At 38.8% G+C, this 144,179-nt stretch overlaps 3 protein-coding genes across 6 annotated transcripts; all 3 read left to right on the plus strand.

Annotated features, from left to right (window-relative positions):
* Nucleotides 1-4,216: 4,216 nt before the first annotated feature.
* On the plus strand, nt 4,217-42,228 carry LOC125411075 (hyaluronidase 1-like). Of its 3 annotated transcripts, XM_085683933.1 has the most exons (6): nt 4,217-4,316; nt 21,162-21,251; nt 27,682-28,633; nt 35,087-35,176; nt 37,377-37,596; nt 42,143-42,228. In XM_085683933.1, exons 3-6 carry the CDS (start codon nt 27,713-27,715, stop codon nt 42,199-42,201), a joined length of 1,290 nt encoding a protein of 429 aa, XP_085540059.1. In that variant the 5' UTR covers nt 4,217-4,316; nt 21,162-21,251; nt 27,682-27,712; the 3' UTR covers nt 42,202-42,228. The 3 variants fall into 3 exon arrangements, with proteins under 3 accessions (XP_085540059.1, XP_085540057.1, XP_048306894.2); XM_085683931.1 differs by lacking the exon at nt 42,143-42,228 and having other exon boundaries at nt 37,377-39,824; XM_048450937.3 differs by lacking the exons at nt 4,217-4,316; nt 21,162-21,251; nt 42,143-42,228 and adding an exon at nt 26,469-27,001 and having other exon boundaries at nt 37,377-39,824.
* A 1,896-nt stretch (nt 42,229-44,124) lies between these two features.
* Nucleotides 44,125-62,860, plus strand: Hyal4 (hyaluronidase 4). Of its 2 annotated transcripts, none has more exons than XM_085683934.2 (5): nt 44,125-44,326; nt 50,274-50,395; nt 53,038-54,040; nt 59,430-59,519; nt 61,772-62,860. In XM_085683934.2, the coding sequence occupies exons 3-5, from the start codon at nt 53,087-53,089 to the stop codon at nt 62,171-62,173; spliced, it is 1,446 nt and encodes a 481-aa protein (XP_085540060.1). In that variant the 5' UTR covers nt 44,125-44,326; nt 50,274-50,395; nt 53,038-53,086; the 3' UTR covers nt 62,174-62,860. The 2 variants fall into 2 exon arrangements, with proteins under 2 accessions (XP_085540060.1, XP_048306956.1); XM_048450999.3 differs by lacking the exon at nt 44,125-44,326 and adding an exon at nt 46,629-46,771.
* A 33,770-nt stretch (nt 62,861-96,630) lies between these two features.
* On the plus strand, nt 96,631-107,737 carry LOC148117849 (hyaluronidase PH-20-like). Its single transcript, XM_087901650.1, has 4 exons — nt 96,631-96,784; nt 101,802-102,954; nt 103,404-103,493; nt 106,990-107,737. Exons 2-4 carry the CDS (start codon nt 101,998-102,000, stop codon nt 107,482-107,484), a joined length of 1,542 nt encoding a protein of 513 aa, XP_087757776.1. The 5' UTR covers nt 96,631-96,784; nt 101,802-101,997; the 3' UTR covers nt 107,485-107,737.
* Nucleotides 107,738-144,179: the final 36,442 nt, after the last annotated feature.

Genomic DNA, 144,179 nt, shown 5'->3' on the forward strand with positions numbered 1-144,179 from the left:
CAGCTGTTTCACACCATCGACTTGAGCAACACCCTGTGCAACCTCTTATCTCTTACTCTACTTTGCCTTTTCCTTCCTTAGGAATGGGTGGGAGCAGAGATATCCTTGGCATGCTGCGTCTAGGTGGGGACCAGATTGAAGAATAGTTTTGCCTTATTGCTCTTAAAGACAATAATTAGGGGGAGATGTTGGGAGCCACCTGGAGGCACAGGTGGTCCTGCAGTTTGGAGGTAGCCATGTGGGGCTGAGCAACCCTGCCTGCACCCTTGCCTGCACATGCTCAGACCAGCAGAATGGCATTAACCAATCAGGACAGCGTTCAAGCTGCTCCACCGTTTAAAAGCAGATGCCTCGGGACCCTACTTGCTCTCTCTAAGCTTTCTCTCGTCCCTGCTCTATCGTCCCTTCCCCCAATTTTCCTCAAGGGAATGCTCCAAATAAAGATGTGACCAGAGAAGGAATTCTCGTTTTTGGTGGGGTTCATTCCTGCTGGACAGGATGGCGCCCCGCACGTGACTACTAAACTCCTGAGAGAAATGACCTTAAAGGAAGTAAAGCTTGCCTTGCAGTTGCTATGGTATCAGGCTATAGTCACCTTGATCCATTAATTTGGGGAACAAGGTAAAAGAGATTATCGTAGTGGGGACACATGATAGAGCAAAACTGGCAGATAGCATAGAGACAGGGGTGGACTTGGGACAATTTATACCCCTCCAAGGAATACCTCAGTGACCTATTTCTTCACCTGGGCCCCACCTCCTCACTGTAGCCCAGTCAGCTGTGAATTCATCACTGAAATCATGGGCGAACTCATTGATGAAATTAGCACTCTCATGATCTGCATTTTGTTACTGATCTAGCTTTCAACACATGAGCCTTCGGCAATAATCCAAATCCAGACCATACCAGAGGTCTTTCTGGGTAAGAAGGAGGCCACCAAAACTCTGTCTAAGGAAGCAGCACCAGAGAAATAAAACTCTGCCTCTTGAGTCTGCACATTGTGGTCGTTGTGATTACACGAAATCAATCAGGAGACACGGAATAAAACAAAAAATAACGTTTCACCTTCTAAACACAAAACCAAGATGCAGAAACGAGATTGCTCAATTATCTCCAGGATCACTGTAACATATTTCTCTAAGGGGACGCTAGGTGAGTAACGCTTTGAAGAAAATAGAAATATCAACCAGCTTGGATGTGTGCATTTTCACGAAGAGAACTATATAGCGCAGTAATCCTAGCCAAGTGCGTGTGTAAGGCATGTTCCACACTGCTGGGAACAGGTTAAGGAGACAGGGGAACAAAACTTTGAAGACACAGTTGCCATTAAAATATAAAGGTTCTTTATTATTTAAGGAGACGAAAAATCTGACCTCTGGTTTTAACTACTCTGACTGTAAGAAACCAGTCAGTACATTGTGATGCAGCACAAAGGGACAATGAAACCTTTAAGAGTTTGAAGAGAAACTTCCTTAGGTGTGCTAACCCTGCACCTGAGAAATAAAGAAGCGCTGACTCACTGCTGCGAGCAACAGCTTGGGACACACCCTTTCAATAAAAGGAGTAGAAGTCACGTAAACTATTTTAGCAAGAACTTCCTCCAGGAAATCCTTGGTCACTCTGTGAAGTGTGTGTGTGTGTGTGTGTGTGTGTGTGTGTGTGTGTGTATGAGAGAGAGAGAGCGAGCGAGAGAGAGAGAGCGAGAGAGAGAGAGAGCGAGAGAGCACATAATAGTAACATGATATTTTTCTAGATAAAAGTTTAATTCTGAGCTTTGACTATCCTTTAGTTTTTCATCAGAATAACACGACATTTCTTTTCCTGGTATTTTGAGGTTTTTCTAGTTTATCTTGTAAAAATTCTTTAATTTCACTTTTATTCATGAAAATAAGTTGTCGTATGCCCTAGTCCAAACTGACCTAAACTACAAGGCAGTCAGGGCTCCAGTGCAGTTAACACACCTAGCAGCAGTATCACAGTTAGCTTTCAAACCCTTGCTGTGGGGGCTGAAGAGATGGCTCCGAGGTTAGGAGCACTGACTGCTCTTCCAGAGAGAGGCCCAGCAACCACACGGTGGCTCACAGCCATCTATAATGAGATCTGGTGCCCTCTTCTGGCATGCAAGCATACACGGAAGGAATGTTTGGATACATAATAAATAAATAAATCTTTTTTTTTTTTTGAAAAAAACCTCTTGCTGTAGGGCTCATTGAGACCCTCACAGTTTCCATCTGCGGGAAAGCTGCTCCGCTCAACTAGCAAAGGAGCCACAAGCCTCACTGTGACCTCACTGCAGGGCTGGTCAGGGGAGAACAGAAGTTTAGAGGTTTTACAACAGCTGCTGACAGAGTCCTTGGGAAAGATTATTTTGGAATATTTCTCTTTTACAAAAAAAAAATAAAAGGAAACCGACAAGAAAACAAGCCTGTCAGCATTCAAAACTGATTACTGGGGAATTACTTTGTGGCAAGAAAAAACAAAACCCACAGAGTTCCAGAAACTTCACTTAGTGATGATTATTCCAAAAGGCTTTTGTTGGGTATATTTTGCTAAAATAAATATGCTTACCTTAACTCTGTAATGAGCTTTGATTTGCTCTTGGTAATTTTCTTTACGGTTGCCAACTCTATGGAAAACACGGAACCGTCCAGGATGTGGGACACTCCTGCAATGACAAGGTTATGTGGCCGGGTTACGTGGCCATCACTCTTCCTACTGTAAACCTTTTAGAATAAAGTTAGATACTGAACTGTGACCTCCTCTATTGGCTGTTAATTATAGTAGACTTCATGAGTTCAGGAAAGAAAATGTTGTTCTCTCTAGTCCAAACCAGTTTCTGTTTTACTCCCCTTCTGCTATTTACTTAACAAGTTGAGGCATAACCATCTATTAAAAATTAACTGTCTTGTTTTCTTGGAATACACCAAAAATCTCTGACTGGGATTACATGGTCACAGTACCTATTGTATGGCATAGAGGGCAATGTGGAAGTTAGAAGTCAGGGGACTGACACTCACGTACCTACTTATTTAGCATGTGATCGCTAATGTGTCTTGAGCAGGATAAACTCCTCAGTCTCAGCTTCGCCATCTTTCAAGTGGAGACACTGATACTTAGGTCCTGACATCTGAAGATTACAAGAGAGTGTGCCAAAGTATCTCACTGAAGCGATAAGGTGCTCCACCACAGACTTCTCATTTCTTCCCTAAACGTACCTCTGCTTCCTCCTTGTTTTTTGTCGGTCACTAGCCTCTGAGCTGGATAATCTTGTGGCGCATGGAGTACTGGATGCTGCCCTACAGAGTGCTGCACCACAGATTATATTGAAAAAGGGTCACCAGTACATGCAACATCTGACCTGCTATTCTCCGGAAAGTGAAAACGTCCAGTCCTCTGTAATCAAAACAGTCAAGTTCTTGTGCAGAAATAGAAGACAAAATAAAATGGTCCTTGCAAGAATCAGCTATCTTTTCTGAGCTTTTTGTATACATAAAGTTATTAAATAGTCCAAATTCTAAGATCCAAAATGTTGGCCCATAATAGTCCTTAATAGGGACATGACTCATCTTTAAAACTTTTTTTGAATTAGTTTTTAATTTTTTGTTTGATTTCCACACATGGATATAAAGCATATTAATAATTTCCACCTGTACTCTATTCCCTCTTAACTTCCTCTGCCTTCCCCAACATTTCTCATTTCCAACTTTTAAAAAAAAAATCCACTGAGTCAAGTTTATGCTGTCCACAGGCACATGGGTGTGGAACCATAGACTGGGGCACGGAAAGTATACCAGAATTTAAAATTTAATTTTGGAATATGTTGCTATGTGATCCTACTTCACCCCTTGAACTGACTACGCTTTGACTGAGAAGAGGTAGGCAGTAAAGAAATCATTCTCTAAGCAAAATTTTTACTACCAACATTTTATTTTGTAGTAGATACTCTGTGCAGCCTACGCTGGTCTAGAAATCTCTTTGAACACCTGATCTTTTGCTTCTAATTCTTGAGTGCTGGGTTATAGGCATGCGCCAATAGGCCCAGCTTGCTGCGGGAGTATCTTCTGCTGCTTCAGCCAATAGTCGCTGAAGCACGAGCCCACGGTGCTGCGGGAGGGCCTTCTGCTCCTCAGCCAATAGCCGCTGAAATACCAGCCCACTGGGGCGTGGTATATTTCTCTTGGGAGCTGCATGTCTCGGCTTGGGCCTCTTGGTTCCGGCGCTTGGTTCCGGCTCCTGCTCCCGGCTCCTGCTTCCGGCTCCTGCTCCCGGCTCCTGCTCCAGAGCCTAGGCTCCCTTCCTGACGGTTTATGGTGTATGTAAGTTTTACCCCCCCAAAAGAAATACCCCCTTAAAACATAATTGGTGTGGGATTAATTCGTCATTACCAGCTGATGTGACATGGTCAGGTATTCTATCAGCTGAACTGGTTACATTCTCAACTCCTAAAGTTTTTGTTATGATTTCCATATCCTCTAAATGCTCAACAACTACTTTGGTTCAAAGAGTCAAGAGCTCGAGCTTGCCAACAATGTCCAGGGTCTCCTGTACTCATTGTGATTGTTTTCATGAATGTCTCCCTGCACACCTCCAGGCCTTACTGTGTTCATGATGCCTCTCACACAATGTAACATCCTTCAGTTCTTCTCTGATGCTGCCTTTTACTCCTAGTTCAATAAAATGAATTATAATACTATCTGATTCTAATATACTAGCCGAACAAAACAGAATACTAAACATATGCTTGAAAGACAGGTTCCAGTGAGGAAATCCAAACAGGACTAAATGCCCCTTACTATGGAAATGTGGTGGCCACTTTTCCTTGTGAGAAACTCTAGCACAGGATAGCTTCTCTACTTTGGTATTTATTACAAGTATATCTGTATTTACAGATCTATATCTAGTCTAAGTATAAAGGTTGCGAACTTGGTGCATTAGGTAGTAGTGAAAGAGAAATCATTATCCTTTCATTTTAAAAAATCAAAACATGTTGCACTGAATCACTTGGTCTACCTACCTAAAATTCATTAACAGAACATAGCTCATTCTATATCATCATGAAGGAATTGTTTGTAGGTTTTTTTGTTTTTTTTTTCTAGTTGCCTTGCCTAATCCCCGTGTCAACTGCTCAAACCCACGTGACCTGTGCAGAGCTTGGCTACTTTTCTTCCGGCACACCCACTTCAGTCCTGCAGGTCTTCTGAGATCAGAAAGCCAACACACTAGGAACGGAGTAACTAATGTATTTCTCTCCATCATTTTACCATGGGTTGGATCGCTTTTCATTTTGTTTTTAATTGGTTTACACAGTATCGCGTTTCCTTATGGTCTTTTCACCTGACCTTCCCCTGCTTTGCTGCCACCCGGTCTACAGCCTCGTAAACCTCAGAGCGGGAACAGGACTCACCACTAACAATCCAAGGAAACCCTCTTTAGGACGAGTCAGACTCTGTCTGACTCAATTACAAACAGTGACTTCTTTCCACTCCTAGACGAGGAAGTATATAATCTTCAGACAGGCTCAACAACAACTTCGTGTTTGCAGGAAAGGAACAATAATTGTCAGAAAGACAATGAGTTGTGTCTTTTCACGTAAGAGGCAGGAAAAGGGATGGAACAGCAGGGGAAACCAAAACAACAGCGAGGCAAAATGATAACTTCATTTATCACTGGCATATGTGTCTACGCCCAACAGACAGTCTTGAATAAGGAGGTGTTATTTCTTCATGAATAAGTCCTCCACACTTAATACAGTACACATCATTCAGCAGTACATAATGATTCAAAGAACTGTATGCACAGTGAGTTACTATAATTGCATTATTATATCTTGTCTTCTGCAATAAGCTTATCATAAGGATTTTTAGGTTGCTTAAAATGTGTAATTAGTTGTACTGGGTTCAAGAACACATTTATTGTCCACCTGTAACATTTTAATGTGCTTCCCCCACCCCAGATGTACAAGGCAAACACTAAACTGCAGTCTTAAAACTCTGTGGTCTAAAATAGATCTGGGTTCTGCTTTTTACCCCAAGAAGATGTTCTGTCTTTTTGTGCCACATACTGTGAAGTGTTCTGAATTTAGATGAAAAGTACACACTGTTCATTCAGGGCACAGAAATACCATTGAAAAAAATGTTTGGTGGGGACACAGATCTCCCGTATTCTGCTTTTGTTACATTTTTAGCAATCAGTTTCTATCCCTGATTAATATCAGGAACATTTTCTGTGAGAACCAGGAAGTCCCCTGATTAGTGTGAAGTCACCAGTGTACATTTCAAAATGTAGAAAAAAACCCCCCTAATCTCTATTAATAAAATTCCCTCATTTAAAATACCATCTATTCCAATAGCCAAGCTCATTTTTTTTTAAACGATAGACAAAGTCCTGTGCTACTGATTTCATCCTATCAGGATCCACTCAATATTCCCCAACAGATCATCATATATAAAAGATGACAGTCATGCTGATAGAAATTATGTATATGATGTGTTATAGCACCAACTCAAGGACATAGCTGAAACTCAGGAGACTTACATGACCCACCAGAGTTTACTTACTCAGCATGTATTTATCTCAACATCTTTAACAAAGAGCTGCGGTGGGCTATAATAAAAAGTACGACGTTTTAGTAAATACCACCCTCTAGGGCACTGCTATTTCAGTACAAACACACAATAATTATGACTGAAATCTGGGCAGGAAGTGATGAATAGGATTTCAGGAACAGAGACCAGAAGAGGAAGGGAGTATATTCAGAGAGAGGAATTGGACATTTAGTCCTGAAGGCCACTGAGCTGCACCTTAGAGTGTAGATCGCAGCATATTTGGACAGAAGTGTGACTAGAGTGAAGGTATTGTGATTTAAGGAACACCTTAAACAAACCAACAGACTATCACATGAGAACCAGCTACCTCCAACGACGGCAAACACCACCTACATAAGTGCATTAGGCATGTTTTTTCAGAAGGATAATGGAAGCTGTCATTACAAAACATACACTCTATTGTTTGCTTTTTTAAAAATATTCAAAACTTAGCAAACAAAAATAGAGAGAGAATAAATCCTTGCTAGCTTTCTACTTTTATTTTTTAATGGTTCTTTGAGACAGGGTTTCTCTGTGGAACAGTCCTGCCTGTCCTGGAACCAGCTTTTGTAGACCAGGCTGGCCTCAAACTCACAGAGATCCGTCTGCCTTTGCCTCCCGAGTTGCTGAAATTAAAGGCGTGTACTGCCATGGCCCTGCTACAGTTTTTTATATTTTCTTAAGATTCTAAATTCTTTAGAACCACTGCTGTATTAGGGTTCTCTAGATAATCAGAACCACATATATAAACATATAGATATGTATAATATTATATGTGTATGTGTACATGTAAATATATGTATAGGTGTCATGAATCATGAAGGCAGGTCACATGGGAAGAGGAAGAAAGTCATTTTTTATTTATTTAGGCAGTTCATTATGTTTCATAAGCGCTTCTGGATATATAATGTTAACGAAAGGAACATATGACTATTCATGGTGTTTAATTGAGCAATTTGAAGCACAGAGAAGTTAGAAATCTTGGATGTTATGGAGCTAGGAGGGTACAGATGGAAACAGTATCAGAACTGGTGTCTTTTCACAGGTCACCTAGTTATCTTTCTGCTCCTCCTTCCCTCTTAGATCCTAAACCCCTGCAGCATTTATAGGATTTAATCCTTCCTTGTAATTTCATTCATGATACGTTTATTTACACATGCTCTATATTCAACTAATTTGAAGGGATGTTTATTTATAAAAAAACTCTATTACACTGTACATACAACTGTATATTGGTATGCTTATTTTAAAGAATAAATTGTATTACACATTCTGTTTTGTTAGGTAACACCTTACTTTGCTTATGGAACAGACTTCGTGAATTAGGGTTTTTTTTTGTTTGTTTGTTTGTTTTTGTTTTTCAAGACAAGGTTTCTCTGTGTAACAGCCCTGGCTGTCCTGGAACTCACTCTGTAGACCAGGCTGGTCTTGAACTCACAAAGATCTGCCTGTCTCTGCCTTCTGAGTGCTGGGATTAAAGGTGTGCACCACCTTTGTCCGGCTTTTGAATTAGTTTTTTTTTGTTGTTGTTGTTGTTGTTTGCTTTTGAGACAGGGTTGATTGTCTGTGTAGTTGATTCTCTGTGTAGTAACTTGCTCTGTAGACCAGGCTGGCCTCAAACTCATAGAGATCTGTCTGCCTCTGCCTCCAGAGTGCTATGCTCAAAGGTGTGTGTCACCACTTCCTGGCTTTGAATTTAGTTTTTAAGGTGTGTGGATGAGCTGTGTTGGTTTTCATGATGTTGACAACTCGAAAAGTCCTAAATTGTCCATATTTAGAAAGGTTTGTGACTTGTGTGAATAGAAGTGAATAGCTCAACTTTAAGGGCTATTACTTTTTTCTGTAAAAAGTACATAATCAAGCTTTGGTAATGTGTGATATGACTAAGTTACTGTGTCTATAAAGATATGAAGAATTACTTGGCATTCAAGATGCAAAGATTTCATGTGTCTTCATTTTGTAAAGGAAGCCATCTCCAGTTACAATGTATCAATCTCAAGGGTAAGTCCAACATGAGTTACTAACTGCAGCTAACTTTTTTGACATTCACGAAATCTGTAGGATTTCTTAGGAAGAAATCTTTCCTAAGAAAGAAATTTCCTAAGAAATTTCTTAGGAATCTTAGGAAGATGGGAGAGAGAATAGACTTCGGTCCAAAGATGTTTTCTTTGGCTTCCTCTGGCACTTGGTATACATATTTTATAAATATATAAATATGAGTGGTGTCTTATTCTTTTAAATGCTCATAGCTGTTTGAACTCTGCTTCTACTTTAGATACTAGAGATGACTTCCATAGAAGGTTATTATGATGCCCACTCAAAATATCCTTTTCTGTTGACTACTTAGTTACAATTATTTTATATAAGATGCTCAGTACGTAGCCATTAATGGCATTTCTTCCTATACTAGAATTGAATGGCTGAATTTATTTATCTGAAGAAACCCTGTTGTGTGTCCGAGTTTCCTGGAGAGTTATGAAGAAAATCCCAGATAGGAACCAAAGAAACTACCAAAGCCACCTTGGCAAGCCAATGACTTTAGCGGGGTTACTTACGGAATGGATAAGGATATAGGGGTGTGGATGACTCAAAGGCAGAGGCACTGAAAAGCACACACCAGATAGATAATCATTCATGAATGTTGCGCTCCTAGGGTTCCCTATACGTCTTTCAAACAGTTTAACAGATTGGAGTCTCTTTCTCTTCAGCAGTCTGTACTGCTCATGGAACCTCAAGGAGAGATTTTGTAAACCAAGCAAATTTTAGGAACTTCCTGAGATTTATAAATTGTTTCCTTCCTTCCTGAGCCTTGGAGCTTTATTTACTTCCTGAGTCTTAAGGATTGAAAGTTTAACTTCCAGAGAAATTGATATACGACAGATTCACCTTCTCCTTATGCTCCCAGTCATGCAATTGGCTCCATAGTTTGGCCACTTACCCCAAACTTCTATTTTTATTCTCTTTTTGTGTATAACCCAGTTTAAATTTTTAGTTGGGCGATGGCTTTGAAATGAATCCTTCTAACCCTTCCTTTGGGGATATGGGCAGACCATGGTGCCTGGGCATTATTTTATAACTGATAATAGGAAAAAACCTGATTTTTTTGCATAAATCAATACTGCTCAATTAAACTACATAGCATACAGCAACTGTCTAGTTTATGTGCCTTTTATCACCATTATTAGGAACAGAATAAAAGTTTTAATTATCTTTTATTGTCATTATGCATTTGGCTAAAGTACCTATGTGTTTCTTCTGTAAACTACTTTGGGAATTTAATTATACACAATTCATTTTGCCTTAGGTTTTACTTGCCATGGCATAGTTCACAGATATAATAAAGTCTTAAATATCAAGACTTCAAGTTCACATTTGTATGACTAGTAAAAACTCAGCCTTAGAACTGGGTGTGATGAGGTTAAACTTTATTAACTCCAGCATATGGTAGTCTGAAGCAGATCACAAATTGAGGGCAGCCTGGGATACATGACAAGTCCCCATCTAAGTAGATTGTAATTAGTCTCAGAAAGGAATGAGCTTGCATTCATACAATAACGTGGATGAGCCTGAAAATATTGAGTTAAATTAAAACTACCACTCACAGATGACACCATTATGCATGATTCCATTCATACAAATAGATTTCTACTCATACAAAGTTTTCAGTGCATGAAAATCTATAAAGACAGAAAGCTGAGGAATGGTTGCTTAGAGAAGGAGAGAGGGCACCTGAGGAGTGGGTGACTGATAATTATGTCACTAGTATAGCTGCTCAAAGTTAATTTCTCAACAATAATCATCAAATAAAATTTCAAGATTAATTTCTCAAAGCAAGGTTAAAGTTTCAAGAAAAAAAATGTGTGCTGAAGGAATGGGGTTCCGAGACTGTTCTTAATTGCTTTGTCAAAGCCTGCAGCCACTCATGCTATTGCTGACAAATCAAATCAAAACAAACAAACAAACAAGAAACCGAAAACAAAACCCACAGCAAAATATCCCTCAGGTGTGAAGGCCCCCTGCTGGCCATTTCCTACCAGTTCTTCAGTCAGTCAGGGATTTACGAAGCCCAAAGGACTTTGGTCTAAACAAGAAGTTTCTTAAAAATCGGGGCACTTGGCGATTTAATAAGAATTACTTGCGGTTATTAATGAACCTTACACACCGCCAGAGCCTGCTTTAGTTTACCTGGGTTTCATCTGGGTAGTTATCCTTCAGAAGCAACATGTCAACAAAGTCCCGAACATTCCTTCTATTTATCTTATCTCTTGAAAAGAGGATTTTGTCTCTCAAGTCTCAAATCCAAAGCACTCTGAAAGTTTTCATTTGGGAAAATATTTCATCGATGATAATGCCAATCTTAACAAATGTCTAAAATGATACCACCAGATGGTGCTACCTCCTTACACTTCCCAAAGTCAGTGGCACATTTGAAAGGACATTTTGCAGTGAGTTTTAATTACCTTCTGTTAATACTATTTAAAGTTGCAGGAATCTGTCATCCAAGACTCTGTGGTGCAATAGGGATTTTATAATTGGACACCTGTCAATGGAAGTTGGCCAGCCAGTAGCAACACACAGAGAAGCTTAGCTTTCGTTGCTCCTGGGTTTTTATTATTGTAGTTATTTTGTACTTTATTCCTAAGAAGTGAAAGACTAGGTGTTTCCTCATGCTATAAAAATTCTGTATTAAAGATATAATTATCTCAAACCCATAAAAGTTTATAATGATATTGCAATATTCTTTTGCAACCACGAAGGTTAGAAGTGCTTTCCTCCAAGGATAATGATATTTATTTCGAACTTAAAAGCAACCTTGCAAAAGAAAGCTGAAATTAGGAGGCAGCAGGTGTCTGGGTGTATGAATCACGTTCCTGGTTCTGTGACAGATACAGATCAAACATTCCATTGGCTCTTTTACCTTGCTGGTTCCCTTATAATTACATGGGTATGAAAGGGCAAGTTCCGGTCAATGATATACTTGTGCAGATAAGGGTACCTTTTCCAGATGGAGGTTATGTGACACCCATGCACATTTCTCAAGTGATTTTGACCTCACAGGACTTACAGGAAGAAGGAGAAGGATGGGAAGCAGATGTGTTTCTGTGACGTTTTCCCTCTTAAGAGATTTTGGTCTCTCCTGGAAATGGACATTCTTTAACTAATCGAGAGCAAGGAGAGTGGAGAGAGATCCTCATCCTCTCTCAGTCGATATTTAAGATGAAGGGAGGAATCAAACCTGCTAGTTTGATATACCAATGGGGACAGAGTCACTTATCCCGGAGCAGGAGGAAAAAGGCCTGGCAATATAGCTTTCCTGGGCAGGTTCTGCTCCTAAGTGATTTAGATGGACCTATAGTTGTTGGGCACCAGGAGAGCTTGCTGGAGGAAGTTCCCACAGCAGAATAAGAATATTAGTGATATTTTAGAGGTGCTGTGTACCACATGGGAGACACAGCCAAACCCTGAGTATTAGATGAACTAGCAGGTGAGCACACTGGACCCAGACTGCAAAAAAAATCAAGACAGACAATGACTGAGGCTAGGAAATACAATCTAGGTTATGCTAGATTTAAATCTTAGTGTGAAGTAAAAATTAATAATGAGATGAGCAGAGAATATTATATGAGAACCATGAAGAGGTTCAGAACATTACTTTCAAGACCCTTGACTCTTTCCTGCTACTGGAGGGTTGGTTGTACAAGGTCCTTTCACTTCATGCTACAGGACTTCTTCCACTGGGCTGGGAGTGTAGCTTTTTGGTGGTGTGTGGAGCCATGAGTTCAATTTCCAGTATGACAAAAGTGCTTGACACATCTAATGGCATAAAGACAAAAGGTTGATGCAGCCAGCACTTAGAAGCTGGAGTCAAGATCAGGAGTTCAATGAGATCCTATCTCACATGCCAATAAAATCCAAAGTCAAACTCCAGAATCTCAGCAAGGACAATGAAGAAACCGATACATTTTATTTAAGAAGGGCCAAAAAAGAACAGAGGAGATCATGAGATACTGAACATTTTAATTATACAGAAAGGAACATTGTATTTGTGAAATGCTACATTAGGATGAATTTAAACAGAATTGGAATTTTGTTAACTTTTTCTTTATGACAGCCTCTCATATAGTCCAAGATGACCTGCAACTTGGGATCCTTCTGCCACTGCCTTCTGAGCCCTCCAGTTACTGGCTTGGGCAACCAGTTCTGGCTTTAATTTTCATTGTTTCCTACTCATATACAGGAGACTCAAGCTGAAAGCTAGAGTGGTTTTATATAAAACAAAGCCATTACATAGTCTGTATATATAAGCATAGGCATGAATTCTAACGTTTATGATCCTGTGACATGTCTGAAGGGCATAGTAAATGTTGAGTTAAAAATTAACTTACAATTTCCAGAAAACCTGGCGCTGTAGCTTAGGTATTTGGAAAGTATGAGAAGTTTAATATAGTGAATAAAGAATACCTGCTTACCCCAATTTTAACTTTTTCCTCACTCTCTTCCATTTTAATAAATGACCTCACAATTTAGCCATTTATCATTGTCTTTGAATCTCTCTTTTCTTTTAACTCTGTGTTGAACGCACCAGGAAATCCCACTGGCTCTCTTACCAAGTAGGTGTTTAGTGTTTATCTTTCTATCTTCACCATTCAAACTCATTAAAAACCATCGTGACTTCTTCATTTACTTTCCTATCTCTGACGCATTCTATTTTTTTTTTTAATAACCAAGAAACCAATGTGTGTAGTACAATGTTTCACTCTTTTGGCTTTTGGGGGTGCTCACCACCCAGCTCCCAGATAAGTCACGCACAGAGGCTTGTTCTTAGTTGTGAATGCCCAACCCTAGCTTGGCTTGTTTCTAGCCAGCATTTCTTAAATTATCTCGACTACCTTTTACCTCTGGGCTTTTATCTTTCTTACTTCTGTATATCTTACTTTCCTTTTTACTCTGTGGCTGACTGGATGTTAGCCCCCTGGTGGTCTCCTCTCCTTCTCTTGCAGCTCCTCTTCCTTGTTTCTCCTTCTATTTATAGTCTCTGCCTGCCAGCCCACCTGTCCTTGTTCCTGCCTCATGATTGGCTGTTTGGTTCTTTATTAGGACCATCAGGTGTTTTAGACAGACAAAGAATCACAGCTTCACAGAATTAAGAAAATGCAGCATAAACAAAACTTACACACCTTAAAATAATATCCCCTAATAAATGTGAACTTTTTAGTACATTAAAGAAATCTTATCTATCATTTGCTTTAAACTCATTGGTGACTTTTTTAATGCTCTTAGAATAAAATTCTAGGGTTGGGAATATAGGCTAGTGGTAGAGGATTTGCGCATAGGCACAGGCTCTGGATTCTGGCAGCAGTGCCTAAAACAGGAATAAAAAAAATTCTAAGTCCATTAGCTTTATTACCGAAGCACGGCTTCCCTAATTGCTGTTTCCTTTCCAAGCATCAGATCTCAGTTCAGATACCACCAAAGGAAAGCGTTCTTGACTATCCCGCTTAATCTCTGTTATAACATTTTTCACAGCAACTAATCTGGGGTTTTAAAAAAATATGCTTCTATTTTTTTTTACAGTTTTATATAAAGACATTATATTTTCCTGAAAGATGATTTTACCTTTAATTTTCTTGAAAATAATTGAAAAATATGAAAAAATTACCTTTATAGATATCTTGTAGACAATAGTTTCAACTCTATTCTTTTGTTAGCAGGACTTTCTTTATAGATCTTTTAAAAAATACAATACTTGGGGAGGGGGGACTAGAGAGATGACTCAGAAGTTAAGGGTATTGACTGCTCTTTCAGAGATCCTGAGTTCAATTCCTAGCAACTACGTGGGGACTCACAGCCATACATAATGAGATCTGGTGCCCTCTTCTGGTGTGCAGGCATACATGCTGACAGAATACTCTATACATAATAAATAAGTAAATCTTTAAAAAACATAATAGTTTGAAAACTAGTTAATATTTTTCATTTATTCATCTTAGCACCATAGCCTTTGCTCTCACACAGAATTTTCTGTAAAGAATGTCTTGCTTTTTAAATCAGCTTTCCCTTCGACTTCACCACTAATGCGAGTTCTCGTCTCGATACATTCTGTTGGTACATAAATTCATTACCAAGCAAAAATAGATGTTTCCTTTCTCCTAGTCGTCAACTATCCAAATAAGTAGGCCATTTACTATAATTTTAAAAAATAAAGTCTGTTCCTAATCTCTGCCTGTTCAATAAGACCTGCTCATAAAATAGTTCCTTGAAAACTCAAAGCTATTTTGTTATAAGATGTTTTACAAAGCAGTGCCTTTTGTGACTCTCATCGACTACTTGTGAATCCTTTGAAGACCAGGTATAATGAATTTTCCTTTACCTGCAAGTAATTCCTTGTTACTCTTGGGCCAATAACAGTGGAATTAATTTAGACATCACTTATATTTCCCATCCATCTTGTTTCTTATCAAAGGACCTGAAGAAACATAATTACATTTATTAAAACACTTTAAAATTACTATTCTCTAAAAGTTAAATGAAGTTAAGTGCTAGTGATGGTTGCATTAAAATTCATTAATACTGCTAGGCATGGTGGCTCATGCCTTTAATTCCAGCACTGGGAGGTAGAGGCAGGTGGATTTCTCTGAGTTCAAGGCCAGCGTGGTTTACACAGTGAGTTTCAGGACAGCATTGTCACAAATAGAGACCCTGTCTCAAAACAACAACAAGGAAAACCCAAAGAAAAACAAAGCAAAAGAGACAAAACAAAATCATTCATGCGTGTCTTGTCATTTATATATTTGTGATGTCTTTTTACAGCTAATTATAATCAATGAAAAAGAGGCCACAGTCTGAGGGGGAGTGAGAGCAGGAATGGAGGGCGCTGAAGGGGGAAGGGGACAACACACAATAATGCTTCAGTAAAAATATTTTTAAAAGATCATTAATATTGAAAATGAATTTTGACTATTTTCTATCTAGGTCCTTTAAGAAAAGGTAAAATATTTCAATGTATTTATTAGATTTAACCAGAGATTTCCTGAAATTCCTTTTTTATGAAGCGAAAGGATGATAAAGTATATATTGGCTTAATGAAGATTACTAAAATTCTCCATTGAAGCTTGAAATTATAAGAACTTAAAATTCATTTCCCAGTGTTCTAGAAGAACTTACACACACGAAGAGGAAAGTTGACAAATCAATGCGTCCTACATATTTGATAATTCAACACTTTTATTTCACTTTTGATTTTGTGAACTTGTGATGGCTTTTCCTTCATCTTAATCAGCTATTTTGTAGGCTAAATAGAAAGAAACAGAGTATTAAGTTCAAGAAACATATGACAACCTTTCCACTTCCAAGGCTGTACAATTCTTGGTTCTACATAGGACAATTAAAATGTAGGGGTGTGCCCATACAATGCTTTTTTTCTTGTCTAAACTAAGATAGTTTTGGATACTAAGAGTTATATACTAATTATCACAGTAAGTTGTTGGGTGGAATCCATCCCTACCAAATATGACCGTCTACTCATCCTATACACAACTATAAGGGCAACATCCTTACTTCACGTTTTTTGTATTTTAGAGAAGAAGGAATATCTAGAATATTATTACAGAATAACTTTTGTCTGTTCTTTGTTTGTTTGATTTTGGCTTTCCATGGGAGGTAAAAAGACCTGGCTGATCAATGAGTTTGGCAGAAGAAACTGAGCATGCAATCCTTTAATATAACCATTGCCCAAGTGACTGGTGTAATTCTTGACATTTCTGACAAGACTTTCTCAGGCACTTATAAAAGGTGATGCTGTATAACAAGATAGCTCTGCTTTCTAACACTAACTTTATGTGTCCATCCTGACTTTCAGAAAACTAAATTTTAAATATATTATTTCATCAATATTTCCTCCTCTACTACTATCAATTTTTTAACAGTATTTTCAAGAATGCTCTTTTCATAGGAACATTTTTTTCTTTACTCTTATATATCAAAGAATTCTGGAGACTCTTCTGCTCAAATAAAGCTCATTTAAATTGAATGCTTGACTTTTTTCATGCATTACTTATTTTGTTATTAGATAAAATAAACTATCTACCTTGTTTTTAAAAGAATTTGAGCTAAATTTATTAAGGTAAAATAAAAATACAAGTAAAATTATAAATACAGATTTGTAATTTTTTCTTCTTTTAAAGGCCTCCCTATAAAAACAGTGGAGCTGGAAGACGTTGCCATAGCTGCATTTCTCACATCTGGCAGAGACTACTCACAGGAGGAAAGATTTATCTCCATTTATAGTCTGAGAGGGCACAAACTCATCATGGTGACAAAGGCATTTTGGGTGGTGCTCTGACTGTCATGGCAGTAGCAGCACCAGGCAGATGCTTGTTACTTGACTCACACCAGGAAACAGAGTGCTCCAGCTGAGAGAAGAGTTGGAACTAAACCAAGGCTGCTTCTTCTCGCCAGGCTTCAACTCCTGAGGAGTCCAAAACCTCCCACGTAACAACACCATCAAGTGTTAAGCACATGTAGGAGACATCTCACCTTCAAACTACAATCATCACTGTGTTTATCTACTGTTAACAGAGATTTCCGTCTTGCCTGGTCCCACAGCCATTCAGTCCCAAAGAAATACACAGAGGTCTACATTAATCATAAACTGGTTGGCCTATCAGCTCGGGCTTCTTATTAACTCTTATGTCGTACATTAACCTATAATTCTTGTCTGTGTTAGCCACATGGCTTGGTACCTTTTATCAGCGAGACATTCTCATCTTGCTTCCTCTGCATCTGGGTGACAACTGCAGCCTGAGTCCTTCCTCTTCCCAGAATTCTTCTGTTCTTGTCGCACCACCTCTGCTTTCTGCCTGGCCACCCTGCCTATAGTTCCTGCCTGGCTACTGGTCAATCAGCATTCTATTAAAACAATACAAGTGACAGGGTACAAGACCACTGTCCCACAGCAACCACCTTTTTGAAACAAGAATTCTGAATCAAATCTCTTTTGTTTAGCTTTTTTCAATGACTATTATTCATAATAACTTATAACCAACATTCTAAACAAAGGCAAACATCCATAATTCATATTTTGGGAATGTGGGGATTGTTTTCTAGGGTACATCTTGCTGATTGGGGGCACTGATAATCTATGGGGACCGAAAGAAAATTTAGGATTATAGTCAAGTTCTGACTAGAATATTCTGTGAGGCTGGATCATCTCAGTCAGGAGTCTTGAGGCTGTTATGGATGTAGAACTCAGAGGAAACTCCAACAGAGGTCCTCTGAAACATTGAATCGTCTGAGGCATCTGCTCTTATTGGAGATTTTTCAGGGGGTCTTTCTTGAAAAAACCTGATTTTTCTTAACCCAAAATGAATCCACAACTTCTCATTATCTGTGGAAAAAAAAGCAAAACCTCTTCTCCAAACGTATCTTTTGACTTAAATTTTGAAGTCAAGTCTTTTTCAAATTACATATGTTAGATTATTCCAGCAGCATTTATAATCATATGTCTTTTAACAGCTATTGCACCTTCCTCAGCAGTCGCACAATTCAAAGTCAACACAATAAGACAATACAATCCAGACTCTCTGTGTATTTTCCATCTTTACGTGGCTTTATTTTAAATTCTATCTCTTTTCTTTTTCTTTTTAGTTTTTGGTTTTTTGAGACAGGATTTCTCTGTGTGTCTTTGGCTGTCCTGTCCTGGAACTCTGCAGGCCAGGCTGTCCTTGAATTCACAAAGATCCGTCTGCTTCTGTCTCCCAAGTGCTGGGATTAAAGGTGTGTGCTACCACACCCAACTACTTTCTCTTTCTCTTTTTAAAAGAACTTTATCCCTTTTCTTTTTTCTCCTAAGCCTACATATATATTTTTTTTAACACAATGTAAACCATTTAGACATTTTCTTCATCTTTGAATCCATCTTTACTGTATATCTCTTTTTCTGACTACATTAATCTTTAATGTGCTAAGTGATATGGCTAGGATTAAAGGTGTGGCATTGATGGCTGGATCCACCCCATTCCTTAGCTTTCTGAGAGTCTAGCTTCATGGCAGAGGTACTTCAAAAGCCATGCTTATTGCCAGAACTCTATGGAGCTTCAAGGTCTGTGCCACAACCAAGAAGCATGCTGTTTGCTCTTAATAAACACCATTTAAGTGTTTGCTGGTAGTGCCTCTTAAAGCAGCTGCAAGGTTTTTGCGGCTAAAGCTGAGTCTCTTAAATGACACATGCTTGCCTCTAGCAAACAGAGCCCACCTGAGAAAATGCTGCTACCGAGAAGCCATGCTTAACTCTGTTCTTTTGTGTCTAGAATTACTTCCCAAACTCCCTCAGGTTTAAGTGGATTTAGCTGTCCACATTGGCACCATTTGTTGACAGAGATTTCTGTCCTGCCCATCCTGTAGCTGATCAGTCCCAAAGAAACCCACAGAGGCCTACATTAATTATAAATGGATTGGCCTAGTAGCTCAGGATTTCTTATTAACTAATTATTACATCTTAAATTAGCCCATAATTCTTGTCTGTGTTAGCCAGGTAGCTTTGTATGTACCTTTATCAGGGAGGCGTTCTCATCTTGCTTCCTCTGTGTCTGGGTGATGACTGCAAATTTTTTCCTCTTCCCAGAATTCTCCTGTTCTTATTGTCCCACCTCTACTTCCTGCCTGGTCATCCCACCTATACTTTCTGTCTGGCTACTGGTCAATCAGCGTTTTATTAAAACAGTACCAGCGGCAGGGTACAAGACCACTGTCCCATAACAATCTATGATTTCACTCAACCTTCATTTTCAAGGATGAAGCCAAAGATATCCAAAAATTGCCAAATATTAAGAAATACTTATTCTCAATTGCTTAAAAATAAGGATCTTAATAAATAATTGTCTAAAGCACAGCAACATACCTAATAAGACAAATCTTTCTAGATAATGAAGCAAGCACCTGTTGTATCAGTCAGAGTTACTGTCTGTCTGGATGTGACTAATCTGCCTGGCATTTCTGGAATGAAAGACACCAAGCTCCATATAATTCATTAGTTACTACAGATTTAAATCTAGCACCAGAGTATTGTTCCTGCCCTTCGGGGGTGAATTTAATTGAATACCTGAAGTTGAAAAGTCTCCTCACACAAACATTCCTTTTTGAGAAAGGAATCCTCTCTTAAGCTAAAGAGAGGAGAAATGGAGAATTCATAAAGACTGAATGTAAGGGAAACTGAAGCCTGCACTGGACCGATTCACACAATTATCTTTTGATTCTCTTCTGTGTTAGATTTTATATCACTGTGAGCAAACTTGACAGAAGGAGGCTCGCAGAGTTTTCAGCCCGTGGTTTAAATGTATGTATGTAGTTGAGCAGAGCATCTGCTAGGTCTGCACAGCAGAGGAGTGGTGCTCACGTCATAACAGAGAGGAAGCAGAAATGGAGAAAAGAAGGAACCCCAAACCCAACAGCCCCAGTAACCCATATCCCTGTGATCTACTTTCTGCAGCTAGGTCTTACCTCCTGAAGTTTCTAGAACTTCACAAAGCATGCCATCATTAGAAGATCAGCAATCAGTCATATGAACCTGTGGAATTTTTAAAAAATATTTAGACTAAAACAGCTTCCTCAAATATATGTCCTTTGTCTTAGGCACACAGCACTTTCCTTACAATGATTTGCAAAACATTCAGTTTCTTTTCTTCTTCTTCACACTGAACCTTGCACTCTCAGCTTCTGACCTCATCACTTCTCTGTAGATGTTTCCTTCTTCTCTGTCAACTATCAGCTAAACTCAGAGGACTTTCAATTCTATTTCAGAACAATTCCTGGCTTCCTATTGTACAACTCTCTCTCTACATAAAGCCCCTCCAATCAATGTCTTTTTTCATCTGCACACTCTTGGTCTCTCTTCTTTTACAACCTCTATAACTTTCTTTATCAGTCCCTTCATCTTAGGTACCTCTGCAATCTTTAGCCTGTTGAAAATTCTGCTCTATTTCAGGCCCTAGGCACTACTTTCAGGCTGAAGCTAATTCAGATCCTTGAAACCATACTTGGTGGTGTAACATTTTGAATTTACATGACCTCTCATGGAACTGATTTTACTCCAGATGACACCAAGATTATTTTTATAGTTCTCCTCAGTTCAGATTCTTCTCTAACCTTGCAAAACATACGCTACTACCGACTCAGGGTGGATATAAACAGTAACAAATTGTACATCTAGGGTAACTTTGTCTTTGTAAAGCTGTATATGATGAATATGCCTATGCATGTATATTTCTTGGCTCATCCACCATTCAGGAAAAATGTTGGTGGAAGGATTTCAAACACCAGTGCTCAGAGACCTCAAATGTGGCAGTCCAACTTTTTTGCCCTAGTTACTTCTTCAAGTTTTACATTGAGGATCTTAAGAAAGAGAGAGAGGGAAGTTTTTCATCTGATTGTGGCATTTCAATCTTATTTTTAAATGATTCCTTCTGTTCTTGCTTTATGACCTACTGTCAAGAGTTTGATCAAGAGTTTTGTCCGGGCTTCTTTTAGTGTGACCTGTAACCTACTTTAGATACTAAATACTTACCCTCTAATGCTCTCCAGGTAGCTGTGAAATGTGGTGTTTCTCAGTTCCAGATGTTCATGCTGCCGGGGACTCCGTCTCATCTAACATATGCTGCCACCAGCACAGCTGTGAGTATCCCAGGCCCTGGTCGTGGTAGACTGAGACTCAAAACTCTGGGTTGACTTCGAGAATAAACAGTTTTTATCTTTCTCACAGTTGCTTATATATTGTTTAGCTAGCTACTGGAGATAGCACAGTTTTTATTTTTCTCACAGTTGCTTATATATTGTTTAGCTAGCTACTGGAGAGAGCACTGTAAGCAGAATTTGAAAAAATAGTACCCTTTGAACCCTTTTCTGAGTTCTTCCTTTCACACATCCTTGCAAACAGTCATCTTTTATCCGCTTATCTGAGTCCTTCCTTCCTGCCTATGTGGCCTTGTTTTTCCAAGGAGGGCACTCCTCTGAGTTTTTATCTTGTGCCTACAGTTTTCTACAGTCACCAGGACACATCTGGGTCAAGGCTTGTGCTTTAGAAAGGAATTCCAGACCATCTGGACCTCAACAGAGCCTCAACTGTGACCCACCCAGATGTCCATAGGTTAGAGAGAAGTATAGAGAAATGCCTATAGACATACATATAAAATATGTTTGAATCACAAGGAGATTGCCACTAATATTAACTTTGCTTTTATATTTCTTTATTTACTTAATTTTGTAATGTATCAGATAGTTTTTCTTTTTTAAAGAAAAGAATGTATTCAATCCTTATAGGTATCCTAGGTAGGGTACATAGTTCTCTGCTTCACTGCTGCTGTTCTAGACACAGACATAAACATCTAGTGTGTACATGCATACACCCCCACACAACAGACCGTGAAGCTCAATGAGATAATGCTGCCTGTATAGTTTTGGTGCTAACCACAGTGACGTGAACGAAACAAACTCTGCCAGCAAATGCTTCTTGAATTGTGTTGACTCCAGGACTCCCTGTCTATAAATCTGATCTACAAGTGAACTTTATATTCTCTTTCTCAGTGAATTCTTTTGAGGGACTTTGAATGTTTTCTTTCTAATGCACAATGATTTCACAGGTTATTCATGAGATTTACTTTCACTTCTATCAGTGGGGATGGAGTCAGTTTAGTAGGATCCCTTAAAATTCCCTCCTTAACCTTCAGTCTTCCTCCCCTGGCTCTTCTGAAAAATAGAAACATTGTAGCCGGGCAGGGTGGTGGGTGCCGGAAACTTTAATCCCAGGACTCAGGAGGGAGAGGCAGGTGGTTCTCTGTGTGTTCCAGGCCAGTCTGGTCTACAAGAACTAGTTCCAGGACAGGCTCCAAAGATACAGAGAAACCCTGTCTCGAAAAACAAAAAACAAACAAAAAAATTAAAAAAAATAAAGACAGGACAGTGTGGTAAAAGAATAGAAGACAGGGGAGAAACCAGAATTCCATTTTAATAAAGATTAGTGAATGTCATCTATAGGAATCTTGCACAAGTTTTTCATATTTTGCTTACTGTGTTTCCTTTCTAGGCATGTTGGTGGCTACCAAGACATCTGACTTTCCTTCATTAGTTTTACACACAGATCCCTGTTGAACTAGCCTATTATTTCATATAATTCTGATTACTTTGCGTTTTTGTATAAAAATAACATCTAAAAGTGATTGTTTTATTTTCCTTTTCCAATTTTATATCTTCAAAGGAAAAGGGATAAGTAGAACCATAAACTATAATGTTACTGTATCTGTGAAATGTGTATTGTGGTTACAAAGTAGGAAGGAAAACAGAAAAAACTAAGCCAGACAAAGGCAAAATCCCAGTATTCCTTTCTGAAAATCTGTCACTTCTTTTCTTTTAGTATGAAAACTTAATTAAATCTGAATTGATTTTTACTTTTTATTCTATCAAAAATTGGAGATATGGGTTAACATTAAGCACTATAGTTTATTGGATCCATTCTGTTTTTTATTAATTTCTCATTTCTTTTTCCTTTTCTATGAACTTTCCACCCCCATCTCTCTAAAAATCAAAACCATAAGAGAGCTTCAGATAAAAAATTCTGTTACTCCTTGATGTCTTCAGCTGAGATCCAAGTTCTGTGGAAACAAAATCCTCTTCAAGAGAAAACTTTGTCTTTGCCTGGAATACACTAAGTGTTCATTCAGATAGATACAAACATTTATTTGTTTAAAGTTGTGAATCTGAATGCCATCTCAAACTTAACCCTACCTCTGTAATTTATTATAGTTTCACAACATATAAAAGATATCTTCCTGGAAGACAGTCTCAAGACTTACTGCTAAGGAGGGAGAAATAACTACTCTGTGTGGGGAGCAGATGAAGTCCTTAGTGAGTCTGGATTATTGACATCAGCACGGCTATGTCAGTGGAGATGATGGCAAAGGCTTTCCTGGGTCAGGCTCCGAGGAATGGCAAAGCCTTTTCCTGGTCTGGGTACAGAAGCTTGTCAATAGTTCACCTCCGGTTGAAACCAGCGACTTCCTGCTAGGGATACCTGCAACCCGAGTTGCTCATCTGTGCTGTACAGAATAAACACTGACTTTCCGGATTGCTGATGGCTCATCTCCATCAGAGTGTGCTGTACCTGCGCACACACATCTGTGAATGAGTGGAGGCTGGGAACAGTCTCAAACATTGTTCCGCATGTGCACAGTTTTTGAATCAGGGTATCCTACTGGTGTAGAACAAGCAGGCAAGGCTGTTTGTCTAGAGAGGCTCAGGGATCTGTTTGTCTCTGTCTCTTTCAGGCTGGAATTACAAGAAAATCCCTCTTAACCAAGCGTTTTGGAGAGAGGGATTGAACTCCGGCTATCATGCTTGTAAGATAAACACATAACTTACTTGGGATGTGCGTGTGTGTGTGTGTGTGTGTGTGTAGAGAGAGAGAGAGACTGCTCAGTGGTTAAGAGTATTGGCTGCCTTCCTAGAGGTTCTGAGTTTGATTTCCACTCCAATGACCTGTAGACCTGTAACACTGGCCTCAGCGGATATGAAACCCTCTTCAGACCTCCAAGGGCATCAGGAATGCACATGGTGCACAAATATACAGGCAGTGAAAGCACTCATACATAACATAACGTGTGCTTTACCTGCTGAGCTGTCAGCTCACCACTGCCTTTTTGTACTCTTTAAGATCAGCTTCAAATTACTTGAATGATGCTATTTATCGATGATTTCTTTCATAAACTCTGTCTTTGATACTGTACATAGGGAGGTATTTTTATGCCCAAGGTGATAAGTATTTTTCTTCTTGTCTTATAATTTTGTATTTGTAAGAATCTGTATCATTTTTTTTAAAACCATTTAGGGGTTTATTAGAGGGAGCATGTACAGGTCTCGGGAAGTCAGTGTGCAGACAGACAGAGAGAGAGAGAGAGAGAGAGAGAGAGAGAGAGTCCAGCTTTTAAAAGCTGCTTAGCACATGTGTACAGGGGGTTGAGATGATATGTCATGTGCTGATGATGGGGCTCATACATGCGCACAAGGGCTAAGCTGAGTCATATGTGGATGATGCAACTACACATGTACATGAATCACTTGGGGGCCCTTTAATATCCCTGGGGGCATTAGTTATATAGGTATTAAGAATTATATCAATAGTCATCTATGTTTGTCTTACTTATAGTTAAACTAATCAGGTTCTTTAGATACATTGAGATTATATTCTGCATAGATAGATAATCTTCAACCACTTCAAATAGCTGTAGAAAATGGCATTTAAATAACTTAGGGTTCTGTTGAAGTGAGACACAATTGCTCCTGGCAGCACCTCTCGAGTCTTAGCAACAATGAAATTACCTGGTGTTAGTGAGAAGGAAACATGGAACATGCAACAAAACCACTTAGGAGTTTATTAGAGGGGCTGCTTACAGGCCTTGGGATCAGTGTGCAGAGAGAGAGAGGGAGGGAGGGAGATGGCACGTTCAGTTTTTAAAGATGCCTAGCACATGCGCACAGGGGGTTGGCATGATTATGTCACACACCGATGATGCAGATAACAGTCAACTCACACATGCACACAAGGATTTAGCTGAATCATACATGGATATAACCATGCACGCATGCATGTAAGCACATGGGGGGGGCATCTCACCTGAGGGCCCGTCTGCATGTACTCACCTTTAGAACCCAGAAGTGTAGACTTATCTGTGGCTGAATAATTTCAACAGGGTGTCTGTAGCTTTGGAATGTGTCCTGGAACTCTGTGGACAAGGTTGGCCTTGAACTTACAGAGATTATTGGCATGTGCCACCACTACCTGGCTCAATGATCATATTTATGGAAGGAAAAAATAACACTTTCTGACATATAACTTAACATATAACATTTCTTTATATAGAATATTTAGCAAAAAAAAAATCCCATGAGTTGTGCTACATATTACATGGAGAAGAAAGAGAAAACACTACTTTAATCAATATTATTTCTTCTACTTTTACCAATATTATTTAGGCAATGATCATTATTGCCTAAATTTTCTTTGGTTTAGATAATAAACAAGAGTTAAATGCTTCTGTCAAATACATCGACCACTGCAACTAATGACTTCAGAATTATTACCTTAACAGCAATAATGACATAATCTTGTACGTATATTCTTATTCATTTACCTTCCAGGAAAACTTAGCTACAGGCTAATTAATGGTTGCTTTGGAAAGAATTTAGGTTTGAATTTCTGAACCTCACTGGCAATGACCTTAATGTTATATTTCTTAGGCATCTATTTTTACCAAAGGTTTATTTATAAATATTTGTATGTATATAATATGGAGTTATAGATATGTTTATTTTTCAAGTTTGATGATATACCATCTACTTGTATTTGTAATGGTTGTTCTGTTTCTTTAAGAGACAAGCCACGCCCACTCCCTCCCCCATGCCCTGAGGCAGGCTGATCTTCGGCTTCTGGCCTGAGCCCACTCTGCTTTCTGCCTTCCTTTTCAGAGAGGCAGCTTCGCTTGTGCCTCGCTCCCCACTTCTCTGCTTCCACCCTTCTCTGTCTCTTTCTCCTCTTCTCTCTCTCTGAATCTGTATCATTTTTGCAATATATAGGGTTATATTGGTCTTGTTATAGCATATTCTGACAGAATACACTATTTAAAACATATCAGATGCTAATAAATTCAAGTGCATGCATGTGTTATAAATGGTAAAAAAACAAACTGGGTTTTATGCTTTGAATAACAAAAATGGCTTGAAAGAAAAGTCATTGGAAAGATTTCATTCCATTAAAAACCTCATGATATCTATAATATATACACACATATATATTATATATATATTTTACTATACTAAAAGTTTGTTATAAAAATGTGTGCTGGGGGTACAAAAAGAATGTTAAAATAGTGAATTGTCTCCAGGTCAGTGACAAAGACAGAGTCCCTACTACTTTATATACACAGAAAAGGAGGTTAAAATCTTCTACAAAAGAAACTTCATAGACACACCCACTGGTTAACTTTCATTTACTTAATCTGTAATTAGAGACTCTCTTACCAAAAGATTCTAGACTGTGTCAAGTTGACGGCCTAACCTGACCAGCACACCACCTTATTGTACACTACATAACAAACTAACTTTGCTCTTCAGCTTCAGCCATATTGCTTTCAAGGTCAGATCTGATTGGCTGGAATGCATCACCTGTTAGTTCCTGTGTTCTGGCAAGATTCTGTGGCAGTTTTTTGTCTTAACTGACAACATGTGACTAAAAGTCAAGTTTTACCTGCAGTTTAGCTACTGAGAATATGGCCTCATTCTTCCACAGGAGAATGATGGCTTAAGGAAATAATAGTTTTAAAGGTTGATTTATGTGCCTAAGAAAAAGTGTTAGTCAACTTTACAATCAACAACAGGTAACTATCACCTCTAGCTTCTGGGCCGTATTATGTTATTTCAGTGGAAACTCTTTTGTGATTTGGAAATAAACAAACCCTCGAGGTCAGTACACTTCAAATTCCATAGAGGTACTGTTTATTAATTATTTATTTTTTGTCCTATATAATATTTGCTGAAGTGCCAATGTTTGCTAATTTCCAATTGCACATGTCCTTAGAGTCCCTTTTCTAATAATTAATAGGAAAATGTAACAGTTCCTTAAGATGCTCTTTTCTAATTGACCTCACCCCAAAGGCTGCTGGTGTATGATGGTTCAGGTTATGTACTCAAGAGTTATGGGAAATTAAATCCAGGAAAAATAGTAGGCTTACATAGATGAGCACAGAGTTTATGAAGATGAAGATTTGAATTAAATTTCTAGCCCTTATTCATTAAATTTCTCTCAATATCTCAAGGAGGGAAAAAAAGTTTCATTTTTCTTCTTTTGTCGAGATAACATCACAAACAAGGATGTTAATAAACCTCTTAAGCCTTAATTAATAGAATATATGTAAAGTCTAGAAATAAATCTTTAGGGGTTATTTCTAGTTAAGATGTTATTCTAATATTAAAGAAGATAACACAATTTATTTAATCTACACTATGAAACTCATCAGGCATTTGAGTCCTTCATCTAAATATTTGTTCTTGCTTTTAGTACAGTTTCATTATGCTGAAGACAACAACCCATGTGTAGTCTGTGGGTGGCACAGCTTGGCGAACTTCTGCTCTGTGTTCTGGTCACCCAGGCAGTTCTCAAACCAGCAATGCCTCCGGTGATCAAGAACCAGCCTTTCAACATCTTTTGGGCTGCTCCTACTTTGTTTTGTAAGGATCATTTTGATGTAAATATGAATCTTCAAGAATTTGACATCATTTCCAATCCATTAGAAACCCAGAGTGGATCTACAATTGCCATATTTTATCCACACAAACTTGGCTATTACCCTTATTTCTCTGAAGACGGAAAATCCTTCCATGGTGGAATCCCTCAGAGGGTGAACCTCTCTGAGCACCTAAAGAAAAGCGCCGGTGACATTGCAGACTCTGTCACTTGGTGGAGATCAGAAGGACTCGCTGTGATTGACTGGGAAGGTTGGAAGCCCCAGTGGGATCGGAACTGGGGCAGCAGGATAGTGTACCAGAAGCACTCGTTAGCTTTCACCCGACACCACCATCCTGCCTGGCCAGAAGCGAAAGTGAGAGCAGTTGCCACACAGGAATTTGAAAATGCTGGGAGGAGTCTTATGAACGTTACTCTCACGTTGGCTTTAGAAATGAGACCAAAGTGTTTATGGGGCTTCTATCTCTACCCAGACTGCTACAATTATGACTACCGGATAAATCCAGACTTCTACACAGGTAGTTGCCCAGATGATGAAATTTTCCGCAATGACCAACTCTTGTGGCTGTGGGAGAAAAGCACAGCCCTTTATTCTTCGATATATTTGAATAAAGTGTTAAAATCGAGCTTAAATGCACTGAAATTTGTTCATTTCCGAGTGAGAGAAGCCCTGAGAGTTGCGGAAATGTCTAGAAAAGACTACGCTTTGCCAGTTTTTATTTTTTCCAGACCATTTTATTTGCACAGTATTGAAGCTCTGTCAGAGGTAAGAAAAAATAGTCCCATGAAAGCAATATAAGATTAATAGAATATATGTAAAGCCTAGAAAGAAATCTTGGTGGCTTATTTAATCTTAATTAAAATGCTATTCCAATATTAAAGGAGATAACACAACTTGGAAATTCCAACCAACTGCTAATTAGACGTGCATCTAGAATTTTAGAAGTTAAAAAAAACTCATTTAGAATTCAGAAGAGTTTCTCATAAGGGTTCTAGTGATTTTCCAGATTGGAAATAGATAAAACAGAGATTTGGGATTAGTTAGAGCTAATGGATTGAGTAGTTTATATAAATAGATATTTTGATAACTAGTTATAATCAACTTGACACAATTTGGAATCAACTAGGAAGAGATTCTTTAGTGATGAATTGTTTATGTTGGGTTGCCCTGTAGATATAACTGTGTGGGAAATGTCTTGAATCTGCTAGTTGACATGGGAAGACCCAGGCTAAAAGCATTTTCTGGATTCGACCCCCGGACTGTACAAAAGAGGAAGAAGTGAGCCGGGAAGTAGGAAGCAAGCAGGCACCCATTCTTTCTCTGCTTTTGTTTGGATTTGCATGGCTGCTTGACATTCTTGCTGCCTTGACTTCCTGCCAATGATGGGCTGTAACCTCAAATTGTGAACTAAAAATCAACACTTTTTTTCACAAGTTGGTTGTTGGGGTGTTTTATTATAGCAGTGGGAAATGAAGCCAGGGTAGAGTTAAGCGTCATCTTTAACACCAAGTATGAAGCATGGAAATATGTGGTGAAACTTGCTTGGGAAATAATGAATTTGCAGATTCTAGAGGTGCTTAAACATTAGCTAGCTTGTCACTTAGAACATTACTGCATGGACTCAACCATTAGGCAGATGGGTACAGGAGAAAATTACTACCCCTATCTGAGTGCCAACAACTCCATTATTTCAATGACTAACACAGACGTAAGACTTTTAGAGCTGGCTTCCTTAGACCACTTATGTTAGAGTAGGTGCATTTAAATGCAGTAACAACTCTTCCTAATTATTTCTGAGTAAAACCTGTTAATACAGTATTTATTATACATTATTCATTAGACTATATAGTTTTATCATCAAAAGATTATTAATATCATTCAAAATTCATTCAGTAAGTTCAGGGCAAAATGGCAAAAGTGTTGGTGGAGTCTCAGCAGTATATAATCGACTTCTCACTCAAACATGGATTCACTTTTGTCTGGCCTCTGCTTTAGCTTTTTTGATGAACTACTCTGTACTAGAAGGAAAACTACATTTTAGGACAATATTAATTCTTAGGAAGTTCTTGAGCATGCAGAGTTAGTTACTTTTCCTCTGGATAACTTTGTACTGTCAGTTCTGATGCTATTTCGAGTGCAGCATAGATTAAGTCTTTATTTCAAAAGCCAGTTCTGGGTCTGTGTTGGAATGATGAGGAGGTAAAATTTCTTGCATTGCAGACCTGACATTGTGAGTTTGATAACCCACAGTGGAAGGAAAGAACCAACTTAAGCAAATTGTCCTTTGATCTCCACATTTGCACTGTAGCACATGCGTATCTTTATACACATAAACACACACACACACACACACACTCCTAATAATGATGAGTTCCATTTTAAAAGCCACTTCTCTGAATACTTTAAGATCTTGTCATTTTTTTTTTTACCAAGGTCTTTTCACTGAACTGTTATTCCTCAACTGGTAGATCTCTTAAAAACCATTTTCCCCAAAATTCTTTTGGCAAAAGATTCCTTGAGCTACAGTGACTACCAGTGTGCCAAGCAAGTCCATTTGTGCACTAATAGCACCAATGTCATGGGTAGCCAACTGCTTTCTGATTGAACTTAAGGGCCATTTCACAAGATGAAACCTAAGTCTGGCACTAATATTGGCCTCAAAAACCTTTGGCTAGATGGGTAATAGGCCTTAGCAACGAACTATGGCTACTATTCTGCTTAATGGGCACAGCATTAAACTGACTCCTACTAGCTCATTGTTACACCCATAGGTTAGTGTATCTCTCAACCCTTATCAGGCAAGCTTCTTTTTTTGCAGTAGATAGTGATTAACACAGAGACCCCACAACTGTCCAAAGTACCGAGAATAATAAAAGACCATGGAATGCTCAGTCTATATTACACCCACTCATCCTCAGGTTCAGGGATCCTGGCAGAAGAGTGGACAGGAAGGCAGTAAGAGCCAGCGGTGTTGCATTAATCAGAGAGATTGTGGCAGTATGTCCATGACCTGCATAAGCTCAAGCCAAGCAAACTTCCAGCATGCAGAGAGGAGGTGGGCACAAAGTCTAACCCTGGAATGAGGAACTGTTGGTAACTGATAGCTGTTGGCAGAAAGGAAGTCAGTTTTCTCTAGGAGTACAACACCTACCAGGTTAACCATGATCCACTTGATCGCCACGCATCCAAGAGTATAAAGGCAGCACAAATTGGACTTTAAGAGCAAAAAACAGGAGGACACAAAGTTGAGTGGGAGGGAAGATGAATGGATCTGGTTGTAGTTGGGAGAGGGAAGTGAATTTAATCAAAACACATTGCATAAAATGGTATGGAAATTTCAAGAAACTAATTTATAAAAGACTAGGCTATAGTTACTTATTCTAAATTATTTATTTAAGCTTACCAAGAAACAGGAATACTATTATTAATACCAACAGTAAAACTAATAATCCAAGAAGCTAGAAGGTTCATCTTAACAGTAAATGATGAGTTGAGTACATGTGTATATTTATGAGATTCCAACTCGTACTTTTACCACTTTTATCTACTCTTCTGTTTTTAAAAAAGATTAATTTTTTACTTTTAATCTTGTGTGTGTGTGTGTGTGTGTGTGTGTGTGTGTGTGTGTGTGTGTGAAATGTCTATATGAGTACATGTTCTCAAGGATTCCAGAAGAAGGTTTTTGGCTGGAGATACAGGCAGTTGTGAACTGCCTGGCATAGAGGTGCCGGGAATCAAACTCAGGTCCTCAGTGAGGGCTGCATGTATTCTAAAGTGCTGAAGCATTTCTCCAGAACCTACTTGCAGCCTTTAAATGTAAATTAGTACCTATTCCCTCTGAACTCTATTTCACAAGCCAATAAATCATGTACTCTACTCATTAAAAGTATATGATATCTTAAAAACTATTATTTATAAGTTTAATGCTTTCCTATTGATTGTATGCACCACAAATCAACCAACAATATGGATTATTTTCACTTATTGTCTAAGAAACATAACTTTCCAAATCAAATTTGTTTCTAAGCAATTGATTTTTGATGGTTCTTTCAAATATGTCTCAGCAAAGGACTAGCCTTACGTTTAAGGGATGTGGTACTATTATTTATGTAGCAGAAGAATGAGTGCCTTACTTGTATTACTTAGAAAAGTTACAGATCACAAGAATTAGCAGAAACATCCCTAAGCAGAAATATCCAAACCTAAATGCTATAAAATACAAAACTGTTTGCACACTGACCTGCTACAACAAAAGGAACATTCTACACCTGACCTCAGGTAACTGGTCATGGTGAAAACATGGAGAGATACACTAAAAACATTTGTTGTATAAAATTATCTTTTTGCATTTTGTATGAGATCTCTATAAAACATGAAAATGAACTTATATTTGGATTTCACATTGCAATATTTTATTCTGTATATCTAGATTGTCTAAAATCTGAAAAAGTCAGAAATTTGAAGTGATTCTGGTCCCAAGCATTTCCAATAAGAGAAACTCAATTTGTGTGATTGGAGTTTCACTACAATGCAGGAAAACTTGGTTGTGGTGTGGAATTTGCCTATCTGGTCTTCGAGTGCTCCAGTCTTTCAAAGGATCTCCAATACATCCTGGGGGAGCAAAACTTTAGAGCATTTCCTCTGTTGTTCATTCTCCCTCACCTATCACTCTGCTTCTCATTTCTTTGTTTTTGGTCTAGAATCCTGAACATAACCCCCTCCTCAATATCCAATCCACTCAGTCACCCAACCTGAGAGTCACTTGAGCAACTCATTTCTTTTCTTTCCATTATACAACACAGGCAATGAAGAATTAAATATCTGAATTAGAAACGACTCTCTAATAGGTTCCCTCTTCTTTAATTTCTGTACAGACACTGCATTTGTTGGGCCTTTATAATTTTCCCCAAATAATTTTCATCTTCCTTAGCTATCTTTGATCCCTAATATCTTGATGTTTCTATCCTATGCTTTCTTTACATGGCTGGAAAATTGTGTCTTACTAAAGTTGCACATTTTTTATCTTTCCAAGAATAAGTACTTGTGGGCTAGACTTTTATTGATAACATTTGTTCTTTGACAACTTTATGCACTAAATAATGCATTTTGACACCTTTCATTCCCTCCCCTCTCCTATTTCCTCCCACTTCAGTGACCTTCCCCTTCTACAACTCTCCCATATTTATGTCTTTATATTTTGCTTTGTGATCTTATTTTTCACAAGGGTTGTCCATGTGATTGTGTGTTTGGAAGTATCCATTGGTACCTGGTGGTCTCACACTGGATATACAACTGGAGACAAGGACAGACTCTGCTAGAGTCTCCCAATAGCCAATAGAATGGCAAGGAGGGTAGGGTCCCATAAGCTCCTCCAATCCACGATCCACTGTTGACAGGTCCATTCTTGTGTTGATCCAGTGAAAGCAACGGCAGCTGCTTTGGCATCATGTTTGAAACGACTGTGTCATGCTTTAAAGAGACTTTTTCAGCTTTTGTCCACATTTCTATCTATCTAAAACTTTCGAGAGGGTGGGCTAACTGTTACTTTGAGATCTGAGTACTTAACTATCACTTCTCAGCACCTTGTGCAGCCATGAATCTGCATACATGAAGCCTTTAACTGAGAAGAAAAGATTCTCTTTTAAGGCCAAGAGTAGCATTTGTCTGTGAACATAAGCATAAATACCCAAAAGGCAGATTGACATGAGACACTTTTGTCTAATAGTATTCAATTCCATCATATAGTCTGACTTCCCTCACCAAGGGTTTTTAAAGATGCAATCTTACAGTAAACTCCTTGACCCTATGGTTCTTAAAATCTTTTGACTCTTTCTGCCACAGTGTTCTCTGAGCCTTAGGTGCAGGAATGTTTTGTGGATGTATTTATTGGAACTAGCTCCATATCTGCATTTTGGTTGGGTGTGGTTGCTGTAAAGTTCTCTGTTGAGAAAAGAAGTTCCCTTGATAAAGGGTGAAGATTGCACTTGTACATGAATATAAAGACAAGTGTTTATTGAATGTTGCTAGAGATTATGCTGGTTTAGTAAATGTTGGTTGTAGACCCTCCTCCACTAACTATGTCTTCACTAGCATGAATAGTTAGCTTGTTTCCAGGACCAGTCATGACCTCCCTCTTTTGCGCTTTTAAGCAGGTCTTAATTCTAGTTAGAGAGATGTTGGTTTATGACTAGGTTTATGGCAACATGCATGGATTCTCTCCTGTGGAGCAAGCCTCAAACCCAAACCAGACAAATCAGGAGGTTATCCCCGTAAAAACAGTGGGCACATCTTGTCTGGAATGTTGATCTCATAGTTTGTAGGATTCACAGCTGAGTGAGATCACTAACACCCTTTCTTCCCTAGCAGCCTGCCTATCACCTTCTGGTACTCAAAAATCTAACCATCATGAACTTCTAGTTCATCTTGGTTTTATTTCTCTATGTCTTACAAGCAAGGTATGTGGTGTGTTCACCTCTGAGGTGTCATCAGGTAGCAGGGCAACTAAGAGGAAAGGCAAGAGCCCATGTTTCAAGGCTCTGGGAACTTCCTGACAACACATAATGACGCACCCCATTTCTGTCTTCTTGGTTTTTGTTTAATACGCAATGGTCTTTGGGAACAGCACTATCTCAATACTCATAAATAGATGATTTTCTCTGGGCATGGTTCTGTTTATAGAAAAGGACTTGTATATTTTTACTTTTCTTCCAAATCCTGTGTGCTTTATCATATGGAGCAGCTCTTTAGGTTACTGCATTCTTAATTGAATGAGCCTCTGCTTTTTGTTTTCCCTTTGAGCAGGAAACCAACTCTACTCTCTGTACTACGCCTTATGAAAACATTCTCATTCTCAAAGACCTACCTAAAATATCCTCTGTTCAAAGAAACCTCAGAATGTGCCATGGTTCCTTTAATCAATATACACTGTGTGGGGGCTGCAAAGATGGACATCATTTCACTGTATTCTCATTACTTGTATATATGTCTACCTTAAACACATTCTACAGAACTCCAGAGCAGGGACTGGAACCTATTTGCTTTTATAGCTTCATTATTTAGAGTGTTTCTTGGAACACTGGACTATTATCAGATAAACTGCCCAAATCACCCTTTCCAGTTCTTCTATAACGGTTTTCTTTATAAACAAAAACATATTAATGAATAAGCAATGCCTAACATGACTTGACAGAACTCTCTTGTGGTCCTTCTCTTTTGTAGGAAGACCTAGTTCATACAATTGGCGAAAGCGCTGCATTGGGGGCAGCAGGAATAATATTGTGGGGAGGATATGAATATTCTGATTCAAAGGTCAGTGGTGACTTTTCTGTTAGTAGTAAATTCTATAGCGTGAGTTCTAATAAAAAATGCTTTCCCACACCGGTTGATTGCTGACTGTTTCCCTGGCCGTCACAAAGTTGAAAGGCTGTAGTGATCAATGCTGATGATTCAATTCTATACCAGACTGCTGCTAACAGCAGGGTGGACAAACACGGTCTTCCACTGGACAGCCTAAAGTAAGAAACTGATTATTATATTCCAAGGGGATAATTTGTGGCATGTTAAGTAACTGCTCTCTGTCTTACCTTCTTTATTTAAAAATTGTACTGTAATTAAATCCACAATGCAGGGATTTTAGTAAAAAGATGCTACTGTATATATTTGACACAAGTTATTATGAAAATTTGAAAATAATTTTTTGATGAAGAATGGATTCTCTACAATTATTTTTATGATGATGGTAGCTTATAATCCAAAATTTACACAAAAGAAAAATTGTACATATATAATAGTTGATAGATATTTTTAAATTTTGTAGTTAGACTATTTAACATGGCATTTATTTGATAACAAATTTGGAAATGCATAATCCACCATTGTAATTATAGATATGAGGCCATACAGCTGGTCTTTAGTGTTTGCTTGTCTAGCATGAGCGCACCTTTCAATGTACTGATTTGACTATTTAGAGAGTTAATGCATAAATGGACTCATACACTATTTTTTCTTGTTCATTTTTTTTAGTTTACTTAGCACAATGTCTTCCAGATTCTCCAGAATTGTCATAAATGGCAGAATTTCTTTCAGTTTTTACAATTAAATAATGTACCATTCTATGTATCCCAATTTGTCACCTGTTCATCTCTTGATAGACACTTGGATTTGTTACAATTCTTGACTACAAAGAATAGCCTGGCATTAAATTCAAAAGTGTGAATGTCACTTCCAGATCATGATTCAAACCCCTTTGTATCTATGTCCATAAGTGTGTGTGTGTGAGTACATACTTGTGTATGTGCACATATGCATGCATCATATGATAGTTCTATTTCTAATTTTTTCAAGAACTTCCACACTGTTTTCCATAGTTTGTATCTTTTTGTATTTGGAACAATAGGCTGTAAGGGTTCCAAACAATGTCATCAATACATGTAATCTCTAGAAAGGTTTTAATATTTGCCAACCTTATGAGTATGTGGCAATGGTTCATTGTAGGTTTGATTTGTACTTTTCTGGGAATGAAAAATGTTTATTCATGTCTTTTCTATTTATTTCTACAAATGACAAGGTGAGTTAGTAAACTGTTTCTTTCTTGAGACAAAAGTCTCACCATATAACTAGCCTAGGACTTTTCTATTAACTTGCCTCACATTGAACTCACAGAACTCCACCTGCCTCTGCCTTTCAGTTGAGTGTTGGGGTTAAAGATGTGTGCTCTATTGCCTGGGTCTTTTAATTTCTTCATATGTAGGGGTCGAACCTAAGGCCTCACATATGTTTGGTAAGGACTGAGTCGGTGAGCTGTATTCCTAGAACTCATTTTACTTCACATATTTTTTTTAGATAGGATCTTAAATAGTTGCCTAGAATGGCCTTGAACTCAATTTTGTAGGTCACTCAGACCACAGACTTGTGATTCTCTTGCCTCAGCCTCCCAAGTAACTGAGATTATGGGCCTCTACCACTAAACTTGGCTATTTTGTGTAGTTTTTTTATTCAGTTATTATGTGTGCTGCTTTGGGTCATTTAGACTTTGATTTTGTTGTGAGAAACTGTGGGAAACAGGAGTTTTGCAAATATTTTGCATTGCTGTGTAGAATGCCTTTTCACCCTGTTAGCTGGGAGTGTGCAGAAGTGTGTAGTCTAACAGTTCCACTTGTTTATTTCTGCTTCTGTCACCCATACTTTTGGTCTCATGCAAGAGAATTGTCATGACTGACAGGAAGCAGGGAAAAAAAACCCAGTTTTCTGAAAATGTTTCATTGGTTTTTGGCTTTTAATGCTCAAGTTTGAACCACTTTTTGCAAAGTTTCCTTTGTTGGATATCTAGTGGTTCAAGTTTGTTTGGACAAGTCATCCCAACCCAGTTTTTTTTTTTAAATAAGTCAATCTTTTCCGTGTTATAAGTTCTCGACATTTTTTTGTCCAAGTTCAGTTAATTGTACATGTGTGTGTTTATTTCTGGACTCCAATCTGTTCTTTAAGCATCTCCCATTTTTTTTCCCTACAGGAGTCCTGCTTATCTGTGCAGCAAACTATTGAAGAGCTGCTGGGCCCCTATGCTCTCAATGTAACATCCGCAGCCAAATTGTGCAGTCACAGTCTCTGTAGCAGCCATGGACGATGTGTTCGAAAGACAGCTGACTCCTCCTCCTATCTGCACATGCCCGAAGACAGCCAGAAGGACTATGCCACAGACCACGGTTTCAGATTTGTCGCTTCTGCAAGGAGTAAGCTGAAGACAATAATGGCTATGAAGAATGGATTTGTGTGCCACTGTTATTACGGTTGGCACGGAGAGTCCTGCAGATCTCGCGTTCCAAATCTTTTGAGGCAGAAGAGCAGGGCTCCTGTCACTGCACTGAATCTATTAGTTTTTCTTGGCATGACATTAGCAGGGATTCTGATGAATTTTTTTCTTATTCCCTACTACGAAGTCAATATTTTCTTAAAATACGAAAGAGAAGAAAATATTATTTTTCTTTGATTTCAACCCTTTTATAAACAATATTTAGTTTTAAATTCCAAACACACTGTTGGCTGTTCACGTCATGCTGGGTAACAGGAATACACCTGTCCTCTTGGAGCTTAGAAACTGATTAAGGATAAAGAAGCCGTAAATAGGCGAGCATATGTGTTGGTGACGGAACTTTACAGAATAAGGGGAAAACAGGCTTCAGCATTAGGAAGGCTCAGAGAGCACTTGGAATTTTATGTAAGATAGTCACATAAAGCCTCTATACTGAGATAGCCAGCCAGCGAAGAAACAGGTCAACACTATCAGGGAGCCAGACACAATAGTTACTCCTGTAACCTGAGCCCCTGGAAGGCAGAGGTAGATTGTAACTTGAAGGCCAGCTTGGCTTACATAGTGAGTTTAAAGCCAGTCAAGATAACATAGTGAGAGCTTGTCTCAAAAAAAGGAAAATCAAGTAAAAAAACAAAAATCCAAAAGGCTGTATCTGGAGAAAGAATTCTTAAAATAAGGAGAAGCAAATTCAGAGGAAACAACTCTATCTTTCAGGGATTGTGAACTTTTAAATAATGAGGGATATAATAGCAAAACACCACCACCACCACCACCATCACCACCACCACCCCAGGATACTAACCTGTGGAGATGAACAGGACTTTTTAAATGTAAGCAATGGGGATTAACTTTATCCAGAGAACCTTGGATATTCACTTGGCTCATCAATACCAAAAGATGAACCCTACTGGCTTCCTACATGGTAGAATTTATATTTCATTAAATATAAATCTTTCATTTGATAAAGCTTGGTTTATTGAAATACACTATACCAAAACAGCTTGTCAGTTTTCACTGGATGGTCATTCATTTGAAAATCTCATTGTGGGCCTTAATAATTGTCGTCCAAATCATTTCATTTTACAGACCCAACAATGAGTGTGGTGGCCTAAATTTTATTTACTTTCTAAATCTAGAAGAAGTCGTTTCCTGCTTGATATGTTCTAAATATAGTACCATTAGGTTCACTATATCCTAGCACACATGTGGAAATTTATAAAAGGTCACTTTCAGATTCTCGTGCTAACATTATTTGTTTCATTAATTAGTTAGTCCACGTATTCTGGGGGAAAACGAAAAGGTAAAGAAGCAATGAAATATAAAAAGCAAAATTGAAGGGTGTATGAGTTCTCCTGTCCCGTCACCTTCCTGTAGCACAAAACCTCTGTCTACAGGAATTAAAGCCTACGCATGGGCATGCAATGTTTTTCATAAGTATTCAACTGATCACTATATCAGGCAGAAAACAACGATTCTTTCTAGTCTTCCAGGGAAGGACAGCTATTTAACAGTTATTATATCAGGGTTCAGAAGCTGAACTTATCCCAATATACTAGGAAAGGCAAATATTAAGCGTTACTACCAACTTAAAGACGAAGGGAATAAAACACATAAAGAATAATGGAGGCATTCCCAACTTTGTCTAGCAACCAAGGAAAACATCAGAGGTAGAATCTAGTGTTTAAAATGTCTCTGAAATAATGAGTACATGTGAAAGGACTGACATATGGAGAAGAAAGGGGAAAACATGGCAAGTTAGTAGAAGGACTGCTAGCAACTACAGTCACTTACTATTTTCTAAATAAGGATGTTATTGAATTTTGTTTTATAATATAACATTATACAATGCCACATTTGTACTACTTGTATATATGTATATATGTATGTATGTATGCATGTATGTGTGCATGCACATATGTGCACCATGTGAATTCAGTTCCTGCAGAGGCCAGAAGAGGGCTTCAGCTTCCCTAAAACTGAAAATACAGACATTGTGAGGTGTCAAGTGGGTGCTAAGAACCCTATCCAGGTCTTTTTCAAGAACAGGAAGTACTCTTCAATGCTGAGCTATCTCACCAGCCGCTTGAAGAATGGCAGATTCTTCTTAGGGTAGTTTGAAAACATCTGAAGATAAATGCAGATTATGAGGACTTTTCTGGTCTTGTCGTCCCTTCCTTTTGCTTGCATACATTTGTACTCCCAGGGTAGATACTTAATCAGCCGCCTATGAAAAACGAGAAGTCATTGTGTTTAAGTCAAAGACAAATATACATATATGTTTTTCATATCTATTTATGATACAATTCCAAGAAAAATGAACAAAAGGGCCCTCCGTTAGCCTAGTGCTAATAAAGTACTGCATATGACTTTAGTAAAGGAAACATCTTGTAACAGGGATGTCATGTAAGAAACCTGTAGGAGGATTATCTTTAATGTGAGTCACCTTAGTAGCAGCAGTCTGTCATTGAGGATACCATTCTTTCCATTTGTTGTTTAGAAAACCAAGCCAAAGCAAAACAAAAACACAACCCAACCCTATTATTTGGACCCTTTTCACTTAGGCACAAGCCTTTCTATTAGCCACTTGCTTTCTCCGTCGCTCTTCCACACCACTCATTCTTTCCAATCAGAAAGAATGTGCTCTTCAGCTCACAAACACAATGCTATAATTATACCCTTTGATGCATAGCAAATTTGTGGTATATTTATTTTTACATGGAAAACATTCATTACCGTGTCTTTGGAAGTTCTCTTCAAATACAGACTCCTGCCTTTGGCCCAGGAGAATTTTCTTTATTATTTTGTCAGGTGATTTCTGCTTTCTCACTGTCTCTGTTCACTTATGACATTTCCATTGGTTTCATTTCCAGCTCTTCTATAACCCATCTGTGTGGCTTTTTTCTCTGGTGTTCTAAGATTTTATGCAACTTTTGCTTTGTATTGTTGATTTTTTTTTAGTGTTTTCTCTATAATACCATTTTACTTACTCAACAGTTTCCAAGAGCTCTTTGAGAGGATACATGTCATTTCTCCTTTCTCATGGTAGTTTTGGTATCAGACTTAACAGCACCTTAAATCTCTTCAAAATATGAGATCTTTGTTATTGCTTGATTGCTTTCTGACACAAGTTCTTCTTATGCTGTCCAGGCTGGCCTTGAACTCAGGATCCTTCTGCCTCCTGAGTATGGACTTGACACTTCGTTCTGTTTTGTTAATGTTGCCACTGTTAAATATTTCCTCTCCCCATTCCCATTCTCTAGTATGAGCTGTTCCCTTCCTTAAATTCTTCTCTTTTACACTGTTAGTATTGTGTGTCTGGTAGTCCTTTGCCATCCTACCTGTGAAGGTCTTGAATGGTTGAGGAAGCTATCACAGGGATTTCACTGCTGTGCGTGAGTTATTTACTCAATAGGAATCTTGGGCTCCACGGGAGAAGTTCTGATGGGAATTGGGGCCATCTAGAGGAGCAGCATTCCTTCTGGTGCTCGTAAGTGGAAAACATGCAGGTTGGTAGGAACTCCCATAATTGTCAAAGGAAGGAGGAAATTATCATGGGAGAAGAGAGTATTTCCCCAAGAGGTGAGCAATCTCTTCTGCTTTCTGTGCTTACAATGGAGACCACTCTTCTGCATTCAAACTATGCTTTTGTATTTGGTCCAATACACCAGTGCAGTACTATAGAGGAAGAGCTGTTTAAGTATTCCGAGGTCAAATATCTAACCTACTTGCCACTCCACAACCTTTGGGAATGGCAGGGAAGTCTGCTGGTTCTGATATCTGTAAACAATATTCCAAGCAATCACTTGGATAATTGCCCTCCATCCACTTCCATGGCTTCTGTTTTCAATCATGGGATCCTTTTGTAAGGAAAGGAACAACTGAGGCAAAATCGTACTGTTTTCCCATGGACCTTGTGTGTTGTCATTTCAGTTTTCGCATGTCTTTATTCGAGTTCATCTGTTTTCAGTGTGCGAGTCATACTAACTCTTGTTTTCAGCTTTGTAAGTACTTTGTCTAATGACACGTGCAGAGAATGACACATTAAATAAAGACGTGCTTATCTCATGTCTTTATCTGAGTGGCTCACCGTCCTGAGCCACTAGGTCTTGCTTGTTCACGAAGTTTCTCAGGATGATGCTTAATGTCCCACTAAGAGACATTCTGTTATCGAGGCCCGCACATTAGTGTCTCTTTGTTAAAATAACACACAGGACACAAAGCCTTCAACCCCCTTTTTATTCTTCAGTCTGGAAATCTTACCTATACAGCCTTCTTTACTGTTTTCCATTGAAATCCCCATCAGTTTTTCTTATTTCTCCTTAAGTCAGTAAATTCAAACTGGATATTTTAAGAAGGCAATGGTCGTTTATACGAGGATAGTTTTGAGGGAGACTGACTTTGATTATAAAGAGATTTAATGCAAGCCTCCTCTTAGCTCGGAGGACTGAGTCACCCTGTAATGACAGGCTTCCGGACCAGTGGGACACCCTTGACACTCAGCTTCTGCTCGGCACCAGGTGAATAAGGCACCAGCAGGCAAACCAAAGCGAAGGTAAGCTATACTTTCTGTTCTGTCTGAAAAAAATTAAAGATTGTTGTTTTGAAATGTCTTCTTCCAACAGCTGGGAGAAAACTAGTCCTCACTGACTTGAATATTCCAATTTCTTTTCTAGCCTAACTTTATGGTTCAAATGAAGTATCTTCTAAAATATGAGCTCTTTTAGAAAATCTGGTATTCTAAAATGTGTTTATCACTGATCATTGTCAATTGAATTTAGTAATTTTATTCATTATATTTATATTTGAGAATGTTCTTATTTACTGTTATATTTAGTCAAGGTTTGTTTATTCCTCTTTTATGATGGCAGTTTCTCTGAAAAGCAAGTTTTTGTAGTATATGTATCATGACCTAATACTTAACTTTCGGTTTCTTAAATGGTGTTCCACAAAACAGGCCTAATAAATAGTTACAATACAGCTTTATTACAGAGCTACACACTTTAATTTTTTGTAAATCAATAGTGGTAAAGAGTTCCTCATGCTAACAATTTCCATGATAGTAACAGTATATTTATTTAATAAAAATACTTTTATAATCTTAAACAATGTTTTCTAATTCATTCAGTAGTTATCATATCAGTCATGATGAGTAATACTGGAGGTTTGCTATTTAAACAAAAGTCACAGTTCTTAGGATATGTGCAGCATTGGAAAGGATTCAGAAAATAGATGCTTCTATCATAAAAATAAGTTTAAGTTTTAGTCAAATACTCAGAAAGTGATTGGATAGTTAGAAATGGTCATCAAGAAGCGTTCTGTGAAAGAGAAACCTCTTACTGGTTAGGGAGAGGGTCAGCATAAGCATGCTCACATGCACGGAGTTGTCTAGAAAAGAGAGAATAAGTACAAAATGGCACAAAAAGATAAATCTTAACTCAGTAAATCTGTGGGAGAAGTAAAAGTCTAACGTCAAGAAATTGTGTTAGAATGGAGCCAACTGTATCTGGATAATGACTATATATGCCAAACAGAAAGTGAAAATTTGAGGAATTATTAGCTGAACAGAATAGCTTAGGTAGCAAAATGTGTTCTTTCTTACTCCTTCATTCCCAGATGAAGAAATAATCTGTAGGTTTTCTTTATCCCCAACAAATTGCTTGCAAGCAGAACAGAATAGAAACCTTGTGAGACAAAGTGTCATCCAATATGTGCACATGTTCATCTGAATAATACATTTATTTTCTACTTTACATGTTTGCATAAAATGTTCCTTTCATATGTATTTTTCTCTGGAGCATGGGACTCTCTTGTGCCAATCATGTAGAATTAGAGCGAAACCGGGTTTTCCTGCTTGTTTCATGACTTATTCACTCCTCCAGTGGCTGGGCTGCTTGCGAAAGAGAGCAGCTGTCACTTAGGATACTTGCTGACAAACATGGTGCTCTTGCAGCACTAGCCAGGCCACCTTAAATACAGTATTTATTGCAACTGGAATTCACCTGATGGAAGCAGAGAAGGAGACTTTGGAGTCTCCTTCCTAAGTCACTGTTGAACAGTCATAGGTAAGAAATTAAACATCTGTTTCACAGATAAAGTTCAGAAAACAACAACAACAAACAAACAAACAAAAAGCAAGTCATACAACAATAATGTGCAGAGTCTCTAGACTCATCCTTCATGACTTCTTTTCTGGAGACTCACAATATGTAACGTTTCCTTAGCAATAATCTTGTGGATCGGATTCTTTCTTGGGGAGCACTTTAACATATTCAGTACTAAAAGATGTAAAGTTCTATTCATGCTTCTACCTTCATCTATAACTACTTGTTTGTTGAAGTCTTGTCTCCTCAGCTTAATATATTTCTTGAGAGTTTTTTTTAACATGCAATAGAATTTTAGATGCTATACATTTCTAATGAGAACCATCTCTGACTTGTCTTTTTCACAGAAAAAGAAAGCACCTTAAGTACTAAGTACTGTTCTAATGCCACAATGGAATCAAAAGAATGATCCTATGTTACCACTTATGCATGTTTGAAAACAGCAACAACAGCGACAGCAAAAGAAGCAATATTTCTTTGGTAGAACATGTTGGATGTGTCAAGAACTGGCTGCTGTTCCAGACTGGAAGTCCTTCTGCCTTTGCATAGGTATTTCAAAAACACTTATTGTATGCAATCTTAGTGCCACCCAGAATTTATGATTTCTACATTTCTTTATCTTTCTGCTGTGTTAGATAATCCTACAGCATTACCGGCAAAAATTATAATTTAAATTTACGTGTTTCCAAGTTGCAAGCTTTGTAACTATCCTGAATGCAATTAGCCATCGTGGGGAAATAAAATTGTTGTTAAAAATTAAAACCCATTTGTTTGAAAGGGTATTTCCTTTGCATTTATAATTAGCTTATGTTTCTGCAACTAATATAGAAACTCACTTTCTTTACTGATGTACAAATATCAAACAGTCTGTGTGTCAGTGTCAGAAATCAGGTTATCTAATGAGCTTTTAAAGTATACACAAATAAATGCTTAGTTAATGATTTGTTATTTTGTCAGAGTTTAATTCACCTGTTTATAAGACAGCACAAAATATTTGTTACTACAACTTGGCACATTCAGTCACAGCGTCAGGGTTTCCTATTAACCCAGCAAGGATGCCAAAAGTGTAAACCCAGGGCCTCAGACGGAAATGAAACACCCGTGTAACCCATCACTCAAGATACAAACCTTAAAAACGAAGAAAAACACATGCATTCTTTTACTTGCTCTTTGTTTACATGCCAACATCTTCTCAGATTGTGTTGTTTTTTAATAAACTTAATAACTTACAGTAAACTGGACTGAAGGCTGATGGAGATATTTCAGGTAAAGGTGGTTATAAAGTCAAAGGACACGGCAAGGTCAGGCATGCAACTATTACATATGGGAGGTCAGAGCACAGTTGTGAAATGCCCACAGTCTGTCTAACTCAGTGAGGTGACTGTATGGGATGAGAAAGCTGTCAACCAGAGAGCGAGGCACAGGATTTCAGAGGGGCACAGAATGGGCAAGGGCTGCTGCTCTTCATGCCAGAGAACCAGAGTTTAAATTCTAGTCCACAAATGCAATTTTTAAGATCTCAGATTTCAGGTCAGAGGCAGAAAATAGATTATCAGTACCATGTCTGGACATTTAGATGGCGTCAATAGTTTTAATTGTGAATGTTGCAAAGCAACAGAATTGTGATATCCCAACGAAGATTAAAACAGTAAAAAAGAAGCTAAATTGTAAGATAATATTTTTTTATCTTATTACCTCGATAATTTTTTTGTGATAGCAATGAACATCAGATTACAAACTTTAAATTTCTTTGGTAAATTCTGCATAATAGGCTTGAGATTGTTTTCATTTCGTGCTATCAACTCACCAGGGATAGCGGATCAAATTTAGAGAAAGCGCTTAGATCTAAGAGGGCATTTATGAAAGGAAAGTGTGGGAACAGAAAAGCAAGAATGGCACTAACTACATTCACTGGGGAATAACGAAGAAGGTCAAAAGACAAACGTCATTTAAAGGGGTAATTGAATGAAATACAGCAGAACTGGGGGGTAGTGGTGCACACCTTCAGTCTTGGCACTTGGGAAGCAGAGGCGAATGGATCTCTGTTGTGTTCGAGACCAGGTTGGTCTACATGGTGAGTTCCAAGCCAGTCCGGGAAACATAGTGAGACCCTGCCTCCAATATGTATAGGAATTGAAGTGAGGATAAAAATCAAGAAAAATGATCCAAAGTTGCCATGTTGATAACCTAACTTTCTGATTTATTTAAAATTAAAGGACAAACCATCAAAACTAATATATAGCCATGAAATGGGATAGAGCTTCAAAACATCTTTTCATATCAAAATCTTCCAAATTATTCTGTCTGCTAACAAGTATTTTGACATATTTATAATGAGAGAAGGCTATTTTACTAGCTGTAATAAATAATCCACTGATATGTGTTATATGACACGGTATATAGGAATCCTAATTAAAGGCTTCAACACTGTCATCAGTGTTCTTTGCTTAATACTTATTAAGCCTTAACCTACTTCTGGCTTTTCTTTACCATGTGTAGTCAATCTATCTATATTTAGCTATTAATACTTGAATGTCTAAATAGAGTCTTTAATCTCAAAGCATTCCCCTTTAATTAAAATAAAGTTTTTCTTATTTTCTGAAAAGGGTCTTTTTTTTTCTTTTACTTTTTTAGGGGTGGGGGTGAGGTTGGAGAAAAAGCTAATACTTTGTAAAAGATCCTTAATAATTAACTAGTAAAGTCCAACTTGAGGTCTGACCTTGTTCAGGGTCCTTATTTATTACAGCCTTGTGATCAGAATTATTTTGTAAACTGTATTTTCAAAACACAAAGCTATATGGACTGTTTTCATTAAATAAAGGGTTCTTAAAAGCAACCAAATCCATATAAGCAATGTCTCAACATACCCCCCAAGGAAACCTCACCTTGTCCACTAATCCTACTCAGCTACACTGTGCTCCTTGGAGACACGTGGTACATCCATTTTCAGAGAACTTATCCAGAGTTATTCTTCACTACACCAATTATACATATGTAAGTAAATGCATGAGTATGCGTGTGTTTGCAATATATATCTACTCTTAGACTATGGAAATAATCTCAATTTTTTGTTTTTTTTAAATTTGAAAATTATGTATCAATAAGTGTAAAATTATATTTTAAGGAATATTTTAGTATCTGTATAATGTTCATAGTAATCTGTAGAGGCGAATGTATTCTTTGTAACAGATCCTAAATACCCTTTGTGTAGAAGGGGAAGACCTGGCTTTCATAGCCTTCCTCTTGATGATGGATATTACTTTCAACCTTGGGATTTACAGGTGATGTCACTCGGGGTAAAGCTTTTGTAAGTACAAAAACTTTTGTAGTTTGTGCCTCTTTCCCATGGGCTGTGCTCTTCCTTCACGGAAATCAGACTGGAGCCCATCTACTTATATTTCCCTTGGTTCTTTTTCTTTTTCTTTTTTCCTTGCTAAAGTGTATTTTATCAGAGATGAACGTCACCAAACATGCAAATCCTAGTTCCCAAGCCATGTCTGTCAGGACTGAGGCAGAATTTGTAGTTGAACCATAGTTGCTACAGGACGATATGGCTTAGTCACCCAGTTCAACCTGGTATGTTGACTTCAGCCATAGAAACTGGACAATGCAGAGAAAAGTAGATGGTTTAGATATTTTTTACAGACTTGAAGCCTGAGATTAAATGTCTGTTCCAGACCTTAGTTTCTCTCTGGCTATCTTTTCAAATACTCCAGGTTTCTTAGTGATAACTTGGGCCATATTATGGGGAATGCAAGTATTTTAAAATATAATTATGGATGCTGAGAAGATTTGAATGATGTTGCATAGACCATTAGATTATTTTTGCGCTTGAAAACTTTAGCTGGACAGCTGAAGAGTTACATCAACCTAATGTTATTTTAAGGAGTTTAGTTAAGAACAGATTGACAGGGGGAACATTTTAATAAAAGTGTGGTCCTGCAACTTTATGTGCCTTCCCAAGAAAGCTGCTGATACTGGCTGCAAGAAAATTCAAGTCCTAACAGAAAAGTGGCACATTTTTGGACAAAACTAAGCATATACTTTCATACAAACTCAATTATATTCTCTCTTAGACTGCGTTTCTGAAAACAAAACGGTTCTGTTTCAGAAAGAAATGCGACTTCTCACACCGAAGAGTAGTGACGTTTCCGTTGACTAGTGCCCATGGACTTTTCCTGAGGGGATTCATAGCAATGCCTCATTGATTCCAAAGAGAGAACACCAATAGACCAAAGATAGGTTCCCACCCAAACTCAGCTTTGATTAACCTATGAGTTTGTTGGGGTTGCTTATGAGAACACAGGTAAGGGTCTACTTTCTGGAACGTGAGTGACTCCCGGTCAGCAAAGCTTCACGCTCCACCCTGCCTCGGATGACACAGGAAAGCGTCACTATTGTTAAGTCTCCATGTGATGGGTGATGGCTCACAAAGACGGTATAACCAGTTCCTCTGCAACTTGCAGGTGTCATTACCATGGAAAGGGCACCTCCCTAGCAGCTGCTTGCCAATCACAAAGGCTGGGGAGGGGCCTTGTGCATCTTATGAGGTTTTTTTTTTGTGTGTGAATTTTCTGAGCCTTGTGATTATCTACCCTCCTGTTAGGGGAGGTTTCCATCCAGAAGAAACAGCGTGTGACAGGAGACATTAAAATAGTCATTTTTATATATTTACAAAGTTAGGGTTTTTTTTGTGAGAAGAATAGAAAGGGAAGCAGTTTTATATAACCCAGCTAGCACTAGAGTTCTAAGATTTGTTCAGAAGAAGGCATACCTGTGTTCTGTGGTCACCACTTGAAAAAGAGTGATAGAAAGTTCAGGACATACTTATAAGCTATGGGCCTTCAAGAGACACAGTAATAAAGTGGATTGTATCACAACACAATTGTTGCTAAATTTTCTAATTAAAAAATTATGGGGAAAAGTCTATTGAGAAACCCATATGTACAATAGTATTTATATATCGATATCTCTGTATATATATATATATATATATATATATATATATATATATATTTCTTACTATTATTTTTTTCTGGAAGACAGAAACCCAGCTCCTTGAGCAACGACATTTAAAAGAAAAGGAATTCATTAGGAATGATGGCTCTAATTGGTTGTTGCTCCAATAAGTTGTTACCAGAGAGCAGGCTACTAGTTACTAGTGCAGAATTGTGGCTTTGAGATCACTCTGCCCTTTGTTTGATAAATATTTATGTATTTTATAATGACCAATAAAATATCAGAGTGAGCTGAACTTTCTTTGATGGTTTGGAAGTAAATCACATTTATTGGATTCTCAAGAGGCTAGGAACTCCAGGATATCTCTGTAAACCTTGATAGGTTTCGCTTGACATCTTAAAAAGATGTTTAAAAACAAAATCCCAATATTATGAAAAAGAAGGATTCTGAGTTAGGGTGTTAGATTTCTTCTGTAATGCGTTAACGTGGAATCTAGAATATATGCTTTCAAGTGTTTCCAGGTAGTAGCTCTAATATTATTGAGCTATAATATCATCCTTGGTGCATGAGTGGAAAAAAAGCATTCGGAGCTGCAGTCAAGATAAAGACATACTCTAACACCAGCCCTTGGGAGGTGCTGACAGGAGGATCACCAGGTCAAGGCCAGCCTGGGTATACAGAAAGATCTAGTTCCCAAACAAAAACTAAGACAAAACTTAAACCAACCAAGAAAAAAAAAAACAATAAGAGTTAGGGATGCGGCTCAGGTGACAACACTGTTTTCCATTCATATAAGAACCAAAGAACAAAACATTCAGTTCTTTTTTTTTTTTTTTTAAATGTGATTGTTAAAACTCCCCGAGGTTGTTACTCATTACTCTTTGAAACAACCCTCTGGCAGGCCACCACAGCAGCTTCTTTATAGTCGCCCTGGTTCTTACAGAACTCCCCTTCTGGAATGAATGCTAAATGCCTCTGCCCTCGCCTAAGTGCCAGAGCTTCAAAGATCACCAGGCCACACTTGTACTTAATCGAGGGGCCTTATCGCTCATGCAACAGATGGAGTGTTCAAACCCTCAGGAGTATTCGGCAAAAGGATGTCAGAGAGAACCACCTGTAGGATTTCTGCCTTGCTTGGGTAACTTGGGAGTGAGTCTAAGAATGGGGGGCAGGTAGAAGGCTGTAGGCTATCAGAAGGCAGAGAGAGTCGGTGCGTGGGTGAAGAAGGGTGATCATGTATGAGTCCACGGGTTTCATCCCTGGAACTGCAAACAAGCAAATAAACAGAAAACCACAGAGAAGGAACCATTCGTCCTCAGTGACAGACATGTTTAATATTTGTGCATTACACACCCTACTCCCATGCCCGAACAAGATGGTCTTCACTATCTCATTTCTATTGCGGCTTGCCAATGAACTTGTTTAACTTTGCTATCCTGTGAAATTGCCCACATCTATTGATAAGCTCCCTGGCCTCAGCTCTTCTCATTACTGGGTTATTCATTTTAGTTTTTTTAAATATAATTTATCATGACAGTTCCGGTGAGAGGAATAGAGGAAAGTGGCTTCTTCACAGATCCCAGTCTGAACGTAGCAGATCCATCTCCTACGAAGGTACAGATACTCACCTTCTTCATTATCTGGAAGAGTGAACCAGAGGTAAGATCCTGGGTTGCGGGGGGCGGGGGAGGCACGGGGTTCCTAGAAACACATCGTAGCTTTTTGTTGTCTTTGTTGTGTTCATCTTTCAGTGGGCAAGATCAGAGCTGTGAAGCCAAAGTCACTGTATAGTAGTTAAGAAACTTTCTTGGGTGCGTCTTTGCTCTTTGAGGTGCAGCTATCTGGGAAGAAATCTACCTCCTTTTTCTTTTGTTTAGAGACCTCCAAAATGTCTTCACAGATGGTTCTCCTATATGTTCCCAAATAAACCTGTCTCTTATTAAGCAGAGAGAAGCACATAACACACTTTAGGGAATGAGCCGAGGTTAAACTCCTCACGCATCCATACAGTTGATTAACTATGTTGTCAGCTCTTCCTTAACTCCACCAATCAGAGATGAGTTTAAAGGATTAGGACCTTCAGGAGAGGATGAGAGCAGGAGACCAGAAAGCAAAGGCAAGTTGCTATGGGATGCTTAGGATTAGGTGTGGAACCCAAGCAGTGATCTGTGCGTTGACTGGCCCAGATACAGTAGGGCTCAGAAATAGGGGCCATGGTTGGGTTGCATAGATGTGGTGAGGGGAAGGGGACCTGAGGAAATCTGAAGCAAAGGTCAGTTGTACCTACTAATGTAGGTAGAGTAATTTTATTCATCTTCGGGCTGTGGAGGAGTAGATATTTATCCAATAAATAAAAATATTTAATGTTAAAAAATGACTTTTGACTGTATCAGTTTACTTAGGACTTCCTAAATGTCTTTTAATGGTTTGATAAATTATTTAGAATTTCTGTTTGCTTTAGTATGCTGAGAAATACCATGAGGTTTGGTTGGTGCCCTGCCCTCTGGTGGCTAAAATGGTAATTGCCTAGAATGACGTGTATTTCAGGAAATTCTCGAAAGTCAGAGGTTCCACAGAAAGTTTTTGTCTATCACAGTCTCTGGTTTGAAATCAAACCTACCATAGGTGAACAGAAAAGCGCCTCAGCACAAAAACAATGTTGGCACCAAGCAGCAGAAACATGGACATTAGATGACCCTCAAACTCTGCCATTTCTGTTTCTGGACAATGAAAACTGTGTGTGCGTGTAAGCATGTGAATGTGCACATGCATGTGTATATGTATGTGTGTGTGTTGTGTGTGCATGTGTGTGCATGTGTGTGCATGCGTGGGTGGGCTGTGTGTGTATGTATTTGTGTGTATACATGTGTGTGTGTGTATGCAGGTGCAATTGTCTGCACACAAATGTGTGAATACCAGAGGTCAATGCCCAATGTCTTCCTTTCTCCCTCTCCATTTTAGTTTTCAAGACAAGTCTCTTTCTTAACCTTAAACTCATTAGTTCAGCTAGACTGCTGCTGGCTGGTGACTTTTAGGGATATACCTGCCTGCATTCCCCCGTGCTGGGGTTACAGGAGAGTTCCACTGACCAGCTTTTGTGGGGGTGCTAGGATCCACACTCAGGTTCTCACACTTTTACAACAAGCACTTTACCCACCAAACCATCTCCCTATCTTCTGGATGTTAGAATTTTCTCACCACTATCAGCATTACCTCTTGAACTCTTGGAATTGCAAGATCTCAATTTAAAGACTAGCGTAGGATGCATCTAAGTGGTTTTATCATGGTCCCAAACAGCATCAAAGGAGCATTGAAAGCCAGGGAAGCAACTACACTTTGGGACTTATTAAGGGAAGCAGTACTACACACTTCACCAAGACATGTGGTGCAGAATTCACCACAGAGGAAGTCGAAAGGGATCTGTTTCCTAGGCATGTACCCAGCAAGTGTCTACTACATGTCTTAGCATCATGGCATTAGGCATGTACCCAGCAAATGTCTGCTACATGTCTTAGTATCATGGCATTAGGCACATACTCAGCAAATGTCTGCTACATGTATTAATATTATGGCGTTATACTTAAGCAAAAGGCATTGTCATTTCACTGGTACAGAAGAACATTTTACGCCATTAAGGTCTTTGCAGTGGTTATCTAAAAGCAGTTCTTTTGCAGTTCTCCCCCAGAAAACTGAAAGGAAAATGAGACATTTTTATGTCTCTTGCCTTCTCAAGTCAGCCCGAGTGCACCTTCTCGGCGGCATTCCTTGCTACTGATCTTGGTTCTCTTCCTATATCCTTCACAGCCAGGTTAAGTGCTCCACTAACTTACTATGCATTTTGTCTATAATTTGTTTGCATTGTCTTATCTTCCATGTGGTGTGACATCATTCAGGGCCCTTCATTTCGGTCTCCATTTCTTCTTTTGTAAACTGGGAATGCAATTACAGACTGTGACATAATTGCTATAGTAAAACAATGAAAGCATCCGAGTGTATTGCAGATATTGGAAAACTTGCCAAGGTGGTTGTATTATTTCACATTGGCTTTTCATCATGAACCACACATCTCATTTTTTATCCTATTGTGGACATACAGGGTCTGAAGTTCTTCAACACTTCCCAAATCTTTTTGCTTATCCCTGAGTAGAAACCTGACCATGACACTTGATTTTACATCTCAGTTCATTTATAGAAATCATTATGACTTTAAAATAAATGTGTTTTGAAAATACAAAGAAAAAACATTAATAACATCCATCCTTTTCAAGTTATCTCAAACAGAAAATTAAATCTCTCCACAGGCCTTCTGGGGAACACTAAAGAAGAAGTGGTGTAAGTTCCTATCTTATCATGAAACTGTTATCTCAAGGAAAATTAAGGCTCCACGTTGTTCAGCCAGTACATCTTCCATCAGGGCTGCTCATATTTTTTATCCTGAAGTCTATCTCATCTCTAAAACCTGCCCGACTTCCAATTTACCAAAGGAAACCTTTTATAGCTGCTTGGAATGCACCAACAGATCTGTGTTTGATAAAATATAATTTAACACTGAATTTGAAAATGTTTCAGATGATTGGAAGCCCTCGACTCAAAGATGGGGAGCAAAATGTTACTATATTTTATGCCAACAAGTTGGGAAATTACCCATGGTATACATCAAGAGGGGTCCCCATCAATGGGGGTCTTCCACAAAACACAAGCTTACAATTACATCTGAAAAAGGCTGCCCAGGATATTAGCTTTTACATCCCTGGTGAAAACTTCAGTGGGCTTGCTGTTATAGACTGGGAATATTGGCGCCCACAGTGGGCCCGGAACTGGGATGCAAAGGATGTCTACAGACAAAAGTCAAGAACACTTATTTCTGATATGAAGAAGAACATGTCAGCTGCTGATATTGAAAATCTAGCGAAAGCAACCTTTGAGAAAAGTGCAAAAGCTTTCATGGAGGAAACTATCAAATTGGGAATCAGGAGTCGACCCAAAGGCCTTTGGGGTTATTATTTATATCCCGATTGCCACAATTACAATTTTTATGATGCAAACTATACTGGGTCATGCCCGGAAGAGGAACTTCTGCGGAATGATGAGCTCTCTTGGCTCTGGAACAGCAGTACTTCTCTGTATCCTGCTATTAGTATCAAGAAATCCTTGAGAGACAGCGAACGTACTTTGCACTTCTCTCAATTTCGGGTATATGAATCAATGAGGATCTCTACCATGACGTCACATGATTATGCTCTACCTGTTTTCATCTACACACGACTGGGCTACAGAGATGAACCTCTGCTCTTTCTTTCTAGGGTAAGACTTTCCTTGTCTCATGGTGGAGGATTTCGGCTGCATTTCTAAACGATAAATTTCCTTGTTAATTATACCTAGCGTCTTATTCTTTCTAGAGTACTGGTCTGCTTAGACTCTTCCTTTATGCAACTAAATTTTGTGATCTTGTTTGTTGACACTGTTTTTAAAGGACACAGCAAAGGGTGAAAGAGCTAACATATGAGGCTAGCAGCTACTGAATTCCCTGTGCCTGGCTGTTGTGGAATATTACTGAAACAGTTTGTGCTTAGCAGGCTAAGAAATTAGAGAGTGCATTTTGAACATAGAATGAAAGACATCCCGGCCTCTTGCTTCATCATTTCAAATGCAAGGAGAGGAGAATTTGTTTTCTTTTAAACATGTAATGCCAGGTTTTACTAAGTAAGCGATATTCATGCCTGTAAGGGTTTAAAATTATATAAAATTTAAAAGCAGTTTTAAAAGTATGAAACAATCATCAGTTGGCAGAGCCATCTTGTACCTAGTTGCCTCTCTGAAAACTGCTCATGGCAAACTGGTAGAGGTGGTGTAGGCTTGTAAATTCAGTGGTAACCATGAGTAGCTTCACAACCCAGGTTAAAGCTCTGAGAGAACTGTCTTTGTACCTGATAATTTTTGCCCAAGTTGTATTTGTTGCCAGAGATCTCATCTGTTCCAGGAGAGTAACCTTGAAACTTGGCCAACTTTCAGCCTGATTTTCTCTTCCTTTGTTGCCCCAGTCATTTAAACAAAAATTTCCAAGACAAAGAGTGGATTTGGGTACTTATGTATATATCTTTTCTGCACCAAGAAAACTTACAATCTGTTTCAGCCATTGTTTCATGATGCAATAGTATTTTAGCATTTGACTTGCCACCAAGGGTTTAAGATATTTCAACAGAGGTGTTTCTTCTCATTTCTCAATTATAAATATCAGTGGACCAGATGGCTAAAAGGTGCTTGGCATCCTCAGGCAGATGCGTAGGAAGCACTCAGGTCTGGGCTTTACCATGCGTGCCCATATGAAGGAGAAGAAGGAGCGCACCTGTGGGAGGTGTGGAAATTCTGTGGCTTTATCACTATCCAGAAGGTGAAAGCCTTCACAATGGGCTGAGACTCATACTACCCACAAAAGTCATCTGTGAATACTGAATCAAGAATGGCAAGAGATCTTTGCTGGGAGGATTGGAAAAGCTATCTAAAATTTTACAGGATAATACTGACTCTGGCAATGGAAAGTAAAATAGAGCATATATATGTATATATGGTATATATACACAGACACACATATATGGTATACACACATATATCAGAAAGTCTGTTTTAACTTTCTCTCTATATATATTTGCATATTTAGCTTCATAATGGTCCTTTCTTCAGTGATGATGAATTTATTTTTGAAAATAAAAACCTAAAATTTAGAGGAATCATGCTCATCTAGAAAAGCAAGTAGTGTGAACTACTGTAGAATGAATCACTGTAGTGTGTTGGGTCATTCTGTACACTGCACATGGCTTGGGTCACCTTTGTCTTATAGCAATAGTTCAGAAATGCTACGCTTTCCTCTCAGGAAAGCAACACCAGCACTCGGGGCTCTTCTCATTCTGAGAGGGCAGCTTTGTGACTGAAAACGTCAGCATACACACCACCGCACTCAATCTACCACAAAATCTCCTCACAGTTTAAAAAATGTGATGCTTGTCTACTTCAAACTCCGAACGACTATGAGGGACGACTTCCATTTCTTTCTCAAATATGTCGACAGTTTAGAATGCATGCATGTATACAGTTGAAGATGGTAGCAAATCTCTTACCCTTTCCAGAACCCAGTGTCTCAGTTCTTCACACAGAAACAGGGGATGAAGACACTATCGCTACTCCACTGATCTGACAGAAGTATGAAAAAATAAACCAAATGAGAAAAGTTGTGTGAAAATTTGAATCACTTCAGAAATACATGTGGAATAGCTGTCAATTTAAAACAAGTTTCAAAGCCTTGAAGCACTCAGCCATGGACTCTCTAAGAATCTCAGGCAGCAGCCATAGCTTGGGGGAAATAATACAAAGGCACTTCCATCTCATTCCACCAAGAAGATGGCTAGTACCACCAACATGTAAATTCAATCAAGACATAATGTGATGTTATGCTCTATAAAAATCATGAAAACTGTTTCTGTAGGTGAAGATTTAGACGTTTTTCTGTGAGTAATTAGTTTCTCTGGCAACATACAAAGTAAGTTCTTTAGTGACTGTTTTTCCATTCTGTCTCCCACTGGTAGATAATTTTCTAACATAAATTTTGGTAAGCACCAGGGACCACAAACTAAGTATGGAGGAAGACTCTTCTAGGTATCCTTTCCTCTACTTCCCCCTTACATACATACAATGTAATCTGATTATGTCCACCTTCCACGTTGTCCCTCAACTCTCCCTGATGGTCTCTTCCATATTTATCCCTTCCATTTCAAGTCCCCTCCACCTTTTTAAGTCAAGTTAGTGGTACCTGGTCTTTTTACATGGCTATCCGCTGGAGCATGAGCAACTTACTAGTGGCCACACTCTCCAAGAAAACGAGATGCCCTGTGTATCTAAAAACCATGAACTGTCAACAGCTCCTAAGCTAGGAGTGGAACCACATGAGCTCCCTGGCCCCAATCAGACTGGAATTTTAACTAGTTTGATCTTATGCAGGAAACCATAGCTGTTGTGAGCTCACAAATGCAACAGATCCACCATGTAGAGGAGGCAGCATTTCCACGCATTCCTTCTCACTTACCAGCTCTTGCATTCTTTCTGTCCCCAGTACCTTGATGCTACCTGAATGGTCGAATGATAGAGGGTGTGGAGAGCTGACATAATGTCCCAATTAGAACTGAGCCCTCGTAGAATCTTATTCTCAGCACTTTAAACAGTTATGAGTTTGTCTATTCCACTGTTCACGGCAAAAACAAGCTTCTGTGACTAAAGTTATGAGTAGCACATATTTGTGGATGTAATAAATACAATGATTAAAAACAGTTTCACAATATGATCACTTAGCAAGTTGCAATCATTGGTTTCTCTCTAGGACCTATGACCTTCTCAGTCACAGACCTTTGGCCAGGTTTACATTACTTTACCTGACTTCCCTCTTGTTGAGTAGGCTACAGATCCAAGCACAAACTAGTTGATTAACCTTCTAAAGTTATGACGTTATTGTACCATTGGGCACATCTTGCCAGGGTGGTCTGTATTGTAGCAGTGTTACCCAGTACTGTGATCGGTAAGACCATTGATATTTTTTTCTTCTCCAGTAGCCTGCATGCCATCTTGTCACGATGAAAGTGAGCTAGCATGGATGGAGGAAGTTTTCTGGTTATTTCCACATTGGTTCTTTTTCTTTGTCTAGCAACCAAAGTACTCATTTAACTTCTGAAACACTGATTTGAATTTGGGAATCATGGGCAAAAAGCCGAGGCTGCACAGGGACTCAGAGGCACATTTTTGCTACAGCCGCTTTGTTTCTTTGCTTCTATGTTCATGCAATGCTATCTGCGAGGCTCCAATTCTTAGGTGGTCCCTGTACACTCCCAGAGGTGTCCTCTCAATAGCTTCCTTAGTGCTTTTATTTTTCTGGTCCTCAGATCATACCTAGTCTGTGATTCAATTATCACATCACTGCCAGATGACAGTGAACTAATATGACGCTAACATTTTTCTTTATTGATATTGCCCCTTTGTTTTTGGTCAAGATGTTCTTGAAGACTAGTTATTCTTTGATCTGTCCCAATAAATGCTCTTTCCTAATGATACTAAAGGAATGGCATACTTAAACTAATATAACCTTAGAAGGTAGGGCTGTCACGACATAAATCTGTAGCTTCCATATTTAGTGAATGTAAATCAGTGACCTAAACACAAGATATAAATGCTATGTCCCATTTCTCCTTTGATAATATTCTTAATCCTAAATAGGATCTTGGAGACTTTCTTCTGACCACAGGCTGTGATTGTCCCCTTGTTGGTCTCAAGGTTCTTTTAAAGTCAGTGGTCTGAGTTGTCTTCCTTATGCATTTGTGTCAACAGTTGTACATCCTGCAGTCTGCAATCTGAGCACTGCATAGGTAATTATGCTTGCATTCACCAGCCTGTGGACAATTTTCAAAATCCTCTTATGTATGTCATCTCCTTTGAGGCCCTCCTTTTCTTGTTTTGTGGGCTGTCTGATATTATGGTCTTGGAGAACAGAAATGGATATGAACCAGAGAGGTAAGTCAATTCAAACTTAAGCCTCTCTTCACACTTCAAAAGTCTCCAGAAAAATGTCCGTAAAAGCTTGTTTTAAGATAAACGTTGTAAAATTGTTAGTTTGTACGATGGACTATAGAAGTGCCAGGAGAAGAAAAATTAGTCAGGTATTGATATTATGATAAAGTAGGCAAAATAAAGATAGTTTGATTTTTTTCTTTTGCTTGTATTTTCCTCCAACTCACCATTTTCTATCACTTAACTTATGGAAATTTATCTTTGGAGTAAAAGGTAAATGTTTAGCATCCTTCATAGAGGGAGAATGTATTATAATTTAATAAGCTAGGAAATCAGCAGCATGTGCCCAACTCTTATTTTCCCCTCTGTTCCTTTGGTCCACAGTCATCTCTGGCACTAAGCTTATCTTTGAATGATAAAACACTGATTTTTACTTGTGATACCTCCATTTCATTTACTTTTGCCATATTGGGAGAAATCCTTGTGGATTTGTCATTTCTTAGATGAAGCATACATAGATAGAACCCATTATATCCAGTATTTAGAAATTAAATATAGAGCGTTTCAGGGGCCAAATATAAAGAACGGACAAAGTCAGAGCCCTGCTCCCACTTTTCTCTTTTTGTTTTGTTTTTTGTTTTCCAAGAAGACCAAGCTACACTATCATAACGTATATGAAGAGGGTCTGGGTCAGACCCTTGCATGCTCCCTGGTTGTTGGTTCAATCCCTGTGAGCTCTCATGAGTATTACATAGTTGATTCTGTGGGTTTTCTTGGGTAGTACCTGCTCTTAACCCCAGAAGTTAGAGGCAAAGGCAGAAGGATCTCTATGAGTTTGAGTTCATCCTGATCTATACGGTGAGTTCCAGAGCAGCCAAGGCTACTCAGTGAGACTCTGCCTAAACACACACACACACACACACACACACACACACACACACACACACACACGCATGTACACACGCAAACACACTGTTGTATGTGATCAGAGAATGTGGTTCTGAGCATCAGTCCGTTTCACATTTGTGTCACTCTGAGAAATCAGGAGATGATATCTAGGGTGTATTTGGCCTCAGTCTGAAATCTTAATTCCTGGTGAGCTGATACATCTTCCAATGACTAATTAACTTTGTTCTCTTTCATCTAGCAAGACCTAATAAGTATCATTGGAGAAAGCGCTGCGCTGGGAGCTGCAGGCTTTGTCATTTGGGGAGACATGAATTTAACTGCATCTGTGGTAAGTCAGTACCTCCAGAGTATACTGTTCTGCTTTCCTGTAGAGATCACCCCAACCAAAACTCTCAGTATTCCCACAGCAAGCCAGATTTAGGGTAAAAGTCAAAAATCAGCACTTAGTACTTAGATAAGGCTAAAAATAATAAAAAGACAGTAATCATAACACTGATATTTGTTTGATATTTATCATGTATTAATACAGCTTTTCTGTGTGTTCTGGATCTGCTCAATTACTGGCCATGCCTGCTAATGACTATTCTCTTCCACTATAGACAAGGTGATAAGAGAGGGAATCAATTAGGTCATTAGGTGTTCAGGCTACTTCATAGCAGAACTGTTATTAACCACCACAGACCTCTGAGACTGGATCCCTTGCATTGACCTCCTACATGAAATAGTGCATCCTATCTGGAGAGCTAGAAAAAAATGTTAACTTTTAAACCTTCCTATTAAAAGCACTTTCCCCTATAGAGTAGCCAACCGGAAATTGATAGCCTTTAAAACAAGATTAAGATATATTTTTAAGTTTTATCCAGCTGAAAGAGTATTTACTTCAAGAAATCTTCTGACTTTCTTTAAACCACATTAATTGTAGTCTCTTATTTATCTTCAGTTGTTCTTAATTTTATTTGTCTGAAGCATTACTATAACACGTTTATTTTCTATTTATTTATTTATTTTTACTCAGAGTTGTCAAGATTGTATCCTTAAAATTTGGGTTAAATTGAAAAAATAAGTCTATATTAATTTTTAAAACTTTACTGGCTCAATTTGTTACTATTGAGACAATGTTCACAAATGTGTTTGTAAGCATGCTCACTGTATTAGTCAGGTTTTTCTAGACTCTCCGGGGTCTAGAGGAAGATAACTTATAGAATGAACATATATTTCCAAATCTATTTATATTCACATATATAAAGGGGATTTATTAGAATGGCTTATAGGCTGTGCTCCAGCTAGTCCACCAATGACTGTCTACCAACAGAAGGTTCAAGAATCCAGGATTTTCTCGCTCCACAAAGCTGGATGTCTCCTCTTGTCTTCAGTATATGCCAGAATCCCAAAGGAGTAGGCTCTGATTGGTGTTAAGGGTTGGACTGTCCAGTGAGTTAGAGCAAACAGGCAAAGAGAGAGCTTGCTTCCATTTTCTATGTCCTTTATATAGGCTGCCAGAAAGGTGTGGTCCTGATTAGAGGTGGATCTTTCCACCTCAGAGATCCAGATTGGAAGTGGTTCTTCCCATTTCAAATGATTTAATTAAGAAAAAACAAATCCCCCACAGGTGTGTGCCCAGTCACTTGAGTTTTAGTTAATTGCTGGCATACAAAAGAGTTCCACAATGGCCCGAAATGGAGTATCAGAGAGGCTTCTTTATTTGGGGATAAACTCACAGAAAGAGTAGCGATCCACAGTCCTCTGTGTGTCCTGGGAACTGGAACTGAATCCAGCAGCCAATAGATCTGTGGAAGCTTTTCATCTGCGTTTATAGTACACAAGGCCACGCCCAAAGTGAGCCGGTATCTTAAAGGCTATTGGCTGAAGGAGTTTCCATAGCAGTTAATTCCAGATGTTACAAGTTGATATTGAAGAATAGCTACCACACACATCTATGAGCATATTCAGAGAGCCATGGGTTCAGTTGCTGACTCAAGGCTCATGAGGAAGTATTTCATCAAGATATACACATCTGAGGTGACTTCTATGTAGAATACGTACTAGAAAACACACGAGAATGACCCAGTGTTCCCAGCTTTCCTATAGCTGGTTGTGTGTAGGAGTAGAACCCGCAACAGGTTATGCTTAAGTATAAGCAAAGGAGAAGTCCAGAATGCTCTAGGTGGAAGGGTCTACAGTACGTCTGAGCTTGACGACTCGTATTTTCTAACTCAGCCAGAAAGAGCAACCCAGCCCTGAGAGGCAGCCTGGAGCAGCAGCTCTGGTGTGGATTCTGTTTGTGTTTCTTTCTTTCTCACACTACTCATTGCCTTTGAGAGCTAGAAGGAAAAGATGCATGAACTGAAGAAAAGCAAGGACCTCCATGTTGACTCCGGCCAGTTTGCTGACTCAGTTACTCTGCCTTACTGTTACATCTCCTGCCTCTAGGGCCATTCTCACTTCTGATCGGAGACCTTTGGGCTACAGTAGAGTCCAAGAGCTTACCCACTAGGACAAAGCCATCCAGTTTTAGACCAGTCTAAAGAGCTGCCTTCTGGGTCTAAAATATCTGATCCAATTGCTTTCATGCCTTCTCAGGAGAACTGTTCGAAGGTCAACCACTTTGTGAATTCGGATTTTGGGAAATACATAATCAACGTGACCAGAGCAGTTGAGGTCTGCAGTCATCACCTTTGCAAGAATAATGGGAGGTGCATACGGAAGACATGGAAAGCACCTCATTACCTCCATTTGAACCCCGCAAGTTACCGCATAGACGTCTCTGAGGACGGAGAGTTCGTAGTGAAGGGAAGAACATCAGAGGCGGACCTAGCGGGGATGGCAGAGAACTTCCTATGCCACTGTTATCAGGGCTATGAAGGGGCTGATTGTAGAGAAACGAAAGAAGCGGATAGCTGCTCTGGGGTCTCCCCTTTCTCTAGCTTACTAATAACACTGTGTCTGCTAGTTCTAGCAGGTTCTCAAAGCATTCAGCTGTGACATAACTGAGTTTAAAGAGAATTGTCTCCTCAAGGAGAGTGTTAGGGAAGAGATGAATCCCACAGTTGTTCTCTTAAGGGTTCCTCTGAGAGGTATCGTAAGTCAACATATGTGGCACAGCATAAATAGCCACTATTACTTTATTTGCTACACTTTGGTTAGAAACCAGATCGAAGAGAACAAAGTCATGCACATTCTTTTCTTACTTGAAGATTTAAATTGTATTTCAATCAAATTTTATTCTTTTTCTAATTGTATACACAGAATGATACACATGAATATTGAACTTTTTGATTTCAAGGAAATTTTCTAGATAGCAGTGTATCTAAGGAACGACTACAAAGTAGTCACGCGATTCAACAGATGGGGTCACCTCCGTCATGACCTGGTCAAGTAGGTCATCAGAGAAGATGAAATTCAAGGCGTCTGTGCCAGCCAGCTTCTCCTGCACCTGCTTCCCTACTGCACTCATGGAAGACCTGTGGTGTGTCAGCTGTTCCCAGCTCACAACAAAGGCCTCTCTCAACTATCATCTTCCTTCACAGTTTGCACATCGCAGAAAGGTTGCCCAGGCCAAGAGTGTGCTTGACCTAAAAGATCAAGCCATGTTGATAAAATGCAGCTGGTGACTTTTGAAAGTGAAACTGTTTTAATGAAAGAGATTTAATAAATGATACTTAAAAGGTACTGTTGGAGAGAAAGTCTATAAGAAAAACTGACTACTTTTGTCTTCCCTTGCTCCCTATATGAATTTTGAGTGGTAGATTTGGATTTAGAATCCCTTTGAAGCTTATTTGAATTATGTTTTTACTATTTATGTCTTAGAAAGTTTTTTGTATTCCCCTTTATCGTCTGAAATTTGATAATATAATCTTCACCTTAGCAAATTATTCTTGGGATTAAATACAACAACCTACTTTGCACTCTTAGATTTTTAATATGTGTAGCTGCCCAGGACAATCTCGTGATCACCAAAACAATAGAAAATGTAAAGATAAAACAGTCAAGCTATTTTCTTTTGTAGCTAGTGACCACTTATAACCACTTATGCACTGTGGTGTGGTCTTCAGAGACACTCTCAGGGGACTGTATTTTCTTATCATAATGATAATTTAACAGGAAGAGAAATGCAAGAAAGATATGATGCTGATAAAGAAGGAATGAAAGGTTGGGTGATGGTGGCACACGCCTTTAATCCCAGCACTCAAGGAGGCAGAGGCAGGCAGGTATCTGAGAGTTCGAGGCTAGCCTGGTCTGTAGAGTGAATTCTAGAACAGCCAGAGATATACAGAAAGACCTTGTCTCAAAAAGACAAAAAAAAAAAAGAATGAAATTTGATGCCTCTCTCTTGGGTGGTACACATCTTTAATCCTGGGGAGGCAGAGGCAGGCAGATCTCTGTGAGTCTGAGGCCAGGGTGGTCTTATAGAGCTAGTTCCAGGACAGCCAGGGCTACACAGGGAAATCCAGTCTCAAAACCCAAAAATAAGTAAACAAACAAAAACAAAAAATTCAACTCAGGATCCTTGCTTGTCAGATATTAGGGCACTGAGAAAGTTTAATTCTGAAATACAAAGTTTTCATAATACTGTGAATGAGAAGTATGATTATATAAAAGATTATTTAAAAATTAATCTTTTATATCAAAGACAATGTGATTAGCAATATAGAACATTTTCAAAATTGAAAGGATAACCAAAGAAATCACCAATATACTATACACTGGTAACTTTTGTTGTAGTTTTTCCTAATATTTATTGTAAAATGACTTTTATATTGTTGTAATCATAATATATACATATTTTTATAAACTGTGTGTTCCAATTAACAATGTTTTTTATAATCATCTCATAATCTTCATGCATATTATTTAAAAAGTCTTTTCCAAGAGAAGGAGGGAAAGTAAACTAAGCAAGTTATTTAACACTTATTTTTATTTTGAGTTAGAGTCTAAGTTAGGTAGTCTGGCCTGAACTTTGTTAAGTAGCTGTGAACTGAAGTATTCAGAAGAAGCCACACCTATGTCAAAGATTCTTAGAAGGCTAGCTAACTAATTAGAACTTCTGAGACTGTAAGGAGCTGGAATGTGGCAGGCCAGGAACTAAAATATATCAGAGTATTTTTAGCACCCTTAGTAGTCATTCATTGACTTCTTAAATTTTGTGACAATAAGTTAAGTATTTTTGGAATGTATGTTGCAGAATGGTGATGCAACCTACCTAAGAGAGAGAAGTCCTGAGGCCTTGAACCTTTTTTCCTGAAGCTCAAATGAGCTATCTTTTCATCTGATTTCAACAGAAAATACTAAGACATATAGATAATTACTCAATTATTTATCATTTTGCCAACTTAATCAGAAATTTAACTTAAAATACTATTGTGTTACAAGGAGGGTCCCTTTGCTATTTCTGGCCACCCGACTAGCTTAGCCCCCGAAATAACCACACAGAAACTGTATTCATTAAAACACTGCTTGGCCATTAGCTCTAACTTTTTATTGGCTAACTCTTACATATTAGTTTAACCCATCTCCATTAATCTGTGTATTGCCACATGCCAGAGGCTTACCATAAACTCTAACTGGTGTCCATTTCAGGTGTGTGTGTGGGGGATGATCTATGGCTTCTTTCACTCTGCCCTTGTTCCCAGCATTCAGTTTTGTCTTCTCCACCTACCTAAGTTCTGTCCTATCAGGCCCAAAGCAGTTTCTTTATTCATTAACCAATGAAAGCAACGTATGAACAAAAGAACCTCCTACACCACTCTTCTGTCATCATGAACCATGAAATTATTATTTTTAACTTAAATACAAAAGAACTATTAAGTCAACTGATTGGTCAACTAGCAATGCTTATATTTAGGGAATGTTAGAGAAACATCAATTCCCAAGTCTAAAGGAGGACCTGTACAATGTGAATCTGGAGCATCTGATAACACAAAGAAAGAATACAATCCATGTTCACTAGGAGGGCATTAGAAGCAGTCAGGAACCAACTTGACGTTCCTCTCATTAAAATTTATTGCTAATCAAAATAAACAACAACAGACACAGAGACACAAGCAAAAAGCAGTCTTTTGCTGTCAAAGCCATCTTTGGCAGTTAGTCAGTAAAGAAACAGCAGTTATGTGTTGAAATAAATGGAATATATTTGTGTCAATGTAGTCAAAATAATGCCATTAAGTAGGTGGATGCTTCTGTCCCACCAGTCTGTTCCCCCAAGAAGGCATGGATACTTCTTATTAATTTTTTAAAGTTAATTTTGAAAGTTCAGTCAATAACTTAGGCTTATTTCTAACTAGCTCTTGTAACTTAAATAATCCATTTCTATTCATCTACGTGTTGCCATGTGACTTGTGGATTTTAGTTCTTTTCCTTGAATGTCTGTTCCTTCTTGTCCCCTGGTATCTCAGCACTTCTGCTTCTCAGAGTGCTCTCTGTCTGGCTCTCCTGCCTATATCTTCTGCCTAGCTAATGGCAGTTTAGCTTTTTGCTAAATAATTCAGAAGATGTCTTGGCAAAGACACATCTTTACAGTGCACAAAAAGATTATTCCAGAACACCATTAAAACAAAAAACTTTTTTTTGGCTACACTTGAAGGATGTTAAGGGATCAACTTATTACTCTGAAAACCAGTAATAATGAGCAAGAATCAGCCACTTATCCTGCATTTACTATCTGATTATACTTAGGGGTAACCAAACAGTGGAGGGAAATAAATGAAGAATGGCGATAAATTAGGATACAAATATTTTGACATCACCAATTTTATAGTCACTATTCTCTCTCTCTCTCTCTCTCTCTCTCTCTCTCTCTCTCTCTCTCTCTCTCTTGTCTTTGTTTTTCAATACATGGTTTCTCTGTGTAACAGTTTTGGTTTTCTTGGAACTCATTCTGTATACCAGGCTGATAGTCACTATTTTTATGTTTGTTATTTAGTGGGTGGAAGCACTGAGAGTCAGTGACTGCTAATGTCCAAAAAGGCAGTTTGCCAAAACATTTTACATCATTTAATTAAAATGGGGACCAACAACCAAGAGTAATCCTTCTCTTATAAAGTTTTATCAGGCTTCAAAATCTAGCTGGAAAACTAGTTCCTAAACACTTGTCTCATTGGAATGGCAATTCTACCAAGGAAAAGGAGCCAGAGAAGCCACTGTGAAACAATGTATACAGTATATAAAGTAATGTGTACTTTCATAGATTCCTGAATATTAAAAATTATCCTAAGCCTTGAAAAGAAGCTCTGTTATAACATCAAAACTATTAATGTGTAGAAAAACATATTTAAATATTGGTAGATATTAGTATTATTTGGTTTATGTACCAGAGAATTACATATATCATAATATATCTGCCTTTCTCTTTGCCGGTGTGAAGAACATGAACAAATTTGAATGCCATCAAAATCAATAGCTAAACTGGAAATTTAATTCTCTCTGAGACCAAGGGACATTTCTTGCTTGCTTCTAGTATGACTTTCTAAGAGTCCGAAATAAAGCATTTTGTTTTCTGAGGCAAAAATGTAAAAGCTTGTACGTCATCATCAGGAGATACTGCCCTCTGCCACACTAAACTGCCTAGTGTCATGATTACCTTGTTGTAACAGCCTAACCAGATAAGCGGTGACCAGATATTTGGCTATACACTATGACTGCATCTTTGAAAGTTCTTCTGTAAGAGAATGACATTCAATGAGTATATGAAAGGATTTTGCTTAGAGTAATGTAGATGGCCTCTCCTTCCATGCATTGAAGGTCTGAAAGGGACAGTATATGAAAGTCTAAAATATTAGAACACAAAGGTAGAGGAAGGGAGAGTCTAGCTCTGTCTTACATCTGGAACACTGATGCACCCCTGCCCTGAGACTGGAACTCAGACTGGCACTCTTGTCTGAGGTTTTCTGTCCTGCCTGGTTCCTACAATTTTTATGTCCCAAAGAAATCACACAGAGGCCTACATTAGTTATAAACTGATTGGCCCACTAGCTCAGTCTTCTTATTAACTCTTACAACTTATATTAGCCCATTATTCTTATCTGTATTAGCCACATGGCTCAGTACCTTATTCGGCGTGGCAGTTATATTTCACTTCTTCTGTGGATAGGTCACAAATGCTGACAGAGCTTCCTCTTCCCAGAATTCTCTGTTCTCATTGACCCACCTCCACTTCCTGTCTGGTTGTCCCACCTATACTTCCTGACTGGCTACTGGCCAATCAGCATTTATTTAAAATATAATTGACAGAATATAGACATTTTCCCACATCATGGAACAATATGTACCCTCAGCTCTCCTGGGTCTCTAGTTTGCTTTCTACCTCTTGGGGTATTTCAGTCTCTGTAATGAGACCATTCCATTGTAACAGTGAACCAAAGTTTCTGCCTCTACCACAACCCTACATATATGTGTGAATCTATGCATACATAGATGTATGAATTGTCTATTGGTTATGCTTCTCTGAAGAATAGAGACTATTGGGGAAAAAAATCTGCTCTTAAATTTGTGGTTCCCCAAGCAGATGAGCACTGGTGAAAATGTGGGGGAACCTGCAATCTCCATTCACAGGACGGCAATAAAAATGGTGCTGCTGCTGTGGAAACAAGAACAGGTAGTTTTGCAAAATGCTAAAGCTAGAACTCCTTTACAAGCCAGCAGCCATAGTTCTCAGTATTTATCCAAACTACTATTAAAATTAAGGATAGTGGGATCCTGAACTCAACTTTAACTAACACCAGGAAAAGCAAAATTGAAATCAGAATCCAAAAAAATATTAAGCCTCCATGCTTATTGAAGCACTGCTCACAAGAGACAACAATAACTTAGCAGGACACTCAGATGAATAGATGAAGCAGATGGAACATACTGTTTTTGTAAAACAGTACACAAATTATGAGGTATCATTTAATCTTCAAACCTACATGCATTATACTTTAGTCTTGCCCCCTTACCCACTGCTTTCCTTTGTCTCCTTCCCCAGTCTCATTGGTACCCTTACTCTCCCAAGCAGTGCCCTATTCTGTTTTAATATTATTTCACCATTCCTTCCTATCCCCCCTTTGTATCGCTTCCTCCTCTTTCCCAACTTCCTTTCTACTTTCACATTTTATAGGTAAATCTATATTTAAAATTCTGAATTTCTTTAAAAAAATAATTCCATTTTTTTTCATCTGCACTGTGAAATTCCACTCAGCCATAAAGAAAACTGAAAGCAGGAGAGTAGCAGTTAAATAGGTTGAATTGTGCTAAGTGAGATGACAGACTCACAAATAGAAAAATAAATCACATTCTCTCATTTTCCTGTCGGCAGATACTTGTTCCTTCCTGACTGCCCAGACTCGAAGTAAGCACATGGAAACTAATTACTTGAAATATTGTTTGGCCAAAAGCTTAAGCATATTTCTAGCTAGCTCTTATATCCTAAACTAACCCATCTCCATTAATTAATTAATCTGTGCATCACCATGAGGTTGTGGAATACCAGAAAGGTTACAACTGACAGCTAACATCTTTCTCATCTGGTGGCTCAATGATATCTCCTTCACTCTGCCTACTTTCTCTCTCTCTACATCTCTGTTCAGATATTCTACCTGGCTTTACTCTGCCCTATCACAGTCCAAAGCACCTTCTTTATTCATTAACCAATAAAAACAACACATATACAGAAAAAACTTCCCACATTATTTTCCTTTTTTTGGTTGAAATAAAAAGGAAGGTTTTAACTTTAACATAATAAAATTACATATAACAAACCAGTTATTAAGCAAGAATTATAGTTACAATATTTAGTCTATTTATATTTGGCAAATTAAAGAAAACACTCATCATTTATCCTGTCTTTGTGAGTCTAAAGTTTAATATCTAATCCTAATCTATATTCCTTTTTTGGTTTTTCAAGACTGGGTTTCTTTGTAGCTTTGATGGTTATCCTGGAACTAGCTGTTCTAGATCAGGCTGGCCTCAAACTCACAGAGTTATGCCTGGGATTAAAGGTGTATGCCACCACCGCCTGGCTCTAGTCTAGCTTTTATAATTATAAAACTGTCTTTCTTCAGTTCCATCAAAGACTCCAGAAGGATATAATATTACCTAAGTAAACAGGAAGTACATTGTAAGCAACTTCCAAACCTCTAGATTTGGCAGAGACATCGCTTCCTGGACAGTCACTCAAAGTTTTTATGCAACATTGGGGTGTCCATCTTAATCCTACAGGCACATAGTATCTGGCAGACTTTTCCAAAAAGCAGGAAATTTCAAAGACAATTCTGCGTATATTGGTAATTTGTCATTCACTTTCTTCCGTGTACTGCAAAATGCCTGGCAGACTCTTTCTTGAAGCAACAATGCTGAAGAACTGTCTCACCTTTAAGCAAGTTCATCAGTCAATTTTCTGTGGGTCCTGCATGTCCAGTTCACTTAGCACAACATCAAGAAGTCCAGAGAAGAGCAGTTTCTTGTCCAAATGGCTAACAAACTCCACAAGGAGTCTCTTCAATGCCCAGCTTCCTCTTGAAATGATTGGTGTTACCAGGAGCAGCTGTGTCTCATTGTCATGAAAAGTCCTAATTTCTTAAAACATTTTAGATGCCATATTCTGTATGTCTTTGAAAGATTTTAAGATTATCTACCTAACTAAAATATATCGATATATATCTAGAAAACCTAATTAACATGACTATAAGCTTGACAATTATATATGACTATCTAATAATCCATATTTCTTAATTATATATTACATTTTTAAATGGGCTACACAAACACAATACCTTAATGAGGAGCATAATTATACATGTAACAAAATTGACCTGAAATTTGTATCAATAAACCAAGATCCATACCAATGAAATGTATAATCTGTTGGTGGAGGCTGTTCCTTTGTTTCTGGCTACCCAGACTTGAAATAACTACACAAAACTATATTATTTGTCATATTGTTTGGCCAGTAGCTTAAACATCTTTCTAGCTATCTCTTATATCCTAAACTAACCCATCTCCATTAATCTGTGCATCACCATGAGGTTCCAATTAACTACTCACATCTTTCTCCTAGGCTACAAGGCATCACCCTGACTCCGCCTACTATCATCTACATCTCAGGTTGGATTTTCCACCTGGCTTTACTATACCCTATCACAGGCCAAAGCAACTTCTTTATTCATTAACCAATAAAAGCAACACAATTCAGAAGGATTTTCCACACCATTTTCAGATGCAGTGTGGATGTAGGTCAAAAAACTTGAAAGGAGATAAGGTGAGGAAAAGTGTGTCTGTGTGTGTGTGTGTGTGTGTGTGTGTGTGTGTGTGTGTGTGTGTGTGATAGAGATAGAGATAGAGAGAGAGAGAAAGCAACACACCAGTAACATGAAAACAAAATGGTGGTTATTGGGCTAGAAGAAACCAGGACAGCACTGGTGAAGAAGATGGGCAGGAGTAACACAAAATACAAGAAAACATCACAGTGAGACATACTAATTTTATTAATTTGTGTGCTATTTAAAATTTTTGTTTTGCTGTAACAACTCTTTTCATTTTCATGTTTTCCCTTAAAAATATTTTGTTGAGTTTTTACTGTAATTACATCATTTCACCATTCCCTTTCCTCCCTCTTAACCCTACCATGTACCTTTTCCCTTGCTGTCTTTCAAATCGAAGGCCTCTTTTTCTTTAATTGTTGTTATACACACACACACACACACACATACTTCTAAATATATAAATATAACCTTCTTAGTCTTTATAATGTTGCTTGTGTTTTTTAATAGCTGACCGTTTGGTTTTACATAACCAGTTGGTGTGCTCTTCCCTGGGGAAAAACGATTTTTCATGCTCTTAGCATTCTTCAGCTGTGTGTAGCTCTTTGTGTAGGGTTGAGGCCTCATGAGCTTTACCCACTTCCACGTTAGCATGTTGGTTGGTGATATCTTTGTTGAGATCATGGTTAAGAAGCCACATTGGTGGGATTATGGGTGTATCTTCATTGTTCTTTGTAGAAATTTTTTTGTCAGATTTGTTAATTTTATTTTTTAATGTGTGAGTGTTTTGGTTGTATGTATGTATGTGTCCACAGAGGTCAGAACAGGGCAACAGATCCTATTACTGTAGCGGGCGTGGTCGATTGATAAATAACCAGACCAATTTTATACAAAAGATTTAGCTTTTAATCAAAAGGGAAAAAAACTTACAAGACCCAAGATCCCATGAACACCAACGGAGCCGGGAACCGAAGAGAGGGAGTGGCAAGGCACTTTGATCTTTTATCTGTTTTGTATAGCCTGAAGGGGCCACACCTTAAGCAGAATGTAATTGGCTGAGATTCCCCATCACGTTACAAGCTACAGATGCTTGTGATACACCATATGGCTAATAGGACTCAAACTTAAGTCCTTTGTAAGCCCAACAAGTGCTCTTAGCAATGCTGGCTCTGAGTCATCTCTCTAGCTCCTGTAAAAAACTGAATTTCTAATGTACTGCTTATGACATGGCATTTATGTAACAAGCACAATTGACTGCGATGCCCTTTCCCATAGAAACAGTTTCCAGTTATAATTACACATGGATTATTCACTCAGCACACAAACCTATCATTAGTGATTTAGTACATGAGAAAGGAATGAGACAGTGGTTAGCAGTGATCAGTTACCCCTACGTCCCTCTGGGCATATGTTCATTTCTAAGTTTTCCTTACTCTACTCTTCCTGAACAGTGGAAGCTGTCTTCACCCTGGAGCTTCAAGGCTTGGATCACACTATACTCATGGTTGAAGTTTCTAAAAGTCTTTTTTTTAAAAAAAAAAAAACCAAAACAGAATACTATTCAATTATGCCTAATTGGAAATAGAGAGGAGTCACTTGGATAATCACCTCAGTGAAGACATATCTGGGCCTGCCACCAGTGATCCAAACAGAAATCTCAACAATGTGCTTGTTTACAAATGGTTCTCCAGTTGACTAAAATATAAATTCTTTAAAAATTTTATTAACATTTATGAATTGTACAAAACAATTGGTTTCATTATGACATCTCTTCATTTATAGAATATATGATGATCCTCATCAATTCCTATCCCCCTTTCCACCATTCCCCTTCCTCTACCTGAAAGTCCTCTTTCTATTTCTTCAAAATTTCTTTAATTATTGTTGTTACAAGTAGACATACACATGAATATATAAATGCAATCTGCTGAATTTATTGAGGCTGTTTTATTCAGAAATTAGGCCAGCCATTCCTGCTGGTTTCCTCATTTCATTTGATCGGAGAGTTTTTTTCCCATCTTTTCATTGTATGACGGTTTCTATCTTTAGATCTGAATTTCCAGTAAATAACAGAAAGATAGATTCTGTTTTTTAATCCATCCACTCTGTGTCTTTTGTTTGGGATACTGAGACTATTGATATTTGAAGTTATTATTGGAAAGTATGGGTTTATTTTAGTCATTTAAAAAATTTTGCTTTTTATTTTCTTTATTATATCTTGTCTTTCAGTAGTTACATTTAATTCATTTTCTTTCTACTATCTCTTGGTTTTGCTTATTGCTCTATTCGTTCCAAAGAGTTACTTCTAGTTTTTGCTACATGTAGGGCTGGCTTGGTAAAGATGAATCCTTTTATATGTTTGTATCATGGATTTTTTTTTCTTTTTAGTTGTGGCAGATACTTTTGTAGGGAATATAGTTTGGGTTAGCATCCAGTCTTTCAGAACTTAGAGTACATTGTTCAGGTTCTTCTGGCTTTTAAAATTTCCACGAAGAAGCCAACTGTTATTCTGATGGGCTTTCCTTTATATTTGACCTGTATTTTTTTCTTTCTTCTTTCAATACTAATTTGTCTTCTGCATATTTACTATTTTAACTATTAAACATGCCATGGGGAATGTTTTTTTCTGGTTTTGTCTTTTTGGTACTCTGTATTTCTTGAATATGTACTAGTTTGTCTTTTCTTAGTTCAGGTAATTTTTCTTCTAGACGCCCCTTAAAGACCTGCTCTATGCTCTTGTCCTTTGTGCCTGTGGTTGAAATATTTGTTCTTTTCATTGTGTCACAGTTTCTGCTTGATCCTTTTAAGCATTTCATATTCTTTGCTAGTGTGGTCTAATTCCCCTATTTATCTCCAAGTTTTTTCTTCCACTTGAAACATTCTACTTATGTGGCTTTCTCTTGAATTTTATAATTGGGGTATTGACGTTTTCACTTGCATCTTCATTTTAGCTTGAGTTCTCTTCAATGTTTTATCTCTTTACTGAATTCATCCTCTGACTCTGGACTGCTTTCATCCTTTTATTCTGGGATATGTTTGTGGTTATTTGGTCATTACTGAAGATTGGTTGCCATTCTAATAAATTTCACTGGACTGCTTTTCCACTCATCTTTAAACTTTTTGAATCCTTTCATGAAGTTATTGTTGATTCTTTTACAATCTGCGTCCTAGATTCATCTAGAAAATTCTCATTGGAGAACATTTCTATAGGACTGGTAGATTTGGGGGTAGATATACTGTCCTGACTTTTCATATTGTTTGTGTTTTCATGAAACCTGTGCATGTGAACTTATCTAGTTGGCTTTGGGTTTAATATAATCGTATAATATGCAAATGTATGTATTTCAGTGCATCACAGATATTTTGTTTTAGTGTATTGTACTCATAGTCCATGTTATCTCTAAGTTATCTAGTCTTTTATGTGACATGTCTAGTGAAGATAGTGTGAAATATTAGATATGTAGTAAATGTTGTTTAAATCAGATAATTTCTGAGAACTCCAATCGTATAAACTTACTGAATTTCTAGTTTTCTGGAAGCCTACATGGTTCTACTTCTAGAAACTTCTACACTCATTGGCATTAGTGTCTTTGGGCTTTAATATTAGAGTGGTTCTTTCAGCCATGTATCAACAGAAGTAATCCACAAACATAAAACACTAATCATTTAATATCAATTCCTTAGAAATATTCTTTTTCAATAGGTGGTAAATAAAATAAAAAGGAATTGAGATATTACTTTAGTCAAGTTTATAAAGGCAGTGACTAAGTGACCTAAGGCCACAAAATATTGTTCATGTGCCTTTCCTCAATATATGTAAGCTTATAAAACAAGCAAAAAGTATACAAATGAAAAAACAAACTAAATGACATTGGGAAGAATAGATTTACAGTAATAAACTAGGGGGAAATAATCATATGTTGTGTAAAAGTAAGATATAGAAAAGATGGTGTGGGGATGAAGTGATGGCTCATGGGTAAGTGATCGCCACCATCCATGACAGCCTGAATTCCATCCCAGAGATCCACATGGTGGAAGAAGAGAACTGACCTTCATGAGATGTCTTCTCATCTCCACGCATAAGCTATGTGTTATGGTAAGGCATACATACATACATACACGAAATTAAAAAGTAAATAAACGTAATAAAATATTGAAAAGAGAAAAATTTTATGTCTTCTTAAAATATCACAAATTAACAATTTATAATTGTCTATAATCATGGAATATGAAGTGATGTTATGATCCATGAAACAATATGAGATAATTAAATCAACATATCCATCACATAAAATGCTTTCACAATATAAGAACATTTGAAATTTATTCTTAATAATGTGAAATGTAAAACACACTTGTCTATTATATTCACTATGCTGTGACATAGGTTTCAAAATAAAAATTTATTTGTTCTAAGACTTTGTGTCTGTTAACTATTCTTTCTCTATTTCAATACTTCCTTACAGTCTTTAACAAAGTCTCTACTTTCTGTTTCTATGGACTAAATTGTTTTTGTGTCTCCAGTATAAATAACCACATGTGACATTTGGTTGTTTCTCATTCTGTTTAGCATACTTTTCTGCAATTCTTTCCATGTTAAGACGGATGGCAGCATTTCGTAAGGTCATATGCCTATACACCACAGTTTCCCTCGTTGCTTATCTGTTGGTGGGCATTGTGGTTGACTTTATATTTTGGCTATTTTAATGGGACTTTCAATGACTACAGCAGGAGTGCAGATACCTTTTAAAGAAACTTATTTCTAATCTGTAGGTAAACAAAAGTAGGATTGCTACATCATATGACAATCATGTTTTAAGTGTTTTAGGAACTAACACAGAGTTTTCCACAATGAATCAATAATTTACATTTTGTCAAAAGTGTGTTTTTCATTTTCTCCATATTCTTATCAAATGTTCGTCTTTTGCCTTCAATAATATCCTCTATGATAGGTAACAGATGATGCTACTCTGTAATTTTAATTCTCTTTTTTTTCTAGAAAGATGTGCAATTCTCTTTTCAGTTTGCTGTTATGTTCTTGTGACTGTGTTGTTTCAGCTCTTAATGTATTTCATATATTAGCCCTTCATTTTGTTACTATGTATTCAGAAAATGTATGTATGAATGTATCTATATATGTAACAACAGTTAATGAAAAAAGAGGCCAAGGATTTGAAGGATCAAGAACAGATATTTGGGAGGCTGTGGATGAAGGAAAGGGTAATGGGGAAAATTGTATAATTATATTATAATCTCAAAAAATAAAAATAATTAAAAACAAAAATACTTTCAATTTTTACAGTGTTTTTATGCTTCACATAAGCATTTTAATTTTATGTTAACTAGTTTGACTATTTTTGCTGTGAGAAGGTTAATAAAAAAAGAACCTAAAGAATGAAGAACATCTGCAAGAACAAAAGGAAACTATTGAGTTTATAAAATTATATTATGAGATTTTCAAAGGGATAAAGTTGAAAAAGGGGACAGAAAGCTTAATTAAGTGATTGGTGAACTTCCCAAGGAGGAGAGATAATCTGATCCTCTAGATCAGGAGTTACAGAGTTGTCACCCCTAATGTAGGTGCTAGAAACTGAACCCAAGTCCTCTGAAAGAGCAGGTGGTGCTCTTAACTGCTGAGCCATCTGTGCCTCCCCCAAAGGTAATTATTTTTAACTTTGAGCCTCTCTAAACAGTCATAACAAACCAAAGTTATATACCTCCAATAGACAATGATACAGAATAAATATTCCAATTCCAAAATGAAAGGGGCATATCAAGGAGGCATTTGGTTAAAGCCAGAAAATATGAAGCCTTATTGCTTCCTGTATACCATCTTGAGCTTGTAACATAATCCATTCTTCAACTTGTTTGGGGAGCCCTCTCCTTCATCTTCATTGCCAGCAGTATACATACACGCTTTCTCTTGGATTGGCTCTCTCAATGCCTTCAGTTTTCCTTGGCATGTATCTCACACTCCTAGCATCTCTTCTTCTTCTTCTTCTTCTTCTTCTTCTTCTTCTTCTTCTTCTTCTTCTTCTTCTTCTTCTTCTTCTTCTTCTTCTTCTTCTTCTTCTTCTTCTTCTTCTTCTTCTTCTTCTCTTCCTCCTCCTCCTCCTCCTCCTCCTCCTCCTCCTCCTCCTCCTCCTCCTCCTCTCTCTCTCTCTCTTTTTCTCTCCCCCTCCCCCTTCCTTCTCTCTCTCTCTGTCTCTCTCTCTCCATTACAATTCAAGCCTCCACTGTATGCACAACCCACTCAAGAGCCCAGTGAAAAGAATGTGACCTTATGACATATTCCCTGACCTCAGAAGCTTTCTGGATTCTTGGTAGAAGCATCTTAACTCCATATCCCTTGCATTCTACCCAACTACAACATTAGCACTATGTGGGGTTCCCCAGGTTCTACTGTTGTCTCCAGATTTGTCCCCAGATTCATTGTATCACAGCTGCAGTGGTCAGTGGGACTTATAGGAAAATATTTCTTTGTGTAGACATATTAAGCAGGGCATCTTGGGGTCTCTATCTTGCCAGGTAATCTTTTCATTCTATTTTCAAATTTTCATTGCTGTGTACTATAGCTTTTATTGAGCGTGCTTTTTTTCCTTCAGGGTGTAGGGTGTCTTTCCTATTATTCTAGGGTAAATTACAACACTCCTTCTGATTATGCAAATCTCTGACTACTACTTTTTTTTTACAGCCACTTTATGTGAAACTTTAAATTTGCTTTCCTTTCTTTTCCCAGTTAATGAACTTTTTCATGTCTTTATGTTCCACCCCTTTCTCAGAACTCTCACTGTTTCTTGCTAAGAAGAGTGAGCAATAGCCATTCCACAGCCTAAATGCTACACTATTTTGAACTTTTCTCTGCCAAATAATTTAGCTCATTGTTTTGATTTCAATCTCCCTCAGATTTTTAGGATGTGGGCAGAAGGTGATTGTAATCTTTGCCAATATATAACACCAATCGCCTCTAGCCCAGTCCTTGATACCTCCCTTATTTTCCTCTGAAACCTCTTCTACTAGGTCTTCATTATTCACATTTTTGTTTGTAATTCTGGAATTTGAGTTTCCACCAGAATGTCCAGTTGGTCACTACTACAGAACTCTAGGCTTTACTGTCCTACAGCTCCAAATTCTCCCAAATCCCTCCTGAGATTCAGAAAGTCTTCTAACCACGTGGTCAAGTGTACCATGACAATCCCAATTCTTGGCATCTATTTTCTGTGAGTTATTTTTCTTTTGGGGGGGCAGTTGAAACAGGGTTATTCTGTGTATCCCTGGCTGTCTGGGCATTTGTTCTCTAGAGCAGACTGGCCTCAAACTCAGAGATCTGCCTGTCCCTGCCCCTTGAGGACTGGGATTAAAGGTGTGCATCACCACTGCTGGGCACATGGAAGGCATTTCAAGTACTCATGAAAAGGATGTGTTTTCTGTTTCTGGTAGATGGATTGCTAAATAGAGTGTACTCCTACTGTATCTATTTGACCTAAGTACAATGTTTCCTCAATGTCTTTTTCTGTCTAATCTATCTTGAAAACTGGTAGACTGAAACCTAGTGCAATATTACTGTAGTACAATTGTTAGTAACTCTCAAATCCTTTAGTATTTGTTTAAGATACTTATTAGCCCAATGTTGGGTCTGTATAAATTTATAATTATTTCTTCATGATATATTGATCCCTTTATCATTCCTAATTATGTTCTTCATCTTTTTTGATAGTTTCTCCTTAGAGTTTGTTTTCTCTAACATAGTTTTTCATGTTTTCTAGGCTTCTGTTTGTGTATTTTCATATATATTCTACATTTCCCTTGTCCACCTCCATCTATTTCCCTCCTAACACAACCCTACCTTTAACTTGAGGTTAAAAAATAACACCAGGAGGTGGTAGTGCATGCCTTTAATCCCAGTTCTTGGGAGGCAGGTGGATAGCTGTGAGTTTGAGGCCAGCCTGTCTACAAGAGCTAGTTCCAGGGCAGGCCCTAAAGCTGCAGAGAAAAAGAACAAGAACAACAACAAAATAACCCAACAAGTTCAGTTAGCGCTGTCCACATATGCATGTCTGACCATCCTTGGAGCACAAGAAGCCTGAAAATGGTAGCTACATCCCGAAAGGAGAATGAGTCTCTTCTACATCAGCTGTCAACTGTCAATATCTCCTCAGCAAGGAGCCAGGCCTGGAGATCATCTACTCCATCTATGCTAGGGTTTGACTGGCTACATCGACAGGTCTTGTGCAGCTAACTGCAGTTTCTTTGAGTTCATGTTTGTTATAGCTGTGTCATGTCCAGGAGACAGCTTCCCACAATACTCTGTTCCCTCCTCCAGCTTTTACATTCTTTCTGCTTCCTCTTCTGAGATGCTCTCTGAGCCTCGGGTTGGTGGGCCCATCTGTGTCTCTTTTAGGGAAGAGCTCTCATTCTCATTTTCTCATTAAGTTAACCAGTTATGTATCTCTCTATTGACAGACGTCTCCTTCAAAGAGACACTTCTCTGACCAAGGCTTAGAATAGCTTAGGTCTATGGGTATAAACATGAATATTTAGAAGGAAGCTTGACAGTTTGATCATTAACAAAATAATAATAGCACACTCTCGCCTAGCATCTATGAAATTGTCTCTTATGGAGTAGGTCTTATATCCAATGTTAGTGACCCTACAATAGTCATGTCACTATTACAGCAGTTACACTATTACATCTTGCCTGGGAAACTGGTGTTATTCCTTTTGGTCTCTGGTCCCTTTAAGGAGCAAGCCACGCCCACTCCCAGCGACTTCTGACCTTTCATCGCCATCTTTCTTTCTGTTCCCTCTCTTGGCATATGCACACGTGTTTGTCTTTCTCTTTCCCTTTTTTTCTGTTTCTGTCTTTCTTTCTCTTTTAAGTAATAAATGTTCAGCTTTATGTTCAGCCTTATGTCTATTTACTATGCCCTGTTGGGTGACTCTCCTGGCCGCATGGTAATACCAGCCTGTCCGGGATGAGCCACTGCTCTGCCGCTCGCCATGGGGAATCTGCACCACTCTGGCAGTATTTTTTTAAGGAATATTATTTGGCGCCGTGACTCGGATAGATTTGCCTGCCCCGACCTTCAGGCTCTGTCCGGGACTCTGAGCTCCGACTTCTGGGTCAGAATCAGGACCGAAGACCTTCTCGACAATGACCCACGTGTTCCATCTGCCTGGGCATGGCTCCTACAAACAACACCATCTTCTAATCGTGAGTTTCCCCATTTCAGCCAGCATAACCACCCCTTTTGATCTGGGAATTGACGGCTGAGCTCACGACAGCCCCGGTGTTTCTAGGGTCGGAGGAACTTCCCCTAACCCCAGGCCTTCAGGGCCTGGGGTCCTTTTGCTGGCATTCAATTACTGCTTGCATCCTCTGTTAAGCTATGTTAAGTGCCTGAAATGGCTTGGCTGTGGCCAGCCCCTAGCACTCCCGCACCTGAGGGCCTGGGGTCCCCAGTTCTTACTCTTTCTCTTTTTTTATTCCTTTTCATTCTTCTCGTAGTTCTCACGGCTGCTACAGTGCAGCCCACGGCCGCTGCTTTCTGAGCAATTTGCCCAAAACCAGTTAGGCCCATATCATCCCACATGTGGACCGCGGACACCCGGCCACATTGTCCTGGATGTTCGATCCATCTGCATCTCGCCTGAACGGAGAGTCGCTCTCGCTGTAGGCTTGAGGTGCCATGATGTTTTGAGCGTTTTTCACAGCCTTAACCAGGTAAAGCAAGCCGTCCTGGTCTAAATACTGCCTAAATAAGCCTTACTTAAAATCCTCCACACTTATCCGTCTTTAAATTGTCTGTTTGCACGGGTTTTTACAATTCAGGCTCTTAATAGCAACCGCCCATGGCAGGCAGCGCCTGGCTTTTAAAATTCCTGCCGGCTTTTCCATTCCAGCTGTGGCATGGTGCAGTTTTTTCAGTTCCAGCCTTTTGCTCCCCTCTGCGGCTTGTGGTACGGCATGGTGGCTCAGCAACAGGGCAGATCATGCCTTTAGGTCCCTCTCATTAAGCTTAAAATCCTTACAGCTCAAAAATTGTAACCTTTCCCCCACAACATGAAGCCGCCGCCATGTTCACTGGGGTACTTTATCACTATCTTGACTGAGAGCCAGGTCATGTGACCAAGTTCTCCCATTCTTATGTATGCCTTGCGCCCTCCCCCCCCCCGGAAATCCTCTTGTTAACTCTAATTACAGGTGTTTTGCATAGTGATGTGCTTTTGATAGGGCCCATAAGAAGCATGCATGTTGCCCAATTCCTGTTCATTCTTTCTATATATAATAATTGTTCATTACATCTCATTTCAGACTACAAAATCATAAGTCTCATACTTTAAACTGGTATGTACTTTTAACTCTCTTATATTTAATATTAAGCTGTTCTCTACCATTGTCAGTTCTGCCACTAATCTTATATTACAAACAGTTTTTTTTCTTTCTTTCTGTCTTTTTACAAGTGTGGATCTTACCTGTTAAGAGCCAGCACAGTCAAGCTCAGACCCAACCTTCCAGACACATTCTATACTGCAGCTATACCTAATAAACAGCCCTCAACTGCTCAAAAATCTGGGGAATGTGATATTTAAGTATTTAATTATTTAAAAAACTTTTCATAACAAAAAGAGACAGGTTGGCTCCTAGCAGCAGCACTCTGTTTCCTCCAAGAAGACAAAAGACAAATGGTCACAGAACAACGTCCATCTGCAGTTCACTTTGACTGCCGAGCGCTGACCATTGGGCAAAACTGCCTTTCACATAAACTAAAGACCTCCAGACATGAACAGAATCACTGGAATCGACAACCTAGCTACTCTGGTCAAGGTAGGCCTGTCTTCCTACAGATTTCTTAGCCCACAGGGTCTTCTGGAGCCTGACAGGCCCTGTGCTAAACAGCAAAGGTCAAGTGCAAGCTTCAGTGACCATGGAGGACCCAAAAGAGTAGCTCTGGGTGCCAACCAAGTAAATTCTCTGTCATTTTTTTTTTTATCAGTAACTCAAGTAAAATCTTATCCTTCTCAAAGATCTCTGACAGTTTGATAGCTGAAAGGTTTTTCCAGGCTGCCTCCTCAAATAAAAAATACCTTTCATTGTACAAAAATATGTCACAAGTCACTATACAATGTATGTGTCTAAAACTTCTATTTTTACAAACTCACGGAGTTCTTGTGAGTTCCAGGGAGCCGAATTAAAGAACCCATTATAAACAGGTCAGATACATCCACCTCAATTCCCTGGTCCTAAAAATTTTTTTCTTAATTTAACTTTGTTCTTTGTTCTGCCAATTCCCTAACCAGGTACAAGGAACACCAGACATTTCCATGCCACAGACACCTGTCGGGAGCAGAGACCAACTATGTCAGGATATGACCAACTCCCAGCCATCTCTCGCCCCCCCCCCCCCCCGCAAAAACAATGCCCACAAATCAGTCGGAAGGAGTCTTGAGAATTCGCCGCCCCAATTCCTTCAAGCTTTGGTGTCTAATCTCCTGCTTTTAATTATATAAAGGATCTGGGAATGTTATTCCTTTTGGTCTCTGGTCCCTTTAAGGGGCAAGCCATGCCCACTCCCAGCAACTTCTGACCTCTCGTCACCATCTTTCTTTCTGTTCCCTCTCTTGGCATGTGCACACATGTTTGTCTTTCTCTCTCCCCTTTTCTCTGTTTCTTTCTTTCTTTCTCTCTCTATCTCTCTCTCTTTCTCTCTTTCTTTCTTTCTCTTTTAAGTAATAAATATTCAGCTTTATGTTCAGCCTTATGTCTATTTACTATGTCCTGTTGGATGCCTCTCCCAGCCGCATGGCAGTACCAGCCTGTCCGGGATGAGCCACTGCTCTGCTGCTCACCACGGGGAATCTGCACCACTCTGGCAGTATTTTTTAAGGAATATTAACTGGTACTATAGCATGCAGGTGCCTATGTTGGGTAAGACATTGTCATGTTTTATTTCCTGATAGCATTCATAGTACCCTCTAGCATTATGAAAGTAACTGGTATGGCGAAATTTCCTCATCAGTTTGAGAATGATTTCCCTTTGTCCTTCAGTCAAATTGTGAGGTGTCTTCAGCAATAGAGTCTTACCATGTAGTTATAATGTTTGACGAAGGGCAATGGCAAGAGTGTATATTATTTTGGAATCCACTTTGGAGTTTCCATGACCAGTAACTTGTAAGGATGTTTTCAGTCACTCTCTCTATGTATTGATTAGATTTTTTTGTTGTTGTTTATTTCATAGAAGCTACAGTTATCTGTGAAGAACAAACTTAATTGAGGAATTATTTCCATTAGATTTGTCTGTAGGCAAGTAAGTGGGGTGGGGGAAGGGCAGTTTCTCAACTAATGAGTGAGTGATGTGGGAGAACTCAGTCTACTGTGGGTGGTGCTATGCCTGGGCAGGTGGTCCTGAGTCAGATAAGAAAGCAAGTTAAGTGATCCAGGAAGAAAAAGCCAATAATCAATACTCCTCCTTAACCGTTAGCTCTTGTTTTCAGTTTCCTGCCTAGAGTCCTTGACTGGACCTCCCTCAAGGATGAACAGTAACATGGAAGTATGGACAAATTAACCTTTCCTCCCCAAATTGCTCTTGGTCACAGTCTTTATCACAGCAATGCAAATCAAACCAACACATTCCATATCCTTTTTTATCACAGAGTCTAATCTCCTTAGAATCAAGGTAAGTTCTGACAGGTAAGGACTGACTGTTGCCACGATGAAACTGTTTACTGCTTGTTTTGCAGCCACTGTGATTCTTTCACTCTCTCCTGCTACCTCCCTGTGTGCTTTGATGGTTGTCTCTATCGGTAGATTTGAGTCTTTTCTGCTTTTGTTTTGTGTTTTTAACATAGAATGTTTTCTTTGTGGTTATCGTGAGGCTTACATTTACAGCAACCACCTTCAATGGGTGATAAGATTCATTTCACACAGCTTTTCTCCACGTATCACCCTCTACTTTCTGTGTTTTTTTAATGTGAGAATGTATCCAATTGTGTATATTTTACAAGTCTACCTGCTGTTCTACTTGCATTTTAATCTTTACTGTAGAGATAAAATGACCCAATCATTACAGTCCTAACATAGTCTTTGTTTTGTATTGCCAATACCACTGGGTTTTGTTATTTAACATATAATAGTATATATTTAAGTGGCCTTTATTTCTGATAGAATTACAGGCAATGACAACTACCCTGATACTATATCTTCAACTGTTGTTAGTTTGACTAACTCTTCAGCAAGTTAAACTTTATTGGAGACTCTTGAATTTTACAAACCCAAATATAAGCATCCATTCACAGATTAATGAAGTTTATATATTTTATTTGAACAAATCAGTATTAAGCCTCATTTATCTCTTCTCTCAAATGAAGGAGAATGAAGGAAGTTTACAAGACGAATGGAGCACCGACAGGCTGGTTCGCTGGTTGGTTGGTAAGTTTGTTGATTGGTTAGTGGTTGGTTGACTGTTTTGAGACAATATCTCCCTATAGCTCAGGTCTTGTGTGACAGAATTTTCCTGGTGAGAGGTAATACATCTCAACCTAGATAGGGAACACATGACAGACTAAAGTTCAGATACCACCAACGTCCAACTTGGTGAACCAGTAAGTTTTTGTTTGTTTGTTTTTTTCCTGGTGGGATTTCTTATTTATTTATTAAAACAATTTTTTCTCATTTTATACACCAATACCAGTTCCCACTCCCTCCCTATTTTTGCTCGCTGCACCGAACCCACCCCACTCCCTCATCCATTCTGAAGAGAGGGTAAGACTTCTCATGGGGAGTCAACACATCACTTTGAGGCAGGACCAAGGCCCTCCCATATATATGCTGAGAAAGGCGTCCTTCCAAAGAGAATTGGCACCAAAAAGACAGTTCAAGCACTAGGAATAAATTCTGGTCCCACTGCCAGTGGCCCTATAGACTGCTCCAGACACACAACTGTGACCCACATTCAGAGGGTCTAGTTTGGTCCTATGTGGGTTCCCCAGCTGTTAGTTCAGAGTCAGTAAGCCCCCACTAGCTCAGGTCAGCTGATTCTGTGGGTATCTCCATCATGGTCTTGACCCCTTTGCTCATATTATCTCTTCTCCCTCTGTTTGACTGGATCGTGGGAGCTCAGCCAGGTGCTTAGCTGTGGATCTTTGTATCTGCTCCCATCAGTTGCTGGATGAAGGCTCTATGATGACAATTAAGATAGTCATCATACTGATCACAGGGGAAGATCTATTCAGGCACCGTCTCCACTATTGCTTAGTAACCATTAAGTTTTAGGGACTACTTGTCTTAAGAACTTTGCTGCAGGATAGAATGTCTCAGTCTCAGAGGAAACTGTTACCCAACTCCTGGTCACAAGATGTATTCTTTTATGATGGAAACATTGTTTATAGCTTGCACAGAGTATCTGAAAACCCATGTAAATAAGTGAGGATTTGTTTTGCCTCAGTGTTTCAGAGATTAGTAGATGATCACTTGACTCTGCTGCTCCTGGGCCCCTGTGTGATGATGCAGAACATCGCGGTGGAAAGCACATGTTGGAGCAAACCGACTGAGCTCATCCTGACAGAGGGCAGAGACTGGGAGAGAGGAAAGGAAGGATGAACTAACATAAACAAGTACAAACAAGTGTTTCTACCTGATCCAGGTGTCCCAACTGTGTTACTTCAGATCTTTGCAGGCAAGGAAATTGGCGTGGGAATTCTGGGAAAGATTTGAGATTCCTAAAAATCTGACTGACTTCTCTGTTTTCCTTTTCTCTCTTTTCAAACTATGGTTTCTGGTACATTCTCTGTCTCATGTTGTATTTTATGGGGGTTGGGGAGGCAAGGGAGCAAAGCGAGTCCATTCTTCTGACCATTGTGATCTGGTTTTCATAAGGTTATCTAAACTAAATGGAGACATTGAGTCTCTGCAAAGGCTTTCTGGTCCCCAAGAACTTACTTTCACTGGGAGAGAAAATGGGAGCGAAGACTTTCATTTCTGTCATGTGGTCTACATGTCTCATGACTGTTTCAAGTTGTAAGACAGTAGAAAAGGTTCCAATTTTCTCCTTCACTTGGCAACAAAACGTATTAAAGAGAACAAAGTCAGTTTTCATGTCAGTCATCTGTGTGGTGGGCTGGTTTTGTCAAGGTAATTTACAACCCATGCTATATGCTATGCCCAACGTTTCCTTCAGATATATTTATAGAAATAATCCAGTTTTGTGTTCAGGTTATATGAAAGTTTGTATATGTGTGATGACATAGGTGTGTGTGTGACAGCTGAGTGAGGATAAGCCTAAACTGGTTGGCACAGTGATCACTGCTGGAAGCTGTCATTAGAAAGTCAGGATTTTACTCAAATGTGTCATTTCTTTTTTTCTGGGGAACTCAATTTAAGTTAGCACTGACTCCATCATCAGTTAACTTTCAAAATGATTTTTAAATTTGGCATTATGTAAAGAACTGTGTCTAAAGGCAGGGGAAACTCTCTGCCTGTATCATGTCCTTCCATCCATGAGCTCGTGTCTTTTCCAGTTATATACTAGACAATTCGGTCAGCATGATGTGGTTTTTTAAAAGCATAAAACATTGACTACTGGCATGACATCAGTAAAAACCTGCTTGTTTTTCTAAAGTAAGCTTATTTATGGTAGCTGGCACTTTTATATCTAATAATATATTAATGATATTGCTCTGAAAAGTAAACCCAGATTCATATATAATTAAAAAGAATGAAACAAAAGGACCCACAGACCTGTAATTTTTTTCTTTTTACATTTAAAAGTCAAAATGCTAGCTTATTTTGTGGTTTTCTCTGTGAAATCTGAATTTTTTTTCTTTTTTTTAACAATGATTTTAGTTTCAAAGAATATTTTGTGTTTGAGTGAAAATAGAACTTGACTGGTCTCCACACCAAGAAATTAAATAAGAAAACTAGAAAAAGTACTCATTTAGAGCAAGATAAAAGTTTAACTTTGGTTAAAGCCCCATATGTTGGAGCCCTCAACACTCCTCTGTACTTAAAAGGAGGTTTGCAGGATTTGGGAGGTGGCTTTACTGGGTGAAAAGCTTGCCTAACAAGTATGAGTACTTGAGACTGGATCCCAGGACTCTTTGAAAATGTCTGCAAGTGCTGTCTGAAAAAATATAACTGTTGTTTTGTTTGCTTTATTTTGGAGGTGATGAGTTCTATTTCTATCTTATTTTATTTTATTTGTTTGAGAGAGGGTATTTGTAGTATAGCTGGCCTTGAACCCACTATGTAACAGGAATAATCATGAGCTCCTGATTTTCCTGTCTCCACCTCTTAAGCATTCAGATTATAAGCATGTGCCACCTATGTTCTGTCTATTGTTTTTTAGCGTCTTTTCGTTGTTACAGCTTTTAATTGGATTGATATAAATTATTCCTTCCAAAGTGCCGAAAAAAATCAAAAGAATTCATAATTTCCCAGTGCTCAGAAGCATATCACCTAAGTATTTCTTTTTCTTCATACCCATGATAAATAGCTGAGTTGTCGATTTTAGCATATGAAAGCAGATCCTGGCCTCTCAGTCAGGTTCTCCCAGCATCCTTCAGTTCCTATCTGTTACAGGGTATGGCTCGAATATCCTGCCCCCTATTTTCTGAACTTTTCCACCCAGGGTCTGGGCTGCCCTTCCCCCAGAGGCTCTTCCCTATATAATCTAGACAATTTGGTACCTTTTGTACCTTTGGTCTCTGGGCTGCTGCACCTGGTTCCTCTCTCTCACCACTCCCTACACGGTCCAGCTCAGCCTAGCCAAGTCCACTCTGGATTCTCCCAGATGTTGCTGTCCCTGCCTCTACCTATGCTCTCCCTTTTATCTACAAGAAACTTTTTCTTTGATAGTACCTAGGAATAGTAATGCCCTTTCCTTTCCTTTTTACTTCCTTTTCTATTCACCTTTCTTTCCTTCTTTCTTTCTTTCTTTCTTTCTTTCTTTCTTTCTTTCTTTCTTCTTTCTTTCTTTCTTTCTTTCTTTCTTTTTTTTCTTCCTTCCTTCCTTCCTTTCTTTCTTTCCTTCCTTCTTTCTTTCAGTCTTTCTTTCTCTCTCTCCCCTTTCTCATTGTTTTTCTCCTTGTTCTTCTCCTCCTTCTTTTTCTCCTCCTCCTCCTCCTCCTCCTCCTCCTGGAACTCACTTTGTAGACCAGGTTAGCCTTGAACTCACAGAGATCCATGTGCTTCTGACTCCAGAGTGCTAGAATTAAAAGTGGTGAGCAGGGCTCCACCACTGCCCTGCTCAATAGCTTATATCTTATACATTAAAAAAAAATCATGTCAATATCCAAAGCATATTGGTTGGCTTTCCTGCTAAGGAACAATGCTGATGGTTGTTTTTTTATAATTTTCGTTAACTGATCTCCCTTTTCTTTTGTTAAACAGAAGCACATTCAGCCTGTATTAGTCACTTTGCTCATTTTTCTTCTGTAACCAATTACCTGACAAGAAACAATTTATGGGGTTAAAGGTTTATTCTAGTTTACAGTTTTGTGAGGTTGCGGTCGCATTGTACCCAGAGTAGGGAGAAAGTGATGAATGCCGACACTATGCTCCCTCTCTTTTTGGACTCAATCAAGGACCACAACGTATGACACAGTACTGCTCACCTGCAGGGTGGGTCTTTCCATTGCTACTAACCCAATGTAGAAACTACCGCATACACATGACCAGACCTTTATCTCCTAGATGTTTCAAGAATCTGTCAAGCTTACAGTAAATCTTAGACACCACAAACTTACCCTTTAGGGCTTGGGTCAGCCCATTTCTCTAGTTCCACCCCTTGATTTACATATAGCCTTTCTCTGCATGGCTTAATCCAATGCCTACATGTTTCATCTGTGGCCAGAAACTCTGCTGTCTCAGCATGTCTTTTTTTTTTTTTAACACTGACTTCCTCTACATAGCTTTACACAGTGGCATTTCTGGTCAGCTTTATAGTGATTCTATTGCTGGTCCATATTGCCTGGTCTTCGAGGCCTTTGGGAACCTTGGGTACAAACATCCAGAAGCACTTTACTCCGGCTTATTTCATGCTTATAAACCAAGTTCTACTGACAGCTTAGTAAGTTGCCTGGCATCCCATGACAGTAATTGCACCAGACTCAGGTACTCATCCTAGGAACATATTTCCCTAGGTGGTTATTTTGTGAGCAGTGAATCCCTTAGGAATCATTTTCAAGTTGGGTGGTTTCTCTTCAAATGTTTTGCATTGTTTAATGGGTGTGAGGTCTTCAGGTTGTCTTTTCTATTTTTTCAACACAGAGCTAGACGATTCTTGTAATAGTATTAATCTCTTCAAAGATTATAGCTCTTTTTTTCCCCCAAGTTTGACCTTAGTGCTTCATTTTTTTATTGATTTTATTGAGCTATACATTTTTCTCTCCTCCCCTCCCTCTTTATCTCCTCCCCTTTGGTATTAAGTCTTCTTTGAAAATCATGTAGAATTTTGAGCTGAAACCATCTGGTCCTGGGATTTTTTTTGGTTGAGAGACTTTTGATGACTCTTTCTATTTCTTTAGCAGTTATATGTCTGTTTAATTTGCTTATCTGGCCTTGATTAAAGTTTGGTAAGTGATATTTATTCAGAAAGTTGTCCATTTCCTTTAAGTTTTCCAATTTTGTGGAGTATAGGTTTTCAAAATATGACCTGATGCTTCCCTGGATTTTCTCCATGTCTGTTGTTATGTCCCTGTTTTTATTCCTGATTTTGTTAATTTGGATATTCTTTCTCTGCCTTTTGGTTAGTTTGGATAAAGGTTTGTCTATTTTGCTGATTTTCTCAAAGAACCAACTCTTTGTCTTATTGATTCTTTGTATTGTTTTCTTTGTTTCTATTTTGTTGATTTTAGCTCTCAATTTGATCATTTTCTTCCATCTAGTTCTCTTGGGTGAGTTCCCTTCTTTTTGTTCTAAAGTGTTCAAGTATTCTGTTAATTCACTAGTGTGGAATTTTTCCAGCTTCTTTATGTAGGCATTTGGTGCTATGAACTTTTCTCTTAACACTGCTTTCATTGTATCCCATAAATTTGGGTATGTTATGTGGCCATTTTTATTGAATTTAGGAAGTCTTTAATTTCTCCCTTTATTTCTTCCTTGACCCATTGATGCTTCAGATGAGCATTGTTTAATTTCCATGTGTTTGTTGGCTTTCTGGAATTAGTGTTGCTGTTGAATTCTAATTTTAAGCCATGGTGATCAGATAAGATACATGGGGTTATTCCATTTTTTTTTTTATCTGTTAAGGTTTGTTTTTTAGTGAGTATATGGTCAGTTTTTGAGAAGGTTTCATGAAGTGCTGAGAAGAAGGTTTATTCTTTTATGTTTGGATGGAATGTTCTATATATGTCTATATATATAAGTCCATTTGAGTCATAACATCAGTTAGTTCCTTTATTTCTCTGTTAATTTTCTGTCTGACTGACCTATCCAGTGGTGAGATTGGAGTGTTGAAGTCTCCCACTATTATTGTGTGGTGTTTAATGTATGATTGAAGCGTTAGAAGTGTTTCTTTTACATATGAGGGTACCCTTATATTTGGGGCGTAGATGCTCAGTATTGGGATTTCCTCTTGATGGATTTTTCCTGTGACTAATATGAAATGTCCTTTTTTGTCTCTTTTGATTGATTTTGGTTTGAAGCCTATTTTGTTAGATATTAGGATAGCTATACCAGCTTGTTTATAGGTACATTTGATTGTTTTTTTTTTCCAACTCTTTACTCTGAGGCAATGTTTGTCTTTGAGGTTGAGGTGTGTTTCTTGTATGCAGCAGAAGGATGGATTCTGATTTTGTATCCAATCTGTTAGCCTGTGTCTTTTTATAAGCGAGTGAAGTCCATTTTTATTAAGGGATATTAATGACCAGTGATTGCTATCGCCTGTTAATTTAGTTTTCATTGTTGGTGATGTTATTTTGTGTGCTTTTCCCTTTTTGGGGATTTGTTGTTGTGAGATCATCAATTGTCTGTTCTTTTTTTTTTTTTGATGTAGACAACTTCCTTGGGTTGGAGTTTTCCTTCTAGTAGTTTGTGTATAGCTGAATTTGTGGCTAGATATTGATTAAATCTGGTTTTGTCATGGAATGCCTTGTTTTGTCCCTCTATGGCGATTGTAAGTTTTGCTGGGTATAATAGTCTGGGCTGGCATCCATTATCTCTAATGTATGCATAATGCTTGACCAGGACCATCTGGCTTTCATTGTCTCCACTGACAAGTCAGGTATTCTGATAAGTCTGCCTTTATACACTACTTGGACTTTTTCCTTTGTGGCTCTTAATATTCTTTCTTTATTCTGTATATTTAGTATTTTGATTATTATGTGATGATGGGACTTTCTTTTTGATCTAGTCTATTTGGTGTTCTGTAAGCTTCTTGTATCTTCATAGGCATAACTTTATTTAGGTTCGGAAAGTTTTCTTCTATGATTTTGTTAAATACATTTTTTTTTGTTCTTTTGAGTTGAATTCTTCTCCTTCTTCTATACCTTTTATTCTTAAGTTTGGTCTTTTCATGGTGTCCCATATTTCCTGGGTATTTTGTGTTAAGCTTTTGTTAGATTTAATGTTTCCTTGATGAGTTTATTTCCTCTTTTGTATCTTCAGCACTTGAGATTCTCTCTTCCTTCTCTTGAATTTTGCCCTTTATGCTTGCATTTGTGGTTTCTGATCATTTTCTCATGATTTCTAGTTCTATAATTCCCTCGGCTTGTGTTTTCTTTATTGTCTCTACTTCAGTTTTTCAAGTCTTGAGTAGTTTCTTTCATATGTTTGATTTCTTTTTCTTGGTTTTCTTTAAGGGATTTGTTGATGTCTTCCAATGTTTTGTTTGTCTTTCCTGCCATTTTTTTGAGGGAATTTTTTATTTCTTCTTTAAGAACCTCAACCATTCTCCTAAAGTTATTTTTTAGGTCATTTTCTTCTGCTTCCTTTATATTTGATGGTTCAACCTTTGCTGTTGTAGGGACACAAGTTTTTACTGGTGTTCTGTTGCTCTTTGTGGTGTTGTGTTGTGTTCTTACCTTGCCTACCCATCTTTTCCTCTGACTGGTGTAGTTGGGGCTGTCTGTGACTCTAGTGATTAATCTTCCAGGTGTCAGTGGATCCAAGGCTCTGATGGTTGCTCCTTGTGGTGCAGTCATTGCCATGGTTCCAGTCATCATGTTGGTCACTCAGTGTTCCTGGAGGTTGCTCAGCATTCCCAGGGTTGGTTCTGCTCTTGTGGAGTTCACTGTCTCAGTCCTTCTCAGGCCTAGTTTGCTGGTTCAGTCCTGTTTGGATCCCTGGTCTGGATCTGCTCCTGCAGAGGTCCCTGGTTTGGGGTTGGTCCTGCAAAGGTGTCTGGTTCCAGTCTACACCCTTGGAAGTCCCAGACTCAGGTGCACTCGACTTGCAGAGGACTTGCCTCAGGCCTACCCTCTCAGAGGTCCCACAAATGTCTGTGGTTCCTGCCTATTTCCTCGGAGGTCCCAGACTCATGCTCAGACCAGCAAAGGTCACTGGTTCCTGCCTTCTCCCTCAGTGGTTTTTCCCTTGTACTTGCTCCTGTGGAGTTCGCTGTTTCAGGTCTACTCTGGCCTAGGTAGCTGGCTCAGTCCTGTTTCTGCAAATGTTCCAGATCTGGATCAGCTCCTGCTCTTGTGGAGTTTGCTGTCTCAGGTCTACTCTGGCCTGGGTCGCTGGATCAGAACTGCTCCTGCAGGCTCTGGTCTAGGTCACTGGCTCAGTCCTGCTCTTGTGGAGCTCACCACCTCAGGCATGATTCAGGCTAGGTTGCTGGCTCAGTCCTGTTTCTGTAACTGTCCATGGTCTGGATCCCCTCCTGTTCCTGTGTAAGTTGCCTTCTCAGGCCTGCTCTGATCTAAGTGCTTTATTGAAGAGCAAGAATGATAAGAATTAGAGGAGAATATATCCACACTTTCATAAACCTTTCAGCATTCATATAACATCAACTGATATACAAAATTGCTTCAGGAGAAAAAAATATTGACAATAATTGCATTTTAACTATTTTCTCTCTTCCTTTCTTTCTTTCTTCCTTTCTTTCTTCCTTCCTTCCTTCCTTCCTTCCTTTCTTTCTTTCTTTCTTTCTTTCTTTCTTTCTTTCTTTCTTTCTTTCTTTTGATTTTTGAGACAGGGTTTCTCTGTGGCTTTGGAGCCTGTCCTGGAACTAGCTCTTATACACCAGGCTGGCCTTGAACTCAGAGATCTGCTTGCCTTTGCCTCCCAAGTGCTGGGATTAAAGGCATGCTTCAATACCACCCAGCTTGGCCATCATTTTTAAAGCATTGAAATATCTCTGACTTTCGGGAAATGAAACCAGGATTCCTGAATTTATATTCACTATTTCAATTGCAGAAAAGATTTTCTAATGAAAAAATGTCTACTCTGAAGGACTATCTTTTTCTATACTTTCTAGGTTTTTTATAACCTTTATGATATTTTACTACAAGTGGCCATCCTGTATAGTTCTTTTTTTAAATACACATTTTGTTTGCAACTTCAAATTCTTTTTTCTATTCAACTGAGATTTTTATATCTTCCTGGTTTCATTTTCTCTCTTCTCACTGTAGGCTTGAATAAGCACATTACAAAGGCAAACAGAATCATCCATTATTTTTGAATTCAGCATCACTCAAATTCTCAGGATATGTGAAGAATTCTGTCAGAGTCTTTACAAAATCCCTGTTTGAGTCCCGTTTATCTTCTGAAATTCCATGACCTGCATTTTTTTCTCACCATTTTTTTTCTTCTAGGCTCTGACTCGAATGGGCCACTAATCTCAGTTTATAACATACTAGGGCTATTATTTTTTTTTAGCTCAGCATTTCAAAATCTTCTCCATTCCTGTCACAAACAAGTTCCATGAATCAAAGCAACAATGCCAAGTTCTTGACACTAATTTTATGTTTTAATCAAACTATTTCTAGGACAAAACCCCTGACATACACAGCTTAAAGAAGAGTTCATTTTGGCCTATAGTTTGAGGGTAGAGTCCATCACGGCAGGGAAGGCATGGCAGAATTTCGAGATGCTGGACCTGCATAAGGACAAGAGTGCCTGAAGCTGCTGTTCAGGCAATTCTCTATCCAGTCTCCAACTCTGCCACTCACATCTAGGGCGGGTCTTTCCATCTCAGTTAGCCCACTCTAGAAACTCCATCACAAACATGCCCAGAGATTTCTCTCCTAGGTGACTCTAGATACTATCAGTATTATTAATTACCACAGCACTTGTTTTGCTAGGCTAACATAAAAACAAATATTTTTGGATTCTACATCAAAAATATTTTGCTAGTATTTGTCTTAAATGTCATCCATTTGAACCTACTTATTCTAGTAAGCCTTTAAATAAGAATAGATTTTTTTTCAGTAAGATACATTTTACAGAACAGAAGGTCATTTCAGTTGGGTTGAGGGAAGGCAACTTAAAGTGCTTTCGTAGCATGTTCCCTCTCAAACTTGTTGAACAGGTAAATAAATGCAATCCATACAAAGGTTGAGCCAGCCCAATGTGGTAAGAATCCCAATCCATAAAGACCTTCCTCGTGTGGGTTGCCTTTTAGGATCACAAAGTTTGGTTCTGAGAATGACTAGTGTTCAGTTTCTTCAGATCTGTTCTCCTGCAGTTAGAATTTCTTGGGGTTGTTCATTTCCATCAAAACATATTCCTAATGGCTTAAGTATGAAGAACATTAACTTTTAAAAATATTTCTGAGGAAGCTTTAGTTTTACTTATTTATGTTTATTTACATAATAAATTATTTTACATAATATATTGTAATATCACACTTTCTCTCTCCCCAGTTCCTCAAATTGTTCTCTCACACCCAACTCCACAAGTTTTCTTTCTCTTTTACTCTCTTTAAGGAACAGAAGCAAGAAAAAACAAACAAAAGAAAAACACCAAAAACCCCTCAAACTAACAACAGAAACAAGAAACATGCATCCACACACAAGAAGACAAAAAAAAAAATCCACCTCTCAAAACCCACTAAAACAGAATCTGAAATATATAAGCAAAAGACCAATATAACGAAAAAATGTCCAAACAAAGTAATTTGAGACAAAAAGTCTACAAAACTACTTTTGAGTTTGTTTTATGTTGGCATCCCACTGCTGTGCATGCAGCCTACCCTGAAGTGTGTTAAATATACCCGTTGAAATTCCACTGGAGAAGAAGTAGTTTTCCTTTTGAGCATCAGAGATAGCTTCTCAGTTAGGGGTGGGAGCCCATTTGCAATTCCTCTTCTGAATACTTGGATCCTGTCTGTCTTTTTTTTTTTTTTAATTGAGCTCTACATTTTTCTTTGCTACCCTCCCTGCCTCTCCCCTCCCCACTTCAACTCTCCCAATATACTCAGGAGATCTTGTCTTTTTCTACTTCCCATGTAGATTAGATCTATGTATGTCTCTCTTAGTGTCCTCATTGTTGTCTAGGATCTCTGGGATTGTGATTTGTACGCTGGTTTTCTTTACTTTATGTTTAAAAACCACCTATGAGTGAGTACCTGTGATAATTGTCTTTCTATGTCTGGGTTACTTGACTCAAAATGATATTTTCTAGCTCCATCCTTTTGCCTGCAAAATTCAAGATGTCATTATTTTTTTTCTGCTGTGTAGTACTCCATTGTGAAAATGTACCACATTTTCCTTATTCATTCTTCGGTCGAGGGTTATTTAGGTTGATTCCAGGTTCTGGCTATGACAAACAAAGCTGCTATTAACAAAGTTGAGCACATGTCCTTGTGGTATGATTAAGCGTCCTTTGGATACATACTCAAAAGTGGTGTTACTGGGTCTTGAGGAAAATTGTTTCCTAATTTTCTGAGAAATTGCCACACTGACATCCAAAGGGACCCTGTCTGTCTTTAACGCTTGTCGGCATGTGTGGGCCCTATGCATGCTGCCAGTGTTTGTGAATTTGTACGTGTATCAGTCTTGTGTCTGGAGGACACTGTTTGAGGTCAACTGTCCCCTCGGGCTCCGTTTCCTCTTCCTCATAGTTCCTTGACCCTCAAGGGGAGACATCCCATTTAGGACTGAGTGTCCCAAAACCTCTTCCTCTCTACATAGAGTCCAGCTGTGGCTCTTCCCGTGTACTGAAAGAAGAAGCTTCTCTGTTGATGACTGAGTGAGGAACTGCGTCTCCACCAGCTGTGTAATTAGCTGGTAAAGATTTTATTCCCATCCTGTATTCTGCTAGAATGATGGTGTCCTTTGTCGTCCAGAAGAGGACGTTTATTTTGTAAGCATGGTACTGTCTTATACACAGAAGAGAGTGGGGGTGGGGACACTATTGCTAACAATAGAAACAACTTAGATTTACTGGGCACTTTCTGTGTGTCAGGTATAAGAGATGGAAAACAAATATCTAGACTCTTTTTAGGCTCCGTGTCTAGGAATTGAGTTGACAGAAGACAGGTTAAGAGAAGAAAAACTGGTAAGATGAGCTATTTCTCCAGCTAACTCCAGAGTTCTGAGCTTGTAATGGAAATATTTTAGAAATGGGTGTCCTTGTCAGGGGAATAACTAAGCAATCCCATGTTATATCAGTTTCTTGATGTACCTGTTTATTTGGCAAAAAATGTAATAAATGCATGTTAGAAGAACTTTATCAAGAATTTGAGATACAGGCTGTGAAACCAACCACAGGGTTTTAATTGCAAAATTGTCCCCTACTTTATATTTATATTCAATAAAAGAGAAAATGACCTTCCGTGTCATCTTCTGATCAAGGAACAGATGAGCTCTACTGGAGATATTCCTAGGCATGAAGATTTCCCCAAGAGGAAGGGTAGGGAGAAGTTACTCTGTGGGCACAAATGGTACCTAGTTTCAGTAAACCTTCTCGATAGTAGTTCTGCTAGATATTTACATTGGCAGGGATACAAGCTGATTATATAATTGTTCGTACTACCTTCATGCTGAACTCACTATCAAAATGGTTTCTTAATACATGTTTGTGTTGTGTGATTTTGTGCACATGTCTGAAAGATGAATAGATCGAGGAAAAAATAGTTATAGGTCAGGCTTCCAAGGAAAGGGGAAAAATCAGAAACTTTTGTTTAAAAATACTTTAGTCTTCTAAAGAATGGAGGAATTGGAAGTAGGAGAAAAGAGACAGAAATAAGTCTCTTGGTCTGTGATCTTGGGAGAATCTGCCTACTTTGTGATGTCATCTGCTTCTAGGACTTTGGAATGAGCTGTGAAGGTCCGACTATGATGTCACTTATAGGGACAGCATTTCCATTGCTCTGACTTAGGAGTTCTGGTGGAGTTTAGGACGGCCATGGTTTAAGAGTTATTAGAATGACGACGGAGAAATAGCTGGCAGACAGGTGCCTCTAAGGGTCTTTGCAGCAAGGTAACAGTACCTGATTGTTTTTGGTTGAAGTGATGAAGAGTATTGTCACTCGGGGAAGGGGGAACTGCTTGTCCCCATGATATTCCACTAGTATATTACTTAGTTACTCTAAGTTGCAAGTGGTACCATCAAATTTTCCTTTCAATCATCCTTAAAGTTCATTTAACTTCGGGACTCAAGGTTTAGAATCACTCCTATTTATCAGGTTTCCTGAAACTAACCCAGAAGTTTTTATTTATATCTCAGAATTGAAGTATGGCTTTATAATTAACCATGTAGTATTTTTGGACATTTGAGTCCAACTTGTTGATTGAGTTTTTAATTTAAACTTTTGTATTTAGATGCGATGTTCTTCTCGTTTCAAATATTGATATTGTTATAGAACAGAAAACCCATATGAGTGCCACAGTGCTTTTGGAACAAGTAGTTTACCTGTGTTGAAAATGAGTCCTTAAGATAAAAATCACTCCATAAAGATATGAAAGTGAAGAATGATCACAGTTACTAAAACTTTTTCACTGTCGTAGCGTCAGCATGGTTATGTGAATATGTATTTAGTCTGTCCACCAAACATGCAGACAGTGAACAAAGGGTGGGAATTGCCAAGGGCAGAAGGTAAGTTTATAAAATAGAGTGGAGTGTCTTCAGGGCAATGTGAGACTTGGGGTATTCCCTTAGGTCGGTGGTGACCTCCAGAAGCATAGTTACGTGACAGTTAGTGAATGTTGAAAGAATTTGGTCAGAATGTGAATGTTAGGTCAGAATCGATTACCTCTACATGTTAGCCCGATATGATTAGCAACACTATAGCAATTATATGTCCATTTATGATCGGACTCTCAGAAGAGGTGGAACATCCATAGGTTTTCAGATACTGTTATCAGCATACAGACTCTAGAAGCAGAGATGAGCAAGGGGGGCAGTTTCCTCTTCTTAAGCAATGGTAACCCATTCTGCAAGGACCCAAACTAAACTACAACAAAAACAAACCTTATTTTGTCCCTGTAGTTCTGTAATTGGGGATTATGATTTGAACTGGCAGATAAATAGAAGCAAACCAAAAATATTATTCAGTATTTTTTCACATACATAGCAAACATCATAGGAAAAACAATAAAACCTGTATTAGTTAGGGTTTTCTATTGCTGTGAAAAGATACCATGACCACACCATCTCTTATGAAGAAAACATTTAATTGAGGTGATGGCTTACAGTTTCAGAGGTTCGGCCCATTATCATCAGGACAGGGAGGGTGACAGCATGCAGGCAGATGTGGTGCTGGAGCTGAGATTTCTACATCTTGACTTAGAGGCAACAGGAAGTCAACCTTCTAACACAGTGAGGGAAACTTGAGAAAATAGACCCCACAGTCCACCCCCAAAATGACACACTTACTCCAAGAAGGTCATACCTCCTAATGGTGCCACTCCCTTTAAGGATCATTTTCTTTCAAACAGCCCCAGACCTTTCAGCAGTAGTTTTCAACCTTCCTCCTGCTGTGACCCTTTAATAGAGTTTCCCATGCTGTGGTGACCCCTAACCATAAAATTGTTTTCATTGCTATTACATTATTGTAAGTTTGTTACTGTTATGAATCATAATGTAAATAATTTTTTGCAGATAGAAGTTTGACAAAATGATTCAGAGTATTACGCTAAAGAAATATCTACAACTAGCATTCTAGTAGGCTTTTAAGGAAATAAATAATTTTATAGATTATGCCAGACCAGTGAAAACTTCTAGAGGAAGTAATATGTGGGGACATAAGTGGGAGACATCTGTAGAAACCAGATGACAAAATGGGATATGCAGTAAGTTTGTCAGCCTTGAGTCATTTTGACAGTCACCCAGTGTCCAATTCGGAGATGTATTCTTAGAATACAAAAGGATACCTTCAATACAAGGGATATTTTGCTCAGGGGTGGATCAGAAAGCCCTCCTTTCTTATATATTTGATTAATTCTCATTAGCTTAAAATGCCATATCACTGTGTTTTAGGGTGGTGTATTATGAATTTTTTCACAGTCATTATCCCAAGAGCTTTACATACATTATTAGAACATCATAAGAGACCTATGAACATAGTTCTTTTAAATCCATATTTTGTAGTTAAGGATGTAAGGGGAAATTTTCTAAAATGAGGCAAAGTTATACATCTAGCTGACTTGAAGACAAAGTCAAACTGTATGCCTGTTGATTCTATCTAGAAAATCTAGTTGCTTAGTGCAATACGGACATTACAGACATTAGTTAAGGAGTACTCAGACAGATAAGAATTATTTTCTGGTTGTTGAGATTAAGTTGGAGACAATAAATTATTTGCCTGTGAACAATTAATTAGAGAGTGGTCTTTTTTTTTTAAAAAAAGATTTATTTATTTATTATGTATACAGTGTTCTGCTTCCATGTATGCATGCATGCCAGAGGAGTGCACCAGTTCTCATTATAGATGGTAGTGAGACTCCATCAATTGCTGGGATTGAACTCAGGACCTCTAGAAGAACAGCCAGTGCTCTTAACCTCTGAGCCATCTCTCTAGCCCAAGAATGGCTTTTTAAAGGCCTGAAATCCAAAGGTTTCAGGTTCCAAAAATTTTGCGTATCAAACTAGCTTATACAATTTGATGTATGTCTACCAAGGTGGTTTATATCACTGTACTCGGTATATAAACAAATCAATAACTATGCTATTGTTGTACATAAGTTGCAATTTCCATGCTTAGTTTCTGGTTCACCTTTTCTCCCTCTAGTAGAAGAATTTTCCTTCCTCCATCCAGGTCATAGAAACGACTTTTTTGGATTTCTCTTTTGAATGTCATATACTCTCTGAATAGCCTTCTTTTATAGAGAAACCTAAGATTCCTTTTCCCAAAGGAACTGCTCCTTACCAAGTATGATGATAGTGGTTCCACAGAGCAAGGGGAATTACAGGCCTTGACACCAGTTTATGGTCATTAGCTCTTTCCTCTCTTGTCTAATCTGATCTTATATAGTTATCTGTGCTTCCATCACTCCTTCACAATAAGTCACTCTAAAGAGTAGCAAGCACAGAATTTGGGAGCTCTTAGATCACAGACCATGGGAAGTTTCTTGGATGGAGTTTCACCTGGGGAAGGCGTGCAGCTTTGTCCTGCTTCTCACATTTGACCCCATATATCCCTCCACGCTTGTCCTTTGCAACATCTATTGTGACAATTCGGTAAACCTGTTTCCTAGAGTCCTATGCTCAAGGAAATTAATGAAATTCAAGCAAAGGGTTGTGGGAAACTAGCTAGTTGGTCAAAATCACCTGTACTTTGAGACGATCTCCTGATGTGGGGAAGAGGAATGCTGTCCTGAGCTGTCAGCTCATGGGCTGTATCTCTATAGAGAGGGGGTCAGAGTTAGTCTGGATCTGAGGATACCCAGTTGGTATCTTTTGTAGAATTCATTGTTTGCAGATAAAGAGACATCTCCACACTTCTTAAGGTTACTGTAATCTTCTGCGCTGGATGTGGTGTGAGAGCAGACAGTAACAGATTTTGTTTTTATTTTTCTAACACAAAATAACAGAATGAGTGTCCATGTAACTACACTCTTATTATTTTCCTTGTCATTATGACACTTCCATTTCTACCGCATTCTAGTATAGTCTCTCCAGATTCTATTCCATCGACTTCAGGTATTATTGTTTCTTTACATATGCCCATTACAGCTCTATGTCCATTAAAGTTCTGAAACTGAATTTGTGGCAGGTAGATAACTGATAGTTATGACTTCAAAATTAGAAAAGAGTGCAAGATGTAGGACTGACCATCGCGTATCTAATTAGTCTTCATTGTGCCTTCATAATATTTAAGCTGCACTCTTAATGGCTTTCTAATTAGATACATCCAGAAGTGTTCTCAGGTTCAGAGACTGATTGAATACGCCTACCGAAGAAGTCACTTCATGTCCTATTGTCTTTCAATGACAAATGTTGTTTGTTAAAGATAAAACAACAGCAATTGAGAAATATCTTGTTGTCAAGATTAAGGAATATTTAATTAATCCAAAGGTTTCTTCATTTTAAAACTCTGGTTCATACTTCAGACCATTTCACTGCTGTTACAGTTCAGTTTGTCATTAATTAGAATGACAACATAGTCTTGCTGCTGAAACAATATTTAAAGATCAGAATTCCCATCTCAATTTTATTAATAAGACTATAGGCTATCAATATTTAGTAATGTTTTAATTTTAGTAGTGAGAGGCCATCACTGTAACTTTTGATTCAGTAATGTACTAAGGAGATCTAATTATTACCTGTGGAAAAATGATTTTTCTTTTCTTTCATACTGTCCTCTACAGGAACAACACATATAAAGTGGGAGGAAAGACCAAGTTGCAGGCAGGGATGGTTGTACACAAATAATCCCGGGTATTTGGGAGCCTGAGGCAGGAGGATCATGAGTTTCGGTATCCAAGTATCCAAGGAAACTTAAGGATAGTATGACCCAATAAATAAGTCAACAAGCAATCAAACAAACAAATTACTGGTGATATAACACATTTCAGTGCTTGCGTAGCATGTGCAATGTCCTAGGTTCATTTATATTTACACACACACACACACACACACACACACACACACACACACACACACAAATGAAAAAAAATTTCAATTTCTGTGGCATGTGTTTTCAAAATTTGGAAGATCATGACAGAGTGGTTTTTCAAATCAATACGTAGAAATTTATATACATCCAACTGGTATTTTTCTAAAGTATTCATAGATATAGTATCTTACATATCTGGAAATGACGTAAGAAGAAATAGTTACGTTCAATTCTTTTTTGGACTAGGAATGATTTTTGAAGAGTAACTAAGTGCTGACTCTTGCAGAATTTGTTATCAAACTTAAGATAGAAAAATCTTAGTGATTTAAATACTTTAAATAAAGTCTTCCATATATTGATTTAAATTCTGTCCATAAAATTGTACTTGGTAAAACTCTTATTATGACTACAGTGAATTTCATATTTGTCTTTTTTTTTCAGTTATGGATTATTTGCAGAATATTTCTGAAGTTTGATACAAGAAGAATAATTTTCAACATAAAGCAGTCATCATACTTGGGGTGTCATCCCTCAGGGTGACCTCATTTTATTACATTTCTCACTTTTTACATCAAATACTGGACAGACCTAAGTGTGTAAGAAGAAATAAGTGTCTACATAGTAATTACTCTCTACAATGAGAGGATTACAATTTAAATACCTCTTTTATGGGTGCTTTGCTGAGTCTCGGGAAATGTTCCAGGCAGCGTTAATAATCTTCCTTTTGATTCCATGTTCCTTGAGTGTGGATTATAGGAGAGGGCCACTTATTGAAAATGAGACTTTAATCTGGGTGTGGAACGTCCCAACTGAAGACTGTATTGGAGAATTTAATCACTCAATAGATCTGAGCCTCTTCCCTTTAATTGGAAGTCCCCGGAAAACTGCCACAGGGCAGCAGGTTACACGATTTTATGCTGATACCCTTGGCTTCTATCCTCACATAGATACAAAGCAAGCAGAACGTCATGGAGGAATACCTCAATTAGTGAATTTGCATGCTCATATGAGCCAACTCACTAAGGACCTCACGCGTTACATTCCAACAGACCAATTTGGCTTAGCTGTCATTGACTGGGAAGAATGGAATCCCATCTGGGAGAGAAACACGAATGCCAAGGATATCTACAGGAATAAGTCGATTGCCTTGGTCCAGTCAAAGAATGCAGGAATTAGTCTCGAAGATGCCACCAGGCAAGCCAAAGATGAATTTGAAGATGCAGGAAAGAAGTTCCTTGAATCGTCTTTAAAAGTAGCGTTAGCACTGCGACCAAAACACTTATGGGGTTTTTATTCACTTCCTGATTGCTATAACAATGAATTTCAAGACCCAAAATATGATGGGAAGTGCCCTCCCGAGGAAGAGCAAAGAAATGATAGGCTTGCCATTATCTGGTATTCTAACACTGGCCTTTACCCGTCTGTCTATTTGAAGAGAGACTTGAAGTCTAATCGAAAAGCTGCACTTTATGCCCGTTACCGAGTACTGGAATCTATCAGAGTGTCCAAAGCTCGGAATGCAAGAAATCCTGTCCCGATTTTTGTCTACATACGTCTTGTTTTTACTGATAAGATTTCCGAGTTCCTTCGTGAGGTAAATAAATGGTGCACAACATCTTTGACCTACTGTTCCCAAATAGTTTTCACTGGAAAGCAATGTTATTTTTAAAGGGCATGTAATTCAGCTTTATATATCACTTAAGAACAGACACAGGGCTAGGTCTATATTCCCCCAAAGAGATAAATTACTACAATTTTACTGCTTATTGTAGTCATCCGACCTGCTAGCAACCATGACGAATCATAAAATATAGACAATTTTTAAACTGTTTTGTTTTTATTTTATGGATACTTCCAGCAGAAGTAATTACAGCAATAGCCTTTTTTTTTTAAAAAAAAATAGTAAAACAGTGTCATAATGCATGATTTAAAGAGTGTTGAAATAAATTGTTATCGTTTCGTCAGCATGCTTAGTTTGTTGATGTTGCCCGGTGTACGCTTCCATTTGTCCCTCCCTGCTAACTTTTTGTATCACTTTGTCAGGCAGACCTTGTGAATACAATCGGTGAAATTGTTGCTTTGGGTCCTGCTGGGATTATAATTTGGGATGACATGACTTTATCACAACGTGCGGTAAGTTGAATTGGTACGAAATAGAAAATAATTCTATCCTTAATGTTTTTGAAGACTTGGTGTTTCGGAAATTAGTACTGTGCTGGGCAAGTAGTAAATGCTAGTATTTGCTGCATCAAATTGTGTTGCATATTTCATTATGAAGTAGAAAATGTCGTACCTCTCTTCCAGTGAGGAATTAGATATTCAGTGAATTAACTCAATTTCTCTGGCTCTGTGGCTTGTAAGCAGAACTAGGACTATCGTTTCAGTTTTCTGATATGATAGTATCAGACAACAGGTCTCTATGATTTATTTATTTCACCATATCAAGTATTTGTTCCTATTTCCACAATACTACTGAATAAAAGAGTTGTGTGTGTGTGTGTATGAATATAAACATTGTTAACATATAGCTGCATATGCCGTGAATATTAGCATTTAAACAGAATAGCAAAATGCTTCATTTAAAACAGATGTATTTCAAGGTCCTTTGACCCTCCCTGTCTATTTTGTGTGACTTTATTATTTCTAGTTTGACCAATAGAAAGTAACTAACAGAAAATGCAGGTTAGGAATGGGTGTATGTCTCTTGGTAAAATCCTTGAGTCTCAGAAAATTACCTTAAAATTAAAATCTTCCAAGGTTATATTCCAAATTCTTGCTGTTGTTCTTTCAGAATTATAAATACCCTTTTCAAGGATATTAATTCAGTGATGGGTCCATGTGTGATTTATGTATACTAACTCCTTAAAAAAAATAAAAGAATTGGGAACTTCACCCTTGGTCAAAGGAGGAATCAATCAGGCATCAACAATGAGTAGGATGGGGGGCACTTTGTAGCTGTCACATCTGTTTTTAATGTCACTTTAACCTTAGCAGTCCATTACTTTACCATTCCTCCCAAAGATCTGCAGTGTAATTCACGCGGGGATAGGTTTCAGCATCACGTTTTACGTACTGTCTTGGCGTTGTCCCCTACAGACTTTTCCTATATATTTCTGCTTCTTCCCCCGACTCATGAGCATTTGCCTGCTATCATCACCCCTCTTTTATTTTGGGTCAATTGTGATCAGGGTTGTTATGGATCTTTTGTTCTAGTTCCTCAGGTTCACTGAGAAAATGGTAAATGCAAGTATAGTGATGTGTGTGTGTGTGTGTGTGTGTGTGTGTGTGTGTGTGTATACAGAGGCAGGATCTCATCTTCCTTAATAGTTCTCTACCTTCTTTATCTTTAGAGCGAGAGAGTTACAGAGCCTGGAATTCAGCAGTTTAGCTAGACTGTCTGGCCAGCAAACCTTGAGGATTCTCTTGTTTCTACCCCACCAGCGAGAGGCCTAAACACAAATAACACTGTGTCTGACTTTTTGAAGTAGATTTAAAGATGAAATTCAGATAATTAGATTTACACAGAAAGCATTTTACAAACGAAGTCATTTCCCTCCTTTTTTTTTTCCCATAAAAAAGTGTCAAGGAAGCCATTTCCTATCATTCCACCTTATCTACCTGGTGGTGTGGAGAAGCCAGCTCTACCAGTCCTACATTATAAAGCTTGATTCTTTAATATTCAGGAAATTTGTGAGCCAGTTGTAAATCACAGTCATTATTAAAATTAAAGGATAGGAAGACACAATAAGATAAATAAAGGCTCAGAATATGTCAGCCATTTCACTTCATGTGCACCTGAACGCCTCAGGTTGTGTATTATCTGTTATATCTGCATGGACGGAACACTTCACATGCTCATGCTATATGATTTTGTGCTCAGTTCCCAAATCTGCATTTAGTTTTATTGATTGAAAATATGAAGTTGGCAACTGTATGTGTAATTATACAGCATCTCTTAGAGTGCCCGTTTAAATCCTTTCCTAATAAGCAAATAAATATTTACCAAATTATCCTTATATCTCTAGTCTTAATTTTTGCCTACCCCATTTTTGTTTTCATCTGTCTCATTGATTGAGGATCATTTCTATCTTCTAGAAGTTTTGTACTTTTAAAGGTCCTATATCTTTTCTTCTGTTCTAGAGTTAGTAGTAGTGATTTGTTCTATTTTTATTTATTTATTTAAATTATACTCATATAATACCCTGTCCTCCCTCCAAATCCTCCAAAATATACCTCCTTACTCTTCTTCAGATTAATGACCTCTTTCTGTTAGTTATTATATACTTATGTGTATGTACATATCTTCTTCTAAATATAACCTATTCAGTCCATATTATATTACTTGCTTGTATGTTTTCAGAGTTCCATGTATTATATGCTGGTTGACCACTCATTTGCTATGTAACTGAATATAACCTTGAACTCCTGATCCTTTGGATTCTTTTGGGGTGTGTCACCATACTCTTCTGCAAAGATACATGTTTTTATACTTCTGTCTCAAAGTCTCATGTTATCTATAAACAAGGTTGGAAAGGTTGATATACTTACATGATCTTGTTTCATTATATGGAACCCTCTTAGACAATTCAAGTAATCTTCCTTTGTAAGCCAACATTTTCCAATCACATCTACCATCTCTTTATTGTAAACTCATACAGTCACAGCCTCTAGGGACTATAGAGCAGATATTTTTGCCAGGCTGACTCAACAATGAAGAATTTTCAACACAAGGAAAATACCAAGGGTAAATTCAAGTCAGAGCTGCCCAGATTCCCTGCCATTTTTGCCAATGTTCTTCCACAGACAGGCCATTCGGTAGAACTGTTAATCATGAGAGACCAGGACTGCCTTCAATGTGTTTTAAAGGCCACTGTCGAAGTTTTAGAACACTGTTTTCATTTTAGTACTGTTAAGATGGATTACTCTAGTCTACAGTTTGTCTAAGGACTGTCATTATATACGGTTGAATAAGTATCATTTGAGCCATCAGTTTTGGAACCATATTTAATGATGTTTAAACTTATCTGACAAATGGAATTCTTGTTACTTTTTTGTGATTGTTTTGAGCATTAATTGAAAAAATGGTAGGTCCCATATAGAACTTATCATTTTTCTTTACAATAAGCCTATGAGGCAAGGATCAAAAAAATCATTCCTAATTTAGAAGTAATGAAGCAGAAGCATAACCAAGATAACTAATTTTCGTGATGTGACCCACATAGTAAACTAAGATTTATAAAGCTGGAGATATCTTAGGTTGACAGATATGGTTATTAATGAAGGTGGTAGTCCTATCAGGCAAGTTAGCCTTAAAGCCCATTGTCTAACAGCTATAACATTCCATTCTCTTGATTAATTCATGAATTAATGAAGACAATTAGTTATCTTCATTAATGAAAATGAAGGCTAAGATAAGTTAAGCCTCAACTAAACAATTCTTCAGTGACCTGATAAACCTACAGATGACAAAACTAGTTAGAATAACCTTGCTTGTTAAAGTGAAAAAGAGTATTTCCTACTGCTTGTTCAATTGGATGCCTCTTTCTTCCTTAAGAGTTACTTACTAGAGTCTATCTGTTCACAAAGGAACTTGTGCCTTGTTATGCTGACTGCCTTATTATTTTTACAGCCAGGTTGCCCGATCCTTTATCATTACATGAAGACAACCCTGAACCCGTACATAATCAACGTCACTCTAGCTGCCAAAATGTGCAGCCAAACACTGTGTCAGGGAAAAGGCGTGTGCTCAAAGAAAAATGAAAGTTCTGATGATTATCTTCACTTGGACGCAAGACACTTTAATATTATATTAATGGAAAATGGAAAGTATAAAATCGATGGCAGACCCAGAGTTGAAGACCTGAAGTATTTTTCTGAACATTTTCAATGCAACTGTTTTACCAACAAGAAATGTATGCAGAGATCTGGTATAGAATCTGTAGAAAACGTTAATGTGTGCACAGGTGACAACGTTTGTATAAAAGCTACCGTAGAGCCCGACCTAGCACCCTGCCTTCTACCTGGCAAAGGCATTCTCCTTCTGACAGTACTCACGCATGTACTGCACCATCTGCTAGAAGATAATCTTGCTTTCCTGGGGAAGATGCTAGTTGGTGCTCCTTAATTCTCTCTACCCACAACATTTGTCATATTTTTTCTTTAAAAGAAAAACAGTCTTCAGGAATTTGAAAATGTGAAATGGGATTCTATTTTGCAAAAGTAATTCTATTTTAATAATCAAGATTCTATTTTTGACTTTCAGAAAAAGCCTCTATGTTTCTACCAAAGACTAATTGCAAGCAAGGCTGTTTCATTTGGAGATTAGATTTGATTTAAAGAGAATGAAGACTGAATAAAATAAAATTACTATAAAGCAATGTCTTCTTAGCAGTCTGTCATTGTTTAAAAACGATCAAGAAAATATTAAGATGAAAACTGCTGTTTAAGATGGAATGCCTCAAGTGTGCTAGTCTGTTCATTTGTAGAACTATGGCTTTTAAGCACTTCATGTTGAAAAAGTTTATAACTATTTTGCAGAAAGCTCAACTTTAAAAATGATAATTCTACCTTTGTATATAATTTAGTGTATTTTCAGAATTTACTTTTATAAAGTACTCTAATTTTCTTCTCATTCCTGATTGTCAAGCTTAATTTGTAACCCTGAATAACTTATTTCATCAATCATCCACCTGATTTCTGAATATTTAGAGAGTGTTAACACTCACAACTTCTGGAATGATAATAGTGAATTACCTTTCAAATATTGCATTCCAGTTGATGACTGCAATAATAAACCTTTGAGTCCTGCGCTCCTGGAGGCAGACTCACCAGTCCTACACTGCCTGGATGACGAACAGAAGAGGCTGGCTAGTCCAGAAACCCAGGGTAGAACCAGTGTCTGAGGTCCCTGACGGAGATGATGTCAAAGTGCTTTAGAAGGTTAATAGTTACTGGATCAGAAGGAAACAGCTTCCGAAAGAGGAGACATGGAATGTATTGTTAAGTGTGGTGAAAAGCAAATGACCAAATAATAATGTAACTTCCATGGCCCACACTGAGAATTTGGGACTTTAAAAGGAAGGCACTTGCAGTACTTTAGGCCTGTTCCATTCCCCTGACTCACACACAGCATACATGACATACTATTTAGGTGTGTTCCATTCCCCTGATTCACGCACAGCATACATGACACACTATTTATGTGTGTTCCGTTCCTCTGACTCACGCCCAGCATACATGTCATAGCAGTTTTACTCCCAGCACTGCCCTATAATATAAGCCCCCAAAGATGGGGTGTGAACTACTTGTTGCAGCTGTATCTATATTGTGCCAGACAGCACTTGGGACTTCAGAATAGCCCATTGAATACTGAGTGAATAAACGCTAATGGGGACTCAGTGCAAGATTTTGAATTTGAGATTAGTCGCTGCCATTTGCATGACTTGAAGTTGTAACTTCTGCTGCTGTTCTGATTCTGTTTTCAAACTATGTCTTTATCAATTAGTTATTGAAATGAAAGCATTTGATAAAGACTGAGAATGGACAGGATATATGAACTGATTTATCAGAATGTGAAGTAGGATGGAGTTGCAGAAGCAATAGAAATGATCCAACTTATTATGTTCATGATCTTTTTTACCAAATTGAAAATAGATTCTCTCCTAAAATGCATCACATCCACAGTTCCTTTCCCTCCACTACTCCTAGCTCCCCCTTACCTCCCATTTCTCTCATGTCCACACCCCTTCTGGTTATTTTCCAGAAAAGAGCAGGCCTCCAAGAGACAGCAGTCAAACAGAGCAAAACAAGTTACAATAACACAAGGCAAAAGCCCTCATATGGGGGCCAGAAAAGACAAACTAATAGGAAGAAAATAGTTGGAAGAGTAGACAAAAAAGTACACCTGGACCCACAGCTAGGAATCCCAAGCCAAGAGCCCTAACAAAGACAGAAAGAACCTGGTGTGGACCCTTGCAGGCCCTGTATTTGTCATTTTAGTCTATGTGAACCCATGTGATTCCATGGGCCATGTTCTCCTGGTGTTCTCCAAGCCCTCTGACTTCTACAGTCTCTCCTCCCCCTCCTCCACGGAGTTCCTCTTATCTCTGAGGGGAGGGGCCTGATGGAAGCCTCCAATGTGACTCTCTCTGAGTTATGTCTGGCTATGGGTCTCTGCATCTGTTCCCATCTGTTGCTGGGAAGCCTCTCTGATGATAATTGGGCAAGGCACCCATCTATCATATACCAGAATATAATTAGGAATAATTTCATTGCTTTTCTTTTTCTTTTAAAGATCAGTCATTTTTGGCTCTACCCTGGGTTTCTGGGCTAGCCAGCCTCTTTTGGTCAGCCCAGCAGTGTAGGGCATGTACTTCTGCCTGGGGAGTGTAGGACTCAAAGAAATCCATAGATTCCGTGCATACTGTATATATATATATATATATATATATATATATATATGCACACATATATATATACATATATATTTATACACACACACACATATATATATATATATATATATCTAAGGTGGTTAAGGGAAAAGATACTCTCTTGATGCTTTCCTTCTTTATTCTTCTGTATTTTTCTGCTGTATACTTCTTTTGTCCAGCTTATATACCCCAGCAAAATTTTCAAGCAATATTGGAATTGCAATGTGGTTACACTATATTTTTGAAGTGAATGATTATAGTGAATACAGATAAAACATGTTTTTGATCTCCCTTACATGATTAAAACAAAGTCTCCCAAGAACCAATACACATTTACATCTAAGCAACTTGTTACAGATTAACAGAATATGAGCAAGCCAAGAATATTTTTTCTCAGCCAGCTCTTTTGTTGGCAGGCTGCATATTACACTTACAAAAATAGGATCAATCACTTTCTTACTTATCTTGAAAGGTAATCTTATAAGGAACCTTAAAGGAATCACAAGCCTAAACGTTTATGTATTAAAGGAATCAGCTCTATTCTAAATCTTCAGGGTGCATACTCATTCATCAATTTTTTCATATCAGAAGATTGAGGGCAGAAATGGGTATAAGGAATTAATCATCTCTTTTGGTCATCAATCAAATCTCGCAAGAAAGGTACGTCAGCTAATGATAATTAGACTGCTTTGTTCTTGTTCCCCAACCTTAAAGAGGTTCTCACTCAACTGTATATCTTTCTAAATTTTTAGGTTGTCTCTTTGGGTTTTTCATCTCACAGCTATTTAACAAAAACATCTTAGTCTTACTTGTTATTTTCAAAGCTTCGTTTCAGTTATGATGCACTCCAAAACCTGTGAACACATTTCCCAACGTTAGCATTAAAAGAATTTAAGCTAGCTGGGCTACTGGGACTCAGCTGTTTTTCTTAAACATTAACCTAAGCCACAGTCTATATGGCTTCTCACTAGAAACTCATATGTTTTAGCTGTGTGACACTTCCTTCTTTATCTTTTTAGTCTCCAAAACTCTATTTAAAGTGACATTATTATCAAGTATACAGTACAATTTAGGAAGAAATCATCTTCATAACAATCCATAGGCAAAAAGGCCCAGTAGACCAGAACATATTCATGAGTTAAATACACTGCTTTCCAGGCACTGGGAATCTCCCCACACCCATTCACACCACGACAGACACCAAAGAAAGATGGCAGTGGCAAACATGCAAAGGCACTTCAGTAACAGAGGATATTCTGGAATCTGTGGTCTTGGGTCCTTGTTTATCCAAAATTCACCCATGAGAGATTTTTCTCTGGATGGGCTGACACCTCGAACTTCAGTTGACACATGCTGCTCCACTGACGTGACCACCAGCAGGCATGGGCTCCCTCTTGTGGAGTGGGCCTCGAAGTAAAGTCAGACATTGGTTGGCCACTTCCAGAAGTTATGGGCCACCATTGTCCCAGCACGCTTTGCAGGCAGGACTTATTGATACCATGTGTATGTGTGTGGCATTTGGTGTGTGTATGTGTGAGTGTGTGTATGTGTGTGTGTACCTGTGTATGTGTGTGTGTGCGTACATGCCTTTGTATGGGGGTGTGTATGTGTGTGTGTGTGTGTGTGTGTATGTGTGTATGTGTGTGCCTTTGTGTGTGTGTGTGTGGTAAGAACCCTTAAGATCTATGTTGCTCATAAATTTCAAGTATATGATGTAATACAAAACTTGTTACACTCATACTGTCGTGATTAGATTTCCTAATTTTTACTTATTTCCCATGACTGAAACTTCGTGCCTTTGGCCAATATCTTTTCTTTTTCCTCGACCACTCAGCCTCAGCCCTCAGCAACCATCTTTTCCCTTCTGGTGTCAATGGATTTCATTTCTGATATCATTTATAAGGGAGATCATGCAGTAGTACATTTATGTATCAGGTTGATTGCTCTTGGCAGCTTGTCCTTCAGGTTCCTCTCATGCCTCTAGAAAAGGCAAGATTTCTCTACTGGTTTATCTGTCCTGTCACCACTGGTCCTTTAGTCCTTTTCATATTGGCTACTATGAATAATTAATGCACTGCACATCGGAGGACAGGTATCTGAGATGCTGATCCCATGCCACCTCCGAAATCCTGAGGATCCATTCCACCAAAAAATGCATTGTTTGCTGAATAATGGTTTAAGTTCTTATGTTTCTTCCCCTCCTTAACTTTCTGATAAACTAAACAGTATGTTGCATTTCCTTGGTCTGTTTTGAAGTACTATAGCAAAATAATATCACTGGACACCATTTAAATAATAGAAAAAAGGTTTCCATATTTCTGAAGATTGGAAAATCCAGGGTCAACGGAACAGTAGATTCAGTCTCTGGGTCCGCTTCTACTCATGGAAACATCTGCCTGTTTCCCCACATGGAGAAAAGACAATTCCCTAAGACCTTCTTTATAAAACTACTAACACCCGTCATGAGTATTCTGCCCTCATAATCTAATGATATAAAAGGCTTATTTGGTGTCACTGCTCTCAGGGTTAGCATCACAGATAAGAATTGCATGGAAACACAAGCACTTAGATATTCCATGGGAAAATGAGACTTTAAGAAGCTCCAGTCTGTTAGGTATCTGAGCTACAAAGCATGTTCATGAATGGAAAGAGCTACATTTTATTCTCATGGAAGTTTTAATAAACCAGGACAAACCCACTCAAGCATAAAAGTTGCCGCTCAGCTGTTCAGGTTTAGTTTCTGCTGAAACAAGTTTAACGAAAAGGAAGAAGGAAGGAAGCGCAGGTGCAGACTGGGGCTGCCCCAACAGTAGAGTAGCAAGACTCCAGTGCATTGAAGTAGCCAAAGCCAGAGCCAGCTTCCCAACTCAGCTGCCTGGGGAACCTGCTGGGGTGCCAGCAGGTCCTCTTTGACTGGCTCAGGAACACAACCTGGTTGATGCCAAGGTTGAGATCTGGGATCACATTCCCTTTGGCGTCGTCACACACTCCTGATTAAGAAGCTTCTGCAGATTTGAGGGTAGGCTGGGGGGCTTTTGGGGATGGGAACAGGAGGGATCAGGTCAGAGTGGGAAGAAAGAACTGGGAGAAACGGCGGGAACAGGTGGGCTTTTAGTGGACTATATGGAAGTTTATTGCAGTGGAAGCTTTCTGGAACCTGTGAGGTTGACCCTAATGAGGATTCCTGGTAATGGAGGATATGGAGACTGAGTCAGCTGTTTTCTGAAACCAGGCTAGGCTCCCAGCGGCAGGACTAGGACACCAAGGCAGCCACTGAATCTATGACCTACAACATGACCTGCCTGCAAGATGTGCCAGGGCAATGGTGGCTCAGAGCACATGGATATCTTTACGATCAAATGTATGATGCTCAGCAATGTGGGGTGGGAAGGGCTGTAGAGTGAGCACTCAGGAGCCGGGATAGGGAGATTCCAATAATGCTGAGGCCAACATTAGCTACCTAATGAGTATCAGGCTAGTCAGATCTATTACAAAACCCAGTCTCACAACACACACACATACACACACACACACATACACACACTCACACACACACGGAGAGGAGTGGATGTCAGACCACCAGCATTCATTAGTTTCTGCTTCCTGATATGGTTGCAGGGTATCCAGCTGTCTCATATGCCTTCCCCATCCTAGAAAACTTCCCTGTAACTGTAAGCCAAAGTAAATCATTCATTAAGATTTGGTCAGGTGCTTTTTGATGGTTATGAGAAAAATAACTACTACCTATAATGACAAATGATCTCTGCAACCTAAAATGTTTGTAGTTATGCTGGCTAGGTAAATAATTCGCCTGCAATTTAATGATTAATTTATACCATCACACCATGTAGCACTGTCGGATCCCAATCAGTGATGATGATTTTTGCTATCATGTATATCTAGCCTTCTCATTGTCAAAGTGTATCAATCACACATCTACAGTTAAAAGCACTTTCACACTGAGTTTTGGTGAGGATCTAGGATCTCATCAGAGTCGTTATTATTTGACTCTATCTTCCTACATGTGTTTTACTGCTCTGCAAATGTGTTTATATAAAATTATAGTGTGTACTGTTTGGGGCCTGCTTTCTCTTCTCAGCATAATTTTAGTGAGATTTCACTTACATTGTTTTGGTAATAGCTGGTTCAGTTTTAAATTGTGTAATATTTAATATATGTATGTTGATTTACCTAACAAACCACTCTTAGTTCATCTAGAGACTTGTGGAGAACCAGTTGAAGAAAACTTGTAGCAGTCAGTGCTGGTGTAGTCCGTATTCATCAAGAATTTTCCCTGAGTCTGGAAGCTTGTTTTTCTCTTGGCATGTGTGAAGAACAGATGAGATGCCCTCTTAACTTCTCCATTTCTCCCTTTCTGCTTTTTTTGTTTCTTTTAGTGGTTGAACAAAGGAATTCATATATAATAAGGTAAGTACATACTCTTACCCTATCCCAGAAGTCCATAATTCAATATAGCTTTATTGACGAGGTTTTCTTTTTCCCTCTGTAGTGTTTGTGTGTTTTTTCCTACTTAAAAATCTCTGCTTGGACCAGTCGTCACTCATGTGATCTAGATGACACCATCGTTAGTTTCATTAGCTCTGCTGTTTTACATCTCATGGTTAGAATTACAATCTTCCTAGAATTTATTTCCCTGAGATGAAGAGTAAGGCATCTCTCTGAGTCTATAATTTAACTAGCATCTTCTACTAACAGCATCACTACTCTTCAGTGTCATCTTTCTCTTCAAACAACACTGTTTTTATTGGCATATCATTTATTTAGACTCTTCCTCTGTGTGTGTGTCTGTGTGTTTGATGGTGAAAATCAAACACCAGGCCTTGTGCTTACACGCACTGCCCCATTTTCTTTCTTTTTTTTTCAACTGTCTGAAGTTTATTAAATTATAAAAGTTTCCATTTCCGCCCCTCCTCCCAACAGCCTCTTACTCCCCTCACTCCCCCTCCTCCTCCCTCTCCATCCCTAAGAGCAGTCAGGGTATCCTGCCCTGTGGGAAGTTCACGTTCCTCCCCCCTCCCTCCAGGTCCAGGAAGGTGAGCATCCAAACAGAGGGGATCCCAAAAATCCAGTATATGCAGAGGAACCAAGTCCCAGTGTCATTGTCAATGGCTTTTCAGAAAGACTCCGGGCCAGCCACATTCAGAGAATCCGGCCACATATTACAAATAGCTGCACTATTTGTAATAGCCAGAACATGGAAACAACCTAGGTGCCCCTCAATAGAAGAATGGGCAGAAGATGTGGGCAGAAGGTGACTGTAATCTTTACCAAAATATAACACAAATTGCCTCTAGCCCAGTGCTTGATACCTCCCTTGTTTTCCTCTGAAACCTCTTCTGCTAGGCCTTCATTATTCACATTTTTGTTTGTAATTCTGGAATTTGAGTTTCCATCAGAATGTCCAGTTGGTCACTACTACAGAACTCTAGGCTTTACTGTCCTACAGCCCCAAATTCTCCCACATTCCTCCTGAGATTCAGAAAGTCTTCTAACCACGTGGTCAAGTGTACCACGACATTCCCAATTCTTTATTTATTTATTTATTTTTAAAGTTTATTAAATTATAAAAGTTTCCATTTCCGCCCTTTTTCCCAACACCCTCCCACTTCCCCCACTCCCTCTCCTCCTCCCTCTCCATCCCTAAGAGTAGTCAGGGTTTCCTGCCCTGTGGGAAGTTCAAGTTCCTCCCCGCTCCCTCCAGGTCCAGGAAGGTGAGTATCCAAATAGACGGGATCCCAAAAATCCAGTATATGCAGAGGAAACAAGTCCCAGTGTCATTGTCAATGGCTTTTCAGAAAGACTCCGGGCCCGCCACATCCAGGGAATCAGGCCACATTCAGAGAATCTGGTTAGATCACGTGCTCATTCAGTTCCAGTCCAGCTGGCCTTGGTGAACTCTCATTATATCAGTCTCCTTGTATCAGTGGGTGATGGCCCCGTCGCAGTCCTGATTTCTTTTTTCATTTTCTTCATCCTTCTGCTCCTCATTTGGACCGTGGAGGGTTTCGTCCAGTGCTCCAATATGGGTCTCCGTCTGTATCGCCATCCAACTTCGGATGAAGGTTTCCTCTGCTCTTGCCCTCTTTGTTCACGTTCTCCTTCCTTCTGCCTCTCGTTTGGACCTAGGGAGCAAAATGTTCATCAGTATGGTTGTGGGTCAAGGCCGGTTCAGGCACCCTCTCCTCTGTCCAGAGAACAATTTGGGTATCTCTCCTTGGACCTGGGCTCCCCTTTATACTCAAGTCTCTTGTAAACCATAAAATGACTCCCTTAGTTGAGGTATATACTTCCCTGATCCCATATCTATCCATTCTCCCTCCCCCCCATCCCAGTCCCCCGATCTTTCCCCATTCCTCCTCTACTCCCTTCTCTCTAAACCTCTCCCCTTCCAATAGCCCCCCCCCCCATGCACCCGAGGTTACCTGGCACTCTTGTCTATTTCCAATCTCCAGGAGGATAGCTACATGATTTTCGTCAGGTTCACCTTCTTATTTAGCTTCTCTAGGATCACGAATAATAGGCTCAAAGACCTTTAATTACGGTTAGAATCCACTTATGAGTGAATACATACCATATTCCTCTTTTTGGGTCTGGCTTACCTCACTCAGTAAAGCGTTTTCTATTTCCATCCATTTGCATGCAAAAGTCAAGATGTCATTGTTTTTTACCGCTGAGTAAAACTCTAATGTATATATGTTCCACACCTTTTCAAACCATTCTTCTATTGAGGGGCACCTAGGTTGTTTCCAGGTTCTGGCTATTACAAATAGTGCTGCTATGAACATAGTTGAACGAATGCTTTTGTAGTATGATAGGGCATCTCTTGGGTATATTCCCAAGAGTGGAATTGCTGGGTCCTGAGGGAGGCTGACTCCCAGTTTCCTGAGAAACCGTCACACTGATTTCCACAGTGGCTGCACAAGTTTGCATTCCCACCAACAATGGATGAGTGTTCCCCTCACTCCACATCCTCTCCAGCATAGGCTATCATTGGTGTTTTTGAGTTTGGCTATTCTGACAGGTGTAAGATGATACCTCAAAGTTGTTTTGATTTGCATTTCCCTGATCGCTAAGGAGGTTGAGCATGACCTTAAGTGCTTTTTAGCCATTCTAAGTTCATCTGTTGTGAATTCTCTGTTCAGTTCAGTACCCCCATTTTTTAATTGGGTTAATTAGAGTTTTAGTGTCTAGTTTCTTGAGTTCTTTTTATATTTTGGAGATCAGACCTTTGTCTGTTGAGAAGTTTGTGAAGATCTTCTCCCAGTTGGAAGGTAGCCTTTTTGTCTTACTGACAGTGTCCTTTGCTTTACAGAAGCTTCTCAGTTTCAGTAGGTCCCATTTATTTATTGTTTCTCTTATTGTCTGCACTCCTGGGGTTCTGCTTAGGAAGTGACCTCCTGTGCCTATGTCTTGTAGACTACTTCCTACTTTCTCTTCTATCAGGTTCAAAGTGGTTGGATTAATGTTGATGTTTTTAATTCATTTGGACCTGAGTTTTGTGCATGGTGATAGATATGGATCTATTTTCATTCTTCTACAGGTTGACATCCAGTTATGCCAGCACCATTTGTTAAAGATGCTATCCTTCTTCCATTGTATAGCTTTAGCTCCCTTGTCAAAAATCAGGGGTTCATACGTTTGTGGGTTAATACCTGGGTCTTCTATTCGATTCCATAGGTCTACTTCTCTGTTGTTATGCCAATACCAAGCTGTTTTCAATACTGTTGCTCTGTAATAGAGTTTGAAGTCAAAGATGGTAATGCCTCCAGAAGTTCCTTTATTGTATAAGATTGTTTTGGCTATCCTGGGTTTTTTGTTTTTCCATATAAACTTGATTATTGTTCTCTCCAGGTCTGTGAAGAAGTTTGATGGGATTTTGATGGGAATTGCATTGAATCTATAGATTGCTTTTGGTAGAATTGCCATTTTTACTATGTTGATTCTCCCAATCCAAGAGCAGGGGAGGTCTTTCCATTTTCTGGTATCCTCCTCAATTTCTTTCTTCAAAGACTTAAAGTTCTTATCAAATAGGTCATTCACTTCCTTGGTTAGAGTTACCCCAAGATACTTTATGCTATTTGTGGCTATCATGAAAGGTGATGTTTCTCTGATTTCCCTCTCTGCTTCTTTATCCTTTGTGTATAGGAGGGCTACCGATTTTTTGGAGTTGATCTTGTATCCTGCCACATTACTAAAGGTGTTTATCAACTGTAGGAGTTCTTTGGTAGAGTTTTTGGGATCGCTTATGTACACTATCATATCGTCTGCAAATAACGAAAGTTTAACTTCATCCTTTCCAATTCGTATCCCCTTGATCCCCTTATGTTGTCTTATTGCTATTGCTAGAACTTCAAGCACTATATTGAAGAGGTATGGAGAGAGTGGACAGCCTTGTCGTGTTCCTGATTTTAGAGGAAAGGCTTTGAGTTTCTCTCCATTCAATTTGATGTTAGCTGACGGCTTGCTGTATATTGCTTTTATTATATTTAGGTATGATCCTTGTATCCCCAGTCTCTCCAACACCTTTATCATAAATGGGTGTTGAATTTTGTCAAATGCTTTTTCAGCATCCAATGAAATGATCATATGGTTTTTTTTCTTTCAGTTTATTTATATGATGGATTACATTGATAGATTTGCGTATGTTGTACCAGCCCTGCATCACTGGGATGAAGCCCACTTGATCATAATGGATAATTTTTCTAATGTATTCTTGGATTCAGTTTGCCAGTATTTTAGTGAGTATTTTTGCGTCAATGTTCATGAGTGAGATTGGTCTGTAATTCTCTTTCTTGGTCGTGTCTTTTTGTGCTTTTGGTATCAGGGTAACTGTAGCCTCATAAAAAGAGTTTGGCAATGATTCTTCTGTTTCTATATTGTGAAATACATTAAGGAGTATAGGTATTAGCTCATCCTGGAAGTTCTGGTAGAATTCTGCATTGAAACCATCTGGCCCTGGGCTTTTTTTGGTAGGGAGATTTTTAATAACAGCTTCTAATTCTTCACGACTGACAGGTCTGTTTAGATTGTTCACCTGGTCTTAGTTCAACTTTGGTATATGGTACTTATCTAAAAAAAATGTCCATTTCTTGTACTTTTTCCAACTTTGTGGCATATATATTTTCGTAGTAAGATCTAATGATTCTCTGAATTTCCTCTGCGTCTGTGGTTATGTCCCCCTTTTCATTTCTGATCTTATTAATTTGCATGTTCTCTCTCTGCCGTTTGATTAATTTGGATAGGGGCTTGTCAATCTTGTTGATTTTCTCCAAGAACCAGCTTTTTGATTCATTGATTCTTTGGATTGTTTTCTCTGTTTCTATTTTGTTGATTTCAGCCCTCAGTTTGATTATTTCCATTCTTCTACTCCTCCTGGGTGAATCAGCTTCTTTTTTTTTCTAGAGCTTTCAAATGTGCTGTTAAGTCTCCAATGTGTGCTTTCTCCGTTTTCTTTATTTGGGCACCTATTGCTATGAACTTTCCTCTTAGCACTGCTTTCATAGTGTCCCATAGGTTTGAGTATGTTGTGTCTTTGTTTTCATTAAATTCAAGGAAGACTTTAATTTCTTTCTTAATTTCTTCCTTGACCCAGGGGTGATTTAGTAGTTGACTGTTCAACTTCCATGAGTTTGTTGACTTCCTGGGGGTAGCATTGTTGTTGAATTCTAATTTTAATCCATGGTGATCTGACAAGACACAGGTGGTAACTAATATTTTTTTTGTATCTGTGGAAGTTTGCTCTGTTACCCAGTATGTGGTCAATTTTCGAGAAGGTTCCATGAGCTGCAGAGAAGAAGGTATATTCTTTCCTATTTGGGTGGAACGTTCTATAGATGTCTGTTAAGTCCATTTGATTCAATACCTCCAATAATTCTCTTATTTCTCTGTTAGGTTTCTGTCTGATTGACCTGTCCATTGGTGAGAGAGGAGTGTTGAAGTCTCCTACTATTAGTGTGTGTGGTTTGATGACTGCCTTGAGTTCTAGAAGTGTTTCTTTTACATAAGTAGGAGGCTTTATATTAGGGGCGTAGATATTCAGGATTGAGACTTCCTCCTGATGAATTGTTCCTGTTATGAGTATGAAATGTCCATCTCCATCTCTTCTGATTGATTTTAGTTTGAAGTCAATTTTGTTGGAAATTAAAATGGCCACACCTGCTTGTTTCTTAGGTTCGTTTGCTTGAAAAACCTTTTCCCAGCCTTTTACTCTGAGTAGATGTCTTTCTTTGTGTTTGAGGTGTGTTTCTTGTAAACAGCAGAATGTTGGATCCTGTTTTCGTATCCAATCTCTTAGTCTGTGCCTTTTTATAGGTGAATTGAGTCCATTAATATTAAGTGATATTAATGACCAGTGGTTTTTGACTCCGGTTATTATTATTTTTTGTTTATTTGTTTAATAGAGTTTATATGTGTTCCTTTTTTGAGATAAGCTTGTGAAGGGTCGCTAGATGTCTGAGTTATTGTAGGTAATGTTGGCAATGTTGGATTCCTTGGGTTGCGATTTTCCTTCTATTACTTTCATTAAGGCTGGGTTTATGACTACGAATTGTTTAAATTTGTTCTTATCTTGGAATACTTTGTTTTCTCCATTGATAGTGAACGATAGCTTGGCTGGGTATAGTAGTCTGGGTTTGCATCCATGCTCTCTTAGTTTCTGCAGTACCTCTATCTAGGACCTTCTGGCTTTCATGGATTCCATAGAGAAGTCCGGTGTAAGTCTGATAGGTTTACCTTTATAAGTTACTTGCCCTTTTTCCTTTGCAGCTCTTAATATTCTTTCTTTAATCTGTATGTTTTGTGTTTTGATTATTATATGGCGAGGGGATGTTTTTTTTTTTTTGATCAAGTCTATTCGGTGTTCTGTATGCTTCTTGAACCTTCATAGGAATATCATTCTTTATGTTGGGAAAGTTTTCTTCTATAATTTTGTTGAATATATTTTCTGGTCCTTTGATCTGCAGTTCTTCTCCTTCTTCGATCCCTATTATTCTTAGATTTGGTTTTTTTATTGTGTCCCAGATTTCTGAATGTTTTGTGATTAGAATTTATTGGATTTGCTGTTTTCTTTGATCAGAGCATTTATTTTCTCTATGGTATCTTCAGACTCTGAGATTCGTTCTTCCATCTCTTGTATCCTATTGGTTATGCTTGATTCTGTAGTCTCTGTTTGTTTACCTAGATTTTCCATATCCAGCCGGCCCTCGTTTTGTGTTTTCTTCATTGACTCCATTTCAGTTTTCAATTCTTGAACTGTTTCCATTACCTGTTTGGTTGTTTTTTCTTGGTTTCCCAGTGTATCATTCATGGATTTACTCATTTCTTCGAACTTTTTGTTATATTTCTCATCCATTTCTTTACTCATTTCTTCAATCTTTTTGTTGTACTTCACATCCAGTTCTTTAAGGGAGTTATTCATATCCTGTTTAAGGGACTCTATTGCTTTCATAATGGCATTTTTGTCCGCTTCTTCTGAATTAAGAGGTTCAAGACCTTCTATTGTAGGGTCATTGGTATCTGGTGTTTTCATGTTGTTTTTTAGATTGTTGGAGGAGTTCTTGCCTTGGCGTCTGCCCATCTCTTCCTTCAAATGCTCTCTATTGGATCTTCTGGTACCAGGTCAGGTTCCCTTGTTGGGCAGGGACTTCACTGACAGAAGGTCTACCTTTCGGCAGGTAGTCTATTGAAACACAGGCACTCCCTCCTGCCGGGTTGCACTCACAGCCCCTGCCCAGTGCGCAAGGTAGCTGCTCTGGGGAGATCTTGTGGCCCCAGAGGGAAGGGGGGAAGAGAGGAAAGTGTGCCTGGATAAAGACTGGGACAGGATTTGGGAGAGCTCTGCAGGGAGGAGCCTCCTCTGCCTGGTGACCAGAAAGTCGAGGGGGGCAGGGAAAGTCTGAATTCCTCCTAGCCAAAGTCCTCGGGCCAGTAGCAAACTCACCCCTCCTCCAATGGATGACTGCTAGAAGATCACTGTCTTTTGCTGACCAGGAGTGTGGCTGAGCTGAGACAGAACTTACCTGTCCTCAGGCAGGCTCTCAAAGCAAAGGAAATGCCCCTGCCAGCCTGAGCCCACAGCCCAGGCCCAGCGTGCAAGGGAGCTGCTCTGGGGAGATCTTGTGGCCCCAGAGGGGAGGGGGAGAAAGAGGAAGGTGTACCTGGATAAAGACTGGGACAGGATTTGGGAGAGCTCCGCAGGGAGGACCCGCCTCTGCCTGGTGACCAGAAAGTCAAGGAGGGCGGGGAAAGTCTGAATTCCTCCCAGCCAAAATCCTCGGGACAGGAGAAAACTCACCCCTCCTCCAATGGATGTCTGCTAGAAGATCACTGTCTCTTGCTGGCCAGGAGTGTGGCTGAGCTGAGACAGAGCTTGCCTGTCCTCAGGCAGGCTCTCCAAGCAAAGGAAATGCCCCTGCCGGCCTGAGCCCACAGTCCAGGCCCAGCGTGCAAGGGAGCAGCTCTGGGGAGATCTTGTGGCCCCAGAGGGGAGAGGGGAAGAGAGGAAGGCATACCTGGATAAAGGCTAGGACAGGATTCCGGAGAGTTCTGCAGGGAGGGCCCGCCTCTGCTGGGTGACCAGAAAGTCGAGGGGGGCAGGGAAAGTCTGAATTCCTCCTAGCCAAAGCCCTCGGGACAGGAGAAAACTCACCCCTCCTCCAATGGATGTCTGCTAGAAGATTACTGTCTCTTGCTGGCCAGGAGTGTGGCTGAGCTGAGACAGAGCTTACCTGTCCTCAGGCAGGTTCTCAAAGGAAAGGAAATGCCCCTGCCGGCCTGAGCCCACTTCCCAGGCCCAGCGTGCAAGGGAGCAGCTCTGGGAAGATCTTGTGGCCCCAGAGGATAGGGGGGGAAGAGAGGGACAATCCCAATTCTTGGCATCTATTTTCTGTGAGTTACTTTCCTTTTTTGGCAGGGGGGCAGTTGAAACAGGGTTATTCTATGTATCCCTGGCTGTCTGGGCATTTGTTCTCTAGACCAGACTGGCCTCAAACTCAGAGATCTGCCTGTCCCTGCCCCTTGAGGACTGGGATTAAAAGTGTGCATCACCACTACTGGGCACATGGAATGCATTTCAAGTACTCATGAAAAGGATGTGTTTTCTGTTTCTGGTAGATGGATTGCTAAATAGAGTGTACTCCTACTGTATCTATTTGACCTAAGTACAATGTTTCCTCAATGTCTTTCTCTGTCTAATCTATCTTGAAAACTGGTAGACTGAAACCTAGTACAATATTACTGTAGTACAATTGTTAGTAACTCTCAAATCCTTTAGTATTTGTTTAAGATACTTATTAGCCCAATGTTGGGTCTGTATAAATTTATAATTATTTCTTCGTGATATATTGATCCCTTTATCATTCCTAATTATGTTCTTCATCTTTTTTGATAGTTTCTCCTTAGAGTTTGTTTTCTCTAACATAGTTATTCATGTTTTCTAGGCTTCTGTTTGTGTATTTTCACAGCTATCCTACATTTCCCGTGTCTAACTCCATCTATTTCCCTCCTAACACACACCTACCTCAACTTGAGGTTCTTATTTTGTTAACAAAAAAACACCAGGAGGTGGTAGTGCATGCCTTTAATCCCAGTTCTTGGGAGGCAGGTGGATAGCTGTGAGTTTGAGGCCAGCCTGTCTACAAGAGCTAGTTCCAGGGCAGGCCCTAAAGCTGCAGAGAAAAAGAACAAGAACAACAACAAAATAACCCAACAAGTTCAGTTAGCGCTGTCCACATATGCATGTCTGACCATCCCTTGGAGCACAAGAAGTCTAAAAATGGTAGCTACATCCCGAAAGGAGAATGAGTCTCTTCTACATCAGCTGTCAACTGTCAATATCTCCTCAGCAAGGAGCCAGGCCTGGAGATCATCTACTCCATCTATGCTAGGGTTTGGCTGGCTACATCGACAGGTCTTGTGCAGCTAACTGCAGTTTCTTTGAGTTCATGTTTGTTATAACTGTGTCATGTCCAGGAGACAGCTTCCCACAATACTCTGTTCCCTCCTCCAGTTTTTACATTCTTTCTGCTTCCTCTTCTGAGATGCTCTCTGAGCCTCGGGTTGGTGGGCCCATCTGTGTCTCTTTTAGGGAAGAGCTCTCATTCTCATTTTCTCATTAAGTTAACCAGTTATGTATCTCTCTATTGACAGACGTCTCCTTCAAAGAGACACTTCTCTGACCAAGGCTTAGAATAGCTTAGGTCTATGGGTATAAACATGAATATTTAGAAGGAAGCTTGACAGTTTGATCATTAACAAAATAATAATAGCACACTCTCGCCTAGCATCTATGAAATTGTCTCTTATGGAGTAGGTCTTATATCCAATGTTAGTTACCCTACAATAGCCATGTCACTATTGCAGTAGTTACATTATTACATCTTGCCTGGGAAACTGGTGTTATTCCTTTTGATCTGTGGTCCCTTTAAGGAGCAAGCCACGCCCACTCCCAGCGACTTTTGACCTTTCATCGCCATCTTTCTGTTCCCTCTCTTGGCATATGCACACGTGTTTGTCTTTCTCTTTCCCTTTTATTCTGTTTCTGTCTTTCTTTCTCTTTTAAGTAATAAATGTTCAGCTTTATGTTCAGCCTTATGTCTATTTACTATGTCCTGTTGGGTGACTCTCCTGGCCGCATGGCAATACCAGCCTGTCCGGGATGAGCCACTGCTCTGCCGCTCACCATGGGGAATCTGCACCACTCTGGCAGTATTTTTTAAGGAATATTATTTGGTGCCGTGTCTAGGATAGATTCGCCTGCCCCGGGGCTGGGGTCCCGGCTTCAAGCTCTGTCCGGGACTCTGAGCTTCGACTTCTGGGTCAGAATTGGGACCGAAGACCTTCTCGACAATGACCCACGTGTTACATCTGCCTGGGCATGGCTTTTATGAACAACACCAGCTTCTAATCGTGAGTTTCCCCATTTCAGCCAGCATAGCCACCCCTTTTGACCCAGGAATTGACGGCTGAGCTCATGACAACCCGGTGTTTCTAGGGTTAGGGGGACTTCCCCCAACCATGGGCCTTCAGGGCCTGGGGTCCCTTCGCTGGCATTCAATTACTGTTTGCATCCTCTGTTAAGCCTGTGCCTGGGATGGCTTGGCTGTGGCCAGCCCCCAGCACTCCCGCACCTGGGGCCCTGGGGTCCCCAGTTCTTACTCTTTCTCTTTTTTGTCATTCCTTTCCTTCCTTCTCATCATTCTCACGGCTGCTACGTGCAGCCCACGGCCACTGCTTTCTGAGCAATTTGCCCAAAATCAGTTAGGCCCATAGCATCCCACATGTGGACCACGGACACCCGGCCAAATTGTCCTGGATGTTCGATCCATCTGCATCTCGCCTGAATGGAGAGTCGCTCTCGCTGTAGGCTTGAGGTGCCATGGTTTTTTGAGGGTTTTTCACGGCCTTAACAAGATAAAGCAAGCCGTCCCATCCTAAATACAACCTAAATATGCTTTACTTAAAATCCTTCACACTTATCCGTCTTTAAATTGTCTGTTTGCGCGGGTTTTCATAATTCAGGTTCTGGATAGCAACTGTCCATGGCGGGCAGCTCCCGGCTTTTAAAATTCCTGCCGGCTTTTCCATTCCAGCTGTGGCATGGTGCAGTTTTCTTCGGTTCCAGCCTTTTGCTCCCCTCTGCGGTTTGTGGTACGGCATGGCGGCTCAGCAACAGGGTTGATCATGCCATTAGGTCCCTCTCATTAAGCTCAAAATCCTTACAGCTCAAAAATTGTAACCTTTCCCCCACAACACGTGGCCACTGCCATGTTCACTGGGGTCAGGTGACTTTATCGCTATCTTGACTGAGAGCCTGGTCACATGACCAAGTTCTCCCATTCTTATGTATGCCTTGCCTTCCTTCCGCCCCCCCCCCCCCCCCCCCCCCCCGTGGTAACTGAAATCTTCTTGTTAACTCTGATTACAGGTGTTTTGCATAGTGACGGGCTTTTGATAGGGCCCATTAGAAGCATGCATGCTGCCCAATTCCTGTTCATTCTTTCTATATATAATAATTGTTCATTACATCTCATTTCAGACTACAAAATCATAAGTCTCATACTTTAAACTGGTATGTACTTTTAACTCTCTTATATTTAATATTAAGCTGTTCTCTACCATTGTCAGTTCTGCCACTAATCTTATATTACAGTTTTTTTTCTTTCTTTCTGTCTTTTTACAAGTGTGGATCTTACCTGTTAAGAGCCAGCACAGTCAAGCTCAGACCCAACTTTCCAGACAGATTCTATACTGCAGCTATACCTAATAAATAGACCTCAACTGCTCAGAGATCTGGGGAATGTGATATTTAAGTATTTAATTATTTAAAAAATTTTTCATAATAAAAAGAGACAGGTTGGCTCCTAGCAGAAGCACTCTGTTTCCTCCAAGAAGACAGAAGACAAATGGACACAGAACAACATCCATCTGCAGTTGCAGAGTAGCGTCCATCTGCAGTTCCCTTCGACTGCCGAGTGCTGACCATTGGGAGAAACTACCTTTCACCTAAACTAAAGACCTCCAGACATGAACAGAATCACTGGAATCGACAGCCTAGCTTCTCTGGTCAAGGTAGGCCTGTCTTCCTACAGATTTCTTAGCCCACAGGGTCTTCTGGAGCCTGACAGGCCCTACACTAAGCAGCAAAGGTCAAGTGCAACCTTCAGCGATTATGGAGGACCCCAAAGAGTAGCTCTGGGTGCCAACCAAGTAAGTTCTCTGTCATTTTTTTTTTATCATTAACTCAAGTAAAATCTTATCCTTCTCAAAGATCTCTGACAGTTTGATAGCTGAGAGGTTTTGCCAGGCTTTCTCATCAAATAAAAAATATCCTTCATTGTACAAAAATATGTCACAAGTCATTATACAATGTATGTGTCTAAAACTTCTATTTTTACAAACTCACGGAGTTCTTGTGAGTTCCAGGGAGCTGAATAAAAGAACCCACCGTAAACAGGTCAGATACATACCCCTCAATTCCCTGGTCCTAAAAATTTTTTTTTAATTTAACTTTGTTCTTTGTTCTGCCAATACCCTAACCAGGTACAAGGAACACCAGACATTTCCATGCCACAGACACCTGTCGGGAGCAGAGACCAACTATGCCAGGATGTGACCAGCACCCAGCCTTCTCTCGGGTCCCCGCAAAGACAACGCCCACAAATCAGCCGGAAGGAGTCTTGAGAATTCGCTGCCCCAATTCCTTCAAACTGTAGTGTCTAATCTCCTGGCTTTTATTATAAAAAGGATCCAGGAGTGTTAGGATCCAGGAGTGTTATTCCTTTTGATCTCTGGTCCCTTTAAGGGGACCAGCAGAACTTTGCTGCAGGATAGAATGTCTCAGTCTCAGAGGAAACTGTTACCCAACTCCTGGTCACAAGATGTATTCTTTTATGATGGAATCATTGTTTATAGCTTGCACAGAGTATTTGAAAACCCATGTAAATAAGTGAGGATTTGTTTTGCCTCAGTGTTTCAGAGATTAGTAGATGATCACTTGACTCTGCTGCTCCTGGGCCCCTGTGTGATGATGCAGAACATCGTGGTGGAAAGCCTGTGTTGGAGCAAACCGACTGAGCTCATCCTGACAGAGGGTAGAGACTGGGAGAGAGGAAAGGAAGGATGAACTAACATAAACAAGTACAAACAAGTGTTTCTACCTGATCCAGGTGTCCCAACTGTGTTACTTCAGATCTTTGCAGGCAAGGAAATTGGCGTGGGAATTCTGGGAAAGATTTGAGATTCCTAAAAATTTGACTGACTTCTCTGTTTTCCTTTTCTCTCTTTTGAAACTATGGTTTCTGGTACATTCTCTGTCTCATGTTGTATTTTATGAGGGTTGGGGAGGCAAGGGAGCAAAGCGAGTCCATTCTTCTGACCATTGTGATCTGGTTTTCATAAGGTTATCTATACTAAATGAAGACATTGAGTCTCTGCAAAGGCTTTCTGGTCCCCAAGAACTTACTTTCACTGGGAGAGAAAATGGAAGCAAAGACTTTCATTTCTGTCATGTGGCCTACATGTCTCATGACTGTTTCAAGTTGTAAGACAGTAGAAAAGGTTCCAATTTTCTCCTTCACTTGGCAACAAAACGTATTAAAGAGAACAAAGTCAGTTTTCATGTCAGTTATCTGTGTGGTGGGCTGGTTTCGTCAAGGTAATTTACAACCCATGCTATATGCTATGCCCAACGTTTCCTTCAGATATATTTATAGAAATAATCCAGTCTTGTGTTCAGGTTATATGAAAGCTTGTATATGTGTGATTACATAGGTGTGTGTGTGACAGCTGAGTGAGGATAAGCCTAAACTGGTTGGCACAGTGATCACTGCTGGAAGCTGTAGTGAGGGGCTGTGGGCAGGCCTGCTTTTCGTCCTGCCCGGCTCCTGCACGGCTAGTTTAGCCCCAGAAATAACAGCACACAAATGGTATTCATTTAAGCACTGCCTGGCCCATTATCTCTGGAGAGTTAGTTACTGGCTAACTCTCACATCTTGATTAACCAATTTCTAATAATCTGTAGCACCACGAGGTGGTGGCTTACCGGAAAAGATTCAGCATGTCTGACCTGGTGGCTGGCTCCATGGCTTCTGGCTCATAGCCCTCTTCCCAGCATTTTGTTCTGTTTACTCCGCCTACCTAATTTTCTGTCCTATCAAGGGGCCAAGGTGGTCTCTTTATTGACCAATGAAAATAACACAATAGACAGATAACCCTCCTCCATCATTTCCCCTTTTTTTGTTTAAACAAAAAAGAAAGGCTTTTATTTTAACATAGTAAAATTACATATAACAAAACAGTTATCAAGCAAGAATTATAGTCATAAGATTTATAACTATATCTTTATCATAATAATGGAAAACTATAACTACGACTATCCATTCTAACTCCATCAAAGACTCCAGAAGGATATATTACCTAAGTAAACAAGAAGTAAGCAACTTCCAAAACTCTAGAAATGACAGAGACATCTCGCTGCCTGGACAGTCACCCAAAGTTCTTCTGTATCGTTGGGGCACCCATCTTTAGCCTTCAGGCCCAGAGTATCCAGAGACATTTCCATGAAGCAGGAAATTTCAAAGGCAATTTAGTCATTATCTGCTGTGTCCTGCAGAATGTTTCGCAGACTCTTTTATGAATCAAGAACCTCGAAAGATCATCTCACCTTTAGGCAAGTTTAGCAGTCCTCTCTCTGCAGGTTCTCTGTGTCCAGTTTATACAACAGTCCAGGCAAGAGCAGTTTCTTGCCCAAATGGCTAACCAATTCCATAAGGAGCCTCTTTGATGCCCATCTTCCTCTTGAAGTAGATTGGTGTTGCCAGGAGCAGATATGTCTCATTGTCCTAAGTTATTAAATCATTAAATGCTATGTTTTGTAGTCTTTGAAAGATATGAAGAATGTCTCTCTGAAATATATCTATGTACATCTACAAAATTAAACTAACATTACTACAAGCTTGACTATTATCGATGATTATCCATTAACAACCTATATTTTTAATTATACATTGCATTTTTAAATGAACTATACAATCACCATACATCAATCAAGATCAGAAAAATATATATATATAACAAAATTGTCCTTAAAATCCATAACAAAGAAAATTATTCATATCTATACCATAGCCCCCTTTAAATGTAAAAGAACATTTATAAACAATCCATCTGTAGTGAGGAGCTGCGGGCAGTCCTGCTTTTCATCCTGCCCAGCTCCCACACGGCTAGCTTAGTCCCAGAAATAACAACACACAAATTGTATTCATTTAAGCACTGCCTGGCCCATTATCTCTAGAGAGTTAGTTACTGGCTAACTCTCACATCTTGATTAACCCATTTCTAATAATCTGTAGCACCACGAGGTGGTGGCTTATCGGAAAAGATTCAGCATGTCTGACCTGGTGGCTGGCTCCATGGCTTCTGGCTCATAGCCCTCTTCCCAGCATTTTGTTCTGTTTACTCCACCTACCTAATTTTCTGTCCTATCAAGGGGCCAAGGCAGTCTCTTTATTGACCAATGAAAATAACACAATAGACAGATAACCCTCCTCCATCAGGAAGCTGTCATTAGAAAGTCAGGATTTTACTCAAATGTGTCATTTCTTTTTTTCTGGGGAACTCAATTTAAGTTAGCACTGACTCCATCATCAGTTAACTTTCAAAATGATTTTTAAATTTGGCATTATTTAAAGAACTGTGTCTAAAGGCAGGGAAAACTCTCTGCCTGTATCATGTCCTTCCATCCATGAGCTCGTGTCTTTTCCAGTTTTATACTACACAATTCGGTCAGCATGATGTGGTTTTTAAAAGCATAAAACATTGACTACTGGCATGACATCAGTAAAGACCTGCTTGTTTTTCTAAAGTAAGCTTATTTATGGTAGCTGGCACTTTTATATCTAACAATATATTAATGATATTGCTCTGAAAAGTAAACCCAGATTCATATATAATTAAAAAGAATGAAACAAAAGGACCCACAGACCTGTAATTTTTTTCTTTTTACATTTAAAAGTCAAAATGCTAGCAATTTTCTTGTTTTCTCTGTGAAATCTGTTTTTTTTTCTTTTTTTTAACAATGATTTTAGTTTCAAAGAATATTTTGTGTTTGAGTGAAAATAGAACTTGACTGGTCTCCACACCAAGAAATTAAATAAGAAAACTAGAAAAAGTACTCATTTAGAGCAAGATAAAAGTTTAACTTTGGTTAAAGCCCCATATGTTGGAGCCCTCAACACTCCTCTGTACTTAAAAGGAGGTTTGCAGGATTTGGGAGGTGGCTTTACTGGGTGAAGAGCTTGCCTAACAAGTATGAGTACTTGAGACTGGATCCCAGGACTCTTTGAAAATGTCTGCAAGTGCTGTCTGAAAAAATATAACTGTTGTTTTGTTTGCTTTATTTTGGAGGTGATGAGTTCTATTTTTATCTTATTTTATTTTATTTGTTTGAGAGAGGGTATTTGTAGTATAGCTGGCCTTGAACTCACTATGTAACAGGAATAATCATGAGCTCCTGATTTTCCTGTCTCCACCTCTTAAGCATTCAGATTATAAGCATGTGCCACCTATGTTCTGTCTATTGTTTTTTAGCATCTTTTCGTTGTTACAGCTTTTAATTGGATTGATATAAATTATTCCTTCCAAAGTGCCAAAAAACATCAAAAGAATTCATAATTTCCCAGTGCTCAGAAGCATATCACCTAAGTATTTCTTTTTCTTCATACCCATGATAAATAGCTGAGTTGTCGATTTTAGCATATGAAAGCAGATCCTGGCCTCTCAGTCAGGTTCTCCCAGCATCCTTCAGTTCCTATCTGTTACAGGGTATGGCTCGAATATCCTGCCCCTCATTTTCTGAACTTTTCCACCCAGGGTCTGGGCTGCCCTTCCCCCAGAGGCTCTTCCCTATATAATCTAGACAATTTGGTACCTGCCTCTTTTGTACCTTTGGTCTCTGGGCTGCTGCACCTGGTTCCTCTCTCTCACCACTCCCTACACGGTCCAGCTCAGCCTAGCCAAGTCCACTCTGGATTCTCCCAGATGTTGCTGTCCCTGCCTCTACCTATGCTCTCCCTTTTATCTACAAGAAACTTTTTCTTTGATAGTACCTAGGAGCAGTAATGACCTTTCCTTGCCATTTTATTTCCTTATCTATTCACTTTTCTTTCTTTCTTTCTTTCTTTCTTTCTTTCTTTCTTTCTTTCTTTCTTTCTTTCTTTCTTCCTTTCTTCCTTCCTTCCTTCCTTCCTTCCTTCCTTTCTTTCTTCCTTCCTTTCTTCCTTCCTTTCTTCCTTCCTTCCTTCCTTCCTTCCTTCCTTCCTTCCTTCCTTTCTTTCTTTCCTTCTTTCTTTCAGTCTGTCTTTCTCTCTCTCCCCTTTCTCCTTCTTTTTCTCCTTGTTCTCCTCCTCCTCCTTTTTCTCCTCCTCCTCCTCCTTCTCTCTTTTTTTTTGTTTCTTTTGTTTTGTTTTTTAGACAGGGTTTCACAGTACAGTCAAATCTGGAATGGAATTCACTTAGTAGACCAAGTTGGCCTCAAACTCATAGCAATATTTCAGATCCAGTTGTACTAGATCACATTTAATCCCCATAATGTGAGTTCCTTCACTGTGTTGCTTTCTATCCTCAGAGCTGTTAATAGGTTCATCATTCACAAGTCAAGACTACTTCCTTCCTTTGGAACCAGAAAAAGAGGACCCACCCTCCAGGAGATCCTGCCTTCCAGGAGTTGTGATCCTACAGAAGATTTAAAAGACCTCATTAGACCATAGAGACGTAACTCTGTTCCCTGGGCATCTTCTATGACAACCTAAGTGGTCTCCATTCATGGCCTCTGTCTGTTTGTTGTAACTCTGGTGCTTCTCAACATGCTTCTGACCTATCTGCTCCTGAGTTGATAGTAAGAGACTACTTACTTGCTCCTAATGCTCACTGTTTTGCCTGTGCTGTGCCAGGTCCCCCAGAAGCTAATCACCTGGTTCCCCCAAAATAAATGAAACTGAAAATTGAACAGAGCAGCCTAAGTGTTGAATATGCTCTCCAGGAAATAAGCTAGAAGATATTTGTCTTTTGGCTTCCCAGTCTCCCTCAAAACCATGACTGAAATGAATAGATGGTATTCAGGCTTGTCATGCACTTTTCACAATTAAACTAAATAATCAGGGGTTTGAAAAAACTAATGTACTATGACTGGTCAACTTCCCAGTCCATACCCAGTACTGAATGTATTGTTCAGTCTTGGTTGTTTGCTGTTGAGGTCAGCCTTTCTTTTTTTTTTTTTAAAACAGAAGGGAATCTCTGCCATCTTGTTTCTATGAGGACTCTATAATCTAACTCAGTCAATCAAATATATAAACCTTATGATGATTGTGACTCATTTGACACCAACAGAGTGAGCCACAGCTTATGGAAGGGCAACCTAATTGACAACTTTACTCCTTTCTCTTAAACATTTCCCCAAACACCATTCATATTCTGATGTCACTGAGGGTACTGCTAGTAGGACACACTTCTGTGGACTGTGTTGTAGGGGGCTGCTTGTTCATCTGGGCCACCCAGAACCAAAATAACAACATAGAAACTGTATTAAATAAATCACTGCTTGGTCAGTTAACTCTAACTTCTTATTGGCTAACTCTTACATCTTAATTTAAACCATCTCCATTAATCTGTGCGTCACCACACAGTTGTGGCCAGCTAGCAAAGTTTCAGCACATCTGTCTCCAGTGGCGGCTCCATGGCTTCTTTCTGACTCTTCCTCCTTTCTCCCAGCATTCAGTTTTGTCTTCCCCTCCTAGCTCTGTTCTACCCTATCAGGTCAAGCCAATTTCTTTATTCATTAACCAATGAAAACAACACATAGACAGAAGAACCTCCCACACCAGGCCTGGATGATGTTTATCAGGAGGGTGGAAGGTCTGTCTAACCCTCACTGCTCAGGAAGACAAATGCACAGTGGAAGCCATTCTCCCAGGGGTTTATGTTATTGACTTAATTGCTCACTCATCCTCAGAGACTCCTTGATCTGAATTCTTTCCAAAGTTGCACACTTATGCACAGAAATAGAGATTGTGTTAATACTTGCAAATTTCGCAATCTTGACAATAGATAACCCAATTCTAGGTCATAGCTTCAATAAAGGTTTCAGGAGCGCTTTTTTTTGTTTGTTTAAATTTTTGTTTGTGAGTTGGGGGATGGTTTGCAGGAATCCCACTACCAAAACACAACACCCCAATCCTTTCCTTGTGCTGAGTGTGAAGGTTTACCTATAATTCTAGCAGTCAGAAGAGTGAGGCAGGAGGAATACCTCAAGCTTGAGTCATGGACTTTATAGCAGCTTGGACTAGAAAAAAGACTCTGTCTTAAACCAAACAAACAGACAAACAAACAAAAGAAGAAAAAACAAATGCCTCGATGATGGCAGACACCTAGAAGTTTACTGTAGCTTCAACAGTCAGTGGTAAGTACTGGATTCCTTGCCACAGTGGGTCTGTGTCTAGTGCTGAGTGCTGCTTCTTCATGAATACCACTGGGGTGGGGTTGGGAAAAATTTGCATTAGAATAAAACTTTTATTCACTTCACTGAATAGCTCTACAAAGTAAGGAAGTCAAGGGTTGTTCCTGGATCAGTTTCCCTTTATATATTTTTGAGTGATTATATCCGTGGCTGGCTCTCCTCTCAGTATTAGGACTTCTCCTTTGACTTTGTGTCTTTGGCCCCTGTGGATACTTTCCAACTAAACTTGGTTTTTTTTTTATTGCTTTCAGCCTATGAATTGTGCACATCTTTTTCATTACTAAGATAAGATAATTTCCAAAATACATTTAAAAATGAGGAGGTTTGTTTTGGCAAAAAGTTTTAGGGCAGAGTGTCCATTTTTGTATGGAAGCCTTTTCGGTAGTTTCCTTCATAGTAATGAAAGCTTGAGTTGGAAGTCTTCACATCCTGACATTTCAGGAAACAGAGAGTTTAAGCCAGAACTAAAAGTAAATATCAGCTCAGACCCCACCCTGACCCAGGTAGGCTACTTTGATAGAAGTCACAGTCTTCTATAACTTCACATAACTTCCCAGAACTGCCACCTGCTGGCGACTAAATGTTCAGACAAACGAACCTAAAAGGAACATTCCACATTTAAACTACAGGAGCTATCAAACATTATCTGCTCTTACAATGTCCTCTGGCCAGTATACTGCCTTGTTATTTTCAGCATTAGACGAAACTAGACAATATTTCCCAGGTTTTCATTCCCTGCCTTACCAAAGAGTGCAAGGTAGTTTGTTCCTGTTTCCTTGCTCCTGCCCTGGACACTAGAGGTAAACGGAAGAAGAACTGATTTGTAGAACAAAATCACCATCTTGTGTTGTTATTGTTTCAGAGTCCTGACTTCTAGAGAAGGAGATTTAGAGTAGGGAAAAAGGCAGACATCAACATGAGGGTGTCATGTGGATCTGCCCTTTTTATAGTTATATACATCCTGATGGGTTAGTTATGGAGTTACATATGAGGAAACAATGTCCCTGAGTGATTAAGATGCCTCTTTGTAGTTAGATTTTCTTGACAGTGCAGTTAGAATGTTCCCACTGTACCAGAAAGTAGGCTCTAGGACACCCTCCCAACAGCTATACATGTGTTATTGATGAAAATCCCAACAAGTGGAAAAAGGAACCCACAAAAGTGTCTTGATCTTGGTGCATGTATAGTAGTAAAATAAAGGTGATAACAAGATGGGAGCCTAGTGCAACGGAGACTGTAAGAGACTTCTTAGCATTCTACAGTGCAAATGGGAGGCTACTCTCTGCCTTGAGTCAGCCTCCTTCAAGACTCTGGGGTACACTGCCACTTTGCTGAATAAACTTCTGCCTAAATGCTCTGTGTCTTGTCTAAATTCTTTATCTGAACTCTTTCTGTGATAACACGACATTGAAAATGGAGACATATATACCTCTGACCTCATGTATTTAGTAAGAACAAACATTGTATATAATTATCTTCAGCCTATGACTATAAGGTATATATGAAAAGATGAATTTAAAGTTTAGGTTTGGGTTTCATTCAATATATCTCACCATATGTATGCTAATACTAAAAAACACTAAAATACAAAGTAAAATCTAGAAACCTAAACATTTAAGATATAAAAATATATGGTATAAACTATTATGCTATAAAATCTATAGAAGAAGATTAGGAATTGGAGCAGTTGAAAATTAATTGCAATAAGTCAGAAATATCAGAATCAGAAGGTAAGATTTAATGAACTGGGAACTAATGTATATTAGACTTGCCTTTGATGTTGGGAGTCTAAATTTGGTTGTACAGATTATGGCAAAAGTGATTTTTAAGCAGAATATAGAGAAAAAAACAAAATCTAAATTAAAGCAGGTGGAGAACCCCCAGTGTATACCAAAACACTTAAAGCAGAGAAGTAAAAACTGGGCCACAGAAGGAAGCAGACAGAAGTTGAGAGGCCATGGATCAGCAAGAACCTAGGCAGAGCAGCACATAATGTTTGGCTGTCAAAGATTTATGGGAAATCCACAGCATCATTTCTATGTGAGAAAGTCAGGCAATCGCGGTACTAGCTGCTTTAGATAGGCATAAGGCAATCTTTCTATCATTTCTTAAATTTTCTAGGTTTAGGAACATGGAAAGGGAAAACTTGAGAGGGGAAACAATCTCTGTTCCCTCTGTCATTATATTCTCTTGCCTCTCAGTGGTCATCAGAGTTACAAGGGATTACAGACACTGACGATATCCGACACAGTTTCTTAGGCACAGCCTGTTTTCAGCCAAATATTTTGGTTCTGTTCCCTGGTTCCAGTCTTCACGTCTCTATTCTTTCACATTCTGTTCCTTTGACTCTTTCTGGATTCCTCTCCCTCAGAGTTTTCAACTTTGTTCTAAAACTTGAAGCTAGCCAGAAACAGTTCATGTATCATTCAAAATGATTCATTTGTTTGGAATTTTTATAGTCAAGTCCCGTGGCCCTACCTGTCTTGGAACTCACCATGTAGACCAGATTTGTCATATCTGGCCTATGATTTGTAGTCACTCCCTTCCTCTGCTTCCCAAGTACTGGGATTATAGGTTTGTACCACCATGCCTGGCTCAAGCCCAGCTTTAAGATGGAGCAGATCAAGTGAGGACCCACCTGTCTTGGCTCTGATTGGCTTAGGTTCCTCACCTGAATCACTGGCCTAAGCCTTTTAGGGATTCATTATTGGAAGAGACATGATTCTGATGTTTGGAGCCAAAGGATGAGATAGATTTGCTTGCCCTGGTAAAAACTGGAAAGACATCTGTAGAGTGTGAATAACCCTTGTGTCTACTTTTGGTATAGAATGTATTGCATGAATACTTGCTAAAACTGGGAAGAAAGTGTGAGAGAAACTTTAAAAAGTTTGGTTACTCAATGAGGTCAATCTTAAGCTAACAGCCTTTATCCTGTACCCTCATGGGTTTTGCATCATACAAATGTCTTGGTCATTCTAATTTTTCATTGACTTTATCTAAGAAAGTTATACAGGAAGTAGAATATTCAATCAATCATTGTGAGCCACAGTGATCAGAAGACAAAGAAAAATCCTTCCAAAGTGAATGAAAGTTTTCTGTGAGTCAGGTCAAGTGTTCATCTGAATTTAAAGGCTCCTTTCTGGTTCTTCAGTCCTGCTGAGATAAAGCATTAGCAAGTATCAATTCAGCTCTCCTCTTTACTCACCACAAGTAGATGAGTTAAAATATGAAATACAACTTACTTGTACCGAGAGCCCTAGACCCTTGGAGCTACATGATCAAAACACGGCAAAGTGAAAATTAGAAATCTAATCAGTAACTTTGTTGAAGTTATAAATTCAAAACGATCAGATGTTTTAAAGAAAGAGCATTATCCAGGAGTCTGACTAAATGGATTATTTCTTATCTGGACTACCAACGTTGGTTTTCTTTTACTCCCAAGCAAAGTATGATGGTTAATCATCTAAACAGAATGATTTCCTTCATCCACACACTATATAAGAAAGACTAATCAGTATAAAATGTCCCTGGTTGCTGTTGCGTTTTTTATTTATTATTTTTTGGTTTTTACATGTAGACAAATGTTGCCCCTCCCTATTCTCCTCCCAACATTCCCCCACCTCTCCCTCATCCACCCCTTGTTCCCATTTCTTCTCAGAAAGATAGAATCTCAGTGTTGTTTTGATTTACATTTTCCTAATGGCTAAGGATGCAGAACATTTCCTTAGGTGTTTCTTGGCCACTTGAGAGTCCTCTGTTAAGAATTGTCTGTTTACCCCAACCCAGAAAGATATTTATCACATGTACTCACTCATAGGGTTTTAAACATAAAGCAAAGAAAACCAGCCTACAAACCTCAATTCCAGAGAACTTAGACAACAATGAGGACACTAAGAGAGACTTACATAGATCTAATCTACACGGGAAGTAAAAAAAGACGAGATCTTCTGAGTAAGTTTGAAGCATGGGGGCCTTGGAGGAGGATTGAAGGGGAGGGGAGAGACACGGATGGGAGCAGAGAAAAACGTAGAGCTCAACAAAAATGAATAAAAAAAGAAAAATATTCTCTGTTTATATCTGTGTCCCATTTTTAATTGGATTACTTAGTTTTGTATTTTTATTGATATCTGAATTTTCTAGTTTGGGATTGATAGGCAAATTGACTCTTTTTTTTTGTACTGAATTCTTTATTTGGAAAATCAAAATGATTAATTTTACCCGTTTTGTCAGAAATCCTTATATGATTTAAAAATCTGATGTTGATTGTCATGTTTTCAGATTTAGTAAAACAACTTCCTTTTTAACAAATGTTTGGAAGAAACTGCAAAAAAGGAACAATCATATATATCTACTACTTAACATTATAAAAAGGATCACAATTTGACAAAATAGTAAGGGCCTAAGCTTAGATTTTAATGTAGCTGTTGTACGCTAAGATTTGAAGTCACTCATTAACCATTCATAACTGAATAACCACAATGTATTTTCTGCCATTCTTCTGTCTTTTTAAGTACAAAGTGCAAATTCGATGCGACTTCTGGATTGCCCGACTGTCCTGCAACTGTGCTCACAATTGAGTTTGTGCCTTTTAAAGACTTTGCTGTTGTTGTTTGTTTGTTTGCTTGTTTTAAACTCTCTGATGCTGCCTCAATATCTGCTTTTTTTTAAAAAAAAATACATTTTATTTTCATGCTCTTATTTTGAAAAAAAGGACTAACTACTATAAGTTTCTTGTCTCTAACTCATACTTGCTTCAAATTCTTCCAACATCCTGAACATCATAGCCCCAAGCTTAATGAACTTCCCTACTCTGCTCAAAGTTACTTCCTTTTCTCTGTCTTTTTGCATTTATGTGATCTCCCACCCTGCCTTTACCTGGATTCTCACCTGTTGTTCCAGTGCTGAGTTCCTTTTGCTTTTGAGTCAGGAGAGGATACTTGTAGGCTCCTTCTCTGCCCTCTTCCTGCTGAGGAGAAAATCAAAACAAAATCTTGCCTAGTCTTCTTACCCATAAGAAACAGGGTCATTAAATTTTTTTATACAGTAAAGCACACACACACACACACACACACACACACACACACACACACACACAGAGAGAGAGAGAGAGAGAGAGAGAGAGAGAGAGAGAGAGATGAATTTCAAAATTTCCTTAAAACGGCATTGTGAGGTTGAAGTTGGGCTTCATTTTTCTTCTTACAGTATGTGACATATACTTATGATTGATGCTAGAAAAACAGTACTGAGTATTGGTGACGTGGTGATAGCTTGTATCTTTTTTTCTTTTCTGTTCTTTTGAGATAGGGTTTCTCTGAGTAACAGTCCTAGCTGTCCTGGAACTCACTTTGTAGACCAGGTTAGCCTTGAACTCACAGAGATCCATGTGCTTCTGACTCCAGAGTGCTAGAATTAAAAGAATGTTCCACCACTGCCCTGCTCAATAGCTTATATCTTATATATTTAAAAAAAATCATGTCAATATCCAAAGCATATTGGTTGGCTTTCCTGCTAAGGAACAATGCTGATGGTTGTTTTTTTTTATAATTTTTGTTAACTGATCTCCCTCTTCTTTTGTTAAACAGAAGCACATTCAGCCTGTATTAGTCACTTTTACTTATTTTTCTTCTGTAACCAACTACCTGACAAGAAACAATTTATGGGGTGAAAGGTTTATTCTAGTTTACAGTTTTGTGAGGTTGCGGTCGCATTGTACCCAGAGTAGGGAGAAAGTGATGAATGCCGACACTATGCTCCCTCACTTTTTGGACTCAATCAAGGACCACAACGTATGACACAGTACTGCTCACCTGCAGGGTGGGTCTTTCCATTGCTACTAACCCAATGTAGAAACTACCGCATACACATGACCAGACCTTTATCTCCTAGATGTTTCAAGAATCTGTCATGCTTACAGTAAATCTCAGCCACCACAAACTTACCCTTTAGGGCTTGGGTCAGCCCATTTCTCTAGTTCCACCCCTTGATTTACATATAGCCTTTCTCTGCATGGCTTAATCCAATGCCTACATGTTTCCTCTGTGGCCAGAAACTCTGCTGTCTCAGCATGTCTTTTTTTTTAACACTGACTTCCTCTACATAGCTTTACACAGTGGCATTTCTGGTCAGCTTTATAGTGATTCTATTGCTGGTCCATATTGCCTGGTCTTCGAGGCCTTTGGGAACCTTGGGTACAAACATCCAGAAGCACTTTACTCCGGCTTATTTCATGCTTATAAACCAAGTTCTACTGACAGCTTAGTAAGTAGCCTGGCATCCCATGACAATAATTGCACCAGACTCCAGTACTCATCCTAGGAACATATTTCCCTAGGTGGTTATTTTTTGAGCAGTGAATCCCTTAGGAATCATTTTCAAGTTAGGTGGTTTCTCTTCAAATGTTTTGCATTGTTTAATGGGTGTGAGGTCTTCAGGTTGTCTTTTCTATTTTTTCAACACAGAGCTAGACGATTCTTGTAATAGTATTAATCTCTTCAAAGATTATAGCTCTTTTTTTCCCCCAAGTTTGACCTTAGTGCTTTATTTTTTTATTGATTTTATTGAGCTATACATTTTTCTCTGCTCCCCTCCCTCTTTATCCCCTCCCCTTTGGTATTAAGTCTTCTTTGAAAATCATGTAGAATTTTGAGCTGAAACCGTCTGGTCCTGAGATTTTTTTTGGTTGAGAGACTTTTGATGACTCTTTCTATTTCTTTAGCAGTTATATGTCTGTTTAATTTGCTTATCTGGCCTTGATTAAAGTTTGGTAAGTGATATTTATTCAGAAAGTTGTCCATTTCCTTTAAGTTTTCCAATTTTGTGGAGTATAGGTTTTCAAAATATGACCTGATGCTTCCCTGGATTTTCTCCATGTCTGTTGTTATGTCCCTGTTTTTATTCCTGATTTTGTTAATTTGGATATTCTTTCTCTGCCTTTTGGTTAGCTTAGATAAAGGTTTGTCTATTTTGCTGATTTTCTCAAAGAACCAACTCTTTGTCTTATTGATTCTTTGTATTGTTTTCTTTGTTTCTATTTTGTTGATTTTAGCTCTCAATTTGATCATTTTCTTCCATCTAGTTCTCTTGGGTGAGTTCCCTTCTTTTTGTTCTAAAGTGTTCAAGTATTCTGTTAATTCACTAGTGTGGAATTTTTCCAGCTTCTTTATGTAGGCATTTGGTGCTATGAACTTTTCTCTTAACACTGCTTTCATTGTATCCCATAAATTTGGGTATGTTGTGTGGCCATTTTTATTGAATTTAGGAAGTCTTTAATTTCTCCCTTTATTTCTTCCTTGACCCATTGATGCTTCAGATGAGCATTGTTTAATTTCCATGTGTTTGTTGGCTTTCTGGAATTAGTGTTGCTGTTGAATTCTAATTTTAAGCCATGGTGATCAGATAAGATACATGGGGTTATTCCATTTTCTTTTGTATCTGTTGAGGTTTGTTTTTTAGTGAGTATGTGGTCAGTTTTTGAGAAGGTTTCATGAAGTGCTGAGAAGAAGGTGTATTCTTTTATGTTTGGATGGAATGTTCTATATATGTCTATATATATAAGTCCATTTGAGTTATAACATCAGTTAGTTCCTTTATTTCTCTGTTAATTTTCTGTCTGACTGACCTATCCAGTGGTGAGATTGGAGTGTTGAAGTCTCCCACTATTATTGTGTGGTGTTTAATGTATGATTGAAGCGTTAGAAGTGTTTCTTTTACATATGAGGGAACCCTTATATTTGGGGCATAGATGCTCAGTATTGGGATTTCCTCTTGATGGATTTTTCCTGTGACTAATATGAAATGTCCTTTTTTGTCTCTTTTGATTGATTTTGGTTTGAAGCCTATTTTGTTAGATATTAGGATAGCTATACCAGCTTGTTTTTAGGTCCATTTGATTGGTTTTTTTTTCCAACTCTTTACTCTGAGGCAATGTATGTCTTTGAGGTTGAGGTGTGTTTCTTGTATGCAGCAGAAGAATGGATTCTGTTTTTGTATCCAATCTGTTAGCCTGTGTCTTTTTATAAGCGAGTGAAGTCCATTTTTATTAAGGGATATTAATGACCAGTGATTGCTATCGCCTGTTAATTTAGTTTTCATTGTTGGTGATGTTATTTTGTGTGCTTTTCCCTTTTTGGGGATTTGTTGTTGTGAGATCATCAATTGTCAGTTCTTTTTTTTTGATGTAGACAACTTCCTTGGGTTGGAGTTTTCCTTCTAGTATTTTGTGTAGAGCTGAATTTGTGGCTAGATATTGATTAAATCTGGTTTTGTCCTGGAATGCCTTGTTTTGTCCCTCTATGGCGATTGTAAGTTTTGCTGGGTATAATAGTCTGGGCTGGCATCCATTATCTCTAATGTATGCATAATGCTTGACCAGGACCATCTGGCTTTCAATGTCTCCACTGACAAGTCAGGTATTCTGATAGGTCTGCCTTTATACACTACTTGGACTTTTTCCTTTGTGGCTCTTAATATTCTTTCTTTATTCTGTATATTTAGTATTTTGATTATTATGTGATGATGGGACTTTCTTTTTGATCTAGTCTATTTGGTGTTCTGTAAGCTTCTTGTATCTTCATAGGCATAACTTTATTTAGGTTCGGAAAGTTTTCTTCTATGATTTTGTTAAATCCTTTTTTTTTTTTTCTTGAGTTGAATTCTTCTCCTTCTTCTATACCTTTTATTCTTAGGTTTGGTCTTTTCATGGTGTCCCATATTTCCTGGGTATTTTGTGTTAAGCTTTTGTTAGATTTAATGTTTCCTTGATGAGTTTATTTCCTCTTTTGTATCTTCAGCACTTGAGATTCTCTCTTCCATCTCTTGAATTTTGCCCTTTATGCTTGCATTTGTGGTTTCTGATCATTTTCTCATGATTTCTAGTTCTATAATTCCCTCGGCTTGTGTTTTCTTTATTGTCTCTACTTCAGTTTTTCAAGTCTTGAGTAGTTTCTTTCATATGTTTGATTTCTTTTTCTTGGTTTTCTTTAAGGGATTTGTTGATGTCTTCCAATTTTTTGTTTGTCTTTTCTGCCATTTTTTTGAGGGAATTTTTTTATTTCTTCTTTAAGAACCTCAACCATTCTCCTAAAGTTATTTTTTAGGTCATTTTCTTCTGCTTCATCTATATTTGATGGTTCAACTTTTGCTGTTGTAGGGACACTAGTTTTTACTGGTGTTCTGTTGCTCTTTGTGGTGTTGTGTTGTGTTCTTTGATGCGGGAGAATTGTCTGTATTCTGTCAGTCATATTTTAATAAAATGCTGATTGGCCAGGCAGGCAGTATAGGCGGGAAAGCCAGACAGGAAGTAGGAGTGGAGCAAAGAGACTGGGAGTATTCTGGAAGCAGAGCTCCCTCAGCACTCCTGCGCAGAACACCGAAGAGGCAACATGTAAGCTGTCACACTGAGAAAGGTACTGAGCCCATGTGGCTAACATAGATCAGAATAATGGGTTAAGATAAGTTATAAGAGTTAACAAGAAGCCTGACCTAATGGGCCAATCAGTTTATAATCTTATGGAGTCTTGTGAGTGATTTTCTTTGTTGCTTGCCGGCTGTTGGGGTACTGGGAGGGACAGAAACCCCAACAAGCCGGCCCTCATGTTACATATGGCGCCAACGTGGATAACAGAATCCACAAAAAGCCTGAGAAAGCTTGGGAAAGAATAGAGTAAAGCATGTTTTGTTGGTAGCAGCAATTTCTCGGATCTACTTTGCTTGCTAGAGGCAAGCAAGGCTCTCATCTAAGAGAGGCTTCCTGACTCAGTTTTAGCTGCAAAACCTTGCAGCTCATTAAGAGGTCCTGCCACAAAACACTTATACGATGTTGATGAAAAGCTGAATGCATGCTTTTCGGGTTTTCAGCTATAGCAGGAAAAGAGCTGCGCTGTTTTAAAATGCCGGCTTTATGGGCTGTCCTGCCAGGGCAAACTCTGACTCTTTCAGGCAGGCAGTCCAACTGAGTGTGGTCTGTGAGCAGGATGATGCTGCTTGCTTGCTAGCAAGGACCTTGAAACGTCATAGAGTTGTGGCAGTGAACCACAGCTCTGGCTGGTACCTCAGCCTTGAGGCTGAAAAGCTAAGGAATGAGCTGGATCTAGCCGTCAAAGCCACAGCTCTCCATATTGCTTAGTAAATTAAAGACTCATATGGTCAGAAAAAGAAAAATATACAGTAAAGAGAGATTCAAAGAGGAAGAAAACCTCTAAATATTTTACAGTGTGTTAAAATATATGCAGGCTAAAAGTTAAAGTTCTTAATGTAAAAAAAGGAAGAAAGAGAGTAGTTGGGTGTGGTGGTACACACCTTAAATCCCAATGCCTGGGAGGCAGAGGCATATTGACCTCTGTGACTTCAAGGGACAGAGGT

The sequence above is a fragment of the Myodes glareolus genome, chromosome 25 (genome assembly GCF_982192425.1).
Source record: "Myodes glareolus chromosome 25, mMyoGla1.1, whole genome shotgun sequence".
Lineage (NCBI taxonomy): Eukaryota > Metazoa > Chordata > Mammalia > Rodentia > Cricetidae > Myodes > Myodes glareolus.

Coding starts and splice junctions, on each gene's coding strand:
- LOC148117849 (XM_087901650.1), top strand. CDS start 101,998: ATGAGAGGATTACAATTTAAATACCTCTTTTATGGGTGCTTTGCTGAG. Junction 102,955..103,403: donor TTTCCGAGTTCCTTCGTGAG/GTAAATAAATGG, acceptor TCACTTTGTCAG/GCAGACCTTGTGAATACAAT. Junction 103,494..106,989: donor TGACTTTATCACAACGTGCG/GTAAGTTGAATT, acceptor TTATTTTTACAG/CCAGGTTGCCCGATCCTTTA.
- LOC125411075 (XM_085683931.1), top strand. CDS start 27,713: ATGTGTAGTCTGTGGGTGGCACAGCTTGGCGAACTTCTGCTCTGTGTT. Junction 28,634..35,086: donor GTATTGAAGCTCTGTCAGAG/GTAAGAAAAAAT, acceptor TCTCTTTTGTAG/GAAGACCTAGTTCATACAAT. Junction 35,177..37,376: donor ATGAATATTCTGATTCAAAG/GTCAGTGGTGAC, acceptor TTTTCCCTACAG/GAGTCCTGCTTATCTGTGCA.
- Hyal4 (XM_085683934.2), top strand. CDS start 53,087: ATGAAACTGTTATCTCAAGGAAAATTAAGGCTCCACGTTGTTCAGCCA. Junction 54,041..59,429: donor CTCTGCTCTTTCTTTCTAGG/GTAAGACTTTCC, acceptor TCTTTCATCTAG/CAAGACCTAATAAGTATCAT. Junction 59,520..61,771: donor TGAATTTAACTGCATCTGTG/GTAAGTCAGTAC, acceptor ATGCCTTCTCAG/GAGAACTGTTCGAAGGTCAA.